Here is a 144,179-nt window from a genome sequence, read left to right as displayed (position 1 = left end):
AGAGCTTTCATAACTTTTGATGAATGATTAAGCAAAGCTTATTCAGAATGATTAAGCAACAAATCTGAATCAGTTTTCATTTCTGTCTCCACACAGCCGATGAACAGCAGTTGTAGCAATGCAACGTGTTGTGAGCTTGTAGATCTGCCATTTTCACTATTCTGAGCTTGTTGAATATTGCCCCTGACTACCCTTACAATAATACAACTAAAATTAACACTGAAACTAATTTAAAAACTCAACTAAAACTAAGCCTTTTCACAAACTAAAAACGAAACTAGCAAATCCACTTAAAATCAAACTGCAATTGAAAAAGTGTGCTTGTGTGGGGGGAGGGCAGCTCTAAGTCCATTGTGATGACAGTGAAGTGTGGCTGGCTAGAGACAAACAAAAGACCCTGGCCAAGGTGCTAAACCAGTTAATTTGCATGTCTTTGACAGACAGACTGATAGCAGAGATTTTCTGTGGATCCCAGCAATTCTTCAGATGAAAACTCTCATTCTCTCTCTGTTTTTCCAACCATGAAAAGTTTTTTGATTGATTGAATACTTAATTTAGAAGTTTGCAGACAAAAAGCACATGAAAGTACAGTTCAAATCCAAGGTCGACTAAATAGGAAGCTGGCTGCTAAATAGGAATAAGAAAGCCATATGGCTTGTTTAAATTGGGGTCCTTAGTTAGTTAGTACATTATACTCTCCTGTGTTCATTTAACTCTGTTTCACATTCTAAAACAATATAATTGTGCCGGACAGTAGTTTATAATGCTTTTAGTTGACTACTATAGTTACTAGTTACTGCTCTCAGACAGTGGCAGCTTTGGGAGCTGCAAGCTTTTTATCTCTGACTTTCCAAGGAGTAGTGCACAGAACATAGAGAACGACACACGTCCTGACCCCACAGACTTATCACTGTACCAGTAGTGTAGTGGAGTAGAGGATGGCCTTACAATTTTCAGAGTAGGGTTTGATTCCAGGTTGGGGTGCCTAGAAATTAATGAATAACGTAGAGGTGTTTTTTACTTTACTGGAGTATTACTGTACTTTTACTTCTACTCCACTACATCTGCAGAGGCAAATATTGTACTTTTACTCCACTAAAATCATTTGAAAACTTTAGTTACTAGTTAGGCTACTTAGGCTAAGTAACATTTTGAACACAGGCCTTTTAGTTGTAATAGAGTATTTTTATATTGTGGTATTGCTACTTTTACTTAAGTAAAATGTCTGTGTACTTCTTCCACCATGAAACACAGTTGTGTTTAAAGAAACAATTGCTTTTGAATTCATCTTAAGGACTGCATTATTTTCTATGTTTACAAAAAAAATAATAACAATCACTTTGAAATGCATTCACCCTTTCATTCCTGAGGGTTATATTTAGTAGCCCACTGAGTGCAATTTACCAAAATACATCTTGATAATATAACCCATACAATTATTTGTTTCACTTCTCAACAAGTTCAGCTTCAATTGCAGCTTTTATCTGTTGACTGAAAGCAGCCCTGTCTCAAATAGACACAACATGCCTATGTCTGGGCATTAGTTGCTCTCTACCGCCATCTAGTGACACCACATAGAAAAAAGCGGTACCACAAAAATAGGTGGCACCACAGAGGCACCAGAGGGGCACCACCACTGCCATTCTCAAGTGCTAACCACTGTACATAGACACACCACACGCATGCACACACGCACGCACATTATTTACATAGATTCTATTATTTTCAAAGTGTCCTCCCCAAGAGATAGGCGACAGGGCCTGTGATAGCTTGCTGGTTGGTTGTCTCAGGGGAGGTTCATGCTATTTATATTGACCTTATTTAGTGGGTAGTGCTAATAGATTGTAGGAGGTGTTAAGGTAGCATTTATGAATCAACAGGATGAAGAGTGAGTGAGTGAGTGAGTGAGTGAGTGAGTGAGTGAGTGAGTGAGTGAGTGAGTGAGTGAGTGAGTGAGTGAGTGAGTGAGTGAATGAGTGAGTGGGGGGCTTATGCATGTTTAAGGGCAGCAGTGGTGCATGTTACAGGGCAGCAGTGGTAATGTCCAAAGTACTTCTCATCATGGACACAATATCATAAGGTGATCTTTAAAAGCTGAGCTGAGTCAGTTAGTAGTTCCTTCTGAATGCATTACCATGCAATAGAAAGAGAGTTTTAACTGAACTGAAAGTTCTTTCAAAATCCTGTCAGCAGGTAAGTGTTGTCCTAATCAAATGTTACATACAAGCATACATTTAAAATGTGCATTGGCCCTCATTCACAAATCTTAAATTCTTCTTATATTTGGTGTATTTCTGTTCGTAAAAGAAATGACCAATGTTAGATTAGTAAATGTCAAATCATTCATGCCAGTCATTACCAAATTGGAATGTGCGTTTTTGTGTGAATCACTTGTATAGTTCACACCTCTGTTTCACACCATAAAAAGCATGCCGGGACATGTGCAACAAGAAGAGTCACTTTTGTGACCGCAAACTTGATGTATTGTTCAAAGTTTATGCAGTGATGTCACTGGAACATGTCTATATGCCCAATAATGCCTCCTTACTTCAAAAATGAATATGTTATCTTTTTACCTTTTTTATTTTTATTTTTTATTTAACAAATTCAACTTTTTGTTAGCGAGGCTTGGCACCACTGTAATTGATTTTGCATAAAGGATAAGGCATTTGGATCAATATGCCCAATTATGCATCCTTACTTCAAAAATTAACATGTTGGCAAAGTTTAACAGGCATCTTTTTTTTTTCTTTTTTCTTTTGCAAATTAAACTGTTAGTGAGGTTTGGCACTGCTGTAATTCAGCTAAGAACCAAAATAATGAATCAGACTATGTTTGTAGAAACACTTGTATGAGCGCTTTAGGTTCAAATATGATCTCATGGATGAGGCCCATTGATTTCAAACACCTGAGACATGGGCCCTATCTTCCGCCCGGCACATGCAGTGCTAGCGGAAGCGCACATGTTAATCCTATATTCCGAATGGTGCAGATCCCATATTTACCTCTTGTGCCCTGGTTGTCTTAAAGGAGAGATCCGGACATTTTAAGTGTTATCTTTGATGTGTCGCTAATCACTCACCAACATTGAGTTATTCCAGAGAGTCCCCTTCGTCCAGTCTGGCGACTGGCCGTTCGTGCAGAACGAGATGACGCAGGTTGCTTGTTTCTTCCATAGAACCTGGCGTCTATGGAAGAAACAAGCAACCTGCGTAATCTCGTTCTGCACGAACGGTCGCTCATTCGCAACATTCAGTGCATGTTTGAGTATCATGAGACTCCACGATGAGCAGTAGTAGAGAAAAAACTAACTTTGCATCGGTTATAATAGACGATTTTCACTCTTACACGGGCTCCCATTATGCCAACGGAGGGGGTCGCCAGACTGGACGAAGGGGACTCTCTGGAATAACTCAACGTCCCTTTCAATGTTGGTGAGTGATTAGCGACACATCAAAGATAACACTTAAAATGTCTGGATCTCTCCTTTAATATCAAATGATATTCTTAACAAAAGCTGCCAAAAAAATAAATAAATATATGTTTGTGTATTTTATGTCAAAGGTCCTAAAAGTCCTTATGAATATATATATATGAATTATGATTTCCCATAGCTCATGTTCCTCCAAATGCAGGTGTTTCCAATTATAGAGACACTGTTAGTTCTCATTCTAAACTTCAACAGTACACAGTATCTGAAAACATTTGAGGTGAAAAACAGGCACACAAGATGCACTCGGAGTAGCCAGCATGTTTAGTGCAGCAGCTTCACCAGTGAACACTGCACAGTGATTTGTAGCTGGTTCATTCCCGAACTTACAGTAGATAGTTAAAAGTTAGACAGGGGAGCCATGCTGTTATTACTGTAGACACCATGTCTTGTTTATATACCGTACAGTATATTAAAAGAATATACGGTACAGTAGATCAGAGATTAGAATGGTAGCAGCACCGAGCACCCCGTACTGAGTTACATCAAAACATTGTTGCTTCACTTTCTGACCTCACACTGCATTATTGTTTCACAGTTCTTTGCATTCTACCTCATAGTCGCTCACTTGGAGAAAGACTTCTTCCTCGCTGACTTAGAGGCTGTAGTTTTATCTTGGTGAATAATGTAATACTGTATATCTACATGTCAAAGCATCCTCACTCTAATGTCAGCCTAGATTTGGGTCACTACCCCCAAGTGTTTCCTAGTGCTTTCATTAAACATTAACATAATCTAAGTATATTTCGATGTTGCTGCCTCTCAGAACCACAGAGGAGTTCCACTGGCTGGGGAAATGAGATACTAACACATTGATATGTCTCCTTACCACCTACTGTTGTTACAAGGTTCTCCGAGGACAGAACATGGGATTCAGACAGGTATAGTTAGCTGCCTCTTAAATGGGTCAAACTACTGATGCTACTGATCTATTGAAAATTCGTAGCCTACTGCCTGTGGATGACAAGTACTGTATAAGAGGATATTGTCGATCTTTCTGTATGTGTGTGTGTGTGTGTGTGTGTGTGTGTGTGTGTGTGTGTGTGTGTGTGTGTGTGTGTGTGTGTGTGTGTGTGTGTGTGTGTGTGTGTGTGTGTGTGTGTGTGCACACACAGAGAGAGAGAGAGAGAGAGAGAGAGAGAAAGAGATGGTTAAAGAAATTGATAAAACAGAGCATCTTACCGAGGTGACATATTGAATTTCCCGGCAAAGTTTTGTCTCCCGTGGAAAGTCGGCGAGATCCAGGAAGCTGTCCACGACTACCTGGCCAATCAAATCATGCCGGGAGAACCTGTCAAAGTCATACACACTGAAGTGCAGCTTGCGACTCGGAAGGTCGCTGTATGCCACGGGAAAGAGAAACACCTCGTCGAACACAGGGTTGAGTGTCTTGCGGTGCACCTTGGTCTGGTGCTTCGTCTTGCGGTCCGGCAGCAGGTAGATCTTGACATAAGGATCGGAGGTCCCTGAGAAGTCCTTGGCAGGGAGATCCAGGGCCTTGTGGATTTTTACAATCAGCTGTTCCATGTCACAGTCAAACTTCAAGATGAAGAGGAGGCGCCCACAACTGTTGGCTCGACGCCCGTCTTCACCATCAACTGAGCGCTGCTTGTAGAGCTCTGGCTTGATTCGGCCCAGGCCAGTCAAGGACTCCTGCCGCTGGAATTGAGCAGGATTGAAGTCTGGGTTGGACAGGTTCATCTGACGACGGATGGAGTTGTGGCTGTAACAAAGAACAAGCACCTATTTTGTGACACGCTGCAACCAGGTTTGCCTAGAGGTTGTATGTGTGAGGATGCTATTATAGACGGCGCAACATTACAGTCTGCCTTGTCTGCCTTGTCTGCCTTGTCTTTTAATACATTATCCATGTTTAAAATTACAGTACAATATGTGATGCTTGTCCAATCAGGACATAGGGACATCCATCAATGATTTTGTATTGTGGCACTACATGAACATTTTGGACCAACAGACCAACCAACCAACCGACAACAACATGAAGTAAATGGTTGGAAAGCCTTTTTGTTTGTTCCTCAACTATTTCATGTGAAAACCCTTCTAAATGTATGTGTGTATATTTATGTGTACAGCATCTGTATACACTTTAATGTGTTTGAAGGTGACATGTCTGTGATAAAAACCTGGGTCTTCCACATCAGTAAACATCCAGCAGCCATCATCACATCTGCTTCATGTGCAATGTGTGTAAGCAGGCATGTCTACTAACCGTACAGATGATGTGGGCTCTGTGATCTGTCTCTGAACCCTGTCTCTGGCTAGAGTGTGGTGGTTTTTCTCCACCTTGCTCTGCGCCTCCAGAGGAATGTCAGGCGAGGTGTGGCTGATCTTCATGGCTGATTCTAGGACAGCCACAGCAGAAGGGAGCACTGTGGTCTCTTTAACACAGCCATCCTCACTGTACTCTCTCTCCTCGCCATCCACCTGCACAACACATAATAGAATTATTTAACCAGTGTTTTTACATGATTAGCTCATTAACTACAAGTCATGATATACTGTCAGTATACTGTACTTTTTTTTCTAAAGAGAAGAAAATCAACTGGTAGAGACTTGAAACCTGCTTGGTGTAATCCAGTACACTGAACTTCATGTCACCTTTATTCTTTTTTGTTATTATTGTTTTGTTTAAATTCCAAAATGTTTAAGAATCCTATGGCATGCTTTGGAAAATTTGTCTACTCAATATGGAAATCCTTTAGGCTAATTTACTTTGCTGCATGGCCCTTTAGAAATGTCATGATTTATTTGATAATCGTCTTAGACGTTTGGATTCATTTTAGAATTATATTCAGTAGGGTTGAAATTTTCAACTATGTTCTTTATCACCTCTGTTAGGACGGGCTGCTGGTCTCCGCCCAGGAAGTGAGGCCCCTTGAGGCCATCGGGGAGGAAGCGGCCGCTCCATGGTACCCAGCACAGCTTCCACGAGACGAACAGGGACACACTGAACAGTGCAAGACCACATGTGGTCACCAGGAGGGACAACAGGCTCACAGAGACATCTGGAGAAAGACATAGAGATCACAGATCAGAGAGAACCAAGTAAATTCAAGCTGGAGAGGAGACAGATGTGTCTCTTGTCAATGTATATTTGATGCAATATGCATTATTCATTCACTCGTTTGGTTGTGTCCATCACTTAGAGTATGTACTGTAGGTTTGTTTGTTTATTTGTTTGTTTGACAACCTGAGGGACAGCTAGAAAGAGAGATAAAGAGTGGGGTGTGCAGGGACATGGCATAGATTGTACAAGTCTCTGGAACTCTACTGGAAGGATGGAACACCATTGTAACAAAAGATATTGTCTCATTTGGTGTTTTGATGGTGGTGGAGAATGCTGTCTAACTCTCTCTCTAGTTTGTCCTCAGACGAGCTCTTCAGCAGCGTCTCAAGGCATCTTTTTACAGCTGGCTAGCACGCCAGTACTTTCCGCCCCCCAAGGCTACTTCTATTTCCAGTAGGTCGATTTCAAAAAATGTGTTACAAATTTCTAATAGTGTAAATAAAAGAGGCTCTTATTTTGAAATGTGCACAGGTTGAGAGGAAATGGAGAGGACATTTCTATTGAGGCCATCTTGACAATTTTCAAAAGTAAACAAAACAGACATGGATGGATTGGATGGATGGAATAACGCAATATTTAGGCAAAACTTCATGTGGAACCCATGCTCTTGTGACCTAGACACATGTACACACTTTGGAAGTTTGTTCTCTTTCGTCCTCCATGGCAGCAGGTGAGTAATTAGTTATTATCTCATGCTGGAAATATTTGCCTACAGAACTGTACGTACTCACATTCTGCATGCAGTCTGATTTCATTGCAAATTCATTGGAATGTATTTCTGACTTGACCTGAGGTACATTCTCCTTGTTGAAAGTAGTTGCCGTTGCATGTGCTGTAGTAGGCATGTACTGTAAAGAATGAAACAAACCTAAAAAGATCAAACAATAATAAGGAATATAATTTGAAAGTGCCCTGTGCTGTTGTGTGACCATACTATTGTGGGCCTGTACTATGTGCTTCTGGGGTGGTGGTATTTTGGGGGGCTGGCGTCCATCATGGCGAGTTTGTGCCCAGCTGGCCCGTGGTCATGTTAATCATTCACCCTTGTGTAACAGTTGATCTGCGTTGTGTTGTGTGAATGAATGAAGTTCCAGACCCTCTCTTTGTTGACAGTTTATTCTGGTAGGAATAGACACAATTCTTTGGTCAGAAACCTCATTTGGTGTAACACCCGCGATGCAGCAGCACGTCTTGGGCAAATATAATCAAGACTGGCCTATTCTAACAATCAATAAACATACAATACAATAAAACAAAACAATATGTACCTGGTAGGAATAGACACAATTCTTTGGTCAGAAACCTCATTTGGTGTAACACCCGCGATGCAGCAGCACGTCTACAACAGAATTAACAGCAGTTTGTTGTAGACAATATACTGTTTGGTATGACTGAAAATGACTAACTGAAAACATGTACAAAGCATCACTACTTCATGTAGGTACATTTAGCATGTTTAGAATGACCAGTATACATCACAGTATCACAGTAAACTCTTATTGAAAATATAGTGTGCTGAGGAACACATCTTACCTTGGGCAAATATAATCAAGACTGGCACCCCTCTAACATGGACACCTGTGTTACTCAATAAGGTGCCGCCCACTAACCAATAAGAAATGCCCTTACTTAGGGAGCAAGTGGAACCCACTAATCTCTGTTACACTCCCCCCTGCCGAAATCCACTTGCTCACCAAAAACAAAACAAAATCTGACCAAGAGGTGGGAAACCCCCCCCCCCCAAAAAAACAGGTACACAACATCATAAACTATGTACAAGAAACACACCCATTGAGCATCCCATACCGTATCACAGTCACACACCCCAGTCAAAAGACCATTCTTCACAAGAATTAGTGCAAAAAGAGGACGGCCAAAACCCCCACCGCACATAGGAACAACATGCCTGTTACATGTCATATACGCATGTGACTGCGACATGGCTCAACAAGTGTAACAAAAACACAGATAAAAGAAAAAAGAAAACACTCCCCATAGTATAACCCACCAATTCAACCAACAGGTACTGCACTCTCCTGATGCATTATCTCAATAAGTCTCCTCACTGGTTTAAACACCCTCCCCGCTCTAGACCTGCGCTTAGACCCCCTACGCCCAACTAAAGCAGCTGTGGGGTGTGGGGTGGGGGAAGGCGCAACGGGACACTGAATATGGAGCATGGAAGCATGAGTCTGGGCTGTGCATGACTGTTCACCACTGCACTCAAGCCCTCCACTGTCGAGCTCAGGGGCTGATCCGCCGGAATCCCCCGACTGGACAGATAGACTGGACAATGCAGCATCCAAGGTGGAAACAGGAGGCAGATCAGAGAGTCCCTCCAACGCACCAGAGGTGACGGGTAATGACAGGCAAGGAGCCGGATCAAGCCGCTCAGTGTCCAAAGTCCGAGCATCATCCTCCACACCCGCCTCACTGGTCCTCTCAGAAGGGAGATCCGACACCCATGCTCTGGTCCTATACTCCACTGCATCATCCGAAACAGCATCCTCATCCACCATCCCAGGTTCATTATCCAAGTCATCAGAATCAGACACAGCAGACACCTCCATCCCATCATCAGAGGCATCATCAGGGAGAGGAAGGAAGTTCACAGGCATGATCAAGTTACGATGCACCACCTTCTCCTGGCCTGAGGAGCTATGCTGAATTCTGAAGGTGTGACTGTCGGCATTCAATCCAACAACCAGGTAGATTGCATTTTCCCAGCGGTCAGCAAGCTTCCTCTTCCCACGTTCTCCCTTGTTAGCCAACAGCACACGATCACCTATCTCCACAGGAGCTCCACGAACCCTCAGATTGTAAAGGTCAGCATGCCTCTTCAACTGCTTGGTCGCAGCAGCCTGTGCTATCTCCATAGCCTCTCTCATGTCCCTCCGCAATGACTGGACATACCGATCATAGTCCACCACCTCCGGGTCGTCCATGACAGAACCAAAGACCATGTCAATGGGCAGCCTCGGTATCCTCCCAAACATCAGCAAAAACGGTGCAAAACCTGTGGTTTCATGAACAGTACAGTTGTATGCGAATGTGAGGGATTTCAATGCTTCCGGCCATTTGTGTTTGGCTCTCGGAGGCAGAGCACGAATCATGTTTCCCAAGGTCCTGTTCATCCTCTCACATGAGCCGTTGCCCATAGGGTGATATGGCGTTGTATGAGATTTCTGGACACCAGCAACCTTCAAGAGTTCAGCGATCAAGGCACTCTCGAAATTAGCCCCCCGGTCTGAGTGAATGCGGCCCGGAAAACCATAAACACAGAAGTAGTTATGCCAAAGCTGGTGTGCAACAGCCTTAGCAGTCTGGTTGGGACACAGGAAGGCATGTGCCATCTTGGTAAAGTGGTCAGTGGCAACAAGCACATTAACAGATTGGTTTGCAGAATCCTCAGCAGTCCAGAAATCTATACATACAAGTTCAAGAGGTTCAGATGTTATAATGCTTTCCAAGGGGGCTCTACCTTCAGGCTCAGGCGTCTTACTGAACACACATCGTCTGCAGCAGCGAACATACTCCCTCACATCCTTCTCCAGTCCAAGCCAGTGAAACCGCTGTCTCGTGAGGTACAGGGTCCTTTGTTGCCCCTGGTGGCCTGCCTCGTCGTGAACACCTTTCAGCACCCTGTCCCGGAGCGACTGGGGAACAACGTACAGGCATGTCGTCTTCCTTGTAACAGGATTTTTAGACACCCGGTACAACACACCACTCCTCATCTTCAACTTATCCCAGCTCCTCAGCAATCGAATGGCATCAACGGGCTCAGCATCACGTTCCCTTCTTGACGGTCTCCGCCCTCTCTCCACAAAGGCCATTACTCTACTCAACACACTGTCATCTCTCTGCATCCCCATCAGCTGACTATGTGACAGCAGCTCACTTCCAACCTGCTCCGACGGCAACACCGTCTGGGGAAACTGCGGCAACAGCAGAGCATACGGCCAAACACCACAATCTTGCTGACTATGGCCACAGAGCACTGCAGCCACCTCCTGTTTAGACAGAGCACCAGATTTAGCAACAGTCACAGACTGGGAAGCACATGTCACAGACGGGGAACCAGCAGCAGGCCCTGCACCAGAGGCCCTGTCAACTGGATGAGTTGACCAGCGGAACACATCCTGCACCAGACCTGGCCCCACAGCAGCAGCCTCAGCCAGCAGAGTGTCATATGCCACCCTCGTCAAACGATGGAGTGCACTGGGCTGGACGAAGGGCTCTCTGCTCAGGGCATCCGCAACAATGTTCTTAGGACCAGGGATGTATTTGATGTCAAACTGGTAAGGTGCTAACTTGGAAATCCACCTCTGCTCACACGCATCCAACTTTGCTTTGGTCAGTATGTATGTCACTGGATTGTTATCCGTCCATACAGTAAACGGATGACCCCTCAACCAATGGTGAAACTTATCGCACACTGCCCACTTTAGAGCAAAAAACTCCAATCTGTGTGCTGGATAACGTGACTGAGCATAGGTGAGTGACTTGCTGGCAAAGGCGATAGGCCTGGCAATTTTTCCACCCACAGGCACCTGAGACAATACAGCACCAAGACCGTTACTGGAAGCGTCCACCGACAGCAGGAATGGCTCATCAAAGTTAGGGTGGGCCAAAAGGACCTGATCGAGCAAAGCCTGTTTAAGCTGATGGAATGCCTGCAGACACTCAATAGTCCAATCATCAGCAGTCAGTTCACGTTGTTGTGCGCGACGTTTCTTCCCTTTCCAGCGAGGAGCTTTCTTCCCAGTGGTCAATGCAAACAGAGGCTTGGCTATGGAGGAGCATCCCTCAATATACTGCTGATAGAAAACCACCATTCCAAGAAATGAACGGACCTTCCGGCGGGAAGGAACATTCCTGTCATCCTCCATCAAGTCAGCCTCTGACAGTTCAGTAATGGCACGCACCTTCTCTGGGTCCGTGGCTATACCATCAGCACTAACAACATGCCCAAGGAACTTCACTGACTTCCGCAGGAAATAGCATTTCTTAGGGGCCAGCTTCAGATTGTGAGACTTCAGTCGCCTGAATACCATCTCCAAGCGTTCCAATGCCAGCTCCTCTGTGGGTGCGAACACCAGCACATCGTCCAGATAGCACAATAGGCTCAGGAAGTTCTGATCCCCAAAGATGTCCAACATCATCCGCATGAATGTTGCAGGGCTGTTGCACAGGCCCTGGGGCATGCGATTATATTCGTACAACCCGAACGGTGACGTGAAAGCTGTATACTTCTTATCTTCCTCGTGCATCTCAACGTTGTAATACCCGGAGGTGAGGTCCATGGTGGAGATAGTCCAGTACCTAGCCTGTAGACCTGTTCGCAATTTGGTGTTAGGGGAATTTCTCACCTGAACTGAGTCAGTGGGTCCCTAGACATGAAAAATCCCGGAGGTGCTTGTTCGCCAGAGTGGCACGAATGGCGCAATGGCCAAATCAAAAATGGCCGCCATCGGCTATGATGAAAATCCAACTTTTTTGTTTCTGAATGTATAAACAAATGTAATACCTCCATTTTGACTAATTGGGGTGTGTGGAATTCATTTTTGATATTGTTATGACCTTTTTGGGTGATTTTGACCTTGAAAGGTCATGGTCAAGGTCATTTTGCTATTCCAAAGACATTGGCCATAACTTGGCCATTGTTAGGAGTAAAAACAGGTGCAATAAGTCTATTTCAACTAATTCTGACATTTAGAATTCATTTCTGATATTGTTTTGACCATTAAGGATCATCTTGTCATTGAAATATCAATGTCAATGTCATTTTTCAATAATTCAATTACGATTTTGTACTTTACTATCCCTTTTATTGTATTCTTTTTCATAATAATTTGTTTTATTTACAGCAAAAGACATGTACATGAGAAAAATAACAATTATAAACATCTCTGTTTAACTTTTATTTTAATTGGGTGTTGAAATTAGCAAACAAGACCATGTAGGAATAAAAGTGATGCTGTAGTCTCCGAAAGAGAAGAAAACTGGAATCTACATGCGGACTCTATGCCAATCTTTGCAGAATGTGATTGCAAAAACTACCTGCGTCATGGCTCATGGTATCTTGAACAAATCAAGATGCTAGAGTTCACACATCCTGAGCTCTATCGGCGCTTCTCTATAGGCCAGTGGGTTATTCGGGATCGCCCAGGCTGGGTCTGGGCTGTAGGAGGTGACATCATCATAACCTTTATTTCAACTCGGAATACAGACATGAAGGTTGAGCAGACCATTCAGCGAGTGTCGACGGGTCCAGGAGGTCACTCTGTAGTAGGAGCCACACACAATACAAATTATGTGGCAGAGTTCGAGCTCTTGTTCCACGAGATTGGGTCAATCACCAATGTCCTCAACTTTCTCACCAACAACCACACCATGAAAGATACAGAATGCCATCTCCAGCATGCACTGAGTACCACTCGCCGCCCTACATTCAACCGGAATGTGGCGAAGCTGCTGGACTTCGTGCTAGAGCATCAGAATCCATACTCAATGATGGTCAATGTGCCTGTGCCACAGCACAATCTGCTCACAAAGCAAGCAGTTGACCGAGGGGTCACTCCACGCCTGCTCAATTGTCTAAAAAATGGGGAGCGTGTCTACTGCTCATACAGACGTGAGAGGTTAGTTGAGAAGACCAAGAAAATGAGCTCAACCATACCAAAGTGGAAGTTACCTCAGTTCAACGAGCAACCGCTGAAGACGCCAACAACCATTCTGAAGGAGCAGAAGTTAGTCTCATCCAAAGACATGGCCGAGGCACATAGGAGTATGGACATTGCTAAGGAGCGGGGCATGAACATCCGGCAGATACTTACTCATGATAAGCTCTCAGCATCTCCCCTGTTTGATGGTGACCTTCCAGCTCATGTCAACAAGTCAAAACGTGTCAGTGAGATTGAGCCTGAACTTGACCTCACCCAATGGAGTCCAAAGTCTACTCTTGCCACTCATGTTGTGGTAGATTTCATGTTGAAAATGTGGCAGATGCCACTTGCACGATTCCCTACTTTAGGTGCTGTCATCAATGCCATCATCAGCTCAACATTATCCCTCTGCCAAGAGCCAGGGTTCATCCATCTCATACTCGATTCCTACATTGAGATGTCTCTAAAGGAAGGGGAGCGCATGCGGCACACAGACTCAAGAACAGGAATCGACATCATTGGCATGAACAGAGACACACCCATCCCTCAGCAACTTGACAAGTTATGGGCGTCTGAGCAGAACAAGTGCAATCTCCAACTGCTAGTTTGGGATGTGGTGTGCAGTCAAGCCAGTCAAGCCTGTGGCAATGCTACCATCATTGTCAGCTCTGTTATCTCTGAAGATGAGGTGCTCCCAGCAAAGGCGGCTGGTGGTGAAAAGATCCCAGACCTATTGAACTGGATTGAGGAGGCTGAGAACAGATTGGTGGTGCATTTGGAGTGGTGTGTTCGTGTAAAACAGAGCAAGAGAGTTGTCATAGTCTCCAATGATATAGACACCTTCGCATTACTGCTATACTACACCCCATACTTCCAAGCACTGGGGGTGAAGGAGATCTGGCAGCAGTATGGCACTGGTGAGAAGCAGCGCATGCTTCCACTGCATCAAGCAGTCTCTCATCGTGGAGCACTACTAGCCAAGACAGTTATCAAGGTGCATATCCTGAATGAGGAGAAGACTGCATGAGCAAGGTGGGGACCAAACATGCAGCTATGGCTTCTGACCCAGTACAATATTTAACAAACTTTGGAGAGGCAGACACCTTGACAGAACAAGACACAGCGTTGGCAGAGAAGTACTTGGTACGTGTCCGGACAGGGGCCAGGTCAAGTACAACTGCTGAGACGTTTGATGACCTCAGGGAAAGCTATACCAGTGCCAGCGCTGGAATTGATGCTATCCCTCCCACAAGTAGTGTGATCAGAGGTCACATCAAACATGGTGCTTTTCTGGTGCATAGGACTTGTCACCTGCTTGCGACAGCCAAGGAACCTGAGGCAAGATTAGAGCCAGTGGAACATGGATGGGAGGAGCACTTTGGTACTCTACTGCCATCAAAATGTCTGAAGCCCTTACCACCGAGTATGCAAGTGTGCAGGCAAGTGCGACACTCGGCGATGTGGCTGCCGTGCTGCTGGAGTTCCGTGCATCATATTCTGCCATGGAAAACTGGAAAATCCTTCATGTAAAAACCCATCACACTAACCAGCATGCACACATATATGGTGCACTGTAAGAGAAATTGTAACAAAAAGATATGATTTTATTTGTATATCACTTTTATTTTCTTATCTCGTCTTATTTTCTAATTAAAGCACCCAAATCAAATAAAAGTTAAAGGGGGATATTTAGAATTGTTATATTTTTCATGTTCATGTCTTTTGTTATAAATAAAACAAATAATTATGAAAGAAATACAATAAAAGTGACTAAAGAAACAAATCGAGTTATTGAATAATGACATTGATATTGATATTTCAATGACAAGATGATCCTTAATGGTCAAAACAATATCAGAAATGAATTCTAAATGTCAGAATTAGTTGAAATAGACTTATTGCACCTGTTTTTACTCCTAACAATGGCCAAGTTATGGCCAATGTCTTTGGAATAGAAACATGACCTTGACCATGACCTTTCAAGGTCAAAATCACCCAAAAAGGTCATAACAATATCAAATATTAATTCCACACACCCTAATTAGTCAAAATGGAGGTATTACATTTGTTTATACATTCAGAAACAAGAAAGTTGGATTTTCATCATAGCTGATGGTGGCCATTTTTGATTTGGCCATTGCGCCATTCGTGCCACTCTGGCGAACAAGCACCTCCGTGATTTTTCATGTCTAGGGACCCACTGACTCAGTTCAGGTGAGAAATTCCCCTAACACCAAATTGCGAACAGGTCTACAGGCTAGGTACAGGATCAAGAAGTAGGCATTGCCACCCAGCGCGGCCAAAGCATCAGCTTGGTGAGGAAGGGGGTGGGCGTCTTTGATGGTGCGTGCATTAATCCACCGGAAGTCAGTGCACAGTCTTAGATCTCCTGACTTTTTCCAGACAAGCACCAGCGGTGAGGCAAAATCACTACTGGACTTCCGTATGATCTCCTGCTCCTCCATCTCATTCAGAGCTTGTCTGAGCTTCTCATACTGAGTGGGTGCAACACGTCGGTATGGTAACCGAAAGGGCTTCTCGTCAAGAAGGCGAATGCGGTGGTAACAGCCAGTAGCTGTGCCACAATCCAGCTTATGTCTAGAGAAGACAGTGTGGTACTGGGCCACCAGGTCAAGCAGCTTCTCCTTGCACTCAGGGGACACGTCACAGGAGTCAACATCTATGTCCGTCAACCCTAAACCATGCAGAACCGAGTCAGAATGCTCATCCCGCCTGTCATTACCCTCACACTCAGAGATGCTGGAAGTGTCGCTGGTCAGATTTGACCCTACTTGACAGGCTGTTTGAGCATCAGCCGACCTCCGCACCTGTTGTTGCACAATGGGCTGTGGAGCAACATCAACATCAGAACAGTCAAATTCTTCCAGTGCCATGCATGTGTAGGCGTCAGCCAGCTTTGCGTTCCGCTTCAGGGTTACAGGCTTACTAGACGGGTTCATAACTTTCAGAGGCAGCCAACCATCACCCCTCAGCAGAGCCACTGTCTTTCCAATGAGAACAGAACTTGGCCTTGATCTAGCACTGCTGGGCTCAATAATGACTGCACTGCCCACTGAGATGTCAGTCCCGCTCTGTAGCTTGCCCCAGACAAGGTGCTCACTCATTGGCTCCAAAGTCACTGCACCCTTGATTTTGACAGTTCCCACTTTATCAGGCACGTCGCCGCCGGTCCATCTCTCCACGTTTGCCACCAAACTCAGTAGCTTGCCGTTCCCGGTGTCACCGTGCTCCGTCGGGAGAACGTCACTCATTAAGCCTCTCTCCAACTTCAGCTGGCGAATCAAGTATCTCAACAGATTACTCCCAATAATTAAGTCATCATCTTGGCCATGTACTACCAGTGTCGGGACTAATACATGGCAGCCAAATGCTTCCACCTCCAGGTCACACACCCCTGAAGGTCTTGTTCTCAAACCACCACATCCAACTATAACCACATCGGTAGGTAGCAGTGAGGGGCCGCTCAACACTCCTTCCTGTAACAGACGGGGCATGATGTCTGAACTCACAGTACAAGCCATTGATCCACTATCCAGCATGGCGTTCACATTTACTTTGCCACCAAGCAGGACATTCTCATAGAACAAGTCATCATAAGGCGGTAGTCTCTGAATGTTCTGCAGTATCACTCTCTGTCCCAACTTTCTCTCCTCACACACACTTCGGTAAACAGATTCAATCTCATCATTTATCACATCTAGGGGCTCAGAATAAGGCCAAACACTCGCCCCCTCCAAATGCAGGCCAACTAGTTTCCCTGATCAGTGGCTTCCCCTGGCACCACATTTACTGCTTGCGTGGCTGCTGACTTTGGGCATTCAGCACGTGTGTGCCCAGATGCATGACATAAGAAACATAGGTGGTTTGCCCTACAGTGGAAATTAGTAGTGTGCCCAACATCTCCGCACACACCACATGGCATCGCAGGCCTAAATCGGTTCCTCTGGTTCCTCTGAGGACTACTGTTCATCCCAGCATGGGTCTGAGCTTGTAGTGGATTCTGCTCCAGAACCCTTTCCAACATAGAGATCAGACGTTCAAATCGGTCAGGGGGATTATGAGGGGACTGATTTGTAACTTGCACAGGGACATGATCAATGCTAGGCTTACTGGCAGGTGCTGTGAAGTGAGCAGTTGGACTGATTTCCTGCCGTTGTGTGGTAATAGCTGCAGCCACCATAGGACGAGACGAAGGCCTCCTATCTCTCCTGTGCTCAACTAGCTTCTCATGAATCTCCGCAGCTGTCCACTGCTGCAGTGACTTGCACTTGAATATGAGAGAGAGCTCAGGGTCAGGGCAATGGCGTACAAACATGGCACTAAGCTCACGGGATGGGTTGTCAAATGTCTTACTCTGTCTCCTCAGACAGTCCTCTGTCACTTCCATAGCCCTGTTCAGCCTGAGCCAGTAATCAAAGGGGTGTTCACTTGGGAATGGTAAGGTGGCATAAAAATCAGCGAGTGGCATGCTAGAGGAAACTGTGTCACAGAAATGCTGCTTTAGTATGTCAAAGATGGGACCCGGGCCAGTAGACAGATCAAATGATGGATTGCTGCGTATACCCACCCTAACCACATCACGTGCCCTCCCCATAAGTTTGCCCAGAACTTCCTCAGCCTGATCTGCCACTGGGAACCCCTTCTTATTTAAGTACCTCATCATTACTGTCTCCCATTCAAGTATTGTGAAAGCATCAGAGTTGTCCCCCTTAAACCCTGCTGGTTCCTTGATCTCAGATTTCACTACTACATTCAAGATGGAAGGATCTACACCCACTGAATGTTGCGTGTTCCCAGTCATATTGGATTTAACCCCAATGCCCAACTTTGACTCAATGCATGAGGCAATACTCTCGCCAATTGAAAGGCCAATCTCTGTGGCTATTTCCGCTATAAGGCTCACAGACCCACCCACAACTCCCTGGCGGTTTGAACACACATTACTAGCTTGTGGAAGTACATTGTCGGTAACATTGTCACCTGGAAAAAACTCAAGATCAGGTATAGGGGTGGATGACTGAATTCGGCGACTGTTGTCACCAGCCGATGTAATTGGAGTGGACAGCAGCGTACCCCTCCCAATACCAAAGATGTCATCACTACCTGGTAATTTCACGTGGCCAGGCATAGGGGTAGATGTGCCTTGTGGCAATTGAAACCTCTGACTGCCCCTGCCAACTGATGGAATTGGAGTGTACAATGCACCCCTGCCCCTCCCAAAACCAAAATCCATAATGCAGTCAAGTAAAGAAAATAAAAAAAATTGAAAATCAGAGAATGTCCATGAAACACTATTAGTGTCACAAAATATGTGCTACTGTGCAATGAACAAAAACATAAAACAAAACAAAACAAGAAAGTCACTACTGCTGTGCAAATAGTTGTACTCTCAATCTCCAAGAGCAACAGAATGGAATCCTAATATGTACTACCCTCTGGTGGCGAAAAGAAAAAGTACTACCCCAACGTCGCCACCACGTGATCTTGCGCAATAGGCGGATTCCTGGAATAGCAACACCATTCGAATTCCTGGAATGACTCGGTGCAGTCAGTGCTCCAACGACGAATCCAGGAAACGGGTCAAGGCACCATTGTAACAGTTGATCTGCGTTGTGTTGTGTGAATGAATGAAGTTCCAGACCCTCTCTTTGTTGACAGTTTATTCTGGTAGGAATAGACACAATTCTTTGGTCAGAAACCTCATTTGGTGTAACACCCGCGATGCAGCAGCACGTCTTGGGCAAATATAATCAAGACTGGCCTATTCTAACAATCAATAAACATACAATACAATAAAACAAAACAATATGTACCTGGTAGGAATAGACACAATTCTTTGGTCAGAAACCTCATTTGGTGTAACACCCGCGATGCAGCAGCACGTCTACAACAGAATTAACAGCAGTTTGTTGTAGACAATATACTGTTTGGTATGACTGAAAATGACTAACTGAAAACATGTACAAAGCATCACTACTTCATGTAGGTACATTTAGCATGTTTAGAATGACCAGTATACATCACAGTATCACAGTAAACTCTTATTGAAAATATAGTGTGCTGAGGAACACATCTTACCTTGGGCAAATATAATCAAGACTGGCACCCCTCTAACATGGACACCTGTGTTACTCAATAAGGTGCCGCCCACTAACCAATAAGAAATGCCCTTACTTAGGGAGCAAGTGGAACCCACTAATCTCTGTTACACTTGCAGCATATTCCCATATTGCTAGTAGGGTAGCAAGTGAAAGGGGCGGGAGGGGCCCCAAAGTTGAGCTTTGCTTGGAGCCCTGTAATTGCTAAATCCGCCCCTGCCCCTGAACCCTGGGGCAGAGCTTGCCTTTTTCAGCATATGGATGCAAGCTATTGAAAGCATACCAACCCTAAGATGATATACTTGAAATTATGACCATAAGCAATATTACAGTACTTGACATTAGGCAGTAGGAAAATAGTACTGGCAGTAGTGTTTGCAGAAATGTGGCATATTTATACAAATCCATAAATACAGTATCCACAACTCCATATTGCATCAAGCCTACTTTTTTGGTCAACATTCAAACTTTGCAAACTGATCAGCAATTTTGTCCTGATCAATATTTTAGGTTACTTTTGTCTTTATGAAAAGGCTAGCAAGCTGTGAGAGACGTTCCTTGCTCATAGCCAAGCACAGGTAGCCTAGATTAAAAGTAAATTCATGCTTTTTGCGGTGTGGTGTGGTTCACAGTGCGATTGCTATCTGCTCAGAGGCTCGTACTTCATGGCAAATGCTGTAGCAGTGCTGTTGTGACAGATGAAGCTCCTTATGCTGAAAGACTCCTCATGATGTTCAGCAAAATAGTCTGTATTATAACTAGACCGGTGACCGCCGGGCACCGGGAGTCCGGGACCACACAAGTCGGGAATGATGCAAGGTGGGTTATGCAATACCAGTTGTACCTGTCAGTCTACCCGTTCTCCTGCCTGCCTGCCTGCCTGCCTGTCTGCCTGCCTGCCTGCCTGCCTGCCTGCCTGCCTGCCTGTCTGTCTGTCTGTCTGTCTGTCTGTCTGTCTGCCTGCCTGCCTGCCTGCCTGCCTGTCTGTCTGTCTGTCTGTCTGTCTGTCTGTCTGTCTGTCTGTCTGTGTTCCTTTTATGCCCATATGATTGGGAGCCAGGAGTGAGAAGTGTCTAGGATGCTTCTTGTGTTGGCCTGGTTGTCATAGGTAAGGAAGACAGACATCCTGTGAGATGCTTGCTGATTGAAATGTGCCCTTGATTGCCTTGAATGTCATCATCAATGTTTTGAATTGAATGCAAGCAGCCACCAGGAGCCAGTGAGCACAGAAGTGGGGAGACGTGAACATTTGGGAAGGTTGAAGGCCTGCTGCCTGGATGAGACGTTAATATACTAGAGCTACTGTATTCTACAATGATATTCCAGGCAATCCATCACTGTACTGTGTGCTTATTTTAATTAGAGCAGCCAACTACCTGATTTGACAAATGAACCACATACAGTAAGACAGCCACCTCCAGTAATGTACAGGGGACCAGCTGGGATGAACTGAAAGCCATGCAGAGATGATATATGTGTCCTAACACAATGCATGCCTTATATTTACAGTCAGCACAGTTAGGGAATTCAGCTGAGTTGCTGTAGTTGTGTACTTTGGACCATACCTGTATGTGTTTGTTCAAATAGGAAAATTATTTCACACTCAGTAATCCAGGGGAAGCTCTGTTCCTCTCCATATAAATCTTAACAAATGATTTGAATATTCATGAGCTTCATTGTACGTTGTTGGGTTTGGCTCCATTAAAACAGTTTGAAATTAACCACTTAAACACTATATACTTCATTGCCCAGGGTCTAGGCCCCTCATTTTTCCCCTCTACACCAAATATTTTTTGCTGAATGTTCGCCCCAGAATAAGGACGCTGTTCATGTAGTTAAAGAATTTAAAAGAATCCGAACTCTGTAGCTTGATCCTGATAGTGTCACCAAAAGGTCCAGGCAACCCTGTGGATTCTTTAATTACTATAACCTTCTTCTCTAAAGCTGCGTTGGTACCTTGGTTAAGTTTTCTTGCAGGGTGCAATCAAGGTAACACATCCTAACCTGGTATAGCCCAATGGTAATTAATTGGATCCAGACGTTCTGATAATCAGCAGGTTCACACCTTCCCAAAGGAAGTCAGACATTTTTTAATTAGAAAAGGCCTTGATTATTTTAATTGTCTGTGGTGCAGTTGGTTGTAGTTACACATTTGGTCTGAATATGCATACGGAACGAAATGGTACCACTTTGAGTTTGGGATATAAGACATTATTGGTGGCTTGAAACAATTCAGAGCCAATCAGGTATTTGTAAGGCCTTGTAAATCAAAAGAAAAAAACAATCCAAATCTAGCAGAAGACATCTCTTTACCTTTGGAAAATGTTTAGTGAATATAGCATGAGAGGACTTTGAATGAGAAGCCAGATGTCTGTCTCCCTCATTATTGTTCCTGTTTTTCTCAGGGAGACACATCTGTCTACAGGATTTCAAACTGAGACCTTTAACACAGTCAAGAAGCAGTGTATGCTTCCTGAACATGAATAATTCATTGTTGATCAGTTATGCTGATTAAGCCTTTGAGAGCAGATTCTGAAGGTACAGTTTTAAATATAATTGAAATAATTGCCTCAAGGATCAAATTTTGTGTTGAATGTTTGCAAACAGCTTTGGAAGCCTTTGTAAAATACTATAAATAAACAAAAATGTGAGAATGGGATTTCAGAGCATCTCTTTCCAATTGAAAGTCAAACAAATTCACACAAGAACAAAGAAACACATTTTCAAACACCGACTAGAATGAAGAATGTAACTGCAATCACCAAATGACAAATTGTGAAGCTACAGTATACCTGGCTTGCATCACTAGGAAAGACAGAGAAAGTAATCCAACTGACAGGCACGTCAAAGATAAAACCTTAGGGACTGTGTTATGTTTTCCTTTTCTTTCCAACGATGTAAATGTTCTTTCCTGATGGAAGTCTTGACAGAGGTTTTCTTCATATCTCTGAAGTGAATCAGGCTTCAAAAGCCTAAATAAAACAGACAAACAGATGGCCTCCTTTTATTGATTTGGTCTAAATCTCCCTTTGATGGGGCAGCGTGTAAAAGAAAACATGGTCCCCAGGGCTCCCTGATCATCAAGCTATTCTGGAAAGAGGCTGATTGGTATTGAACCTAAGAGGATGGGGTTAGGAGAATGAGGAAAGACGACTTCCGGTGCTATTTAAGCTACCCCTGTGGTTTTCTTGTCTTTACCTTCCTCTCCATTATGTGCACAACTTCATCTTCTATAATAAGGTTGATTGCCATGTAGTATTCTTCTGTGTACACTGCACACTCGTACATGCATCAGCTTTCATCAAATAGTTGTCTCCTGTCAGGCTCTGCGAGATTTTCCAAGCATCTATGATGACTTATTCATGCCAGTGCTGTGTGTGTGTGTGTGTGTGTGTGTGTGTGTGTGTGTGTGTGTGTGTGTGTGTGTGTGTGTGTGTGTGTGTGTGTGTGTGTGTGTGTGTGTGTGTGTGTGTGTGTGTGTGTGTGTGTGTGTGTGTGTGTGTGTGTGTGTGTGTGTGTATCCACATGATGTATGAAGTCCTGAACTACGAACAGGAGATCAGTAAACAGTGTGAATGCTATCCTCTTTCACAATACACATGCGCACACACATGTGCACATAGACTACCATCAGTGTTGGAAGATGTACCCAGTTTTTTTTTTACTTAAGTTAAAGTAGCAATAACACAATGTAGAAATACATTGTGGTATTGTGTGGTATGAAAAAACATAAGATATATGGAGACATAAGGTTTCTGCCCGACAGCGACATGTTGGCTGATTGCTGAATTATTTGTTGTCCTGTTTTTCTCTCTCAGGTGTGTGTGTGTGTGTGTGTGTGTGTGTGTGTGTGTGTGTGTGTGTGTGTGTGTGTGTGTGTGTGTGTGTGTGTGTGTGTGTGTGTGTGTGTGTGTGTGTGTGTGTGTGTGTGTGTGTGTGTGTGTGTGTGTGTCTGTCTGTCTGTCTGTCTGTCTGTCTGTCTGTCTGTCTGTCTGTCTGTCTGTCTGTCTGTCTGTCTGTCTGTCTGTCTGTCTGTCTGTCTGTCTGTCTGTCTGTCTGTCTGTCTGTCTGTCTGTCTGTCTGTCTGTCTGTCTGTCTGTCTGTCTGTCTTGCTCTGTTGCCGAATTAGATTCATTAATTTCGCATTCAGGCATCAATGTCACCATATCAGCTGCCAGATGCTTGTAGCTGGAAGATTTGAGGTCAATTCAAGTCAAACACGTAGGAAACAGGACAAAAAAAGCTAAATAAAACATAAGGCAGCTGCAAAGATGGCAGCTCAAGAATAATGAAATAGGTGGCAAAAAAAACAACTAAGGAACCAACAATCTGCACGTTGGGTGCCATGGACTGAGAAAAACCTGAGAGTTAATTTAACTGAGCGTACAAAATGTACACTCTGTCAGTTAAAACTGTCCTTTATCTTTCCTTAGTTAACTGACAGCAGTTGTGGATACACTTCAAAATCATGAGTCAACTTAATCCTAAGAGTTACAATTTGAATTGAATGGTAAATTCTGGTTATAGATGTAATATCATCATGCAATATGCTTTTTAGTCTAGCGGCAGCAATATTGAATAACCTGGAGTCATACATGTCACTTCCTGATGTTTGACAGAAATACAAGACCTTACAGCAGAAAGGTCAAAATATCACATATCATTGAAAACATTGAATGCCGTTCTAATCTCTACAAGTTGTTCAAAGTTGAAATAAATTGTCTAGTTTCCCAAACAGTGGGTTAGGACCCCATTTTTGCTGTGTAGCGAGAAAATAACCCTTTATTTCATTTCCTACTTTTAATTATTTTTTATTATTTTAAAAGATTTTCAAAAATGTAAATGATCAATAAATCAATAAAAAGAAAGAAAGAAAGAAATTCATGAACTTAAAAGAAGAAGAGAAAATAGTACTGCAATAGCGATGCAACGCGTTTGGTCCCACAGAGACAAATAAAATTAGTCTTTTGGGTCTCGAACTGAAAAGTTGGGGAACCATTGGTCTAGTGGACATGCTTCAAAATAGACTGATGTTTGATATGGTTTCTATCAAGCCTGACATTTTAAGGTTGATTGTGAACGCGGAAGGAGGCGCCTCCGCCCAAGTGGAGCTTACTATGAAAGTCTGCTCGGCTTGTGTGTGTGTGTGTCTGTCTGTCTGTCTGTGTGCAGTGCACTGCCTGGGTGTGGCCGACAGAGGGCGCCAGAGTGCAGCTACAGTCAAAACACAAACACACACACACACACACACACACAGAGTCCGTAAATACACAATATTTTCGAGCTGCGTTCGCTTCCAGCGTTCGCGCGTCTTACTTGTATAGTTATAGGATTGAGTCTGTTTTAAGCACAATTTTCCCTTTAAGCCCTATTTATACTTTGTGTTGTGAATTTGTAGATCGGCTATCTTCTGTGTGTGACAACAGCATGCATCCAAGTATAGATGAAGCATTGGATTTATTAGTACACACTAGACCATACCTGGTCGACGCATTCGTGGGGGGATATGCGCACATGATCTGGCAACCCGGGAGGCAGTTCGTCCCATAGCTGGGCAGCCCCGTAACCATGGCGACAGTGTTTTACACATAAACGCTAATAAGAAGCTGAGATTTGATGAAATTGTAAAACGGGCTTCACAGTTAAGTTCAGATGGTAATGGTCAATGGCTGTGTGCAAAAGCAGAGCAATTGCTCCAGCCAGTGAGGAGAACCGGGTAGCTTCACCTACTCACTCACCACTACAGACGGACAGACAGAGGTTACTAGAATTATAGTAGGATGTTGTGAGTGCAAGGGGAGCCGTTACATTACCTCAGGTAGGTCTTTTGTGTATGAGGTCACCTACTCTTATGTGTGGTTCTTTAAGAGGCAGTGAAAAAGATTGAGATTGGAAGTCGCCTTTAACCTAGGGGCATACCTATTAAACACACATAGGCTACGAGATTAAAGTGTGTGCGTGTGTGTGTGCATGTGCATGCAGGCTAGACCATTGGACCACTGCACCCAGTGTGATGGTAGGAAAAGGCTATGAATATCTTTCATTCTCACTGGAGATAAGCTTTACTTCTTGGTTGAACAGACACACGCACGCACGCACGCACGCACGCACGCACGCACGCACGCACGCACGCACGCACGCACGCACGCACGCACGCACACACACACACACACACACACACACACACACACACACACACACACACACACACACACACACACACACACACACACACACACACACACACACACACACACGTGCGCGCGTGCACGCACAAACAAATTTGTGCCTGTCCAGTGACCATTCCATCTGATGCTCTGATTAATGACCAAAACAGGGCAAAACCATGCACCTGTATGAAGCCGATTCATATGGTGTCGCTCGTCGAAGATAGCTGACCTACAAGCTCACAACGTGCAGATATAGTGTACAAAATTCAACCTGGCTTCCCAATAGGCTAAAACGTTCAAAAAGAGCGAAAATAGCCAATCTTCAAGTTCAAAATGCAGCACAAAATGTGACACTGTCATTCAGCACAGTATAAAATAGGGCATTCATTTATGAGAAAACATAAAAAAGATGAAGATAAAGGGTTTTTGCCCGACAGCAACGATATAAATATAAAACTAGATTTCTCCTATAAAGGCTGTTGGCCATGTTGAGGAAACACGATTTGGTGATCCAGTTTGACTAACAACACACTGAGCACACATTCGTATACACACCCGTTCACCCCTTCCTCCACTCCCTATACATTATTAAAATTATACGAAATGCTATCACAGCTGACTCTAGGGGTCAGGGATGTGCTCATTTGGCCTTGTTCATTGTTCACTATTGCTGTTATTGTTTACACACTGAAACAAATGTATTTCTGGTGCTGACCAAAAACTAAAAAATCTCCCAGGGGATTGCTCATTTCTGGCATGCTGCACCCATCATAGACCAAGAATAGAGGTCAGAGTCAAATCACAGATAGTACAGTTTAAAATACCAATGATGATACTAGATCATGATAATTGAAAAACCCTACTAATCAACCTGTAGAATTTTCACTTCCCTAACCATTTAAGCCCTATTTTCTACGTTGTCGTGCAATGATGTTGCATTGCAAAAATAGGTGATCGACAACGATACGCTGCATTGCTTTAAAAAAAATCTTAATGTTACCTTTATAAAGACAGAACAACATTGTACACAACAACAAATTCTTATTATCAATGCCTGGTAAAAAGGCAAGGCCTCTCGAGGGAGAGGTGGGGTAAGGTAAAAAAAAAAAACAATCAAGTTACAGGCAGTTAAAACAAAGCAATATTATAAATCATAGTAACAAGACACAAGACACATAGTAACAATAAAAAAATAAATAAAAACAAGCAAAAATAAAACAAGCTGCAACGTGTCCTGAGCTTGTAGATCTGCTATTTTCACTATTTTTGCTTATAATGCCCACAATAGGGATGCCAGGTTGAAAGTGGTTAACAAGTCCTTCTACCAACCAATATTTTGGATGCATGAGGTATATGTCTGCGGGTTATTGTCTGGCCGCATTATCATGAAGAGAAAATTAGGCGGAAGATGGCGATCCTTATGGACAATGTATTCTCCTTCGCAGGGCGTATAATGCCTGCTTGAAACAGACAGGGAAGAGGCCCCTAAGGCAGGCCAGGGCCGTCTCATTAAACTCCTGTATGTCCTCTTTCCTCCAGGGAGGCGGGTGTTGTGTACAGCTCAATAAAGCTACAACAGCCATGTCAGCAGTGGGTCAATACGGGACAATAACAGGAGGTGAGGGGCCAGGCGGATGTGGAGCTAAGGGCCAGCAGCACACAGTCAAATCCTCAGTGCTCACGTACTGGAGCTCCATGAGTGAGTGTATAAATGGCCCCAAATGTGCAGGGACAATGTGCCCTGAAAACCCCTTCTATCAAGTGCTTTGAAGGAAGAGAGGATGCGGTATATGTGATGTAATGCCTCTGGGCCTGCTTATGAATACAGTATCTGCCATTCTGACAGATGGAAGAGAGGAGAATGTGTGAATACAGTGATGTATACAGTGCAGGGGGGAGGGGGGGTGCGAGTGAAGGCTTATGACTGATTTGTACTTGGTTGCGCATCGTGTCGTGCACCAACAATAGACAATCTACAAGCTCAGAATGCTCTCTAGTGCAACTTGTTAGATAGAAGGCAAAGAGATACACACTAAAATCCTGGGTGTTAACTTAAAGGTGCAAGTGACATAATTATGTTTTGGTTAAAACAAAAAGTTTTTTTTAAAAAGGTTTAAGCTCTATATTCTGATAGTAGTCATATCTAAGAGTGTTTATTTAGTATCAGGAGTCTCCCCTTCTCTCCACTTCTTAATAAACAGAAAATACATTTTCAGGTGGGTTGCCAATCATCAGCGCATCAGGAAAGAGAACCCATTTATCAGCTTCAATTGTATAGTGTTCCAGTTCTAATTTTGCCTGCTCATTTCTTTGTGTATAGTCAATCCAATTTCATTTGTTTAATCTGTATCCTGTGCCGGTTCTCTCTCCTGATTGGATAAAATAGGTATTCCTACCAGAAAAAAATGCATGTTATGCTTACTAAAGAGGTGGAGAGACAGGGAGACTCCTGTTCCTAAACAAACATTCTATATCAATGAGTAGTATCAGAATATGGAGCTATTTAACACTTATTTTAACAAATAAATATCAATTAACTCTGAGTGTGTACATGTTGAACCAAATTGGACTCATATATAAGCATCTATTTGGTGCTCTCTGAGTTACAAATGAGTAAAGGGTCCATATACTTCCATTTGTGCACTCTCAGAGTTGAATTAACACTCAGGAGGAAGGAGTGAAGAGAAAAGACAAGACATGAGTTCTTTCATAAAATCGCCGGTGGCTGAAATATTCCAAACCAAATTTCCAATAATGTCCATGTTGCCTGGCAACAACAATACCGGCATAATTGAATGTGTAATAATGACACCTAGCCATTTCTCATCAACTTTTAATCAATCCAAGGACTCCACCAAGGGATGGAAGTGCTTTTTGCTGTTTCCACATTGGTCATTGTATCTAAATCACCCTTTGAGATTTAGATTTGATTATGTAAAGAATTGAGCCATTGGTAATTATTACTTTCGGATTCAGAAATTTGGGACAATGTAGTCGCTACACTCATACACAGCAAACTCCACTCACAGTCACAGTCACAACAATAAACTTCTGCTTAAATCCCTGGACAAAGTTGTTACTCAGTAGATGAAATACAGTATGTGTACTGTGAGCAAAGCATGTTGCTGCAGCCTGTCAGACATGTTAGAACCAGAGATTACTGGTCAAAGGTGGATATTTTAGGCCTGCCAAGGCTTATAGGACATTTTCACAGCTCATAACATTATATCACTGGTCAGAATTATAAGGTTGTCTAAAAGAAATTGCTATGAGATCATGCATCAAACCTGCAAACCAACCTCAAAATCCTTATGTTCCAACCTCAATCCATAGCCCAAATTGTGCCCTCTCACTTTCCTACATTAAATACTGTCCAAACAGCCAGTACACTATATACGTTTCCATTTCCTTTTGGGAAAATGCAGCAATGTTTTCTTACAGGCTGCTGTGTGGGCCTGTAGAAACTCACAGAACTATACAGCAAAATATTGAATGTCAATGTAACTATTTTTTATACCAGCGGTTCTCAAACTTTTACATTTCAAGGACCCCCAGTTTGGTAGATTAGGCCACAGACCCCCATATCAGAGTTACAGAGTGAGACATCCTGGCATCCTGTAAGTGATGCCAGGATGTATCTATCAATCATTTAGGTGGGAACCCCCTCAACCCCCCTTGGGGTCCCCGGACCCCACTTTGAGAACCACTGGTCTATAATATGCCTCCATACTTGGGCACAGTCTCAGTCTGACGCGACTGCCATTGACTTCACCGGCTCGCCTCTTACAGAGCCACATCATAAAACACGGGGACCCTCGTGGGTTCATTTCTACTCTCTCAAAGTTAAATTAACATTTTGCAGTGTACAGTGTCACTGCCAGAGCTTCCCCTGCTCCTCTGCTCTGCACTCTGGGGGGATGACTGTTTGTTGTGGATAGAACTGTGAGGGCTACAGTATATAGAGCAGCAGTCTAATACAACAGGAAATGGGTCAAGGCTCCTCATGGGAGCCAATCTGGTAGCTTGAACTTCCTCTTTATCATACATAATGTATTGTATTTGTAACATGTTTGAACGGATGAGCCAGGCCCCAGTTGTTATTATCCAAAACAAAGATACATGCAAACACAGACTCAAAAACATTCACATTCACAGACATGTACAGCACTATAAATGTGCATTTGTACTGTCGTACACACAAATGGGACAGTCTGACAACATCAACAACTGCATACAGGTGCGTGCATGCCTGCGTGCCTGCGCGCGTGCACACACACACACACACACACACACACACACACACACACACACACACACACACACACACACACACACACACACACACACACACACACACACACACACACACACACACTCACACGTTATGTTATGTTATGTTATGTTATTATGTTATGTTATGTTAATGTATATCTATGCATTAACATGCATAGATACACATACACAGACCCCCTTCTCTCTCTCTTTCTCTCTCTGTCACTGATAAGACACATGAGAGATTACGTCAGTCACAGTTTGTGAGGTATAGGAACAATCGAACGAGCATGGGAACACATTTCTCAATTAAAAAATCAGCATTATTCAGATCGAGAGTCGAGTGTTATGTCAAATTGTCCTTGCAACTTACTATATTAAAGTCCAATAAAGTCCATAAAGTGAAATCCAATGGCAAAAAAACGAATTAAACAACTCAAAATAGATATATCCAACTTGCTCTTTTCATGCTAATCTTCAAAGTGTTGGGTGTATAATGGAGGATGTTGGGTGGGGCTGTTGGCTTTTCTGGCATCAAAAGAGGGGCTTGAACATACAGCTTATTATTGCTTGGTTTTAGATCCAAGGTGTAGGCTGCTGCAAAATAGTACACACTGAGATCTGAAATGGCTTGTGGTCTCTGTTACTGTAAGCCCAGTGTAAGCAACAAGTGTTTGTAATGTTACCTCAGAGGGGGACAGTGAACAACACTTCATGCACTTGATATGCACTTAATTATGCTGGTAGGAAAGATCCTATATGTCATCACTAAAGTAGCAGCCTATGATGTAGTTTGGATAACTTATATTATTATAATTTAAAAAGAGCTACATGTCAAAGGCTACCCTATTGAGGATGTTTACAATACAATATAGGCTAATGGCCTATGTAGAATTAGATTCTCTAACCAAAAGTGTAAACAAACAATGTTGAGAGGGTATACTTGTACAGGATATACTGTACAAGAAGAAGCACAGGCTCACCTGAGTCTGTGTAACGTGGTCTTGCCAGGTCTCTGAAGTAATAGATGAAATCCAGACAGTTGTCGCTCTGCACCTCTCCCTTGGAGCACAGGTCGGAGAGCAGTTCTAGTGCCTTTCGACAAATCTCATCCTCTCTTTCTGCAGGCATTGCCCTCCAGCATCCTTCTGACTGGTCGGGCACGCCGGCTGATCCCTCTCTTTCACGCACCGTGTTTCACAGGCTCAGACCCTCTATCATAACGCACAAAAAGGCACAGTACGGGCAGAAGAATCAAACAGCCCCTGCGCTCCGATCCCCTGACATCGGTGGTACTGATAATGAGGCGCAGTTCACCCGAATTTTCTAAAAGAAACACAGAGGAATGTTGAGTAGGACCGTCAAGTCTTTCTCTTGGAAGATTTTAGTTGCGACAAGTTTTCACAAATCCAAAATTGCGACGTTTTACGTACCCCACAAGGTTATTAAACAAAATCAATATCTTTGTTTTGTTTTGTTTTGTTTTCTCTTCTCTTTCTTCCCTCTTTACTCCCGAGCGCTGTCCATCGCTCCGTGGTGCTGAATCACTGAGCCTCAGTGCGCTCCTCCTCTCGGCTACAAGGACAGTGGTGTCTTCAATGAATAGTTGGCGCTCACCGCGCTCAATTATTTCTGAGCGCAGGAAGTTCAGCGTTCTCCTCCCTCCCACCCCCCCCCCCCGCCTGCTCCCCCAGCCATCCATCCACCACTCCGCTGACGAGCGCTGTCCCAATTCTATTGAACTAGGCACGTCAACTAAGAAACAGAGGTTTGAGCTTTAAAATATCGCCAACTCACTCAGAGTAGGCCTACTCTAAACTCTGAGTGAACAAATGAAACATAATGGACCCGTAGGGGTGCATTTGGTTTCATTTGTAGGCTACCCATACACTCTCAGAGTTACAACAAATGGATACATTAACACTGAGGATTTTACTGTGTAGTTGAGTTTATTCATTTAGCATTTTAGTAAAGACAATAGGCCTATATTTCATCTCAACTCTCTCTCTCTCTTTCCCCCTGTGTCTCTTGAATTGTGCTTTATCCTCTTTCTAGCTAATACAAATATCAGACCATCCATCCTATAGGCCTACATGTATATTAAAATTGGGGGACCTCTGATGTTGCTCTGACTCAGAGATAACCATAACAAACCCAATACGCCCATATACAGTATAGGCAGGACCACGGCCACACTCTGACTCAGACATAACCATAAACAAACCTGATACGCCCATGCCACTATGACTCAGACATAACCATAAACAAACCCGATATGCCCATATACTATAGGCATATATGGAGATCCCGTTGTCCAGAGCCACAGATCTGACCGATATGCCCATATATGGTCATGTGCATAAATGGGACCGACCAACTTCAAACTCGGCGCGTGCGTCAGCAAGGACTCGAGGGATTGCAGAACCACCGATCCAACCAATATGGCCATATATTGGCATGCCAATATACAGGGTATGGGCATATAATAATGACATCAGGGATTTCCATATGGGCATAAAAGGGACAGAGACGGACGTGTACAACGGGTACTCTGACAAAGGCCCTGACACTATATGACTCAGACATTTTGGTCCGATCAGCGGTACGACGTAAGTGTGAGGGCTGCACAGTGGCCCGAACCTCTAGTAAGACGTAAGTAGAGCAGACCTGTTATCTTGGCCTGCTTGTTCTGTGTCTTTTTTGCAGGTAATTGCAAGACAGAACTCCAGAGCAATTTTACCTGTTGTTTGTGTGTTTGTGTGTCAGAAAGAAGCTCCCTTCCCACTCTCTGTTTTGCTTTCCAGCAGTAAGCAGGCATGTTTTCTATTTGTTTTGTTACTCTGTTGTGTATTGCCCCTCTCAACACTCCAACACCTCACTTTTCACTCCTCTAGGCTATACATGGCTTCACTCACACCATTGATATCTCACATTTACACACGTCATAATTAATACTGCATGGCCCCACACTGGCAGTATCATACCCATCATATATGATAACATTAAAATGGTTGTGTTTAGGTTATATATACTCAGGTCAGTATCTCAACTCTATTTAAGTAGAGACTGGACAGTCTCTCAGTGTTAAAACTGGGTGGAAATGATTAGAGAATAAAATACAAAACAACAGCGTAGCTCCAGCTATATACAAAACTGGAGCATAGCTCCAGCTATTCTTCTGGCAACTGTTTGTCTGGCTACGCACGATTAGGTTAGAGGTGGTTATGTGTAGGCAAGGTTTGGTTGGTGTGGTTAAAATTAACCTCGTTCCCACATCCCAGTTTTACCTCCATCTCACAGGGAGATAAATCCTGGAAAAGAACTTCGATTGTGGACTAGTCTGGCTACGAGAGACTAGGTCAGGGCAGAGTGATGGAGAGACACAAACAGACTATTCTGCTGTAATTCTACTGCACTTAGAAACTTGAGTTTGCTGCTAACTTCCGGGAACTGTAGAAAAATTGGTCCATTTGAGTAAAAGGAATTGTCACCACTCTCTCTTTCCATCTCTCTAGGTCAGGGCAAGCATCTGGGAGGGCAAGTAGCCGGTGGTTGGTCAAAGAGATTGTGTGACCTCAAACTCCCAGATTTGGACCTTTTAGAAATTAAGTAGCTACAGGTGTTATCAGGTGTTATTGTGCTGAAATGTCAGTCCCTGCCTGATTTCCTCCCCTACCTAATTAATATGTTGGATTTGTTTGTTAAATAGCTTATTTAAAAAGCACTTTGACCCAGTTCAACACCAGTGGGTAGATATTTCCTGAAAGGGCCCATGTGGATGCCTTTGACCTTTACTGATGGAAGTAATGAAAAACAACAGATAAATGCCAGCACTCGGCGGGAAGGTAAGCCCTGGAAAATGAGCAAATATAGTCAGTCGTTCAATCTGTATGTCTGTGTCACTGCCATCCTTCTATTTTGTTTATTTTCCAAAGGTAAATATTGAATAATCAATGTCAATGTCTAACATGAAAACTGGCAATGTTTTCAAAGCACGATGTAGTTAACATTATCTCTGTGGATAGATTCAGTCTCTTGGAAGACTTCTTTGATATCTATGGAGAGAATAATGTCTGAACATTATTGAGATATCAGACTAGTAAAAAGAAAACTTCAAAAGCAGATTTGGTGCTGTTTCTTTGCAAGAGACGTGTGTGTGTGTGTGTGTGTGTGTGTGTGTGTGTGTGTGTGTGTGTGTGTGTGTGTGTGTGTGTGTGTGTGTGTGTGTGTGTGTGTGTGTGTGTGTGTGTGTGTGTGTGTGTGAGTGTGAGTGTGAGTGTGTGTGTGTGTGTGTGTGTGAGGCGGGGGATGAGACAAAGAGAGCCCACATCCCTGGCCTTTTGAGAGACCCTTTTGTGGTGCATTTACCAAGACCATGCTGTGTTTGCCCCAATAACAGAAAACCAAGAGAGAATCTCATAATGTTTTAAAAAGTCTTTAAAAAGCCTCTGCACAAATTTTAATTGCACCTCTGGGACTTTACTGATCTGAAGTTAACGAAATGGAGGACAAACAAAACATTTCCAGCTGTTGACACGCATACATTTCTAATTATATTTTCCTTAAAAATCAACCTCCAACGATGCCTCAGCATTGTGATATATTTCATTGTTCCTTTGCTCTACTCTTCCTGTAACTGCAATTTTGAGAGCTCGCTCAAAAAGGTTTCTCCCACTCTTAACAGCTGTAATCGTGTGATGTGACAATAAAGTTGATTCTGAATCTAACACTTTTAACCTTCCTGTGAACCTCTGTAACTCTGAGAATGTTGTTGAAAAACACATTTCTCCGGAAGTCTGTATTGAATAGATCTGATTTAGCACTTTGCAGTGTTCAGGTTCAGTTTCTGCCTTAAGCTGCTGATGTACTGTAGCCTAATAACAGTTGTCAAGAAGTAACAGCATTAGATCAAAGAATAATTGCTATTGTGTCTGTATCCTTTCAATGACAGAATACTAGAAAAGAGATCATAGGACTGTCAATGGTCGGAGAGATGAACCCTTTTACGCCTGGTAACCATGACAACTATATCTTAAAAAAGAAGTGTGTGGGCGACCTGATAGCCAAGGGGTTATGGTGCGTACAACATGGGACAGCAAGTCTCTGGTTCGATTCCCTGCCGGCCAGATCATTTGCTGCATGTCACTGCTCTTTCTCTGTATTTCCTGTCTCTTTCTCCACTGCACCTATCCAATAAAGGCTACCCCCCCAATGAAGTTGAGGTCATTAACTGTGCTAAAAACTATACATTAAATTTGGCTAACGGATAATGGAGCCAACTGTCCAGATCCGAAAGTGCCATCACTATTGCAAGCAAATATGTCCTTCAGAATTAGCTGAAGTGAGCTTTCAGGTCCCACCACTGCTTTCCAATGCTGTTTTAAATATCACATGTCTATCGTCACAAGAGCAACATCTATGTAATTTTGAAAGAAATGTATCCAAAGAGAGGCCTACAGTAATGAGATTAAGCAGAAGTGTCAGAGGATGTTTAAGAAAACGTTATGATACTTAGAGAATAATGAGCTGGCTGTTCTTTAAAGGCCTGCAGACAAGCATAGCAACCCTCAGAGATCTGTGAAATTACAAGTAAAAGTAGAGAGGTGACCTCATGGGCTTTGGAAAAAGACCCCATGTGACATTTAGTCCATGAGCCAGAGCCCCAAAATTGAGCAATGATTATCGAAAGAGTGGGCAAAACCATACCTATATTAAATTGTTTATAGGGTCAATATAAGTAAATAAATATATGATAACCTTTCCACAGGAGCAGCTTTTTCATAGTTATCACACATTTTGTTATTTTCCCCGTACGTACATGACAGGTGAAAAAATTACAACATTTAAAAAATAGTTATCATAATGAAACTTCCCCAGTTGATTACTTACATGAAGACAATGATTTATCGTATTACAAGTTTTCTGAAATTGTATATTTAAATATGCAAATTAGGCATTTAGTCAGAGCCAGGGCCAGAGCCCCAAAATTGAGCAAGATATTGAATATTCCCTCGTTAAAAACCTTTGACTCCAACATCTTAACAAAATGAAATAAGAATTGACTCTGGCTTTGTCCAATGTTGATTCTGGAAAGTTATGCAAATTCGGGCATATTTTCCTAATGCCCAATTTGCATATTTATATATACAATTTCAGAAAACTTGTAATACGATAGATCATTGTCTTCATGTAAGTAATCAACTGGGGAAGTTTCATTATGATAACTATTTTTTTTTATTTTGTCATTTTTTCACCCGTCATGTACGTATGGGGAAAATAACAAAATGTGTGATAACTATGAAAAAGCTGCTCCTGTGGAAAGGTTATCATATATTTATTTACTTATATTGACCCTATAAACAATTTAATATACATGGTTTTGTCCACTCTTTCGATAATGAAATCTTGTCTGGCTCGTGGACTAATTACTTCATTTACAAAAAGGGTAACAGATGGTTCATCTTACAGAGGTATACTGTAAAACAAAATACGTTTTGTTTGTGTGCACATGAATATGTGTGTGTGCTGCTGTCCTGTCCATCATGTGCGTGTTTGTGTTTGTTCACACAGGTGCACAGGTGTGTGTGTGTGTGTGTGTGTGTGTGTGTGTGTGTGTGTGTGTGTGTGTGTGTGTGTGTGTGTGTGTGTGTGTGTGTGTGTGTGTGTGTGTGTGTGTGTGTGTGTGTGTGTGTGTGTGTGTGTGTGTGTGTGTGTGTGTGTGTGTGTGTGTTTGTTTGTTTGCTTGTCTCATCAGGAGGTCTGTGGAGTCTTTCCAGTGTGGGTGAATTTGGATTAGCATTTATCCATGAGGATTCCATTGTGGCTTTGCCAGCACAGCTGCCTGGTAGGAAAACACACACTGATCTGTTCTCCTTCCACAGAGACCCAGGTGTGTTTTATAAAGCCCTCTACTGATCCTGGATGTCAGTTCCCAACCAAAGTGAAGCAGTCATAAACGCACAGCGAAATCTGCTGTTGATTTAACTCTTTCGTGTCGTAAAATTTGTATACTACTTTTCAAGTTAAATTTACTCTCCAGATTTTCAAACACATATGTGAACTTGGGCTATTTGACTCTCTGGAATGGAGTACAGGCAAGCATTTGATCAGTAATGACATGAGTTTGGAGTGGTGAACAAAACAAGGTATGTCTTTGACAGCCTTGCCATTGGGCAAAAAAAAAAAAGTACAGAATTCATCAATATTTACAATAGAGATGGAGTGGACTGAGATGTCCGTGACCATGGACTCTTGCCCTTTTCGAAATCATTTGTCAGTCGTGGGTTGTTAAAGATTCTCTGAGGGGTGTGTGTCAGAAGGACAGAGGACAGACTGCAGAATGTGCAGATGGATAAATTGTGTCTGCATATGGACAGACTGCAGATAACCATGACAACACTGTGACAACAATTTGTAGATGGTCTGTCCATCTACAAATTGTGTCTGTAGATGGTCAGACCGTGTATGCAGATGGACAGACCGTGACTGTAACCAGACAGACCGTGTCTGCAAACAGACAGACTGTGTCTGCAGAAGGACAGACTGCAGATGCATAAATTGTCTCTGCATATGGATAGACCGTGTCTGCAAACAGACAGGCTGTGTCTGCAAACAGACAGACTATGTATGCAGACGGATAGATATTGTGTGTGAAGCGAAGGCAGCTTCTCGCAAAGTGACACAGTGGAGAGTGATAAAGAAAGACTTCCATGTTAGCTCTTCGCTCCCTGCTGTGTTTGAAAGTCGTCACTGGTTGTCTATAGCAACTGTGGGGCCAAAGGTTCTACAGTAGTTCATAACCGCAGAGCTCTTGATACATGTAAGCGTACAGAAATAAAGGAAAAGAACTGTAGTCATCTTTACCTTTCTTTTTCTCTCTTTGTCTCATGCACTGCCTCTCTCATTCCACCTTTGTCTTATTGTGGAACAGATCTGTTTGAATGATGGCATACTACCTACAGTTTCTTTCAAATAAAAACTCTTCAAGGGGAAAAAAAAGTAGGAAAGGTACTGTAGCCTTTGCCTGAAATAAAATGTGTCAGAATCCTGCAACTAACTGGAATGGACCTTAAACTCTGTGATGTGCCACACCATGTCAGTGAGGTGGTGTGATCAACGTCAGAAAACCACAGTTTTGTTGTAATTGATGTGGCTCGTTGACAGCCTAGCTCCTTCAAGTGCATATAAGGGCAGCTATTTATGTCTCTCAGTGAGACTGTTGCCACAGCCACATGAGACAGCATGTTACCTGAAAAGAACTGTTTGAGCTGAAAGATGTACTACCAGCCAGAGTCTGAGTGCGTTGACAAACATTCTATCTGTGATTTTGTCAGCCGCCTGCTATGATCCCTTTGTAAAGTCAAGTCAATATTACATTACATGTGCTGTAGCGCATTACATATAAAAGTTAAAAGCCATAAAAAAAGAGAATATTTGCATATGCAGTTTACAGTATACACTGTATAGGTGAAATGAATTCCACACACAAAAATATGAATTCTTGCTTCATCATGGGCTTTGATAGAAAGCTCAGGCCAGCCATAAATGCCATTTCTATTGTCTGAGCACATCCATCATATTGAAGGGGCCAGTTGTATGGCTTGAGTAAATTGATAATGTAATTAGGGGGAATTTGAATTCAATTTGACTACTATCCCTTCTCTGACCATGCCAAGACATCTGCTCCTCAGAATCACATCTTACAATAATAGAATTATGTTGTTCTGTTCATTCTGTTTCCCACTCGTATCTTTATACTGTGGTCCAAAAGTCCAATAACTTTGGGTGATTCCTCCTTCATAATCATGATGACTACTCTTTTTGGAATTAAACTTGATATCAAACTGCTTTCCATAATCTGATATATCATTTGCCAATGTAGAAAACCATGTGAATCATTTAGCTAAAGATTAGCCTTAAGTATTAAGCTGGATTTTGTCTAAAATGATGGCTATGGGGCAACATTTTATTGAGCCAGTAGTTCAACCTACCCCAATATTAATCAGCATTTATTTGCATTATCTATTATGCATTATAAACATACTTTTAATGCATTATAATCTACTCATAACACTGTATAGTTGTAGTTATAATGTGGGAACGGCTCTTTATAGTGATTTATAATCACACTATAATGCATTTTAACATTGATTATACAATTATTATAACGTATTACAAATAAGAGAGGTATAAGACACTGTGATCCTGGACAAAAGTCTGTGAGTGAACAGTAATTATAAGTATTATGAGCTATGAACTATGATACTATGAGCCACATGACCTTTTTAATGTTTATTTATTTACGTTTTTGAGAGATCGTATTTTTATGGCCTTTTGAAATAGATGCATACTCATGATTTCAATTAAGGGTAGATGTTTAGATTTTATTTTTCCGTATCTCATTTTGCCTGGGGGACAACATAAGTAACAAGTAGCCCAGCTTAGGCTACCCTGATTTGGCAAGAATACAGACAAGCAACTTGTATGTATTCTGTAAGTTCAGTTTCTTAGGTAACTTTGTTTCTCAGGTACAGTAAGTTCTCTCCGTTTTCAGTTTCTTAGCTAAAAACCTGTGAGAAACTTTTGTAAATTAACTGTAGCCTACTTTGCAAGATTTCAGACATTTGTTGTCGCAGTACAACTTGTTCTACAGTATGTACTGTTGTTGTTACAGGTGCAGTTCAGTTTCTTTGAAAACTGGTAGATTCGAGCAGATTTTTGGCATGGGGATGGAGAGGCAAGGTGGGGTTAGGTTTTTGTTTCTTAAACAGCAACAGTGAAAGCCTGCATCAATAAGAATTTCGCCTCACTTTTACTTGTATTTTGTGATTTGACAATAAAAATGTGATTGATCGATCGATTCTTGCTCAGGGACACTTTGACACATAGATCGTGGCCAGCGCGGGAGGCAAACCGGTGACCTTCTGATTACCAGAAGGCCACCGGTTTGCCTTTTACCCACTAAGCTACGGCTGCCTACACATTTAACTGTGTAGGAAATTCCCTAAGCTAGCTTTGCTAAATTATATATGTTTACCCGGGGAATGAACCCGTCATATGAAATTAAACTAAAGGCCAGATTGTCATACCAGTATGTTTCAACCTGTCCAAAAGGGACCACCTTTATGTGCTCCTCCTTACACGGATATGTTTTAGGTTGTGGAGTAAACTAAAATAAGAGTGGGGTCACAGGAACATGAGGTCACATGGGGTCACAGGAATAACAAATAAAATGTGTTAATTTAACTCTGAGTGTGTAAAAATGGACCGTTGTGGGCACAATTGTACATTCTCCCTCAAGATTTCACTTAGTATTAACAACTACTGCCAAGGCAGTCAGATCGGTGTGCTCCGCACAATTGGTTGCTTGTTATATAACCTAATGCTGAATGTCTTTGAATTTAAGCTTCTGTTCTATCGTTGCCTTCACTTTACTGTAAAATGCTTTGTGTGAGAACATCACCTAAATGATCAAAATGTCAGCTTAATATAGACATGACACCCACTTGCACTGCTGTGTAGGCTGCATTGTCTTCTGTTTGTGTGTTTTGTTCATCTTTAAATGGAAGAGAGCATTAGCTCATTAGCAGGGTGGGGTTTCCTGCATATGCTTCTAATCCACTGTGGAAAAAAAAACCTTTACACTAGCACTTAACTGGAAGTGCTACGATGGCAGAGATAGCACATACTGTATACTTTATAATATTGCTCTGTACTCTGAGATAATGTCAGTAAATATAAGTATATGCTTGTTGCGTGTGTGTGTGTGTGTGTGTGTGTGTGTGTGTGTGTGTGTGTGTGTGTGTGTGTGTGTGTGTGTGTGTGTGTGTGTGTGTGTGTGTGTGTGTGTGTGTGTGTGTGTGTGTGTGTGTGTGTGTGTGTGTGTGTGTGTGCGCGCGCGTGCGTGCGTGTGTGTAGCCTACGTGCATTCGTTGCTATTTATACTCAGCCAATTAAGCCAGCAGACTGCATACTTTCTCTCCATCAGTTTTACTCTGTGATGCCTAAGATGAGAGTGGAGTTGGTGAAGTTATATGATGTTTTTGTCACGGTGTGTCAAGGGGGAATGCTATCAGGGTAGCAGAACCACAGGGGAAGGACCAAACCGGAGGCAGAGCAGGTGCAATTCAATAAATTTAATGAATAACTAGGAGGTACAAGGCTTTTGGATGGGTGAGGGAAGAGAAGCAGTCCAGCAAAGACTAACTCCACAGGCAACAATCCAAAATAACATGAAAACAGAGGCTGAGACAGGGCTCAGGCAATTTGGATCACAGGATACCAGGACAGAGGCTGGAGAGCTAAGATATGAGACACAAGGTATCATGCAGGTGCAGAAAGATATATATGTTTTGTTAAGATAAGTGTTAAATTGTTCTATATTCTGATAGCAATCATTGCTGTTGCGTGTTTGTTCAGTAACAGCAGTCTCTCTCCAACTCGTTAGTAAAGAGAAAATGCATTTTTAGGTCAGGATATCGATGTCATTCAATCAGGAGAGAGAAGTCATACAGGATACAGGATAAACAAGTGAAATTGGAAGTGATGACACAAAGAAGTGCACATACAAAATTGGAACTGGAACACTGTTACAAAGAATTTCCTTGTAGGGAATTTCTTAAAAGAAGCACACAAAAATTATTTCACCGGTTATAGCCAATGGTTGCGTCCCAAGAGATCATCTAGACCAGGGGTTATTTCAATGAAGCTAAAGGTAATCTCGAGGAGTCGACACAGTGATACCAGAGTGGGAAGATAATTTCAGGGTTATGGGAATACTTATTGAAGTAATCATTTCTATTCTGAATTGGACATAGTCTCAAATGGCTCCATTGAAGAAAAGTTCATTTTTGTCTCTGACCGGACAGCTTGGACGATTACTGCTGGCATTAAGTAAAGTGCACATCCTTCCACTATAAAAATTAAGCTGAGAAATAGGTTCTCTCTCCTGATTGGATGACATTGGTGATGAATCTGTTTGAGCTGGAGAGACAGGGAGAGCCCAGTCACTAAACAAACACTCTATGGACTGTATACAGTGGTACTCAAACTTTTTCATGTCAAGGGCCACCAAATTAATGTATATATTTGGTGGCGGACCCCCATCTAAAAATATTTTGTGGCAGCAACATGAGTTCAAATGTTTCAAAGATATTCCAAATTTTTCAAAGCAAATTCAAAACTTAGATTTAAAAAAACAGATCGCATTTGACTATATAATTATGTGCATCTCCATATATTTGCCTTTGATGCCTTTGGGGCCGCTTCTGTTGTGTCTGTCATCAGTGAATGTTGAAAACTTGTCGGGGGTAAAAAAAAAGGGCGGAGTCCTTGTTTTCTTGTTTTTTGTATTCAGCCAATCACAAGGCAGACAGGGCGGGGCTTGGTAGAATCTATACCATTAAATAATACACGTCTGGTGCAGACATAACTCTATGGGTGCATAGAGTTGAAAATAAGGTCTGGCGTCTGTTCACGTTGAATGGTTCCTGTTGTGTCTGAGGGTCTGACATCAGCGGTCCGCCCACAGTGTTGCCAGATTTCATGATAAAAACAATCAGTGGTTCTCAATGTGATATCCAGGATCCTTGAAGGGGTTCCAGCATAGAGTTATAATGGGGTTCCAGAGGTCCCAGCTAAATGAGTTAATATAGCCACAAATAACCACTTTATTTAAAAAAAAATGTTTTAAACATTTTAACAACGCAAATCTTGTATGGGGGTCCCTGGCACAAAATATGTTCAGATGGGGGTCTGCTGCCAAATACATATTAATTTGGGGGTCCTTGAAAAGGTTTGAGAACCACTGTGTTAAATTATCATTGTGTCGCTGTGTAGATTCTTCTGTCTGTTTGGTTTAAACCGTTGACTGACTGTCCTCAGACCAATATGTAAGGATAAAAGAAGTTAATCTTTTAAATTGCATAGTGAATGTATGCCAGTGCTCAGCGGCAGGTGGCAGCGAGCAACTTTTCCTGTTCCTTGTTAGAGGTCAGCTCATGCTGTCCTGTCTATGGAAGCAGGGTATAATGACCCATGTGAGATATTTGCAGCATATACCACTTAATTAAAAGGTCACTGTGTGGCTATCACCATGGGGGGAGGGTTGGGGATTGAGGGAACAAGTTGTCATATATACGATAATTTGCCTGTATCTTGTGTGTAAAAAGGAAAAATAAAAACAAAGTGTTAAAAAAAAAAGAAAAAAAGGTCACTGTGTGTGTGTGTGTGTGTGTGTGTGTGTGTGTGTGTGTGTGTGTGTGTGTGTGTGTGTGTGTGCGTGCGTGCGTGCGTGCGTGCGTGCGTGCGTGCGTGCGTGCGTGCGTGCGTGCGTGCGTGCGTGCGTGCGTGCGTGCGTGCGTGCGTGCATTGCACTCCACCTATACACATGTTCACTGCACAATCACTGTTTGTTTCTATAGCAACTAATGTCCTTTTTACACTATGGGGACAGAGACACACACTGATACACACGCACGCACGCACGCACGCACGCACGCACGCACGCACGCACGCACACACACACACACACACACACACACACACACACACACACACACACACAAACAAACTATATTCCCTCAGGGCAGGTGATGCAGCTGAAATGTCAAAAACAAATGTCCTGTGAATTTAGCCACATATTTTCGGTTCCCTGTTTTTAGCATAATTAAGTCTAATATACCATACTAAGATACAAATACGATACTTGAAGGACTTGCACATGGCATCTAGAGACTTTTCTTCAGCTCTCTGCAGTGTGCTGACGATTGTCTTATTAATGCATATGAGAGATAATCGTGTAGTCACTCTTAATGTGTGTCTGATGTCTCCTGTACTTCTGAAGACTCTTTGTAGATCCCTGGACCGCGGTGCTGCTTCAGGCCGTCTTACAGATTACAGAGAAATATACTGAGAGCATTGGTATAGAGAGCTCAGCATCCAATGCCCTAGAGAGAGGGAGAGAAAGAATGGAAGAAAGAAAAAGAGGAGCCAGGGAGAGGTGAAAAGAGCCCATTGTTAGAATGAACCAATCATGTACAGTAAGAGATCAAACCTGGATACCTCTGCCATGGCTCCAGGTAAAGACCAGAGTTTCATGTAAATAAATGTATTGATTATCTATCTGCCAATGTCCATCAGAACAGTATAGTATATGTGTAATGTATACTGTGTACTACAGTATATACTGTATACTGCATCAGCTGAAGAAATTCAACCTGCCACAGGCCATGATGTTCCAGTTTTACAATGACATTATTGAGTCTGTCCTCATCTCCTCCATTACGGTCTGGTCTGATTGATTGAATACTTAATTAGTCAGAAATGTAAACAACACGTGGTACAGTCAGACATTAAGGCTAAAAGGATAACACAAAAAAGTCTGCTTCCATTGTGGTCCTAAGTGCAGCCACCAAGTTGAAGTGCATCATCAGGTCAGCTGATGATGCCCATTACTTGGTAACTTAGTTATAACATGTATATAAATATGTGTTTCAAATGGAATTGTTATTTAGTTTGTGTACTAGTGCATGTGTGAGTGTGTTTGTGAATAACAGTATGCACATTTCTGCATGTGTCTACATTACATGACATAGCTATGGCCATGAAAGTTGTTGTCCTGTAACTTGCTCCTTTATGTGCTATAGCCCTATGTCAGACATAACAGATGATTTTGTGAAAATAATAGCCCGCTTTGACAAATGATCCTGTCAGCATCATGCCATTAACAAGGCACAAATGAATTAGATGCCTTAATTTCCCACTACCTGGTGAAACAACAGTGCTGTGAATATTAAAATAAGAAAAAACAAACAAAGGCATTGGTTATAAAATAAAATATGTTTGCTTTCAGGGGACATCTGCAGTGTATTTCTTACAGTAAAAATGTCCGAGGCACCAGTTATTAATCATTTTATTTTCCCAATAAAAAAATAAAAAATACCATACAGTCACCATTGTTCATTGTTGTCTATTTTACGCCCACCAGCCATCAATCTGAGGGTCTGCCCAGGTTTGTCTACTCTATCTGCTCTGGAATTTAATTCAAATGTCAGCTTTCAAACACAAGGGGTCCTGTCTAACTCCATAATACAATTAAAGTCGGCATGTTTTATTGATGACAAGGTTTTGCAATGCAATGCAATTGTTTTCCAAAACATGTTTTATAATTCAATAACAAAAAAATCCCAATGTGAAAAGAAAAACAAAACACCAGCAACAGTCAGATTATCAATCAAAAAAATTGTTATGGCCACACGCTGTATAATTGACTGGATAATATAATGTACAGTATAAGTAAAATCCTGAATGTTAACTCTGAGAGAAAATGAACTCTTTGTATTGTATGTGGTACTGTACCTGTCTATCTGTGCACCCTGGTATTAAAGCATCATCACCTGCCAAACATAAAGATAGACAGCAAAGGTCAAGAGGATACTATCACTCACACACACGCACACGCACACGCACACACACACACACACACACACACACACACACACACACACACACACACACACACACACACACACACACACACACACACACACACACACACACACACACACACACACACACACACACACACACACACACACACAGCGATGTAACCTCATGAAAGATTCACTAAGATTTGTGGAGGAGACCTATTAAATATCCATAGAGTCTCAGCAAGACATCTGACCGGGCCCCCAGGAGACTACTCTCTCTTTCTGTGTGTGTGTGTGTGTGTGTGTGTGTGTGTGTGTGTGTGGGTGTGGGTGTGGGTGTGGGTGTGTGTGTGTGTGTGTGTGTGTGTGTGTGCGTGCGTGCGTGCGTGTGTGCGTGCGTGTGCATGCGTGCATGTGTGTAACAGTACAGATTACTGTATTACATGTAGACAGATAGATGTATTACAGTAATTTCATTAATTGATATTCTTATTAACTGCCCTTTAAAATGGAACCTGATTTATTTCAGTTGGAAAAAAGTATTCTTATTCAATTTCATACACATAATTGTAGGAAATGTCATGGTAATGGTAAATGTGCCAATCTTTTGCGTACAAGTCCCAACAACATTTCACTACTTGTACTTGTATAAGTTAGTGTCAAATAAAACCTTATTGATCCTTAATAGTACATTTCTGTTATAATTTGGCCCCATCTGCTGGCAGAAAACTGTTACTGCTGCAGAAAGATTAAGACTCAAACAGCACATGGAAATGTGACCTTGCCTTCATGTCAGTCATGTTGTGTTGAGCAGAACTCACAGTAGCTATAAACTAAGCTACAAGCTTAACTACAATCCCACTATCTTGTGTTGTTGTTGTTGTTGCTGTTGTTGTTGTTGTTGTTGTTGTTGTTGTTGTTGTTGTTGTTGTTGTTGTTGTTGTTGTTGTTGTTGTTGTTGTTGTTGTTGTTGTTGTTGTTGCTGGTTTGTTTTTTGTTTGTTTAATCTGCAGTGCGGGTCCTTGCTTCATCTTTCTCTCAGCTAGGGGTCCTCCTTGGCCTACTATATGCTTTGTCCTTTTGCATGCTAGAAGAGGGGAGAGAGTTGTATACCTAAAATGCTATTAGTTTGACAGTGAAGGTGTCTCTGATGTAAGTGTTCTAGGTTCTACTGCCTAACAGCTACAGTAACTCAATGCCTTTTATTGTACAGCTGCTGGCCTGTCTCTGAAGAACTGAAGACGTGTCAGTGTACCATCTGGAGAGTATTAGAATGAAATGCACTAGGTTTGGAGCCACAGGGTCTCTGAAGTTTCTTTGTTGTTTATAAACTTCTCTCTCTCTCCCTCCCTCTCTCCCTCTCTCTCTCTCTCTCTCTCTCTCTCTCTCTCTCTCTTTCTCTTTCTCTATCTCTCTCTCTCTCTCTCTCTCTCTCTCTTTCTCTTTCTCTCTCTCTCTCTCTCTCTCTCTCTCTCTCTCTCTCTCTCTCTCTCTCTCTCTCTCTCCTCTATTCCTTCGCTCTTATCTCTTTTCATCTCTCATTTCTCATGCACATTAACACATGGGAAAAAGAAAGAGAGAGACAGACTAGCTGAGAGACTGGGAGGTACTTGAGGGGGTTCAGCTGAATCCAGAGTAGACCTATTGGAACAGAACATGTTTAGAACAACAAAGCAGTAGAAAGTTCTGGTACTAGAGGTGGGGCAGTGTCTGGGTCGCTGCGACCTCACATTTGCAGAATTCAAGAGGAGAAAGACATGCTTTCCCAGACAGCTGAGCCTTTGCAAAGTCTGATCCATGCAAGTCACACAGTACTGTAGTTCTGTTGGCTAGATTTTTGTGTGGATTCCATTTCTGTGGAAACAGTCTTAAACAGCATCATCGGAAAGTTTTTTGTTTTGTTTTTTTATAGACAGGAAAAGGCCTGATTAGCTATTAGTAGTGCCAGGTTGACGTCTTAGACACAGTCGTAGTTGTAAGCAGCAGCTGCAGCAGGGCCAGTGGTACTGTGGCAGTACTGTGTCATCTACTTTCGTACTAATGATGTTCGGCAGGGTGATCCCCGCTCTCTTAACTTTGGCCCTGGTCCTGGTTTCAGTATGGAGTCAGGGATCCACACAGGATGCCTTCATGATGCAATACTTCGAGAGAAGACTAGCACAGATGGAGGTACGTGGCCATTCCTATACACTCTATACACTACAGTGTATTACTGTTGAGTATGTCAAGTAATCTATTTTGAGGATACAGTACACTGTTTGTGACATTGTTAACACTCACAGTGAACCAGGTGAATGAAATCAACAAAGATGGCTCGCTATTGTGTTCTTTATTATGTCCTATTTGTTGTATGAGTGTTAGAACATCCATACAATATTGTGGATTGAGAATAAATGGAAAACCAACAAACAAAAACATTGATTCCTTGATACTTTATATAGTTGACATCATGTGTATTGTTACTGAACCTGTTTATTTAATTGCAATGATATCACTTGGTGTCTTTATGTACAGAACTGTTCTTCAGCATTAGTGTAACAGCAAGAGGGTTACCTTTTTTAATTGTTATGTTATCACCAGGAACGCCTGATTCAGTGTGAGCAGAAGACAGCGTCAGTCACTCAGAGGATGTATGACATCTCCTCTGAGGTCAGGGGTCAACTGTCCACTGTCAATGTTCTGAGGTACCTTTAGGTTGAATAAATAAATAAAATAAATGGAGGACTGAAAGAAATAATTAATTCATGAATTAAATGTATGACATTGCACCAGTCATAAGCAGTTGCACTGGATAATGACAGATAAATATAATACATTTTGCTGTCTGTGTGTCTCCCTATTGGTATAGATCAGAGGTGAAGGTGCAGATGGACAGTGTGTCCACGCGTGTAGACCGGGTGGAGAGAGAGTTGGAGTACCTAGAAAATAAGATCCCTACTCAGTCTAACATTGAGATAGAGGAAACCCTACTGGAACAACAGGTGAACGATGCACAAGTAGACCAGCTGAAGAAGAAAGCCAAGATCAAACTGGAGAACGGTGCGTGTATACTATGCAATGTATGAATGCATAGTATACAATGCGAGCGCGCTTGCGTGCGTGTGTGTGTGTGTGCGCGTGCGCGTGCGTGTGTGTGTGTGTGTGTGTGTGTGTGTGTGTATGTGTGTGATACTACTACTGATGACGCTAGAGTTGGTGATGCATGGTGTCAGTTGGAGTGACAGAATATGAGAAAAAGGAAGAAAGACAGATAAAGAACTGTCGGGCCAAAGAAAAAGAGATGAATGAAATAGACAAGGGAGACAAGGGACAGAGTGATATTCAATCTCTTTTACATCATGCAGAACCTCTATAATAACCCATTCACTTCTCCACTCTTCAATCTACAGACTGTAGCACAGCGCTGAGTGCAGTCAAGTCTCTGAAGATTGTAAAGAAGGCCGGAGACTCCAGTGGTTCCTGGTTCAGGGACCCCTCGAAAGGATCAGCTAAGGTTCTCTTTTCTAATACCACCTTACAACTCTTTTCTACAATACAAATAGAATGGCATCTGGTGCAGGCAGGGTTGAGCTGTAGGGGGTACGGGGGGGTACGGCGTACCCTTAGTTCTGACACTGTGGGAGCTGGGGGCGCGCATGCACGCACCGTCAGCGGCGGTCTTTAACGCCTTAAAGTTTAAAAACAATAGCCTCTCAAGGTTCGCGCCGTCAGTGGCGAGCCGTTCTCAATAGCGTCTACCTGGCTGCTTTGCATAACATTAGGCTACTCGAGAAAAGACACGGACTTGAATTGAATGTGTTACATTCCTCTAACAATGACAGACAACAGTCTCTGCACGGCAAGGTGTGAAGGGGATCGCTTAGCAGAGGACCCAGTTCTCTGAGACAAGACAAAGACAAGTTGTCTGATTATTTTAAGTAGGCCTACTTATGTGTGGGTGAGTCTATGTAAAGGGCTTTTATATAAAATTAAAAGGAAAATAAAATAATTAATTTGAAACAAAAATAAAAACAACAAATTAACAATGCAACAATACAACAAAATAATAATAATACATATGATTACATTAATAATCACATGTTGAATACAGTATTTCAACTAGCACTGAGCTGAGTGGCTATGTGCGCGCGCGTGACGTCATCAAATACAGTACCCTTAGTTCAAAAATCCACAGCTCACCACTGGGTGCAGGGGTAAAGTTCCTGCCCACCACCATGGAGACTAGCGGTTCCAATCAACTGCGGTGTGTCCGGCTTGGACCGGTGCTCAAACAAACACAATTGGCTGTGTCCGCGAGTGGGAAGCCGTGCAGGGAGGGCTGATTTCCATTCATGTTTGACATGTTGTGTTGCTCACGGTGATAGTTCAGCGTGTGGTGGAACAGGGTTCTACAGTTATCATCAACCCTAGAGCTGATACGACTTAAAACCTTGTCTGTCTATTTTTATTATCCTCTCTCAAAGGCAATTAAAGGCTGGGCATCCTATATTAAAATCGCTTAGTGGGTGGACTTCCTGTTTATCTGTTCGCTGTTTATCCATTCGCCTTCTTCTACCACACCAGCAGTGCAATTGCTTCCACACTATGCACAAATAATAATGCATGCCATGGGAAATCCACTAGCCTACACTATATTTCATGCTTGCAACTTTCAGATGTACCGTACACTGTGTATTTGTACATTATTGCGCAATAATAGCCCTATATAACTACTTTATTGCGCACTACTTATTAGTGCTCCTGCGCGATATGCGTCACATTTTCCCACTTACACAGCGCATGCGTGGACACGAATGCGTTGACAGCCGTTGCCTCAGAGATCTCCATATGCCCATATCAGTCGGAATGACGGTGAAATAATTCCAGATTGAATCATCTATTTTCTTGCAGGTCTACTTTCTCAGTGGGTTTAGAAACAACACCCTGCTGGAGTATGTCTCTGTGAAAAGCTTCACACAGGGGTCTCAGCCAGCCAAGGTGTTTCAGCTGCCCTTCTATTGGCAGGGAACTGGTCACATTGTCTACAATGGGTTCCTCTACTATCACAAGGCAGACACTCCTAACCAGATACTTAAGGTTGGTGGGGTTATGCATTTGAACTTGCAGAACATACATTTGTCTATCCTATCAATGTCATATGGGCAGTGGCGTGGGCACATTAAAACATAACAATACATATGTATATATTATCTGTGATAGTGCTGCATAATATACCATTCTTTCCCATCACATACAGGTGCATCTCTCAAATGGTACAGTGACGGACTCCATGCTGATTCCAGGGGCTGGGCGTTTACCATCCTACAGCCTCAACCCCAACACCTACCTGGACCTGGCTGTAGATGAACTGGGCCTCTGGGTCATCCATGCTGATGCTGAATATGGGGGGAACCTGGTCATCACTAAACTGGATAAAGGTACAGTAGAGAAAGTGTAAAGAGGCAGGTGTAATCCCAAAGAGAGAGAGAGAGAAGGGGGGTGGGGGGGGGTCTAATCCTTAATGTATCCATATGTATCCATTTATTACTTATTTGATTACTTATTGATTACTTATTTGATGTACACTCTCAAAGTTAAAGCTGCAATCCCAAACTTTTTAGTGAATACAATGTTTTGCCTGAAGCATAAAGCTCAGTAAGAGCTTTTGTCCCCCGCGTGGGAGACATGGGTTTGAGTCCCTTTAAGGACATAAATTGCGGATTGCAGCTTTAAATTAACACAGAGGATTTTACTGTATATACATATTGACTGAAAGATAAACGGGAGCCTGCCACATAATCAGTCCTTTTTTAATTCAGTTTTTTAGTTAACTAAAACTAACAAAATATTTTTTGTTAACTGAAATAAAAACAAAAAGAGGCTTTACAGAAAAGATATGTTTTTCTTAAAATGTATTGAAAATAGCCGATCTACAAGTGTTGTAGATTGCATTGTAGCTTGTACTTTCACAATTTTTATGAGGCACTTGAATCTCCCTTCAGACTACCCCATATTACAATAAACGAACACTGGCAACTAATCAAAACTAAACTAAACGAGAAACCCCAGGTTAAAAAACGAATTAAACCTAAACTGAAATTGAAAACATACACAAAAAAATGTGATCAAAACTATAGCAACCACGGTCCTTTGTCTGTCCTACTGTCCTCAGACAGCTTGGCAGTGGAGTATACCTGGGACACGCTGTGCAGGAGCCGTGACGCTGAAGGAGCCTTCCTGATGTGTGGGACCCTCTACGTGGTCTACAACTCTCACTATGGAGGACGCTCCACTGTGCAGTGTCTATATGACATCCATGACTCCATACACAGGTGGGCTTATAGCTTTGTCACATTACATGACCGTGTTGCCCAATGAAAATAACTTACGAGACACTACGAGACACTACGAGACACTACGAGAGCGTAGAAATGGAATGAAATGGACCCTTATGGTTCAATTTGTACACTCTCAGTGTTAAACTAACAATGAGGTGTCGTAGACTGGAGTTCTAGAGATTAATAAGTAAGTAAATAAGTAAGTAAGCAAATAAATTGTATCAATGGGGGTCGTTGGCATGCATATCTAACTAGTTGACATCAAAAAGGTTGAGAATCACTGATTTGTTTTTGTAGAGCAACACAATCATACAATGATTTTAAATTCACACTTTTTTATATAATTTCCCTGTGACAAAACCATCTCACAATTCTCTTTCTTTCTTTTTTCCTTCTTTCTTTCTTTCTTTTTCTTTTCTTTTTTCTTTTAATATAATAAATCTATCTGCCTCCAGTGAAGAGAGCACTGTGCTGTTCTTCCCCAAGCGCTACACCACCCACAGCAGCCTTCACTTCCACCCCAAAGACAAGCAGCTGTATGCCTGGGATGATGGATACCAGACCATATACAAACTGGAAACCCGTACCAAGGACCCAGTCACTGCTGCATCTGGTTAAATACAACTCTCTGTGTTTTACGTTAATTGGAAATTATGCAATATTCTGTAAATTACTTTGACAAAAGAAAAATACTGTTAAATAATCTATTGTCAAATATTATGTGGTCCATTGGTGGTACTATAGTTACTGCCTTTATGGCTGTTATGATTATGATAGAAGGAAATAATCACACCCGAACAAAGACACACATATATCCAAAATGCAATGTAACGCCACAATAAAGTGCATTGAAATGTCCTAGATGTGTGTGTTGAAATGTTATGCTCCAAATGTCCACTAGATGTCACCAGCATACTGGAGACATTTTCAGAAATGCTGTTTTTCAAATTTCCAAAGAATAACAAACCCGTTGCTTTCCAATTATTATATTTTATTTGTATGTAACGTTTTTCAGGTTAATGTTGTTAATAAAAGCAAACGAGGTTGAAACCGTTGAAATATTGTGAACTTGAACAGACTGTCACTGAAAAACCCAAGGGTTTGGCTTTGTGATTTAGGCTACCCAATCCACTACCACTAGGCTACTACTACTACTATCATGATCAGATTTGGGCATTTCCTGTGCTTTTCTCAGAAAATGTCATACTGAAAGATTCATGCTTTCTGGCTATCCCACTGGGGAAAGTGAAGTGATCTCATCACCCTGTCATAGTCAAGTAAGTACTATAATTACAGTACCACCACTACAACTACTACTATACTCAGTGGTGGAAAAAGTACTAACATTTTTTACTTAAGTAAAAGTGTCAATACTGCAATGTAGAAATACTCTGTTACAAGTAAACGTCTGGAATTCAAAATGTACTTGAGTAAAAGTACAAAAGTATTCAATATAATTATATATAATTATACTTAAATTACCCAAGTAGAAAGTACTCAGTGTCCAATTTCACACGTTTTCAAATTAATAAAATGTATAAAAGCTTGTAGATCGGCTATTTTCATGGCTGAAATATAGGGATGAGGTGGTTATTGGTTAATGTATGTTTTGTAATAATAATCCAAAGTCCAAAATCCAAGTGAATAAAGTGTTCTAATCATTGTAGTGGAGTTAAAGGTACAATAATTGCCTCTGAGATAGTGGAGTAGAAGTACAAAGAAATAGGAAATACTCCTGTAAAGTAAAAGTAGCCTACCTCAAAATTATACTTAAGTACAGGTACTTGAGTAAATGTAGTTGTGTATGTAGTTACTTTCCACCACTGACTATACTTTACAGTAAACGCCAACGGTCTTCTTGTCCCACATACTACAGGGTCCTGCTGACTGCTGCTGTTCTCCCATTCATCCCGTAGGATTCATCTCGATTACTCATTACAAGCCTGACAGCCAACTAGCCAATCACAGCGCGACAATCACTCCGGACTATGACCACTGATGGCCGATGACCAACGACCAGTCAAACTCCACCTACTTTCAGTTGACAATGACGCTACAGAAAGGGGCGCGGTATGTTTGAATATCGCAACAAAGTAGCAACACTGCACACACTGCTAGTCAACGACGAACAAACAAAGTAACTGACAAGTAGCCACTAGCCACACACAGTTGTTAACTTGTTCTTGTATTAATATCTGTTGACAATGAGGAGACGGAGCAGTGCACGCAGTGGCAGTTCCAGTAGGAGAAGTTCAAAAAGACGAAGTGAGAATCTTCGCTTTGACGAATTCGGCTTTGCTCTGACTGGAAGAAAGGAGACAAAACTTCATCACCGGTGTCATGATTACAGGTGCGACATTTGACATCTTTGCTTGGGCGTCATGTGTCAAAACTGTGTTTTATAATTAAAACAAACAGCATGGCTTTTTTTTAATTAAAAGTATAATTAAGGCACCATTGTCTGACTACTGACCTAGCCATGGTTCACATGATGTTTCAGGGCTAACTACTGACCATACTGTTACAAACACAGTGTGCCTTTAAAGCCCCTTTCTGCGTTATAACTTATAGGCCAATATAGTTTAAAAAGATGCATTTTTTTTAGCATGAGACTGAGAGTCAGCCGTCAGGGGTACCAGTGTACCATCATCATCATCATCATCATCATCATCATCCTTTTAGTCATCTTCATAACGTATGGATTAGTCAGTTATTCGTCATCCTCTCCTCTCTAACGTATAGCCTGCCAGTCTAGCTCATCATGTAGCAGCCTAGGGCAGTGGTTCTCAACCTGTAAGTCGGGACCCCCCACATGATTTTTGGGGGGGTCCCCAGATGACTGTGAAGTGACGCCTTGCGAGGCGTTTTCACTATAATTATTTGTGCAACCGAGTCAAACTAAATGTAATGCCTCAACTCCTACAATTCCAAGTACTTATCAGGCTGTGGGGTCCCCACGACTCCCCAGTTCAAATATGATCCTTTTGGGGCGTCAAGACTCGAAAAGGTTGAGAACCACTGGCCTAGGGCTAGGCTTCCATTTGAAAGCCTTATAGACCTACATTTAAACCAAAATGATAAGCTCAATTGATATTATATGCCTAGTCATCAGCACTGGTAATTATATTGCCTGGTTGGTGAGTACTAGATAGGCACGTTTTTCCTCAGTCTGTTGTATTAGTTCAAGTTCATTCAGAAATAATTCATGGGGAACAATAAAGTATATCACTGACCAGGCAGTAGGGTTGCCAAATACCTGAAATTAATTATTTCCCAGAAAAATAAGGGATGCCCAGAAAAGTGCACAGTTTTTGTATATTATATAAACAACCTTTACGAGCTGTTTTAACTTGTTAGATGTGTCATTGTTTGATTGATTCCCAAAGATAAGGAATAATGTGTGTCCCTTATCAGTTCAATAAGGGACATGTCTTTTAGTTTCCAAATAAGAGACGATTCCTTATTTCAAGGGATGGTTGGCAACCCTACTGACCACCAATCACTATGGCCAGTCACTGCATAGCTGAGTAATGTCCATGTTTCTCTGTGATGTAGCAAGTCTGATGTGTTGTGTTGTCTCTTCTCTTCTCTGCCAGTTACCCCCAGATGAGTTCAGCAAGAGTGAAGGAGCTTTGTGAGCTGCTCAGCTACTGGAATGGAGCCAGCTTCATCTGCAGAAGTCAGGTTGTGGTTTTAAACTCTTTGATACTGTTTCATTCTATTGTGTTTATGTTCCATACATCACAACATAATTGGTTGAATTCTATATAGGCTGAAATCTTTATACTAACCACTTTAACCATGACATCCCATTTGTTGGCATGTCAGCATAGGTGAAAATAGAAAAAAATACAACTTGCAGATCTGCAATCCAACATCTCATCATGCTACGGTGTATTGAGAGCTTGTAGACCGACTTTTCTAAGTAATTCAGTTTTTGTGGTTACGTGGCTCAGTGGTAGTGTGATTTATACTATATAATGTTTATTTTGTCCATTTTTACTCATTTTCTTCTTGATGTGTCTTGTTTCCAGATAGAGCGATTTATAAGAATGGGCATTCCTCCAACCTTGCGAGGCAGAGTATGGAAGTGTCTACTCAACGTTGATAATATGAGAGACACAAGTGACTTCAACTACCAGGTAAACAGACAGAACTGTACTGGAAATTTTGAATGCACTGTATAACAAAAGCAATATTTGTTCTGATGTGTATGTTGTGAATATTATACACAAGTGGCATCCCCAGGAATTACATTTTTTTTTTTTTGCACCCCTGCTATTACCCCCCAAAAATAAATTTCAACTCAATCGAAAACCGGCAAAAGTGTCTGTTTTCAAGATGTTTTGGCCATTATCTCTGGAACGGAAGGTCCAATCTGCTCAGTCAGTTCAAAGCTTGTTGGATGCGTGACTTTGAGGACGTTAAGCACGCAATGACACATATTTGGGTTTTCTAGGGAAGGCGAGATCTTAGTTGGGCAGGCGACCGCCTGCCCTGCCTCTACAGTGGGTACGCCACTGTTATACACTATCATGCTTTTTACACTTGACATTTAACATACATCCTACGTGTTTAGACAGTAATCAGTCTAAACGGTAAGCAAGGTGCACAAAAAGCATCCATTTACAGATCACATCTGGGTGTTTGTTGCCATACTACATTTTAGATTGATCATTATTTCTTTATTTCTCAAGAATTACGTTTTTTTTCTTCTTAGCTTTTCTCTGTGACTATGAATGTGGCATAATTAGCAACCTGGACACCTCCACAGGAGTTTTTCTTTAGTATTATGTGACTGACTGTCCAAGGCAGTGACACTACTACAGTTAAATCGTTTAATTTGTTTGTCTTACTACAAAGGAGTGTATGTTGTGTTCTCTGGCAGAAATGTCTCTCGGAGGTGCGGGGGCCTCTGGTGGATTTGGGAGTCAGTGAGTATGGAATCCTCTCTGCCATAACGACCCTGAGTGACACACAGAATGACCTAGGTTTGACTAATCAGCAGTCATCCAGCTACTCTGACCCTGCCTACTCCAGAGATGATGTCACACTCTTCCGTCAGATTGCCCTGGACCTACGTGAGTTTTACAGAGAGCAGTTTGTACCTCTGAGAGTGTACAAATGTAACCAAATGGAATTTGATTACATTTTTACACTCCCAGAGTTAATTAAAACGAAGATTTTACTGTGTATGGGTTGTTTGTGTGTAAAATCTAATTTGGCCCCAGAAAAATAGCATATCACTAATTTTGCTGTGCCACAGGACGATCCTTCCCAACGCACCGCTCACTGATGGGGGACACCCCAGAGGCCATTGAGGGTCAAGCCAAACTATTCAGGGTCTTGATCGCCTATGCCAAATACAACCCTGACGTTGGATATAGCCAAGGTAGCAAAGTGGTTTGTATTAACTGATTTTATCTTATCACACATCTATCATACATTTTAAGCTGACTGATGTATGCCACATTTATGGAGAGGCAGCCTCATTTTCATGTGTTGGCATTCAATTCTCCTCAGATGCTTTTGATTTCAGTTATAACCCTTATAGATACATCCTCCTATAATTTGACAAACCTCTGTAGTGCCTGGTGTAGTGGTGAGGCCACAATTGGTTCTGCCTGTTTCTCTTCAGTGGCTGGAGCAATTGCTCTGAATTTGCACACAGCCATTGACCATTACCATTTGCACCTAACAGCGAAGCCTGTTTATTAGCGTTTTTGTGTTCGCTGGCTCCCGGGTTGCCAGATCCCCTCACAGGTATGGTCTAGTACTGTATAACACAACCAATATTATTTTTAGGTGACATTAAAGGTACTGAACAAAGGTTGACCACTTGGGGGCAGCATAGGGCCTTTAATATATGTAATCACAACAGCACTAACCCTGACCAAGTATCATCCCAAACCCAGATCTTTTACATTGGCATTTTCACAACTATTCCTTGTCAACTTTCCTAGCTGGAAATGTGGCTTACACTTAGCTGCCCCTGAAAACAACTGGATGGTTGTGTCAAAGAATACCTTCCTTGTCATTACATAGTGTTTTCCTGGGAGTGCAGGTAGCAAATGTTTAATTATCTTTTTTGATCATGTGTGTGTTGCAGGGATGTCATACATAGCTGCAGTGCTGCTGATGCAGTTGGGAGAAGAGGAGGCCTTCTGGGCTCTGGTGGCCTTGTTGGACAAACCCAAATATCTGGCACAACTATTTGACCTCAAACTCACAAAGTAAGAATGCACTTTGGACTAGAACTCAGCCCAATATACAATGATATTAATATTACCAGACACACTTTTTAAAAACGTACATTACAGAGTGTCCTAATTGTTGAAAGTTAAAGTGATGTTGAACTTTGGTAGAGCCTTGGGTTATAGTTATGTGGCCATGTTATATGGGAGACCAAATATTGTTTGTTAACTTTATCTGCTACTGTGCTCCTTTCATTCTCACTGTATGATGAGACGGGTCTAAAAATTGCACCTTTAGTACAGTGTATGCAAGCAAAGCAGATAATGAACATAAGTCCTACTCCTGACACGTAATTTTCCAGCCTTTTTCTACTCTGGCATCATCAGCATTGCTTGTATTATATTGATATTGATTGTTTTGCAAGAGAACTTCAATCAAAGCTAATATAACATTAATACATCAATTTCATTTCACTCAAATGAAGTGCTGTCTATCATGACAAATCTTGTATCTATATTGGCAGAATCTACTTTGTTTGCATTTGGTTATGTACTAAAAGTGTGTTGTTGTTTTTCTATATACAATGACAGTGACAGTTGGTTCCTTGAGTACAAAAGCAGTGGGTTGTAGCTAGGGTTGTCCGATATTGGCTTTTTTACCGATAACCGATATACCGATATTGTCCAACTCTTAATTACCGATACCGATATCAACCGATACCGATATATGCGGGGATTATTGTGATTAGGGTAAGCTCAAATTTCATATCACACACACCATATACAGTAAGAACTCCTGTAACTTATTTATAAAGCAAAAACCGATACCGATATTTTCCCGATATCAATTTTTATGCTAATATCGGCCGATAATATCGGGAGGCCGATAATATCGGACATCCCTAGTTGTAGCTATAAATTATGCAAAACCAAAGCTCAAAATGACTTTAACAGTGACTTGACAGTGACTGAGTCGGTAGATGGTGATATGACACAACCACATCATAACAAGTAAAGCTGAGTGATATGACCAAATACCTGAAGTATCGTTATTGTGACCATAATATTGTACTGTGAAGATAATGTAGTTTTTTCTTTTTTCAAACATTTTCAAAAATGGCCAAAATCAAAAAGTTCACAATACGTGGCTTGTAGATCGGCCATTATAGAACTTTTTTTCAAAGTATAAAATAAGGCTTTAGTGATTAAAACCAGGAAAAGACAACACTTATGTATGCAATATTATGATGTGCAAAATCCCAGATGATATCTAGTCTCATATCATGCCATCAATATAATATTGGTATATTGCCCATCCCTAACTCCAAGAGGGCTATTCTGTATTCTTTCTTATCCATTCAGGGTCCAGCATCAGGTGTTTGATCAGTTCTTGAGACACCGGAAGCCAGAGCTCTCTCAGCACATGGTAAGTAGTACCATGGTGTCATTACTCAAACACTTAACATATTTTCTCTGTTGACCAGGGTCCCCCAGGGGTAAATCCTTGGCCCCATACATTTTCCCTCTACACAAAATCTCTCTGCCCAAAATAGTCAATCTAGCTCACAACGTGTCACAACGCTTCGGGAGCCTGTAGATCTACTATTTTTAGAATGTTTACCTATCCCATTTAGACCTGAGGCCGATTCTAAAAATGGCTTCTAAATCCTGACCTAAGTTTTCTTAAAAGTTTTCTGAAAAAGGAGGTGCCGGGATAGAACTGGGAGTAGGTGCTCAAAATGTCTTGCAAACTTTATTCAAATGGTTTGTTCAACTTTTCAAAATGTGTCCTATCAGTTTTGTCTCTATGAAACTTGAATTCTTTGACATTCACACTGTTTCAGAAATTATGCTCACAGGCTGGATTTAGAAAGAAAACAAAAAGCCTGAATCCTTTCATATTCATGCAAAAAAACTATTTGGTAGATTTTCTTTTGTGTGGAATTATTAGGATTGTGTCAGATTTAAAAGTGACCCGTAGAGTCCAGGATGATGATGTGTGTGTATGTGTGTGTGTGTCAGGCCAGTTATGGCCAAGTGATGAGAAGTTGATCTGCCCATGAGAGGCCACAGTAGAGCATCCATCACCAGCTAGGCCCCATTCTGCTGTCATTCAGTCTCTCACACACACACACACACACACACACACACACACACACACACACACACACACACACACACACACACACACACACACACACACACACACACACACACACACACACACACACACACACACACACACACACACACACACACACACACAATATCATCCTTTCTCCTCAGCCAGCCACAGCTCTCTGCACACTAAACCCTACACACACGCATGTGTACGCACACAAACTCATCTCTTGCAATTGTGATGCTTGAGTGTCTTTGAAGGGATTGTGGTACTTCACGTCGACTCAGCAGTTCTGTGAGAAAAGCTGCCCTTTTAGATCCAAAATACACACACACACAGGAGCTTATTGCAGGCACTGGGGTGCATGCTGCTTAATTTTCCACCCATGCCGAAAAAGCCTATTTGTGAAGATCAGGGGTTAGCATTTTCCCTAATGATAAGCTATTTGTAATAGAGCTGTTCAGCGGCACGGTGTAAATGCTTCTCTAGGCATGCTGGAAACATTTATTTATTTAGCTGTAACCAAACCTGCCGGATATGTGCGAAAAATTGCCTAGTCTATTTTCAAAGCAAGGTTCAAGGTTCTTTGTTTCATCTTTTGTACGGGTACATAAGAGAAACAATCTTGTTCTGTTTCCTCAGACATTGCAGCAGCATCAATAATATTAATTATTAATATGATTATTATTAATAAAAGTATATAAAACAAGGAAAAAAGAGTAGCAGAAGTATTAACTCATTCACTGTCAGATTTATTTCTGGCTGTGTTTGCCCACTGCCAGCAATTTTCGTAAAAAAAAATACTTTCACAAAAATGTATATTCATTATGATCGCATGTCCAATTGTTTGTAAACACACAGGGTACGCACCCTTCTCTTGCAGCTCCATGTGAACACGCCATTTCTCGTCGGCATTACACGGTTCACTTACGGTACTTTTTCAGCTCGCCACAGAAAATGTACATACCTTATGATCGCGTGTCCAACTGTTTGTAAACACACAGGATAGGTCTGTGTGTCGCCCAGAGAAGACATTTTCCATCGGCGACATTCCCTTCTCCCGTGGCAACAATTTCAAAACGGAGCGTCTGGCGCAACACAGCGAAAAAAGGCACGTCGAGAAAAAGCCGTTTCAATGACAGAGTTAAACAGGGAGCAGACGGAAACGGAAATCTTGGATTGACGTTATTTCCGTATCCGGGTGAGTTACAGTGAAGGTAGTCACTGCGAGTGAGAAGGGACAGTGAGATCTGTTATGAAATCACATTTTTAAAAGATACGTTTATTACGTCCGTGGCAGAATTGGTAAATCGGTTTGTCTGTTGGTCCTAACACTAGGTGGCAGTGCTGTGTCCAAGGTATTTGGTATGTTGTCCAGTTGTAATGGAATAAGTTAGGTGGACCATCTTTCCAAATGCATTTGTTTGTGTTCTTTCTCTCTCTAGGAGTCGGTGGGAGTGTCATCTGTTCACTTTGTGATGCCATGGTTCCTTACCCTCTTCACCTCTCTGCCCTGCTGGGACTCGGTTCTAGCTGTCTGGGATTTGATCATACTGCATGGTACACACATGCACACACACATTATTGCAGATTCAATCACCTGGATTTTCGTCAGTAATAAAATAAAAATAAAGTGTTCCTGAAGAAGATCCATATTATATGATCAAAATATGATGCATATTATATGTTAGCACAACAACATGCATGCACTACCTCCCTTATCAGAGCTACACATCACTCTGACAGTGGACTCTATGGACATGACAAAATCATTAAGACGTGAGTAAATCAGATCATCTGTCTCTCTGTAGGCCTGTCAGCAGTGTTTCGTGCTGGTCTGACCATTGTTCAACTCTTGGAATCTCGTCTGATGAACCTGACTGACGAGGGATCAGTGTTACCGCTGCTCTTGAGGGTACCTGTTGATGTGTAAGTAGTCTGGTATAAAAAATACTGTTAATGGTCTCCACACACCATGGAAACACAAACAAGTCTCCAACATAAAATGACACAAAAAGGTGTTTCATTAATTTCAAATAAACTGTCTTTTTGATTCATTTAAGTACTGTTATAAAAACAAAACAAAAAACAATAGAAGTTTTTAATTTTGGCCAACAAGCATCTTGTTTCTTTTAAAAGACATGTGTAGCTTATAATCCACATTGAAAAGTAACAGAAGACAAGTTGTCATGGACCACGCTTGTAGATTTGTTGAAAGCGACTGATCCTTTTGAGGGAAGTGCAACAGACTCCTTCAAGAGCGGAGCTCAGCATTTCAGACTAGGAGCTTCAATAGAACCCCAGGCCACTCATGAATATCAATCAGCTCATCAGGCTGTGCAAACTGGATGTGTTTTGACAGTTAGCCTTAAGTTTCATTGTTTTGTTTATAGTTGTTCTGAGACATGTTTGGATTAAACATGGTTTATGGTAAATGAGCTGCTTCAATGGCAGCCCATGCAGCATTCAGTCAGATCCCTTGGTCTCTCACTGAATATGAACATCACATGCCGCCGGAGATGTTTGGTTGACACGGAGCTGTCGTTATAGCAACTCAGCAGGGTCACTGCGTTTGTTTATACACCCAGTGTGTCCGTGACAGGCTGGTGCACGGTGCTTATTAAAATCCAGTTTATCATATTTGTTTTAATAGCTAAACTCTGTCCGAGTACTTTAATTTCACACTCATGCCTATGCTCCTTTGTAGAAAAGGTCCGACTGTTGGACCTCAGCTTGTTGACTTTGGACGGAGATCTGTAAAGTAGACTCTGGATAAAGGGAGGTTTTACTAGTTTCTATTGACATGGCTGGGTCTTGTCAGTGATAAAGCACTTTATCATGAGCCAAAGGGTAGAAAGAGCTGAGCTTTAATTGTAACAATGATTTAAAAATGGATTAAGAAGGACGTATAGTAAGGACAACGGAAATCGATGTGGATACTTTGCTGACCTATCAGAATGCAGATTTATAGAGGTTGTAGAAATGGAACAAAATAACTGCACAATATGTAATTTATACCCCTAGCAACCCCTCTTTTGATTAGAAAAATGGAAATCCACTCTTTGGTTTGTTGGTAAAGAACATTTAACTAAATTTGTTTCTATTTACATACTCAAACATCAAGGGGCTTACAGTTCAGCATTGACAATCACATTCTGTTCCATCTGTGGTTTCCAGTGGGCGACATGCCATCGTGCCACATTAAGAGGTCCTTGTTGCCCACTTGGCATCACTGTGACAGTCTGGTCAGGAGTCAACACTAAGTGGTCTCTCTTTCTCTCAGGGATAGATCCTCTTACACTGGGAAGATACTGATGAAGAAAGAAAGAAAGAGGGAGTGTGGTAAGAGAGAGAAGGAAAGATAATTGAGGGGGTCAGAGAGAAGGGGGATAAGTGAGTGAGGTTGGGTGAATGATGTGCCATTTCATTTTGTGCATCAGCAGCCAGGAAATGATATCCAGTAACCATTAGTTTCTGTAAATATTATTTAAATGACTTGAGACTTAATTGCTCCCATTTGTTAAAGTGATACTTTACAGATCTCCAAGCTTGTGTTACACGTGGCTTAGTAAACAGATTATATTTTTAAATCCTGATCTGCAGGTTCACCTGAACAAACAGGGAAAAAACATAGAACGAGTCAGTTTTGCTGTTGGTCTTTCTCTCTTCCTTGTGCATCTGTTTTATTAACAATAATGCAGGGTATTGCAATATTTACTTTTCCCTCTTTGTTTTAAAGAGTTTCAGTTACTGTAACAAAACCATATAATTACATGTTCTCAAAATAACAATAAACCCACATTTTCACAATACACATCTTATTCACAATTTCACATTCCCATATGTTTATTCTTCACAGCCTAAAAAAAATGTCATTCTAAAAATATGATTGGTATCCAATAAACTGGATTATACTGTTTGGCTTTCACCAATCATATTTTTTTGGGGGATTTTTTTTGAATGAATTGCATGAACATTAATTATTTCTATTATTATTTATTATATCCTCATGAAATCAATCAGAAGTCACTTCTAAATATTGACCCAAAAGGTTCACACTGCATTGGCATACCACACTGGACATATTACAAGGCACTACTGGAGAGAATTAACCCATGACCTGAGGCCTAAAAACGCCCTTTAAATCCTGACCTAAGTTTTCAGAAAACTTCAAATATTTATTGAACAATTACAAAAATGTATTTTGCTACATACTGTACATAGCAACAACAACCCCAAAACAACCCCAGCAAAACAAACCCAGTACTGTTTTTTTTTTTTTATAAAAATGTCAACTTCCTGTTGATTTCACTATTTGAAGATCTGGATCCGGATCCGCCGATCCAGTCCGGCACGTGAGTAAAGCGATATCTTTAAGGGTTAAAATAAAGAAGGATCTGGGAGCTTTAATCTTGGGTCTCCCTTCAAAAGACAATAATTTGACATCTTCAAATGACTTGATAAACTCCAACTCCGGGTTTTCTACTTATTAAAAATGGCAAAAGTTGACATTTTTATAAAAAAAAAAAAACAGTACTGGATTTGGTGATGTTCTATATTGTCTGAATTGCGTTCATTTATGTGCTAAAAGAGTGACTTTGAGAGCTGTTTTACCGTACAATGTAAGTCAATGAGGAGCATATTTTGAATTATCAATTTCTAATCAATGGCGCAATTATTTTTTATTTCTTGTCCACCTTTTGAGTTACATCATGGCAAGGTAACTACACAACCCAAACCTCTACCAAAGTGGTCTTGCCCTTTAAGACCTATGCAATACTTAGACTTACGACGGTGTAACGTGGCAAGATTTCCTACTATAAAGACTTGCCCAAAATGGGGATGCCAGGGTTAATGTGGCTAAATGCAGTGAGGAATAAAAACATAGTGTCCTGTGTACAGTTTATGAAGGAAGGAAGAGAGGTGAGGAAATTGATTTGAGGAGAATTTTCAGTCTCTCTTACTTTCCTTGTTGCCTCTCTGTTCTTGTACTCTCTGTGACTGACGCAAATGGGACTCGTCATGGCCCTGTATAGGCCATTCTGATTAATGATTGGTTGAGAGGCACATCCATCTAGCCTTACTCTGTCCGTCTACACAAAGTTGTCAATCAGTGGCCACCAGGCTCAGCCCAGGCCCACAACAATGACCCCACACAACACACACATACACACACCACCCCAACATCACAACCTTGAGCTCTAAGAATCAATCTCCTCTGTCTCTCCCTCAGTCCCCCCCCCCCTCTCCTACTCATCCAAGCAGCTATAGCACTGACGAGAATAGAACAGAACATTTGGGACAGATGTGCTGTATCCCTCTCTGTCTCCATTTCGTTTTTGCATCCTCTTCAGTATGCTCATATCATTTCTCATTTCCCACCTTCATTACTGTACCCCTACTGTATTATGCTGTGTCTCATACTCTCTGTTAACCACTTCCCTGCACCCTCGTGTCACTCCCATCTTTTCTCATCCCATCTAACTCTCCTTTTAAGTTATACACATTACACAGGTATAGATTATTTATTACATTTTCAGGGAAGTAATCAGAATACACAAAGTAAAACTGTATAGTCTCCCATCAGAGATTAACTGAAGTTGCATTAAAACATATCCTGAATAAAAAATAAAACTGTCCACAAAAAGTTGGGAAACTTCACTTAAGACGATTATTTTCCCCCTTCAATAATGCCCATTGGTTTTGTATTTTATATAATTTATTTATCGTTAATTAGTCCCCTTTACAACAAGGGATACATTGTAATTGTGGAATGAGCAACACAGCTAAACGTGTAGGTAATCAACACCATCAGTAGTTCAGTATAAAAATAACAATAACAAACACATGCCACAACACTCCATATAGCACATAATAAAGACGAATCACCTGCAGACTTGGCACCCAAACACAACAACATGAGAAGTCATATTCACATTTCCCAGCTTTTTCAAAGTCTATTGAAGGGGAGGGTTCTAGCCCACAGGGCATTGACCTTTTAGAAGGATCTGAGAGATTTCAGTGGGGAAATAATCTATCAGTGGGGCCCACAACTTCAGAAAGGAAGTTTTGTTGCCTCTGTACACTGCATCTCTCGTAGGGGAGCACACCAAAAATCTCTCTATGCCAGAGTTTTACGGTAGGGGGCTTATCCTTAGTCTAATTTATCTTAATACATTTTAGGGCTAATAGTAGGAGTTTATCAAGTAATTTGAAGATGTCAAATGAATGTCTTTTGAAGGGAGACCCAAGATTAAAGCTCCCAGATCCTTCTTTATTTTAACCCTTAAAGATATCGCTTTACTCACGTGCCACCCAAAATCTGGATAGCCACTTGCATTCCCAAAAATAGTGATAGTAACTTCCAAGATCTGTTTGACATTTAGAACACAAAGGAGGTATTGAGCGGTCCATTTTGTTTAATATCAGAGGTGTAATATGCAGTCTGTGAAGACTGTTATATTGTGTTTCTCTTGGTCTGTTACAGTTGAAAATATTTTTAACCCAGTCTATGGCCTCTTGCCAGTCGTCCTTGATGTATTCATTATTAAAATACTTCTCCCACTTATGGAAGGAGGGTACCTCCAGGGAGTCAAGAGAATATAACGTAGAATAAAAAGACAAGATAAAGTATGATCCATCACTACATTTACATATAAAATCCTCCACTTTACTCTAAAGGGAGCCCAGTGGGAAACGTAGTGAATTAATAAAGGGACGTATTTGTGGAAAACCAAGAAAATGTGCATCTGCAGCTGCTGAAACGACATCAAAACACCATCTCTAAATAAATCACCCAGCAATCTAAGCCTTTGAGAATGCCAGGTCTTAAAGATAGCCGAGCTAGACCCTGGGCCGAATTCATGATTACTAGAAATGGTTGTTAGCAGTGACCTTAGGTCTCCTTTACCTACATTACTGGTCAGGTGGTAACCTGTTGCCATACTCTGGTATAGAAAATTGTGTTTACTTTCCTTGAATCTCCCTATGAATCTTATCTTTACAAGTTACAAGAGCCCATAGTGAGTTTGATGAGCAGCCCCACAAATTCACACAGTTCTTATTGTGTAGATATGCTTGGAACCGTTCCCAGATGAAACGAGCAGGATAAGCCCAGTATATACATTTATATATTCTGCAGTTATTTGTCAGTCATTATTGGCTTGCTATAGCATCTTCATCAGACTAAAAGGTCACCGTTTATCAGCTTGCTGTACCATCTGCCTACAAGCCCTTTGTTTCATACGCATGAAGAAAATGGTACTATGAACATTTAAGACTAGCATGCTTCTCTATTATTTATTGCACATCTACTCCAAAATTTCCATCCAACAATTGGCTGCGACTGGGTCATGTTTTCAATTGAACTAAGTTTGATTCTGTGTTTTTCTGGATGCTGACTGACTGACTGCCCAATACAAAATCACATCGGACTCTGTGTGCCACAGAGACAACAGTCAAGAAATACTGTTGTATTTATACATGTTTTAACTTTTATGCATGTTTAACAATCTAGCAAATAGTGTAAAGAATAACTTAAAACATAATATGAATAGAATTGTATTCACTTTAGACTGAACAATATTCCCATTGTATGTGTGTTCTTTTTAAGGAGTCTTTTCTGTGTATTTTCGTCTTTGCTTTAGTGTCCCTATACCCCCTGCCCTTCTATTGCGTCTCAGTCCTTCCTCCTCCTCATTGTATACATCAATGTATGCCCTTAGTAACCCTCTATCACTCCTCTGTCAATCTTTCTCTCTTACTCTTCAATGCCACTCCTCCTCAATACTCAGTTCTCATACAACTCCCTAGACTGTCCCATGCCTCTCTCTCTTTCTCTTTTCTGCCCCCTCCTCTGTTGGCCATCTATTCATTCATTTATCCCCACTGACACACTCATTCTGCTAGAGGGCTCGACACATCATTTGTTTACTTGTCACTGACAAGTCTGGCTTCAATAAAGTCTCCAATTTTTTTCACAAATTACCATCGGGCCATTGCATTTTTATAACTACCCAATGTCTTATTTAGAGGGACTTTATTAGTTTTTTCCCCCCGCTATTTTTTAGCAAAGAAAAGGCTTGTATTTACCGTGTCCGTTTGCCTGCCTGCCAATTTAGGATAAATTCATGAATTGCTCTTTTCCATCTTCGTGACTGTGTTTTAAGAAACGAAAATCTAACTGAAATCGTTTGAGAATAAATCCATATTTATCCAGCAACAAATTATGTAATTTAAGTAGGTTGGTTGTTCTTCTCAGAGACTTCTCAGAGATGCAAAATCGCTTGAATACAAAAATGTCTTTTCATCTAAATGAGGGTTTATACTGCATAAAAATGTTTTACCCTCCAATCGTTTGTAGATTTCTGTACACCTAACTCCCATAGGGACTATTTTTTTCCCTTCCCTCACACAGTGTAGCTGAATGGAATACAATGACAGCAAGGTTGTTTTTAATGGCCAGTAGCAGTATTTTTGGGCTTGCTCAAGTGAAAGTCATGCACAAAGTTGAGATAATTGTATCAATTTGAGTCACAGGACAATGCAGTGATCAGTGGGTTGAAATCTATGTGCATCTTAGTTTCATGTATTTTTGACCCAGCTCAAAGGAAACCATGATGTAGCCATCATCCATTCTGCCTCATCTCTGTTACCTTCTTTCATTTTCTCCATCATTCCCCTGTCTTTCTCTGGACAGCCATCGTTTTATAAATCAATCAATCTTGAAGTCGAACCCAATCGCTCATCTTTTTTTCACCCACAGACTCCTTAAACATGCCTTTATACCTCTCTCATTCGTCTTCCATCTAGTATGTTCTGGTCTCCCTCCAGCACTTTCCTCCTTTTCCCCATCTCTCGATCTCCTGCAGGGAGAGCGACACTTAGTTACTCACCCAGCTCTGCAGTCTGTAGGTTCAGGACGTGCATAATTATTTACATCTTATTATATACTCTTTTTCTCTATCCCTCCATCCCTTCCTTTTCCCTCCGTCTCTCCTGCAGGGCCCAGTATTCTGTGTTGATGCCAGCTCTGTGGGATACTGAGGTTCAAGACTGGGAGATTAAGTGTATGAACAGCCTGGTACTGGATGAGACAAATTATGGAGCGCACAACGGTAAAGAACACACACACACACACACACACACACACACACACACACACACACACACACACACACACACACACACACACACACACACACACACACACACACACACACACACACACACACAAGAGTAAAATAGATGTTACAGAGGGGTGGGTAAAACGACACTGCAGGACCACTCAGCAGACAGTAGGCTGTATCTCAGGTAACTGTTAGTCAGACCTACTCCACTTAACCTTTTCTCTCTCTCTCTCTCTATCACACACACACACACACACACACACACACACACACACACACACACTTCCTGACAATATATTGCTGTTTGAACTTAGAGATGGCATGTCCACTGCTATGTCAAAAAACTATACCCTGTCACAAAATGGAGAAACAGACGCTCTACTTTCCCACATTCATTCTCTGCTTGATTCTCCACAAGACCTAAAGAGCCCGTTAAAGGGCTTGCTTCTACCGTTTCAGTCCGTTCTCTTCCGATAGTTTACAGAGCGCTTCATTATGATTTACTTTTCTTAATTACAGATCAACCGACGAAAAGGATAAATCACTATCTTACTGTACTAGCTGACATTCATACTTTGCAAATTTCATAATATTGCAGTCAATATTTGAGTGCAGGCAACACACTGGCCAACGGTAGTGGTGGTTTATACTGCATGCAGCTGAGCTGGTTTCATTCTGGCTCACACCACAATGGCCGAGCTTTTAAGAAGTAACCTCTTACTGTGGATGGATGGCATCAGTTGACAATCTCCCAGAGGGAGATGAAAGGACCCATTACATGACAGTCTATCCCACCCTGCTCTCATGACAAAACCTTATGTAACTGTGTGTGTGTGTTTGTGTGTGTGTGTGTGTGTGTGTGTGTGTGTGTGTGTGTGTGTGTGTGTGTGTGTGTGTGTGTGTGTGTGTGTGTGTGTGTGTGTGTGTGTGTGTGTGTGTGTGTGTGTGTGTGTGTGTGTGTGTGTGTGTGTGTGTGTGTGTGTGTGTGTGCATGCGTGCATCTGGGTGTGTGGGTGGCTGGGTTTATACCTGCACTATGACGTGACAGATCAAAGGAGAATTTATCTTGTGAAAGTTCTTCAGTCAGAGTCAGCCCTATGAGGTGTGTGAAACTCCCTTACCGCACCACCGGGGTCTCATCATCACAAGACAGTCAGATAGGAATGCATACACCGTAAAATCCTCAGTATTCATTTAACTCGGACTGTGTAGAGAATTCACCCAGATGTGTCCATTCTACACTCTCAGAGTTGACACTGAGCATTGCGTGAGTGTGTGTGAGTTGGGATGAATCACAGGTCGGTGGCCTCAGGGCTGTTTGTGTCGAGAGGGGGAGCCGGATAGACACTTCTATCTGTAAGGGGAAAACTGTGAGTGTGTGTGTGTGTGTGTGTGTGTGTGTGTGTGTGTGCGTGTGTGTTAAAGGGGAGAAGAATGTGAGGCCCACAAGGTCTTCCTCCTGGGGTAACTGGAGTTAATTGGAAACCACAGATGCCTACGTTGCAGTGGGACTTTTAAGCTAACAGCCGGGTTTTTGTGTATGCGTGCAGCGCTCACCTTGTTTGTGTCAAGAGTAATAGAGAGTCAGGATGAGTCACTCTAATATTAGCAGGTCTGTCTGACAGTCTAGCCCTGGGGGCACCAGGGAGAAAGGAGCTGATTCACTCCACTTCCTCTCCCTACCATCCATTAGGCCTGGACTATTTTACTGTAGTACAGTACATATCACACACTACAACTACAACATAAATATTGTAGAGTCATGGGACTTATACTATTACTATAGTTAGTAGTTTAAGACCTTCACTCTACATCATTTATGTTATGTGAGACATTTAAACGACCATATATTGTGTTTAGTTGAAGAATAATCTAATACAATAGAAAGTTATAAAGAACAACTTCAAAGCAGCTTGTTTGTGGCCTCGTTAATTCAAAATATGCTCCTCATTGCCTTACATTGTACGGTTAAACAGCTCTCAAAGTCTCTTTAAGAGCTGTTTACGGGCTGTCTCTTTCAGCCTGTAAACAGACAAACAAAGCTGATTTTGACAGTATAGAACATCACCTAACCCAGTACAATTTGTTTTTTAAATAAAAATGTCAACTATCCGTTGATTTTGCAATTTTTATTAGGAAGAAAACCCGGACTGGATCCGCGGATCTGGATCTTCAAATAGTAAAATCAACAGGAAGTCGTCATTTTTATTTAAAAAAAATAAACAGTATTGGGTTTGGTGATGTTCTATATTGTCTGAATCAGTTTTGTTTGTGTTTGTTTACGGTATAAAAGAGTGTCTTTGAGAGCTGTTTAACCGACTTTGAGAGCTGTTTAACCGTACAATATAAGTAAGTCAATGAGGAGCATACTTTGAATTATCAATTTCAAATCAATGCAGCAATTATTTTTGATTTCTTGCCCACCTTTGGAGTTACATCATGGCAAGGTAACCCCACAACCCAAACCTCAACCAAAGTGGTCTTTCCCTTTAAGGATAACATAATATTAATATAATGGACTTTTACACCAAATCTGTGCTAAATAATAAAAAAAAGAATTACTTCAGTGGAGTGCACTGTGGGCATATACTGCCCTTTTCTCCTTTAAAAAAAGCTTAATTTTTGAATGAAGATGTATGGACTTCTCTCATTAAACTTTTATTTCAAGTAAACTGTTTTGCTTTCAGCCTTTCAAAATGCACTTGCACATGTGGTTATAGAGGCACTGGACTTGTGTTTTTGATTTAAATGAAATAACTCACTTTAAAATGATATACTGAACGCATTATAGTGGAGGATCGAGATGACTGGGAATGATATTGGTAACATGTTAAGTGAATTATCACTTTTACGGCGTGGCCTAAGGCCAAGTCAGGGTCTGTCAGTATATAGTCTCGAGACAGACCGTTGACGCACACAATTTTCAAATGCTTCGTCATACAGCGCTGAAAATGATCCAGGAGTAAAGCGGACGTCCCGCCTCCCCCCCACTTAATTCGTCCTACTGTAAATCAAATTAGTCGAAGCATGTATAGCTTGCTGCTTATCAGGAATGGAAGTTCTAAAATATATTTTAAAGACATTTTAATATATATATTTTCGTGAACGAAAGAAGTCAGTTTGTCAGAGTGGGAACGATGCCAATGGGAATTTTTCCTGTATAGTGCAGCTGCAACACTGAACACTGCATTGTGATTTGTGCAGCTTCACAAGCTGCACACATAGTAATTTACTATCGATGGCTAAAGATTGGACAGGGAGGGCCATGTCGTTATTAGGCTCTATATTATGTCGCGTTTTTGAAAGCATAGGCTGCTTTATTTTCAGCAGAGATGCAGTGAAGTGAGGCAGGAAACCAAGGTTTGAGTATAGGGATGACATGCAGCACAGGTCCTTGAATCAGAATTGATCCTCTTCCTTCCTTTTTGCTCACCTTGGTCTACCATAGCTACTAATTGCACTGTATTTTGTTCTCTACCGTAGTAGGAACGTTGTTGATGATGCTGTCATATTAATAGGTTGCAGCTGTGACATCATGGTCCCTCGGGTCTGACCAGGAGCGCGTGGCCCAGTTGTGCTGAGTCAGCGGTACATAGTCGTCGGTAGCTGTGCTTCGGGTTTATGCAGAGTCAGGCTGAGAGTCTGTGGTAGTTTGCACTGGCTCAGTCTTCACTCCTCTGTTCTCATGTCACTTAACAATCCCTCTCCTCTTCTCTCCTCTCAGCAGGTTCCACTTATTCAAACTCTGCAGCTACTGCTACTCTATATCTTCTCCTTTACCCTCCCCTCGCATCCACCCCACCACTCTCCTCAGCCATATTCCATTTCTCTCGCCTTCTCTTGCCTTGTCGCTCTCACATTCCATGCCAACCTTTCCTGTCTTCGCCTCTACCTTTTCCGTGTCATTTCTTTTCTTGCCTCTTGTTTGCATTTCCTCTCCTCTATTCTCCTCCCCTCTCCTTTCCGCCCCTCTCCTTAAGCCTGATTTATACTTAGTTGTGCGGTCGATGTCATGCACAAGAAATAGCAGACCTACAAGATCACGTGTCGCAGCACGACACATTGTGAGCTTGTATATCGTCTATTTTCAGTGCACGACACCCGCGAGCAACTAAGTATAACTCCAGTTTTATTTATCTTTGCCCCCCCCTGTCTACCGTGCCTCCCCCCACTTGCCTCCGGTAGCGTAGGAGATGCCAGTGTCCTGTCCTGTCCTCCTCAGCAGGGTCCCATGGCACAAGGCTCTGTTGTCTTGCCGTCTGCTTGCTGTTAGAGCCTGATGCAGTGACTCAGCAATCACTTTGCTCTCCGCCCCTAAACAACCTCCAGCTCACAGTTCTGCTTACATACTGCTATTTATTTTAATTTCTGCATTGCAGAATAATGAAACTGAGGGAAAGTAGCCATTTTGCGTAGTGCTTGGAAAAAGTTTTTGCACTGTGCATTTTTTTTGGGTCTGTGCATTCAGTCTGTTTTCAACATAATTTCAGCTGCCAGTCCCCTGTGTTGAATTCAAATTTGTTCTCGAGTTATTTTCTTTCTATGATTTATCCAGTACATTTGGGGATGTCCCAAAACCATATGTGTGATGAATATTCAATGAATCTCCAGAGACGACATTTAAATCACTGTCAAACCCAGTAAATGTTTTACGGTGTGGCTTTGCAAGAGGCCAGCTGTGTGTGTGTGTGTGTGTGTGTGTGTGTGTGTGTGTGTGTGTGTGTGTGTGTGTGTGCGCGCGTGTGGCTAATCTCGCAAACCACTGGACCGATCAGTGCCACATTTTGTATGTATTACTCTTTTGTATTCACAATGTTGTATACTTTTTAAAATATTGAACATACATTTTATAATGAAAGTCATCGGGGGGCTGTGATCATGCTGAAACCATGCCCAAATTTAAAGTCATAGATATAGATGACTGATGTTACAGACTGGCCACATGAAGTCCAAGATCCACATTGGCGCCACACCGGAGATCTACATACTTTCCTAGTTAATTGTTTGTTAGTTAGGACTGTATCATATAATTTATACAAAGAAAATGTCTCCCTTTTTTATATGCCTCTTTTTTTTTTAAAGTGCTTCTTTTTCAAACTTGGCTTTCAGGCTTGCCAGACATCGTCTGGAGTAGACTTGACTTGTTTTCTTAGCTACACTCCCATTACTGACCTCCCTGACTCCGTCTCTCCCTCAGTTACTTTCTTAATGCCTTATTCTGGCCATACCTGACCTCTGTTCGTCTGCTCCCCGCTTCAGCAGTTCCACTGCAGTTCTTTATTAACCACTTAACCCTATATTATTTGTTGAACGGAGTCCCCCAGGGCTTTATCCTTGGCCCACTCCTTTTTTCCTTCTATACCAAATCTCCACCGAAACTAGGTGAACATGTAACGCAGGGAAATAAGGAACCTTGCACATTTAATCTCTTGATTTGATTTGTATTGAGGCATTGTGTTCTCTAGGCAAGAGTCATGCCATAATGTCTATAATTTACTTAATCTTCATGATGTATCGATGCATCCACATTTATACTGTATGGCCTGATCCAAACCCCTTTGACCTCCATTATAAAATTGAAGTTAAACATTACAAAAAATATAAAACATATCTGGAAAAAAAGGCTCGCCTCCTACAGAGTCACACCGTACAAATTCAAAATTAACATCTGTAATTTGCATACTCTTTGTAGTTAAATGAACTCTAAGAATGTTACTGTGTAGAGGTGTTTTGTCTGACTTGTTATTGTCCAGACATGATGTCAACACCCTCAGGGCGGGTCTTAGGGGTCTTGACCACAAACACAGGTCACAGGTGCCTGTATGACCTTGGTTGGATTTCACAGCTTCTCATCATATTACCTTTCTAAAGTACCTGCAAAAGCAAATGTTCTGTAACTGCAGGCCATGGCTCTATATTAACTGAACATACGTTAAAGACACATTCATACATCTATGTATCTAGATTGGAAGGATCAGTCAACCTTGAATAGTGACCATATGCATGCAGTATTGATCTGACAGCGGGAGTCACCTTGGACGATATTATGTTGACAGCAGATATATTTCATATCCGCTTGCCGCTCGTAAGTTGAGCCTGTGTTTGCATTATGTGCTGTTCATTTGATGTCTTCTCAATGGGCAAGGCAGCATCTCGCTCTTTGGGATTATGCTGTCTTCATAACATTTATAAATATCACTTATCTTTCTTGACCTCTCTGACAGTTAACGAAATTGTTGCACTTTGACTTCCAGGAATTAGATGAAGTGGTATGCAGTAGAGAGATATCTGGGCCACCGTTATTGTAGACTTGTGGCCACAGTGGAGGGCAAAGAGTGTTGGATTCCACCAATTAGTACCACAAGAATGCCACCTTTCTAACCTGGATAAGCCTTTATAGCCCAGGGCACTTAGCCCAAGAATGACCCCTTATAAGGAGGGCCCACTTTCCAGTGGGTCCTGGTCTCTAGAGGGACTCAATGCTGGTCCACTAGAAACCACCTCACCTGTCCAACTGGGATAAGTGTGCTAAATCAGCCCTATAGGCTCACTTACTCCCCTTATGAGACACTCCTTTTGAGGATGCTTGATGTTGACCTCACTTTGTTGTTCTCTACCATCTGTAACTTTTCCTCAGCCTTGAGCCTAAATTAGACTCGCACAACATTTCATAAAAATCAAAAAATAATAATAAATACATACCTTCGTTTGTATTTTATACACACACGCATCAATCTATCGATCCATCTTTAAGTGCCGGTGTTTCTTGCCAAAAAGCTAGAAGTTAGATATTTTCAGTAAGCGACAATGTTGTGTGATGAAGTATAAACTAGGGTTTGGGTCTATATCTCCCATTATCAACTCGTGCTACTCACCTTAACAAAGCATTCTGTAGAGTAAGTCTACTGGAGTAAAAGGGTGTGTGAAATTAATTTCATCCACTTTGCTGTTACAAAATATAGTCATAAGAAAGAAACAAAGACAGAAGTCAGATAACAGGACAACAATATCAGATATACATACGTAAGGTGCATGCTATAAAAACATAATTGAAAGCCATGGCTCAAAACATCCAGTATCGGTCAGGCCCTACCTACACGTTATAGATTTTAGGACAAAATATGAGAACAGTTGTCCCCAACACCTCTCAATAAATTGGAACATGGCAGCCACTAGAGATAGTGTGCTAGTTTTCATGTGGCCCTTAAATAGTTCAATGAAATTCTCAAAAACAATTAATTAGTTATTTATTATGAAAGATCAGTGGAAGATGGGATGAAATGCTGCAGGTGGAGAGGAGATTAGAGTGTAATAATAAGAACCCTAAAAAAAACTAATCCTTTAAAGGAAATGGGAGAAGTAGTTCAGATCCCCCCAAGTACTTCCTGCCTAATGCTGAAACCCTCCAGGTTTGTGTGTGTGTGTGATAGTTGTATTTATCTATCTACCCCCATAGACGTCTCTGGGTTATCCAGGAGTGTCTGCAACTTTGTGTGTGTTCTGAACTAGAAATTATCTCAAACAAGAGAGTGGAGAGCTTAATAATTAATACATTCTCTTAATAACGATGTATTCTGCTGAAATCTGGGACATCATTTGTGAAAGAGGTTAAGTTGATGTGCATACATTTAAGTTTTTGGTCTTCTGCTTCCTGCCGGAAAAGACATACGGAACCTTTCTTCCTGCAAAATATATCTATATCTGCTCTATTTGTGAGCAGATTTAGAGCTTGAAGCTTTAATAACACTTAATACAATAGTATGAATTGAAGAAGTATTTGCCTGTTGTCTTTTGAATTGAAAATAGGTTTCCATACTTTTTATTCTGTGCCATTTATCACTTAGATGTGACATATTGTAGAAAAATCACACCCTGTGTGAAGGAAGCGGTGCCTTTGGGGCGGGGCTTAACTCATTTCAGTTCGTCCCTATTGGTGGTCTGAGTCCACTTACCAAATTTGTACTTGGTAGCATGCTGCAAACTGGAATAATGGCTGTTTAAAGCCCAGCCAATGGGCAGACAGAGGGGGCGGGGCTTAAGTAATTACAGTTTGTCCCTATTGGTGGTTTTAGTCCATGTCCAAAATTTGTACTCCGTAGCATGCTGCGAACTTGAGTTATGGCTGTTTAAAGGCCAGCCAATGGGAAGACAGAGGGGTGGGGCTTGAGCAATTCATGCTCGGCCCGTATTGGTGGTCTAAGTCCACATACCAAATTTCGACTTGGTGGCATGCTGCAAACTGGAGTTATAGCTGTTTAAAATCCCGTGCTCATCCCGGGCTCATACGGGCGGACGTCCCTGGGGGTCCCTGGACCCCTCTTTGATAACCGGTGGCACGTGTGGCAAATGAGAGGAGAGATGGCATAGGCAATCTCCAAGTCCGTGTGTGTGTGTGTGTGTGTGTGTGTGTGTGTGTGCGTGTGTTTGTATGTGTTGCTTCTTTGCCGTGCTCATCCCGGGCTCATACGGACACACAGACACACAGACACCGAGTCAAAGCCACGTATAGAGCGGTTGGCACCGCTAAAAACGAGACTTTAAATCTACAATGACAGTCATACATGATCCACTTATTATTCATATTCTGTACAGTATGTAACAGTTGCCCTGGCAAACAAAAAATGAAAACCAGTTATTTATCTAAACGTTTATCCAAAAACTTTCATAATTTGGATTATTATTTTGTTGCCGAGTAAATAAGTGACATGTTAATGCTGACAAGGTGTTGAGATGGATTTTAAATTTAGATGTCACTAAAGCTGATCGAATGTTAGTCCAAGGGGAATATTAGGAATCTGAGGCAAGACATAAGTTGTATATTTAGTAGTGTGAGCTTAGAAAGTTAGACAAAGAAGGGTGAAAGATGGTACATGGAGAGAAAGGGAAGTCAAATTAAATCCAGAGGTGGTCGTGGATGGTTGGAAGCTGTTGGAGAGGGCTCATGTATGAGATGTCGGAAAGAATAAGAGATGGCTGTGTTGATCCTCCTTATCTGACTTTGGGAGGATGACATGAACCATTGTAGGCTGCTCTTTATTAGATGGTAAGGCCTGTAACTGTTGCAAGCACTGGCAACACAATGTAAATACATAAACACACTGGCAGACAGCTGACACACATGCTTGGTGCTCACTCACACAACAGATGCATAGTATGTACACACACATGGACACACAAACAGCAGTTAGACGACAAAACAAATCACCCACATGTTTGTATAGACACCCTTTCACAACACACACACACACACACACACACACACACACACACACACACACACACACACACTCATGTGCGGGTGCACGCACATGAGTAATTGGAGGGCTTTCTGGGGAGATGGGGAGATCAGAGAAGCAAAGAGCCTGTTTCATTCTCCCATGTTTTGCCATCACCATATAATGACACAGAAATAAATATTAAAATGGTAAAGAGTTTAAATTAGAGGCCCCTGACTCCCTGTTTAGATTGCTCATCATTCTAGTTTTGACAGCTATAATTACAGTATGGAGAGCAGAGGAATGGCTCCTTTAGCTGCTATCCTCTCCTCTCTTCCCATTCCCTCTCTCTCCCTCTCTCTCTATCTCTATCTCCCCCACCCCATCTCTGCAGTCCCTGTATCTTTGTGTGTTTCCTCCTCAAGTGTCTACGTACTCCTTAATACCCTTCCTGGACCCTGAGTCCTCTTGTTTGACCTTTGCCCGCCGAGGTTGAACTTTAGCCTTGCAGTAGGCCTTAAGGCCCATTAAGAGTACGGGTCTGAATGACAGGGTGTGGTGAGGGTCAAAACCCAAAGGTCACTGGGGATCAGGGGTGATCAGTTCTACTCCCTCCCACTATCCCCTCCTCATCTCTTGTAGTCTCTTTACTCTTGCCTTCTCTTACTCCTATGCTTGTATCTTTGACAATAGTGCGCACATATACCGTAAATCCATGTATGTAGGGATGGGCATCGAAATTAGGCTCCTAAAGTAGGAATCGGATTGATTAAATCCTAATCAAGGGCCCAGTAGATTTCCTACAGTATGTAAATAAAGCATGCAACGAGCTTTAACTGCTACTGCTTTCCACTGTGTTGTCATGGATTATGTAAATAGTTTACAGGGACAATTGTGTTTAGTTGATTTATTAATGTATACATTTTACACTTTTTTCTAAAAAAAGATTTTAACTTATGGAACCAAAATGGGGAATTCATAAGAACCGAAATTGATAAGCAGAATTAGAATCAGAGTTGATAAAAGCCTTTAAGCCTTTAATTATGTAATAGTTTATCCCAGTGTTGTGTTCTAGTTTTTTTCGGAAGGTATACGCTATGATACGATGCGCGTGGTCGTGGGTATACGCTCTCGCGTTTTCAATGGATGAAACAGTTTTTGAAGGTATACGGTAGCGACGGAAAAAAATCTCAAGGTATACGCCGTACACAGCATCTGACGGTAGAACACACCACTGGTTTATCCATTATGCTAACTCAGTCAGTCCAAGCACTGGTGGCTAGGTCAGACTTTAAAGCGGTCGCAGCCTAATTTACGGTACACGTAATTAGACGCAATAAGGTGTAATTAGAAATTATGTGTTCGTAATTAGAAATATGTGTTTCTTTAGACAGAAACAAACACAGTTATACCTTAATTATACACGGTTTTCCCTACATTATGTTCTAATTGGAAATCGAATGAAACGTACATGTAACAAGGCGCTATTAAAAAATGTTTCTTTTGATATACCCATATTATACAAAATTGTTAGTAACAAAACAGAAATTGATCTTTCACTGGTTTATTTTTCACAATAACCGTTCCTCATAAATGTTATTTTTTTGACAACTTCTTTAAACATTATTAAGAGCTATTTTTAATTTGGGATTGTCTACCCCTGACGCCAAAGTAATGCATCCATCGGAAAAGTACCGGAAATGTATTTATTTATGTATTTTAACTTTAATAAATACAGTTTCTGACAACTTATTATTGCATTCCAAAATACCGGTGAGCCCTAGGACCCTGCAGCATTTCTTTTGTGAGGTAGGTTCCGTATAGATTTAAATCCTGTAGTGACCGGAACGTCGCCAGAGGCATTGCCAAAAAGACTTTTAAACCATGAATGTTACACAGCATGACTTTAAGCCTAGTCACTTTTATATTTTATCTTCATTACATTTTATTTGTATTTCCTATGTTTAATGCTTGGTGCTGCTATGACACCTGAATTTCCCCTCAGGGTTCAATAAAGGTCTATCTATCCCCCTCTCAACAGTCTCTCTCTCTTCCTCTCTTCCTCCTTATGTCATTCTTATGTGCCGCCTTGTTCACTCTGCTGCCCTTCCTCTGCTGTTGCTGTCCTTCCTTTTCTGCTTCTGTCACTCTTTCTTTTTATCCATATTCTCCTTCTCATTGCTTCTCCCTCCCTCGAGTCCCTCCCTTCAACCCCCCCTAAACTTTATCCACTCCTCCTTGTTCATCCCTCCCTGACTCCCTCCATTGTCCCTGCAATGCCCTGTAGTGACCTCTAAAACATGGCAACACTAAAGGGACTTTTCGCTTTTCTCTGTCGTGTGTGTTGTGTGTATGTACATGTGTACATGCTTACTAAATGCCTCTGTATGGGGTTTCTTTTTCTGTTAATTGTCTTCAGACACTTGTTGACTGGTGCATGTTTTCCCAGCATGCTTTTGTGGGAGTATTTCCTGCCTGTCACAGATTGTGACTGACACACACATGCAGAGAAAAATCCCACTGTAGTTGTTGCCAGCCATCTGATTAATGAGGAGACAGTTGATCCATGAGATAAGATGTTGATCCCCCTGGGTATTGAAGTATAAGAACCAATCTTTTGTGTGTGTGTGTGTGTGTGTGTGTGTGTGTGTGTGTGTGTGTGTGTGTGTGTGTGTGTGTGTGTGTGTGTGTGTGTGTGTGTGTGTGTGTGTGTGTGTGTGTGTGTGTGTGTGTGTGTGTGTGTGTGTGTGTGTGTGTGTGTGTGTGTGTGTGTGTGTGTGTGTGTGCGCGCCACGGTGAACACATTTACTCTCTTTTTTTTGTCTTGTGAGTGTGCCTGTTTGTGTCTCTTCTATGAAGGTACCTAAGGACATATCTTTAGATATTTACTTGAGGATTGAACAGGACATGTTTTGAATAGTGTAACATGAGACTGAAGGGTGACAGGCTGCTTTCAGATATCCTCAGGCACAGATTAGTTATTGTAAGAATATTTAAAGCACAAAAATTTAAGGCTACATTTTGAACCGCTTTAGGCTCAGGCTAGATTTAGGATTCTGTGTGATCCAGATTGAAAGATTTACTTGAAAGATTTACTTTTGCTAGATAGATAACACATGGCAGGCACTATTTTAGGGATTTGTGTTTTGAGTACTAAACGAAAGATGTCTTTCATTCACCAAGTACTTCTGATGTATTGGGCAATAGGGTTCCCTCAAGTTCTCAAGCTGGAATTGGTTGGCAACGTTTTTGATTGCATGAAAGAGTGTGTGCGTGTGCGCATGGCTTTACCAGTCACCCCCAGCTGCAGTTCAGCTGAAGGCCAGGTCTACAATTACAGGTAAAGTAGTTTCTAATACCTGGGTGGAGACTTGCAGAAGGAGGGGGTAATTATTGATTGGAGTGTGAATTCAGATCTACACTTTAGTTCACACCTGTTGCATAGCCCATGGGCGCGCACACACACACACACACACACACACACACACACACACACACACACACACACACACACACACACACACACACTCGTCTTATCGTGTATTTATTCAAGGTTCTCAGTGTCTGACAGTATATTCATGCAACCTTATTTGTTTCCCCTTCAGAATTCCTGTGTCATCCCACCTAAAGGTGCAGTCAGACCAGAGGCTATTGCAATAATCACATTACTTTGTGATTGTACTGTATGGTAAAACCAGCATGCACGTGTGCTTACAAGAGGCACATTATTCCCTGTATCTCTAGTCCAGTCTAGTACCATATAACTCAGGAAATGCACAAACTATGTGTCGCTTGTGGCATCTTAACATTGATGTAAAAAAAAGAGAGGCTAGCTCGCCACGCAGTACTTTCCACCCTTGCATCTTTCTTTAGCACTTCCACGTAGGTGTGGGATGCCCTTGTGATTGATGCGTGTTTGTTGGCTCCCACAGCACAATTTCGCTGACTGGGAGCTCCTGGTGTCTATGGCAGTGACTGGCCAGCCTCATTTTCCTGGCTGTTATGCCCCCATACAGATACTTGTTGGTAATGTGTTCATCCTGGTTGATGTTTAGTACTGCATGTAGGGTTCTGATGTAGTGTGGATGTACTGTAGTACCCCTCTCAGGGACTTATGTTGGGCAGGCTTCAGGGTCCAGCATTCATATAGGCAAACAGACTCTACAGTCGCAGAGAAGAAGCTGAGCTTTATATGTCTGGGTAGTTGGACGTCCACACACCGGCCATGCCGGATCATCGGCAGCACACCAGGTTTGAAGTCTGTCGGTCGGACAGTCCCCAAGTTATACATTGGAGACAGACACAGACACACACACACACACACACACACAGAAGATATATATCAATGTATCTATAACGGCATGGAATATCTGTCTGTCTCTGGGTATGTCTAACGTCCACCACATATGTAACCGATCGACTTCAAACTGTATCACACAAACTTGCCGTGTGTATCACAGAAGACCCGAGGGTGTGTTGTGCTGAGTTGGAAGTCGATCAGATCTGCGCGTACAGTATGTGTGTCTCTCTGAGTCCCTTTTATGCCCATATATGGAGATCTCGGTATGCCTTTTATGCCCATATGGATATCCCTGATGTCAGCAATATGACATCATAGCCTGGCCTCACTAGGTATTCTGACAACGGGTACAATGGGTATTCCATAACCGGAGGGGCATGCGTTTCCAACAGGCATCGTTCACAACAGGCATCGGCCATACTTTAACATTCATTATATAAATGAAGTCAAGCTCTCATCAGGCTGGCTACATGAAGTCAGACATCCACATTGGAGCCACGCCATTCCCATGTGCATCTCAAGATACACATGATTTGATCTTTATGCTCTGTCAGCATTGTGTATTGATAGCCACACAAGAAGCATCTTGCTATGTAAGCCACAGAAGTGCTTTTCCCGGAGTTTATAACTCTTTGTTAGCAGTGGGTTTAAGTGAGATTTATCCCCAAAGACTGGCAAACAGTGATACCTGAATGGATGGTTGGAGTGCTTAGGATGCCCAAATATCTTAATCAGCCGGTGACTGGAGTTCATCAGGCTCAAGGAGGGATTCCAACTTAAGCAATACTTGAAATAGAGCAATGTTGTGGGAGATGATTTTGGACAACTTATCCAATTGTATGTTCAACTGACATAGAATTAGAAGAAATGAAGTGAAACATTAAGTTAGGAATACTCTGATATTTAGTGATGTGGTCGGATGCCTACTCAGGTTGTGAAAAGAATAGAAAATAATGTTGCCACCATTTTATCCCTTTATCCATACTTACAGTAACTAGGACAATAGTATAGGGCTTAGGCTACTAACCAGTCAATCCTGAAGACACCTGTGTCTTGTGCCTTCACAACATTTTTATTTTCGTTCTTGGCTGTCTTTTTACAAACTTTTCTTCCAGAAGTGTGTATGTATGTTGGACTAAAACCTACCTGCACAGTGGTGAGTGGTGGTATTGTCATCATTACAACCTAAATGTTGGCACTGGCTGATCATATTTTTTTAACAAGGCTAATGTGTTCGTTATAAACCGTGTTCATAACTTTGTCGCTGGGCACTTGTATGTTGTTGAAAATATGTCATCTTTGTCGAGTGACAGTTGTGCAACAAACTACTGTATACATTAACCGTAAGCACGTCTGAGGCAATAATTTCCTTATATTATTTTTACAGTATGGTGAGTAAGCTACACATGAGACTAGGGGTTTAGCCATACCGAACCGAACAGCCCCCTACCGAATCATTTTTTGGGAATGCGGAACTGAAACCATGTTCCCACACCGACAAATTAAGCTGGTGCACTATACCCATTCACAACAACACCACTCCACGTTCAGATGAGTGTTGGGGAAGAGGAACACTTGTTTTGCAGCGGTATTGTATTTAACCATGGCTTCGAAATACGTACCGTAAGCTAAAGAAAACAAGTGTACTGCTGGCTTGCAACAGTTGCCAGGTAACTGCTGAGCATTGTTCTCTCTCTATCTACAGTTGACCCAGCAGGTTCCTGTGTGATTATTTATTTTTTTCCCCTTCTTTTTGGCTGTGTGTGTGTGTGTGTGTGTGCGCATTCAGCCAAAGTCTCCTTGGCTGGTCCCTGGCAGTACTGTGCTCTGGTACCTTTGGTTTCTTTAACCTCTTTATCTGCTTTCCTCCCTCTGCTGACCTTTCACCGTTTTTGAACACTAACCTTCGACTATTGAGTATACGCACCCACGCGCACGCACACACACACACACACACACACACACACACACACACACACACACACACACACACACACACACACACACACACACACACACACACACCACAAGACTTTCCATTGTTGATCTAACATGAAATACATCCTTCCTGTCTTTACAAGCGGATTATTTGGAGCGACCTTAAAAATGCCTGATCTCTACAGTTCCCATCCTTTACGTAGAACAATTTCAACACTATGGCCTCTAGTTTGTGGCCAGTAAACTCTGTGTACTTGGCATATAACTATCCAGTGCAGTATTTTATCTGACTTTCATGTAGGCATTAATAATATCTCGGCAACATTTAAATTGAAAAGTTTGATTAATGACAGAGATGATATCCAAGAAGAAAACGTACTGTGGATCCATTGGAAATCTACATTGGGAGTTCTGAGTTGACCGCAAAAATCTGTAATTTCTGTTGAACTCATAGGGGTGTTTTGAAATGGGTGGTTACTTATAACTCATCAGTAACCTGCAATTCACTGATTAGAACTAATTCATGGACTTGATTATAGTTGATGTAGTAAACTGCCTGATCCCCAGTCTCCACTATTCCATCTTGCATAGGAAATGTAATGTTGAAAATAAAATATGAAAAAAACTTGTAAGCTGCTCTGTACTGCAGGTTCATTCACATGCATAATACCCCTTCATTAACGTGTCCTCTACGACATAGGAGGAATCAGAGGAGGGTTTCACCAGGCTTTGAACTAGAAGCATCTTTGATGTTGTGATGAGCTCAGCTGATAAGACCACTGCATGTCCACATCCTGTGTGTGTGTGTGTGTGTGTGTGTGTGTGTGTGTGTGTGTGTGTGTGTGTGTGTGTGTGTGTGTAAAAACTAAGACCCACTGACAAGGAACAAATACACGTTATCCTCTCCCCTTGTAATTGAAGTACAATGCTCAGCCTTTAAAGACTTTCAGCTGTGTTTACAGTCCACCAGAATTTCTTTGACCACATGAATTTTCCATTCACGTGCACATGGAAAGTAAGGCTTTCAAAACTTTGTACTTGACATTTAACATGTCGCCAGTCTTTTTTTTTTCCAATCACAGTCAATTTCTTTTGGGGACAAATTAAGTTATAAATATTTGATCATGAACATTTTTTAAAAACTGATATTGCTGGTGTTTTGTTGATTTGCTGTTTTATATCCTTAATTGACATTTTTATTTCACTATTGATGGAGAGTAGCTTCTATTCATTTGTGTTCATCTATGTACAGTATATGCGTTTATCCTATCTTATTATCCCAGTCCCGCTAATCTTCTGTTCCTTTCTTTTTTTATATCAGCCAATCGCTCAAAACACCACACGTTTGCCTGATACACACACACACACACACACACACACACACACACACACACACACACACACACACACACACACACACACACACACACACACACACACACACACACACACACACACACACACACACGAGGTCTCTCCCCTGTTTCTTCTCCCTCTCATTTCCTTTCCTTTACCGTTCTCCTGCCTTCCTACAGTAGCTCTCTCCTCTGCACTTGTGTCTCTCTTCCTCTCGCCCTTTGTGTGTCTGACTGTAACCAGTAGTGAAAGGCATTGTTGTTTCATGGCTATAGCCAATAAGGAGACAGAGGATAAGGCCTGAGTCTCAAGGGTCATCTGGTCCATGTCCAGCAGGCTAAAATAACACGGACAAAACACCAAGATCATGTCCAGTATAAGCTAGAATAACAAGAACAGAGCCGGCCTCTCACTATCAGCCGTTGTTCTGTGACGTGAATCAGCCAGGAGATTCTTATGTATCTGTTTCAAGACAAATGCATTATCAGAGAACATTTCTCACAAAATGACAGCAACCCATACTTTGGTTATATTAGGAATCATTAAACAAGGTGTGTTGTGAATTTCGTTGACCCTCCATGTGGTCCTCTAAGGGTGGAGAGTGATGGTTCAGTTGAGGGACGAGCTCAGAGAACAAGATGACAGCAGGCAGTATCATACGACAAGTTCTAAAGTTTAAACACATTGAGACTATATACTGTACTCGACAGTGGACACTGTACTGTACTGACCAGAAGATATGAGAAATGGAAAAGAACAGAATGAGTAGGAAAACAGCAATGCATCTAGCAACTAAAGCAGTTGATGGCCATGGCATCAAGTGTGTCAGTATAGTGCTTACGCAGATGAGAGTGAATCGACAAATATATTTACTGGTCAAGCAAATTTAATGTCAGTCCTGATCATATAATCATAACAAGGTGTTTTCCTTTCTAATAGCAACAGGTTCCTGTGTTATGAAGTGTATCTGTGTTTACCTGCCATCTTTCTCTCTCTCACTCACTCACTGACTCTCTCCTTTACCCCCCCCCCACCATAAAATTGCCCTTCAGTCAGCAATGCTGTCTGCATTTTCATTCCTTTTCTCTTTTTTTAAACAATCGATCAGCGTTTAAACATTGCCATTAAGTGGTGTCAGTGAGATCCCAGTGCTGTGAGATGTGCTGAGTCCAGATGTCTCTAGAGCTTATTCAACACAGGCTACAGGTGTGCTGGCCCTCCTCGCCCCCAAAGGACGGGGCAGGCGTTTCAGACGCACCAAAACACAACCTTCAAAAGTGTCTGTGTCATCAGGCCTAATTCCTGGACATTGAGGAATCAGCAGAGCACTGTGTCATCTGAGAGAGAAACTGTGTGAGTGTGGCTGTGTGTTTGTGTGTGTGTGTGTGTGTGTGTGTGTGTGTGTGTGTGTGTGTGTGTGCGTGTATGTGCACGCACACACGCACCCACCCTGGCAGTAAAACACACACGTTTGTCATTCAGACCTTCTCATTATATCCCTTAGTCATAGAGAAGCCCCAGAGCTGAGCTCACTGATAATGACACATCCAACAATTGTTTCTGTAAGTGGTTTCTTTCTGTTTAATAATTTGGCATTTACAGTGTGAGTGCTGTGTCATTTACTTTTGTGTCTACGTAATTCCGTAATTCCTAATTCCTACGTAATTCCTGTATTATGTGTGTGTGTGTGTGTGTGTGTGTGTGTGTGTGTGTGTGTTTGTAATGAGAATAGACGTAGGGGGGGCAACAGGAGGTCTCCTCCCTATAATGACAGAGTGAAGTTTAACTGCCTGACACCAACCAGACCCTGACCCTCACACTGCCTATCAATCAACCTTGCAGTGTGTGGGTGTGTGCATGTTAGCGAATCTTTGTACACGTCATGTGAGAATGAATACACATGTAAGTACATGCGTTTGTGGGTATGAAACTGTGCTGGTGTTTGCATATGTATTTGGTGTGTGCGTGCGTGTTTGTGTGAGTGTGCTTGCATGGACACACAATGTATGTTTACACACACAGAAATATTATGTATATGTGTGCTGGTCTTCAAGTGTTTTGTGTGTGTGTGTGTGTGTGTGTGTGTGTGTGTGTGTGTGTGTGTGTGTGTTTAATCTTCTGCCATCATAGCATTAGGCTGAGAAACCTCTGTTTTGGCGTTGTTTCTTTTTTTTTAACAAAATTATTGGTTGAGACCCTTTGGCTGACTTAGTTGATTAGCTGAGAACTGAGAGTTAATCCTGTTGATGATTTTAATAATAAACAAACAAAGTGCTATGGCTCAAGTTCTACTACCAGTTACAGTAACTGTTACAATACACAGCTTATGATTCTTTTTTTAAACAATCATAAGCTTATATATAACCTTAAGTAATATCTTGGGCATCCTGCTAACTTACTGTAACTAGAAGCTGATCCAAGAGACAGCAACAGCGCTGTGTGCTTCTCACAGGTGTGGCCCACTTCAACCAGAACATAATATATGGTGCTTATTGCGAACGCGGCGCGCCTCCGCCCAAGTGGAGCTTACTATGAAAGTCTGCTCGGCTTGTGTGTCTGTCTGTCTGTCTGTGTGCAGTGCACTGCCTGGGTGCGGCGCTGCGGCCGACAGAGGGCGCCAGAGTGCAGCTACAGTCAAAACACAAACACACACACACACACACACACACACACACACACACACACACACACAGAGTCCGTAAATACACAATATTTTCGAGCTGCGTTCGCTTCGAGCGTTCGCGCGTCTTACTTGTTGTTAATTAAAAGCCCTGTATGATCATTTGAATAGGTTATCAATCTATTGCCTATTGTTGCTTAAATCCCTGTATCATATTTAAATACAGAAGGCTATCTTACGCAAAAGGGGATACAGTAAGCTTAGGAGGAAAATTGTGTGATACTGAGACATTTACTTAATCGTAGGTTGGGCCTGATTCACAGCTGTTCTTTCAGAGGATATGAAATATAAATGATATGCAGTATATTCTGCATATCATTTATATTTATTCATTGATATATATATATACACATACGTGTGTGTGTGTGTGTGTGTGTGTGTGTGTGTGTGTGTGTGTGAGAGATGCACACATATACACACACACTGTACAGTATGTATGTAAGATGTGATCTGCTGCTGCACACACTACGCTGCCTATACTTTATGTTGCATAGATCAGGTTCTACTTGAAAATCTGCCCACAAGTGGGCCCCGGCCCACAGGTTGAGAATCGCTGCTCTAGGTGGAGTGGTCGAGCGTGTATTGACCAGGTTAAGTGGGGTGGTCCAATGTGTACAGTGCTGTTGCTGTGTGTGTGTGTGTGTGTGTGTAGCAGCAATAAAACACACATGCTGTCATCCAGACCTACTCATTACAAACCTGAGTCACACAGAAACCCTGCAGTTGAGCTCACCTGTGTGTGTGTGTGTGTGTGTGTGTGTGTGTGTGTGTGTGTGTGTGTGTGTGTGTGTGTGTGTGTGTGTGAAAACATCTGTACATTACATTAATAACATTTTCATTGCTACTTTCTACAGACTGCTGACAAATATAAGGAAAACGGTGAATACATGAGTGGTGAAACATAACAAATGCAGATGCTTCCATACAGGTGTACTGCTTGATACAATTAAGCAATTAACATAGACATGCTAGCCTATTATGCTCTGTGATGTGTATAAAAATGCTGAGCACAATGCTGAGCATCAATCAAGATGCCAACAAGAGAAAAATATCTATGATTTGTGTCTATGAAACAAGGTTATTTTATGAAATTTCGTCACAAAAACAGCCCAACTAGAGGAAAGGTGACTAAAGTGACTCTTTCAATACATACTGTACACACACACGTCCAGGGGGCGAAAACATGGTCTTCACTTCCCGGCCTGTCAACTGGCGAAGACGATAATGATCTATGATCGTCGTTTAGTCTCTCCACTTTATATACTGTACTTCATTGACTGGAGTCCCCCATAGGCCCCCTCCCCTTTTCCCTCCACACTCAATCTCTTCACCTAGGGACACGTCAGGGTTCATGTCATTTAGCTCAATGAGTTTTGACTTATGACCTGTACAAAGTAAACGGAAGGATTCCCCCATTTTCAGCCCTGTATTTGCAGAGTATATTGAAAAGTAAAAACCTGACATGCTAATGGTAAGTTCTCATCCACTTTGGCTTGGGGTGGCTAACGGGAGGCATGCCACTACACGCTGATGTTTTCATGTTGGCTGTTGGTGGAGAATGGGAACCTCTCCTAACCCATATGTCTGGCAGTGATTGAGATAGATGGTTGGGTAGGGAGAGAGAAACGACATGAGGGAGAGGGAGAGAGCCATGGGCTATAGGAGGGGAAGAGGGTGTGTCTGGGAAATGGAGTTGTTCTAACTTCAAAGATGACTGTACACTGCATGCTGCCAAGACCTCACATTTGTCCAGGGGAATACTCCACTATATCATCGTTTCTTCCTGTTTGGCGGAAGTCTTATCCTTATCCTAGCTAAAGCACTGATACATCAATACAAATTAAAGAGTCTATATCACACTTACTCTCCTACCCCACACACACACTATTTCCCTATCCAATCCCTGGCCTGGTGAATAAACCTTGTAAGAACGTTAAGAAAGTTACAAATCTAATTATCAGTGTTATTATACTGTATTTAAAAAAAATATATTATCTTGAAGCATCGTGGCAGAAAGCAGGTGAAAAGATGGATTTGTGCAATGTGATTAATCTGCATGGCAGGCTACATGCAGGTTTCTCCTCCTGTTTATAAACAAACCACTTTAAATTGCACATTTTTTGCAGAACAACTTGAAGGGCAGAAGGTTCTGCAGTCCAGCCAAGCCAGAGAGGAGAAGGAAACAGAAAGAGATGTTTCAACACCTTTAGAGGACAATAAGCCTGAAAAGGGTGAGTGGATGTATGTCCATGTACAGTAGGTATGTACACAGCTGCGTGCACACATGTGTACATGCATTTGTTTCTATTTAGTGTGGTTGCCCGAATGGGCAACCAGACTATAGTACTCTACCGACTTTATTATTCTAGATAAACTTTTTTATCGTCCGCTACTCCTCCCACAGTTTATTTTTCCCAATTTCGTGCCATATGTAAAAATGACCGGCTTCAGCGGGAATCCTGTGCTTGTACTTTGCTAAGAGATTGGTTACATAGTTTAATTGATATTGATTTATTAGTGCATTAAATTTCCCCATCCACTTTAATGGAAAAATGAAAGAATTCAAGTATTTTTTTTTTCTCAGAAACCGTAAAGGTTAGAGTTAAAAAACTTGGAGGGGAGGTTCATAGTTTATTGCCAAATTATTAATAAAATAATTACACCAGTAGGCCACATGGTGGCGCTATAACAGCCCACTTTACGTTTTGGCCTATAACTCTTGAACCGTAGGTCGTAAAATCAAAATTTATTTTTCCCTGGATTCCTTGGGTCACGACGCAATATAGGCCCCATATAGGCCACGCCCATTTGTGTCAGGATAGATTTTCCGCCATTTTGAATTTTCTTCAAAACACACTTTTCGCTCCTCCTCCCACATATTTTGTCCAAATTTCACAAAAATGGGTACACATGATCTCTGGACCCATGCGATAAACATCTCCAAGCAGAATTTTGATAGTCCTTACGGTTCGTCCTTAAATGGCTTCCAAAGTTAGCGGGAGGGGCCCGTTTTACAAAAAAGGCCAAAAATCACAAACAAAACCTCCAGTCAATCCCAAATTTGAATCACATGTCAAGGGTGGTTTACTCAACGGATCCCCAAAAGCATTTCCGCTTTGATCCATAGGGGGCGCCACAAATGCGCAAAATGTAACCGTTTGATGCAAAAACATTATTTCGGGGTGGATCGATCCTCTCAAAATGAAACGCAAGTGATCTCATGAGAGACGTGACAATGTAATTGGCGCAGCCTCCGACAGTATTCCTCCCAGCGTATTCCTCGAGTCCCGGCGGCCGCAGCCCACGACCGGCGTCGGCGCAACCACACTTTGCAATTGCCCTGAATTGCGACGCGTCTAGTTCTCATCCTTTCTCTAAATACAAACATAACTCTCTCTCTCTATGCTGTGTGAGTTGTATTAAGCCTTCTTAACACCAAGCAGTTAACAGGCAATCGTGTAAAGTGCGGTTTGTATTGCGCCATCGGCGGTTGCAAGGTATTAACAAGGCCCAATCACCCAATTTATTGAGAAGTAAGAGCGTTCCATTGCCCGTTGCAAATTAAAGCGGTCTGAAAACATAATGTTTTAGTAGTCTACATTTTATTTATAATGTTATAATTTAATATTCTAAATATTTGGCCAATTTCTCACCAATCTCTTAGCTTTGTGATATTTATTTAAAAATGGCTAAAAGTGATGTTGATGATACAAAAGAGGGCCTACAGCCAGGTTTACTCTCAATGTTGAAGACATGACAAACCCACTTAAAAACCCTGTGTGTATTCAATGACGTATACCTCCATGGTTCAACAACTCAAAGAGCTGCATTTCTTTTTGTGCGGGGTAGAGCATAACATACGTTATTACATTATTAATTCATTTATTTGCCCAGTATGGTAGATATATTTCCTCTCATGCAGGCGCAGATCTGTGCCATCAGCTGATTGTCAGCTGTAGTCTGTGCTGTGTGTTTGGAGAAACATTAAACCTCTCTCCCAATATGATCTACAGACATTGTCAGGAGATGTCAGCACAAGACAGGTCTGTAACGGCCTTTATAATGAACAGGTCTAGACATTTCTTCCTTCCATATATCTGTGCTGTCACTGAGTGACTGCTGAACTCTGCTATATAGAGAAGAGGAGAATGTCAATAGTACTAAATCACTCCTGAATTCAAAAGGACAGAGTAGCACACTGGAGCAGGTTGTTATTAATGAATGCTGAAGCTGACTCTGTGACAAGACAAAGCCTGCCTAATAGTGTTATTAAATCGCAACTAAATTATTTTGTGACAAGTGGAACACCTGACCGTTGTTTAATTAATTTGCTTGTCACTGTTGACCTTGAAGATGCATAGGAAATCCTTTTACAGTATGGTAATAGTATGGCCCACCTGATTGTATAACAACCACTTGCTACTATACCTCCCCAGTAGACCTGTACTATCAACAATATTGCAGCCAATTCAAAACCAAGGCACACTTTGCCAGAATATGTTTTAAAGGGACTACACCATGAATTTAAAAAATAATAATAATATTTAATATCATATTGTTTATGTCCCTCAAACGTTTTCAAAAGGTTTGAGCCTAAATCAAGCCTCAGATATACTCATTCCAACTAACTTCTCTCTGGCTTATAAAGCACTTTCACCTGCAATACCACATTGTCCTGTTTGGCACGGGGCGCTATTGAGCCAGTTTGTATGCATGTTATCTCCTGGTTCTGTGTGGAAAAAGTAAAAAAAAAATAAGAAAAAAATAAGATTTTTTTTAAAAGATTTTTTTCTTTTTTTTTTTTGGGTTGGAACTGAAAAACGGGAGGAATTGTTCCCTGACGTGACGTAGGCAGGGGGACCAAATCAGTTTGGCCTGTTTTTAGACCAATTTACAGAAAACCCCAGATTTGCTGTGAAAGCCTGAGTGTTCAAACTGCGGTATTTTTGAGGATAGAAGAGAGGTAGGGGAGACCAAAAACACACAAAAAAGAAGAAAAAGTTAAAATTCATGGTGTAGTCCCTTTAATTAAAACATTTTACCAATATAATCCATGTTTAAATGGCATATATAGGTTAGGCTTTCCAAGCTGCTTCAGCATAAAATGAACACATTTTGCAATGAAAGTGTGTGCTTGTGTATTTCAGAAATAGTAGAAATGCCCCATCTGACTAAAACAAGGAGAAGACTCTGAGCATCACACTTTTCCTGTCCATAATGTAGGTTTTATGAGCAACCCCCATTTGCAAATTATGGAACTGAATCAAATCTAAATTAAATAACAAACCAGTTCTCTCTAGAAAAGTTAAAGAAATATAAACATCAGGTGATACCAGATAACATTCCTTTGCTAAATCACTGTTTAATTTAGATATTTTGTTTTGCTGTCGAGATGACGAAGCGAGATAATCAGCTTATCTCTCTCAATACACATCATGAGTAAATAAACTTGCTGTCTTCTATGTTTGTGCTCGGCGTACATGTTTGTGCACGTACGTGTGTGTCTATGCATGTGTATGCTTGCTCTCAAACATGTGGACAGTACAGTGTATTAGCGGTTCTTTGTGTTCTCAGCCTGCCTAAGCAGACATATTCTGCCCCCTGAGTAAATATGGCGAGCTACTGATAACATTCACATGTGTGGGACAAGGACACTCTCTCGCTCTCTCTCTCACACATAGAGTCACACAATTCACTAGGGATAGTGGAATGACTGCTTATTTTTGTTACACTAACGCACCATGAATCATGATATGATAAACGAACCAGGCTGGTGCAGTACCTGTATGGCACCGCACAAGGTCCTGCATTTCAGGTGAAATTTTTTGTTGCTTAGATAATTCAGTACTGTCATAGTGATGGGAACATTTGTTTTTGCGTTAAGTCCATCATTTTTGTTGTTTTTCCGAAAGGGAGAAGAAGAGGGAGAGGGAGAGCAGGGACCAAAAAAAACGAATATTAAAAAAACATATCAAAGGGAACATAAAAAACTGTGTAATAGTGAAAGTAAAATAAATAATTGTATGTTTATAGTACTTATTTAGTTTCTCTTTATACAGCTACACTGTTTCTGTACCACTATTTCAAAACATTTTCAGGGATGTTTATTGGCAATTTTGCCATCTGTGGACATGTTAACTACTATTTTTTTATTGTTAACTACTACCATTTAATTATAACACATCTACCCCTACTATACACCTTGTGGACTGATCAATGCTTTTAGGTGTCATGGGATGTACTTACTAGAGATGTACATGACTGCCCAAAATAGTTATTTGAATATTCTGCTGGTCCTAAAGGACCACTTTTTCAACCCATCTTCATATAATTGGTCCTCACTAATGCTCATTATAAGATGGCACCATTTTTGTCTAGTTGGTCTGTGTCTCAGAGGAGGGCTGTGAACAGTTCAGAAACCTGCCTACCAGTAACAACATTGGTAGGCAGGTTCAGTACTTACTCCAAGCCCCCAGAACCCAGTGGTTGCATTGAAGCGCATTGGACATGCTGGCCATTCGTAGGTACTGCAGCTTAAACGGATGGGGCCACTGCACAATGTACGAGCGAAAACGGTTTCGACCAATGGGCTCGACTCACGAGCTTGCGCACAGGGCCGCGCACCTCTGTGATGTAAAACGCGTCACTTCTGTGACGCAGAACGTATCACAGTGGCCCCAAATAGGCTACGCCCATCACACTTTCCAACCCGGAAGAAGGGGTGAATTCGCTTCATGCGCTGGGTGAGCAACTCAATGCAAGTGGATGGGAGGGGATTTCGGGTGCCCTCTCTATTATTTTTAACTCTATGACTTACTGCCAGAAAACTGCAGGCCTCTCACTAGTGTGGCAACCACACACTTCAAATCATGAACGCAGCTTGTGATTTCCGTGAAATTTCACACGCACATTTCTATTAGGCCGAGGAAGAAATGCCACCCTTGTCACATTGGCCTGTTATAACACATTTTTGGAACAAAATGCCTCAAATCATGAATGCAGTGTCCGATTGCAGTGAAAAGCCCTTGAACAAATGGCACCCTTTTCACATTGGCCTATTATAGCGCCACCAGGAGGCCACAATAACGTACCTGACCTGCCGGAGACCTGTGCTCCAAGGAGCACTTTTTCTATTTTTTTATGCTTCCTAATGTCTTTTTATAATTGTATTGTTGTTTCCTTTGCTAGATGTTTTGTGTACAGTATAGCACACTGAATTGCATTGTTGAAATGTGCTATAATTGCCTTGCCATAGTAATTTCAAACAAGATTTCAACCTTTTGTTTTTCTTAATGCAAGAGCATAGAAGACATTGCTCTTGTGGTTAATGAAACAAAATAATAATGAAGTAGAATTGTTTTTTATGTCACCGGTAGGTAGGTTTGAACTGTCGATAGCCCTCCTCTGAGAGGAGTGAGTAGACATGATGGGGACATCTTATAATGAACATTAGTGAAAACCATTTATATGAAGACAGGTTGAAAATGGGTGAAGTGGTCCTTAATAACAAATGTTACATACAATTGGAGATTGAGCACAGTGTTTCTTTCCCCTCAGATTCGGGTGCTAAAAGTGTGCTGGTCCGTGTGTTTGGCTTGGTACAACGATATCTTTTGAACCCAGTGGTTCAGAGAGGGGACGAGAAAGGTTCGCAGAGACAGGCCAGTCCCAAACAGAACAGCTCTGCACCTGGAAGATTCTCTAAGAGCCATGCCTCTGCTTCACTCAGCCAAGCTCAGGTACTGTACTTCATTGTTGTAGTGAAAACAATGTATGATCCCACACTGCGCACCTGTACGTCAGCCTACAACCTTTAGCAAGGCACGTAATTCCTTATGAAGTGTTAACACACAACTCATGTCCATGACTCCTTGTTTTTTGTTGGCTGTGTTATGAAGGCTACAAAAAGTTTATATCAATGGCATATGAAAGCACTAGATTTCACAACTACGAGAAAGGGAATCACAGCAATTCCATCTGGTCCACTGACTGTGATTACACTGCTGTGGTGGTGTTTTTTTCTAAGATGTGTACATACATTTGCAGTAAACAACAGCAACAGTGGGGTCATGGTTCAGGTAAACAAATAAACAGGTAAATAAATCATGCCATATAGGCTTTTATGCTAGTCTGTAATAGAAACATGCTTATATTCTTGTTAGCCCAACAGAGCGAGCCCCACAATCAATTTTGGGTCCTGGCTGACTCTCACTCTAGGAGATCGTACCTTATGCAATGCAGTAAAGTGATTTGTCAATCTGATACTCCATCTGGCAACTCTGCCCAACTCTCTCTCTCTCTGTTCAACAATTCAGAGTTTTAGCAGTTAGAGTACCGTAAGTAGAATTCACAGAGAGCCAAGAGTTGGAAAGCCAACAAAGGGTCAAGTGTCCAACAAGCCTAGTATCAACAGCTTCAGTCTTGACAACATTTAGATTCTAAATCCTTCTTTTTGGACCAACGTGGCTAACAAGACTCTAAGCTGGCATCTGACGTAAAGCACCTTTGACTAAGCTTATTTGTAGGTTGTTGATTGTTAATATTATTTTGTCACAAGGTTTATTTAAATTGTTGACAGGAAGTGGATTGTTTGTCCATTTGTTTTCCATTTAATTGGGGATAAGTAGGTATGGCATAACTAGAGGTCTTAAGCATAATGGGGGTCCAAACTGTCACATGCAGAGAATGTTATAGAAGTAGAATACTCACAACATAATACACTGCTGAATGGTCAGTAACGGCCTCCTTTAAGAGCAGTTCTATCTATTCTAGGTTTGTAAACGGTCACCTGCTTATGCAGTGCAGTTCTGCAGTGTCCCGTTTAGTTCAGTTGGCTGCAGCATTATGAATCATTCCATTCATGCCGAGCAGCAGAGGTCATATTGTTACTTTATCTCACCACCATGTACATTGTACACGGTAAAGATCATCCGTGTTAATTTATCCATTGGTACTGTACATGTACAGTATCTACAGTACAGTAGGACAGGCAGAGGTCCACCAGAGGAATTACCATTCAAGAATGTTGACGTTAATGTAAATTAGTTTCTGTTCATTCTAATCCTGTGTGGCCAGCACAATACAGTTAAGATCGGAGCAGTTTTTTCTGGTTCAGCTGTAAAACCACATTGTAACACTGTAACCCTGTACACAGAGGTACCATAATATTAATCTAGGGGATTAAAGCTTTAATGTGACCTTTGTTTTTCTCACTCTGATTTCCCACATGGACCCATAAGGGAAAATTAAGTACAGCTAGTAGAGCACAAAGAAAGATGGGGGGCTTTTATAAAAATACAGACATCATAAACCTACAGTACTTCTACACCCATTTCCGCGTAGCCTATTAATAGACTCAGAAGTATTACAAGAGTTTCCCTTTCTTTCCCAAGAGTTCATTTGGAGTATCATGCTGCAATATCTAAATGTAACTCTTTGCTCTGTCACCCTGTGGCCTAGAATAGTTAAGGTTGTATTGGAAAACATTCCTTATTGTCAGAAATGCGAGAGAAAAGTGCAAATCTCAGTGCTTCTCTCACCTCCTTAATTTGGTTTAGATTAATGTACAGCTCCCAGAGTTATCAATTAGAAAGAGTGTATAGTTTCCCCTTGGGTTAGAGTTGCATAGCTTTACATCTGATCTGAATGACTAAAGTATTCAATATTTGATAGCCCTCAATGATTGGTTCTGGTGTAAGTATTTTAAAATAATCAAAAAACAAGCTGCCTCTGTTTTTTGGTTTAACTTCTTCCTGTGCACTTAACTCCTCTGCCCTTTTCACCTCTATATGTCCATTCATCTTTGCTGGATACCATCTCAACATAAATTAGATTTAGATTATGTGAACCTCGAACCTTCTGATTCTCTATTATTAATCCTCTAACCTCCAGCCACTCTTTGTTAATTTATCCAATCTATGAGAGGGTACAAAATACAGTTTGGACACTCACATGGATGATGTGGACAAAATCATTTTTTATATTTTAACCAAATACCTCAATATCGAAATTGTGACAATGATATCTTAGTGACGATGTCATATTTAAAATGTACTTTTGAAGTTTCTAAATAATTGCTATTTTAGAAACTTGTCAAATTAAAACCAGTATAAGACAACACTTATGCCATATGACGATATTACCATATCCAACATCCCAGAAAATATCGAGTCTCATAACACGATATCGATATAATATCCATACTGTATATTGCCCAGCCCTAGGTAAATGAACACTGATTTCACTATGCAATTCCCTTCTTTAGACCTGTGTTCATGGTGACTTTCCTCCGCATCTAACCCAACATTCTAACCCATCCCAACACCCTGCTGCCACTCAACCCCTCTGTCCTCCTCCATCCATCAACCCCACCGTTCCTCCTCCAGATCAGATCCAGGAGGCGGAGCCAGCAGAGAGGCCTTCCCTGCCAACCCGTTGTGGGAGGATCCAGTGGGGATGTCTGTGCCGTGGCGGACACATCCGGTGGGGGCAAAGACGAGAGGTGAGGTCGAAGGTTAAACACTGCATCACCTGACTACCTACAACACTGGCTCTGAACATGGGATCCGGGGACCCCCTGGGGTCCTTGTGGGGGTTCCAGGGAGTCCCCAGCTAAATGAGGGATGGGAACCAAATTAACCCTGAAGGGTGTGATTTTACTTTGTAGATTGAGATCCCAGAGATGACAAATATATATATCTCTATCTCTATCTCTATCTCTTTCTTGATCACTCACTCAAGTGGGTCTGCACCCTAATGCATATCACACTGGGGGTCCTTGAAATAAACAAGAATGATTTTAAATAAATAAGAGAGCGCACTGGCTTCTCAGTTCTCTGCCATTTCTCTCTCACCAAGGAAACACCATAGTTATATAAAAAGCAAAAGGTTTCCGAGTGTGGTGCTGAATGTGGTGACCTATCGAATTCGGTGACTGGAGCTGTTCCGCCCTCCAGAGCATGGAAAGCAATTACGGAGCATGGGAAACATCTCTTTGGCTGAGGGGAGTGATTAAAAGGTTAATCACTGAACTAAAACATCCCTACACACCCACACATGTATTCTTGATAGAGCCTATAGGGGAAAATCTTAGGATTTTGTCTGTCTGCCCATAATGCTGAAGTATGGTATTCAATGTGTGTGTGTTGGGGGTGTCCTTGTGGTTTACCTCCCTCTTTCTGTTGCCCTCTTTTCTCTCCATTTTGTCTACATCTCTTCTCACATTTTTACTGGCTTAAAAAGTGCTCAATTATTTTATGAGAACTCGGATTCCCAGAGTCATCCGATTCCTCAACATTTGCCCAAAAGCGGTTCGGAGAGTCAGTTACTGTTATTTGATAACAAATTGCAAGCTGAGGTTATTGTTGTGTCCTTGGGCGTTTTGTCACTTAACACTCTGCTGAACGTCACCTCTGCTCACAGCTTGAGAGGATTTTCTGGTTGGATGCACTCAACGTGCCGATAAGATCATAAACACAGTTTTTAGTGTTCTTTTTTTTCTTTTTTTCCCTTTTTTTGGCAACTGCTGGGTTTTCCCATACCTGAATCTGGGTTTGCACTCGCATACTCAAATACACACAAATTCACATGTGTGCACATGTGTCTTTGAAGAGACACTTCTGGAAAGACCAGCTCATAAAACATGCCCTTTATCACACATAACTTTTGTTGTTGTGAGTGTGTTTTTTGTTTGTTTTTATAACTAGAGTTTTGGGGCCCTCACATCTACATCACACGAGATCTGTCCGTTTCTATTGTGTCATAGACACTTGTGACGTCCACCGTCCACATCGATGTTGGCTATTGTAATATACGGTAGGACTGTCATTTTATCTTTATGTGTGCTATGAATACTTAATTACTATGCTTTATATAGTGCCAAAGTTTGTAGTCATAGAACCTGGAAACAAGTTAGCATTTTTACATTTCTGGTGACCTCGTCTTGACGTCTGGGTTTTTTGAATAGGTTTTAGTTTAGATGCCTGAGATGAGTTCTGTGGTTAACACAAGCTTAGGAGATCTTCATGTTTTGTTTTGACATAAAATTCACCAGCAATTACCGCACATTTTGAAGCTTTTATGTGTCTTAAAAAGTAAGCGGCTCAATGAGACTACAGAGGTTGTTGGGGACAATACATGTCATCAGGCTGACCACACAAGCTTTCGTGGTGGTGATGTTGAGGTCATGCGACCGTGGTGTAGACCTTTTTAAAGCCTGATGTTGGCTTTTTACTTTTGGCGATTGCATTTACACTTCAGAAATGATGAAAGTGGTGTTTATTTGTAAAGATTTTATTGCTAAATAAAATATGTAAGTATCATGAACTTAATTTGCCACAGAGCTTATTTTATCAGTAATCAAAATCCTATTCAAAAATCTCGTAGACTTTTTTCAAGGGAATCAGAAAGATGCTAACTCTTTCCACCAACAAAATACGTAATCCCTGGACCACTTTATTTGCTGTGCTTTATATTTTGGCAGTTGTATTTGAATAATGTTTCAATCCATAGTAAAAAATACCATAACCCTATGCCCTCAGGTACTATTTTACTTCAATCTGTTTCAATTCATCCCTTTCTAAACGAGTTGGTCTTACTTCCAGCAGCATTTAAAATTACACAATAGTATTCTAATCCTCAAATTGTTTGTTCTACAGACCGTCACCATGCTGATAACAAAGGACTGTCACGCTTGTGTTATATGCTTGTGTGTGAGCGTGCGTGCGCATGCACGCTTCAAGCATACTTGTCATTCCACACAGCTCTTGTCTTTGTGTCAAGTGGTTGAAGTTGCACCGGTAGATGTGCAGGTCGCTAGGTGTCGTCCAGGGTCAATGAAAGGATTATTGTAATTGAACAGCAGATTAGCAGTAAAGGAGTTGGCCGATGCTCTCTGCTAGGTGTTGAAAACTCAGGCTGACATGACTAAAACACGACAGAGGTGTCATCAAATTTTTTTTGTCTATGCCTTTGCAGTTTGGCTCAGCACCGAAGTTTGAAGATGGGTGTTATCAAAACACTGAGAAACAGAAGTAGGGAGGATCTAGTGAGATGAGAGAAAGGATCCTCAATGAAGGAAGTTATCTTTCTTCAACCTTAACCACTTAAACCCTATAGACTTGGTTGACCAGGGTCCCCTCAACATCAAATCTCTTCGCCGAAAATAGCCAATCTACTGTACAAGCTCACAACGCAGCATTGTGAACTTGTAGATCGGCATTTTTTGGCAGATGTTCGCACCCAGAATAGGGATGCTAGGCTTCACGTGGTTAACAAAAACTACAGTTAGGTTTGTCTGCAAGCTTTTCTCATCCAAGAGGATTCAAACAAGTTGAAATCCCACTTTGATAATTCTTCCTCATAAGAAGATGACGCTTGGCTCTGAACAACTAGGTGTACATGAGACAGACGAGACAAATTATTTGGTCAGCTGTTGAATGAGTTCCATATTGCCCTTTTGTTATGCACATCTATTTTCTTTTTTTGCAGATTTGTGGCGTTAATTGGCTGCCACTGAAAACTGTGGTGGCCAACGACTGTCAATCTACCGTACAGTTCTGGTCAGGGCTGCTAGTCCAAAGGTCATGTAAGGCCTGACTTCTATTGTAGAGGGGTCAAAGTTCAGAGTTGGATGCCATTCTGGAGCCCAAAGGGTCATCCTATTAGAATACCACAGACACTTCACATTATGCCAAGACCATGTGACATGTCTTTTACTGTACATGGCCCATCTTTATCTCTTCCTCTGAGGAATCCTCACAGGAATATTGGCAGACACGTTGAATTTGGGAGGATTCCAAGAGTAGAGAACTGAAGAAGGGTTACCAGCGTAGAGCATTGAAACAATAGCAGGAATGCTCTGTTCAATTGTGGCATTTGTCTCTCTCAGGACTCCCCTTTCCTTGCACAAATACTCAGCCTTATGTTAAGGTATGTCATACTGCAATGCAATGCCAGCCCCAGCAGGTTTGTCAACACCGTTTAGACTCGAGTTGATACATTCAATCTGTATTTGTTGAACCGTGGGGTCAGGCACCACAAGGAGTGTTCATATACCTCAGGCTCATCTCCATTTTGGTCCAAGGAACTAAATTACTTTCTCAACAAATTTCTGGCGTGTATACTTTATATCTGAAAATGTACCCCTTGAACATGCCTATTCTAGGGGAACATTTGCTGAAAATATCCGATCTACAAGCTCACAACGCGTTGTGTGCTTGTAGTCAAGAGCAGCTATTTTCGTCAAAGAGATTTGGTGTAGTAGGGGGGGAAAGAGCAGACCAAATACAGGGCCGACCCCAGTAAACTAAGTATTGAGTTTATTAAGTATAGAAGGCTCAAGTGGTATAATCCGGACAGATTATCAGATATCAGTATTAACAGAAATCAGACCATGGCTTTATGGTAACGAGAATTTGAATTTGAGTAAGAGAAATCTGAACAGTGAAGGAAAGGAAAGAAGATTGAAATGTAATTCCAAGCTTCCTCATTTTGACTTCTACTAGCCTACTAATTTGTAGTGCTTATAAAGTTTTCTCTATAATTAAAGGATTCCTCTCGGTTGCTGTGTTTGTAAACAGATCCTGTTCTTTCCTTCCTGCATTTTAATTTGTGATCGCTTCCATAGTTTTATTACCGTTTGGCAGCTAATATACAGCACAACTTTGTGACTCATTTAACTCTAAAGCACTTTGGTTTTGAAGTTGATCCCTGGGTAATGAGTAGCGTGTCAGCATGCACGTGTTGGAGTTTCATGTGTGCTTGGGTGTGTTAATGACTGTATGAAATGGTGTGGTATACATTTCTGGATGTGTGCCAGCCCCTAAGGCAGTTGGTGTGGTGTGCTTGGTAAACAGACTGGTACACAAAAGAAAACATCATCCCGTATTTCCTGCCGCAAAACCTCCCAGTGTGCCCAACATGCCACCCCACCCCTCCCCTGCATCATCCCTCACCCTCCCACAACGCAGGTGTTTCCTGTGGACTGATAGATAGGCCTCCATCTGTGGGTGAAGGGCATGTCAAAATACAGTGGCAATGGAGTTGTTATCAGAGCTGAAAGAGAGCGAAAAAGAGGAGAAGAAATAATAGAGGAAAACCTTCTAAGTGTTATATTTCTGTTTGTTGGTGTCTGCTTTTGGGAAACGGAGCGAGGAGAGGGTGTTTTGGAGCAGACATGTACTGACCAAGCTGTCCCCTGTATAACCCTTCAATGAAGTGACGTCATAGTGACTGTTGACATTTTGACCTCTTGGTTACAATGATGCAGGCTCAGGGTAATGTCATGTTCTGCACTCTTAAAGGAACATTATAAGCAGAGAAGTACCTTTTTGAAAACCTTCTGATTGTGCACCAGTTTCAGAAACTTTATTACAAGCAAAGATTTATTTTGAAGTACGTCTATCATTATACCACGTGTTGTTTACGTATAATATTCAGGGTCCCCACGGTCATGAAATTCCTGGAAATATTTTGAAATTAAAAAAATAATAATCCAGTACTGGAAAAGTTTTGGAATTGATCAAACTTCATCAAAGGTCCTGGAATTTATCAAGGGTCCTGGAAAAATATTTGGCTAAGCATTGTTTTTGGCTATTGATTTGTTTTAATACAAAACCTTTTCATAAACATGTATAACATTACACAAAATATGTAACATAAGTAGTTTTTCGCCGAACAGGCTGTGTAACACCCCATCCGCACTGCCAGTGATGCGACGTGACGCGACGCGAGCGGTCGATGAAATCTCATTAAAATACATGTTTTTGAATGAGACCGTCCTGACCTACCGCAAGTGACAACGAACCGTGCAACGACGTCGTCCACCCCTCCTATTTTTGCTCGCAGGCTCTATTTCAGCGAGGTTTCGCGGCTGTGCCCACCCCCAAACACTTTTTATTGTTTTTTATTTATTTATTTTGCTACACTGCCTATCTTTGGGCATTGTACATAGGAGTAAGAGACATTATTGCGCTGAATGATTGTTATATAGGCCTGGAAATTGGGCTAAATATTCTGGAAAAGTTTTGGAAAAGTTTTGGAAATTCATTGCTAAAAATGTGTGGGGACCCTGAATATTCTTACAGTGGTGGTGATTTTTATTTTGTTAATCACTTAAGGCCTATTTTATACTTTATAAAAGCTCACAGTGTGACACATTGTAAGATTGTAGCTATTTTAGGGGGCGCCCGCTGGCCTAGCGGTCCAGGCGTGTACCACATACACTGGTAATCCAGCTTGACAACGTGTCGCGGGTTCGACTCCCGATCCCAGCGACCTTTGCTGTGTGTCACCCCCCCATCTCTCTCCCCATTTCCTGTCAGCCTACTGTCCTGTCAAATAAAAGCATAAAAGCACCAAAAATATCTTATAGGGAAAATCTTAGGGGAAAAAAAGATTGTAGCTATTTTAGCAAAACTTTCACCTATAACATTCTCAAAATAGGGACGCCAATAAAATTCTGAAAATAGGGATGCCAGGTTTAAAGTGGTTAATCATTTATCACCTTTGTTCCTATTTAGGAATTAAATGCACACTGCAAAAAATAACATAAGGGAGAAATCCCTACCATGCAATATTTGTGAGATTTATATTTTTACGTGTTTTGATTGTTGTCTTCCCAGACCAAATCCAGCCTTCAGGAGGACGGGCACAGGACCTGTTGGCAAGGTGGCCCGCCGTCGTAGCAACACCAGCCACATCCAGCCACTCGGAGTCAAGTCCCTTCGCGTGCTATGGAAAAGCAGGAAGCCATCATCCCAGAATCCCTCGTCTACCATCCTACTACCCTCATCCCTTCGTCCTACCACCCTTCCTCCCTCCTCCTCTATCGATTCCTCCACGCTTCCACTATCCCAGAACTCTGAGTTCTTTGCTGCCCTAAGCGTGACCCAGCCAAAGCAGCAGGACACAGCCAGGGCAGCTCTCATCAAGTAAGCCCATAAAAGCACTCCATTTGAAACTACTTTATTATTATCAAACACTTCGCTGTGCACTGATGTCACATTGCGGATTAAGTGATCTCTAAGTGATGTTGCTTCTGGCCACAGAATAGTGGTGAATTTTCACTAATGCAGAGCAAACTGTCCAGGGATATACTGTAGGATTAACATATTTTGAAGCGGAATCTAATCTGTTTTTTAAAGTCTCCAATGAATGGGATTAATGTGACACTGCCAAATGTTTGAAGTTGCATGTCTCCTTACGGTATGCATCTATAGTGCACAAATAATAGTTCCTCAGCCCCTAAGCTCTGCTGCCTTGGTTGTTGAAGCTCTGTCTGACCAACGCATTAACACCGCTAAATGCTTCATAATTAAATCTAGAAAGGGATGCCAGACCAGGTGGACTTCCTAGAGCTATGTAAGTCGTGAGTTGCAGCTGTCGGGACCCGTGGAAGCCATGGGGGAAAAGGGCATTCTATGACATTACAGTAGAACTTTTTGCATTTGTGGCACCACCTATGAGCAGAAGTGCACTCTTTGGGGTGCACTCTACAGAGGCCTACATGTGAATGCAATTTGGAGTTAATTGGGTTGTATTCATGATATATGGCGTGATATTGTAAGAAATAGGCCTCTGCTGAAGGCAGCGATTTAGGAGTCCTGAGTTGAATCATGTTTCTGTAACAATCAAACATTTGTGATATTTGTGGCACCCCCTATGGGACTAAGTCAAATCGCATGTTGGTTCTACATTGTATAGAGAGCCCTCAATATGAGATTAAAATGTGAGGTCGATCACAATTATTGCCATTTCATAGACGCCTCCCACAAACTCCAGTTATCGTCAATCGGTGTGGAGTATCAAAACTCGGTGAGATACATGTTCATCACATGACTGCAGAGATAATGTGTAGCAATTTGTGAAGCAAAGCTCAAGATGGAATATTATTCCTAAGTATGAGACCACATCAAACATTTGTATCGCACCTCAGATCTCAGTGTCTGTAATCTGACCCTGTCTGTGTTTGTCTTGGCCTCCGTTTTGGCTTGTATCTGTTGCTGGCTGCAGTTTATAGTGTGTTGGTAACATGACAGCTTAGCTTGCTATAATTATTATATCGTTGTCTGAGTGAATAGACGATGATGATTGACATATGATTCCTATTGCGGGGAAGTTTCGGCAACAAGAGTAAACCACTGGTGGTGGATGTAAACCGTTATCTCCAAATTATTAGTTTATGAAACCATATTCTGTGTGTGTACTGTGTCTATCTGTGTTTAAAGTCATGTACCTTTTAGTATCTAGTACAGAGCTTTGAGCCACGGCTTGGCTCACACAGTATGAATTAGGCTTAAAGGAGAATTTTGGACTAAGTTTTTCTTACCTTTTCTATGATGTTATGATCTTAGGTCTCGCTAGACGAGATTGAAATCTCGAGATTTCAATCTCGTCTAGCGAGACTTATGTTTTTTTTTTTTTTTTTGGACAGTGTTCTGTCACTATGAACGTCAGATCTAAAAAAAAAAAAAAAAAAAGCTATTAAAATATGTGATCTAACGCAAGGCCTATCCGCGCACGTTTTAAGCTGTGGCGGACCCAGGATGGAGTTATGAAAATGTTCTACTGTACCATTCATCCAGTAAGATATCATAACATCATAGAAAAGGTAAGAAAAACTTAGTCCAAAATTCTCCTTTAATAGCCCTAACTGCTCAAAGTGCAGGAAGACATTTTTTTTCCGGCCATCAGAGGTTGTCATGAAATAGTGGGACAAGACAATGGCCACTATCAGTTTTATCATCCATAATAATCCTACCAGATTTATTCTGACCGTAACAATGTTTCGTTTTAACCGTTAGGACGGACTGTACAACTGTATTCTTGTACCCGTGTCTTGCCTTCTCCCTGTGCAGTAGAATCCTCAGTGTTGATGTATTTAGAAATGGAACCAAATGGACCCCTAAGGGTTCATTTGTAAACTCTCGTAGTTCCAAACACATAAATTAGTTACAAATACACTGTTAAAGTTAAATGTGCTGCTCCAGCTGGGGTTAGTGTGTAAACCAGTGGATGCTCTGCCCTTCCCACAGCATGGCTCCTTTAGAACGACATGATTACTGTCCTCTGTGTGATTGATGCCCGGGTGTAAACATCTGTGTGTATGAATGGGTGGTGAATATCACACTGACGTGTTTATGGTCCAACTAATGGGTTTACTGTGTGTGTGTGTGTGTGTGTGTGTGTGTGTGTGTGTGTGTGTGTGTGTGTGTGTGTGTGTGTGTGTGTGTGTGTGTGTGTGTGTGTGTGTGTGTGTGTGTGTGTGTGTGTGTGTGTGTGTGTGTGTGTGTGTGTGTGTGTGTGTGTGAGCGTGAGCGTGTGTGAGCTCCTCCTCTTGTTTCCATGCCATTGTACAGCAGGGCTGGGTGGGGACCCTCATTAGACCTAAAATAGAGCTGTAGCTTCCTGTTCTGCATGTTGTGCACCTTCTCTCTGTCCTTCCCATGAATCCCGTGGGAGGCGGGATACCTCACCTAGAGAATCCTTTCCTTTTACGTACGCGCCCACCCACGTGTGTGTGAACTACGTTGGAAAGGAAGTGCAGTTGACGTGTACAGGAAGATGAGCTAAGCTGTGCTGTCCTGACTGTCTCTCAGTGATGGACAGTCCCTGTGTTGTCCCCGACAGAACACCAAGCCCTGCCAACCCTGCAGCTTTCCTCTTCTGTGACCTCCATCTATGAGGGGAAGGAAATGTCTTTTATTCAGAGAGAGAGCGAGAGAGAGAGCTGTATTGTACATGGATTTATGACAGAGGCCTGGCTGTGCTTTTCCTTCAACCTTTCCATTAGCACTCATTCAAAAATTCTACCCAGTAAAATCCTCAGCTTGCGTTTAACACCCATTGTTCTGATGTGAGATCAGTAACATTGGGTGGCAAATACCCTATGTCTTCTTTGTGTTTCTCCACAAAATCTTGACGTGTGAAACGATGACGTCACACGTGTCGTTTCACATCATCAGGTGTAGGGGATTTGTTTTGCCACACTATGTTAATGATCTCCTCACATCAGAATGATGAGATTTAGGTTGAAAGTGTATTGAGGACAATTTCTCCTGAGACTGTATTGAAAAATACTATTCATGCTGTTTATTAATATTGATATAATAACACTATTATGGCACGTGACCGTCGTGACGCTATTATGACATGTATTGTGGCAATGTTGTTTCTGCCATATCTCCGTGAAAAGCTCTTAATGGCCTGCCTGCATGCGTAACCCAGCCGGTCTGTTTCTGATAGACTGGTAAACATGTTTTCCATATGATAATGGCAGTAATAATTACACATGACACGGTGCCAGGGACACGCTGTCTACATGGCGGAGCTGCTAACCAGCTCAACCTGTATTCACCCAGCCAGCGTCTGCGTAGTCACTCACACACCTTGTACTTTAACTCCATCTCTTTCCAACAAACAACACACTCTTCCACTTTCACACCTGAGTTGCTCTGTCTTACATAATAACACTTGCCCATACATACACACACAGACACTGGGTCACTCTGTCACTGATACCTGTATATGAGTTCAGGTCACCATTGGGTGTAGGTGTTTCCTTGATTTAAACCTAGTATGAACCAGTGCAGTTACACAGTACAATCCTGAGTGCTAAGTTCACTCTAAAAGTGCAAGAAAAGGACCATAAGGGCTTTACTGTGTACTGCAAAGTGTGTTGCAAGACTCAGTCTCCTTGTTATTACACAATAATACGGCAGGTAAACCCGAGAGACTTCATAGTTTGGGAATTCTGTGGCTGAAAAGCACCTTGCAAAAAATCTAGGGCTTGTGTATTGTTGGACAGGTTTCAATACCGCTTCAAAGAAAGTTTGGCATTGGTTCCAAACCCACCTTCTTTTTGGCCTGTTTTACATGGCAAAAGAGGTTGTTTAGTTTTTCACTACGACTGAGTCAGTTATTTATATAGTTGTTTTGCCTTTGTCTTGAATTCTTGTGTGTGTATATGCGTGCATTCTGGTGTGTGTGACTGTGCAACTCTGCCAGCGGTGTATCGTTTGTATTTCTTAGTAGTGTTTGTGGTTATGCATGAGCTTAACCCCTTGGCTTTTTACAATACAAAGATGTTGTAGGATAATCTGACATGTAGTTCTTCCAGTTGGCTATAAGGACATCCCAACTCCAGAGATGAGATAGTTAAGTAATTTTTTGGCATAAGAGAACACTGTTGTGTGAAACAAAGAGGACAGCTCTTTCAGTCTGCATAATGTGTGTGTGTGTGTGTGTGTGTGTGTGTGTGTGTGTGTGTGTGTGTGTGTGTGCATGCATGTGGCCATGTTTGATATTGGTAATGGGGTGGGGGACAGGGCTGAAGCTTGTCACCTGATACTCTGGCGTTGCAAGCTGTATGTTCAGCAGTGTGGGAGCCACTCTCCTGTCTTGTACTCACCTATCATCGTGTGTGTGTGTGTGTGTGTGTGTGTGTGTGTGTGTGTGTGTGCGCGCGCACGCGCGCCCACTGGGACCAGATTAGGTTTAGCAACAGTAGGTAGGTATGTGATGACATTTTGAGCATGGTGTAACCTGATTGTGTGTGTGTGCTTGCTTGCGTGCATGTGTATGTTTCATGTTTTTCATGCCAGGTGTAATGCAAAAAAAGAAGAAATCCGTATGCACATGTTGGAAAATTGTGAAGTCAATCAAACACACACACACACACACACACACACACGCACGTATAATGTGTAGTTGTTATAGGAATGAAGATGCAGGTGTAGTGATGTTGTGTAACAGGGTAGTAGGGACACAGGTCAGTGATCACACACTGTAGCTGTAGCTCATCCTATTTAGAGCAACAAAGGAACAGTGAAGCTCTGTTTGAATTGGTGTTTATTGAAACTTAACAAGAGGAAAGGGGAAAATGGCATCCAAAGCGAATGTGACAATTTCCTTGAGTTGCTCCTTTTTGTTATCAAAGCAATTTAGACACGGTTTAACATGAAGGATTGTAAAAAAGTAAATCAAACAGAGCAGCCTGTTCCTCAGATCACACACGTATTGTGTGGATGATCATGAATTCAGACACCATTAATCACGAAGGAAAACTCTTAACTCAATGTGACGATGTGGTAAATAATATCTCTTTTCTATAAGGTGTATCAGCTCGCTTCGTTTTGGCCTGTCTTTACTGAACTCTGCTTATCATTGCCGTTCAATTGAAGTTACAGCATATAGTACACTTGCACTAATTTTCTTTATACTTAGACATGCACTTCTCTTTTGCGGCAACTGGTTTTTCACTTAATAGGCAACAATTGTCGTAAATGGGCAAACAACATTCATCAAAAATATTGATCTACATGCGCAACATGTTTCGGCAAAGAGATCTTTTGGTGTATAGCTAGGGAGGCCAAATATAGACCCTGGGTGACCCCAGTCAACGAACTACAAATATGGTTTTGGGCATGTCATTATAAGCTAAATATAAAAAATAAAATAATGGACATATGTAATAATTACATACATAAACACACTGTCACATAGATAGACGACCCACACTCAAACTATCATACTGGCACAACAGGCCACAGAACTCAGCAGGAGACTAAATATCAAAGGGGGAGAAAATCACACCATGCCCAAGGGTTCAGGACAGATTCCAAGGATCAAAAAGCTTTGAACTATTTGAGAGTTCACTGGCAGTGACAGCCAGAGGCAAGAGCACTAGAGCAGAAGAATTTTGGCCACACTTCTATTGTTTGTTCCTTACGTTGATGTGTGTGTGTGTGTGTGTGTGTGTCTGTCCATGCTAAGTATGCTTTTGCGAGCTATTGGTGTAGCGTTGTTCCCTGATATAATACTTTGGTGTGCATAGCATTCTCGTGCTCCCTGATATAATACACCACGCTAACATCAATCATTAATGACATCACTGCAAATTTCCCAACAATGTCCGGCTGTTGTGTGTGTGTGTGTGTGTGTGTGTGTGTGTGGTGGTAGGTGTGTTTAAAGTCGATGGCAAAAGTAGCACACTCTGCCCATGTGAAGAATAGCATTGTTCAGGTCACACGTGAGTGGAGAAAACAAGCCATGCACGGACTGATACAGTATCCCACACCCTGGTGCTCTGCTGGATCAAAGGCTCTCAGCCTCAAGCTTCTCAGAAAGGGGAACTGGGGAAAGTGAATGGTTTCTGAGGCACATACGCATACAGTATACACACACCTTACCATCTCTGTAAGAAAGTGTCACCCCTATGCCAAGAGATTTTTGAGCGAAATCGTAGCTGGGTATTAACCATTCATACTCTGCCTGAACTTAATTCACCCTACGCTTCGCCTCATGTAGTAGCTTTGTGTCTTAAAAACTGTATTTGTTTGAGCTGTAACACGTCTATATTTACTGACAAATTCATAAATAAGACTAAACCAGCAGTCTTGTAAGGCAATAATACGATTACATCATAATTTAGAAATGTGTTGTGCCTCTTAAGCCTCTTGATACCATGACTTACACCCTAAGAACCTCTAATGTCATTCAGAGTTTACTTGTTGTGTGAGCAAATCCTGGCCAATACTTCATCATACCTACACATGTACTGTATGTATTGACAGCTCAGAGGGTTATGTTACTTACACACGTGACAAGGGACAGCCTTAAGCCTTTCACTGCATAGTAAGATTAAGAGCGTTAATTTAACTCAAGAGTAAAATGTTCCCATTTTGCTATGCAAGTTTGGTTGGAAGCTCATGTCCACACCTTACCTAAGAAGGGGAACATGGGGTTACACATTTAAAAGTACTGAACCATGAATGGACCACACCTTGTTGTTTTTCCAAGGACCAAATGAAGTGGGAATCACCCACGCTGGAGAGAGCAGCAGCACAGGAACGTATAAATACAAATGAACAGTTCCATGACACACTTTGTTTTTCTAAGAACCTGGCCCCAGAGATTAGCCATGACTGATAAAGCTGTGGTAGTGAATGGAAAATGTATTATGTGAATGGCTTTTAGGTGAATTATTCTTAAGAGGCCCATCATAACTTATGTCTTAAATAGTTCTGATTCAAAGATAAACATAGTGAGAGTTTGAATCGGAAATGGCCTAAATAAGTGTTGTTTATCTAAGAACTTGATCAAAGTATTTGGTCCCTTGACTGTTTGCATCATGGTAAGGTCAAGGTTAACTATGTCCCTTGTTTATAGCCAGGTCAAAAGTACAACTGAAAATCAGATGGTCAAAATAAGGTCCAAGGTAAGCTGTCAAAAGGAAACTCTGCAAGTTGCAGTTAATTATTTGTTGTGTTAGCTAATGTAGCTCACATAATTTAGTGTAGCTAATTGGGTAGAAAGTGGTTGGAGATGCTGTCTGGTAATCAGAAGGTCACCGGTTCGCCTCCTGGCCTTTCAAGAATATGAGTCGAAGTGACACTGAGCAAGACACTGTTAGCCCACGAGTACTTTCTGAGCAGCCATAAACTGGGTGAAGCTGAAACTGAATTCTACCTTCTTCTTTCACCAAGTGCTTGACAGTGATGGAATTGCACATTTAACAGTTGTAGTTGTAAATACTAAATATAGACCATAAATGTAGACATTGTTTGTGAAACTTCATGCAATCCTCTCACACAAATAATTGCCTACAACCAACATACAATTGTCATACAACCACCATTTTAATTTGGAATGAGACAGTTGTTGATGCTCTCAAATTCTGATTGGACATAAAAGTCACCAGAATTTCCTTTTTTTTTTTTTTTTAAGCTGAAATGTTAACGACTGACAAGTACAAGGTCAGAGTAAGTGGCATGTACCCTAGTCAACCAACAACAGGGTGGTTGAAATCTCCCCATAGATTATCCAGAACAAAATGACAGGTCTCCCCTATGACTGTTAGAGTTGGAGGGAAATGGTTAGTTGTACAATGGAATCGGCCTCTGGTGACATCACCTTATTTATTTTTCTTTTCTTTCTGAGAATTTGATGAAAGGCTTTTTCCTATGGTTGTGAGATGAGCAGCAGTGGTAAAGGAAAACATTAAATTGACTTGTGATTTCCACACCTTGCAATTAACAACGTGATAAAAGGGCGTTATGTGTCCTGAGAGCATTGTAGAAGTAAACAATCTTTGCAGTGGAGTGGGGAAAAAGGATACAAAGGTTTTAGAGCACATCAGCAATGGTTAAAAAGGGGATTTTTACAGTGGTTTACTTTTGTAGCAAGTGAAGCGTACAGGGCTAACTAACTTCCAAGCACTCAACAAAGATCTTATCTTAAGATCCTGTATAATATCGCTGTTCTGGCTTCAGTGCAGAACACCTGGCCCCTCACCTGCTGAAGGTTGATGAGGGAGGAGGGCTGTCAATTGTCAAGTCACAAGTCGGTAAATCAGACATTCACTAGTAGACTTAAATTGTAAAAGGCTGAATCTGTCACTCTATTGTCAAGATAATAATGGCAGGAAAGCTTTGTAACAAAACACAAAAAGACATACATACTGACTCATACAAGGAGAAGTAATTGGGACATTTAAATGCCAAAGGTCCACCCCTCTCCGACTTGTCCAATTCTGTTGTTGTAACAATAACGAAAAAACATCACATGGATGCACCTGGGACCTATCATCAGTGTTGTAACCTGGGGTCAACGGGTGTTTCGGGTCTTGCAACATACACCCTCGCCCAGGTGATCCAGCCGGAGTTGATCAAGCCCCGACTTACGTCCCAGTAGCTACCCACGGTCAGTCCTCTTAGGGTAAGACAGGGCCACTCAATACGTTTCTCCGGAACTACTCTGCCGGGACTGGGGGAGAGGAGAGGCTGTGGCACGTGGAGGGACTAGGCTCTGTGGATGGCCTCCTGGCCGGGCTCCTCCTCCGCCTCACCAGGTCCAGGAGATTCTTCCTTGGCCTATACTGGGATTGTGCATGCAAAGTTTCCCGCCGATCAGTCCAGCGGTGCTTGTAGCATGTTGTGCAAAACTTTGAAAGCTAGTTGTAGTCAATCGGAATATAATCCGAAAAAACTGAATATAATCTGAAAAATCTGACGGATACATCTTGATCACATGACTATAGATAGGCCTAATGTGTACCAATTCGGGTGAGGTTTGGACAAAATCGGTAGGAGCAAGGAGAAAAACTGTTGAAGAATCTGGCAGATCCCTCTTGATCACATGACAATAGAGATAATGTGTACCGATTTGCATGATGTTTGGCCAAAATCTACAAATCCTTTTTGCTAAAATCGGCCTGCTATGAACATAACGTCCATAAAGTTTTAAATCTGGACAACCACTATAGGCATTGTGGTTTATATAAAATCAACGAATACTTTGCCTCAGCATTCTGTAGCTGCCTGTCCTCTTTCACCTTCTTACAGGTGGCGGTATGGGCCGATATGAAACATTTGGGGCAAAGGTTCTGCTCTGGCATCCAGAGAGTGTGTGTGCACAGTTTCACGTTGATTGGGCCAACGGTGCAGGAGATTAGTTGTACACAGATGTACAGACACACACGGATGGACAGACGGACGAATTGACAGGGGCGAATACATGGTCTCTGCCTGGCGGAGACAAAAATGCCTCCAATATATACTGTAAACTATCTCTATAAATAAAGCAATTACATAAATGTGTCTCTTAGCTGTATCAATTGGCTGAGACAATGTTATTCACTCACAGCTTCGTTACAGATTTCTTTAAGCATCTTAGCACTATGATCTAAGTTAATGGAGTAATAAATATGCATCTTGGCTTTTAATATGGTTCTTGGAAATTGAATCCAGTTAGTGAGACTTGCTGGGTCTCTGGCAAGGAATGGTTTTATTGGAGTCGTACACCCCCGGCTACTCTTCTCAACTTGTCTTTCTCTCCAGTTTCCTTCTTGTCCCTACTGTGTAATTGAATTTAAATTATGCATGCTATATGTCTGCTGGGGCAGAGAGGTAATAATCTCTCCCTTTGTCCAGCAGTGTGTTTGTGTGTGGGTTTAGCGTGCATTGTGCAAATGTGTGCTTGGTTGTGCTTGTGTACATTCTTTGTAACCTTGTGTGTATGCGTGGGTGGGTGTTCGTTCTCACATAGCCTTGGGAAACAGTAGCAACCTGAGATCAGCTCACCTGACTGATGTTACCTGGCTAGCAATTTTGTCGCTGTCGGGCAGAAACCTTGTATCTCCATATTTCACCCTACTAATGCCGTACCTCGTCATATAATAGCGTTTAAAAAAAAATAGCTGATCTACAAGCTCACAACATGTCCAGTCACGATGCATTGTGAGCTTGCGGATTGGCTTAGTTTTGCTATTTTTGAACAATTTTGAAAGTGGAAGTGAAAGAGGTTAATTCTGTGTGCTTTCATAAATATTTAAAGAATGAAAAGCTTGTCACTAAATAACTGCATTTGTTTTGATTTGAACAAAGGTTCTTTTTTCCATACACTTAAAAGTAACGGTAGACGGTGACGATATTCCCATTACTGTACTAACCAGACAGTATGAGTGTACATGTATGTGTGCATGTATGTATTTGTACAGTATGTGTGTTTGTGAGTCTGTGCTCTGTTCAACTGATTGATGTTGTTGTTACCCAGTCAGTCACCTTCCCTGTGTTATTCTCAGAGCATTACAGCAGTTCTTTGTAGCATGTTCCCTACATAACACCAGTGTGTTAATGTTTCAGCAATTCCTTTGCGACTCTGTTTGAATGGAAACTATATCCGCTGCCTGAACTAAGCTGCACTACAGTGAAATAAACAAATTAGAGGTTTACAGCCGGGCCCAAAATGAGTTATGGGATGGGTTCATATTACGGTGTATCTCTGCTCTGCAGGAGTCTAGCCGTGCATGTCCAGCGTTAATCTCGCAAATCTTGTGAACACTGCCAGTAGGACACAGACTACCTCCATACCTAATATCCATACATAAGTATGGACTGTGGAGGTACTAATAGTTTTCCCCATGTTTTATTTTTAATAATTCATTAATACAATATTTTTTATAATGAAAGCCAATGAGGCTCAGATCAGGCTGAAACCTTGCCCAAATTTGGAGTCGCTAGAGGTTGGGGCCTCACACCTACATTGCGCCGCCGATCCGACTGATATGCCCATATAAGGAGAATTCTGTATCTGTCAATCCTTGTCCCTTTTATGCCTATATATGGAGATCCCTGATGTCATCAGTATATATGGGCATTCCCCCTTTTGTGCCCATATATGGAGCTGACTGATTTGTTTGCACATGATGCCATGATGACGATACATCGAGGTTAGACAACACACTTCATATTTGGGCGTAGCTGCATTGGGAACTCCTTATATGGTTATGGCTGAGTTACAGTGACATGAGCGTCACGACTTGGTCCGCCTGCCTGCCAGCCGGCCACCAATTTTAATATAGGAAGGATACGTCATAGATATGTTATAGATGGCCACATGAAGTCCACATTGGAGCCACGCCATTCCCATGTGGATCCTGAGATCCACATGATTTGAAAATTATCATATGCAACAGAAAAGTGAGCAAATAAAAGGAGAAAGGATTCAATCATTGGAAAAGTAAAATATCTTCCACTAAATAAAAGCTGGTCTTAGACTAGAGTATTTTAAATCTTTGAAAGATGCTACTGTGTGGCTATGCTTAGCTCCACGTGTAGGATCTTGCAGAGCATAGGAGCCCTAGCAAAAGCCTGGTCCCATTCTGTTGAGTGTGGTCCTGTAACAGCCAAGAGGGGCCGTGGCAGAGGCCCCCAGGCTGTGCTCTGGATCATATTGGGTTAAAAATCTAGATAACTGGTATATTGTATATCTATGAACAATATACAGCATTGTCCTCAGTATAAGGTATCAGATATGGAGGATGTTTTTACATAGATGTGGACTAGATATGAAATGTGAATCTGAGCTCAGTAGGTGTATTGTAAAGCTGAACCATATCTCTAGTGTATGATTGTTATCATGTGGTTTCATAGTGGCCCAGAATCTGCAGTTAGTCATCTCTTATCAAGCGGTATTTTGTCTGTATTCGTGCTTTCTCTGAACAGGATGCAGGGGTCACATTGACAGTGTGGTTGTGGGGTAGTCCATTTTTATATTCAAAATACATTACCAAACCAGGTTACTAAAGGTAAACCTTTTGCTATCTGCTGGTTAAATGCATTTTACATCAAAAAGAGAAGCGTGTTGGAATAGGACAGATTGTTATATTGAGTATGAGAGTGAGTGAGAGCTTTGAATTTGTAGATCAGCTATATCTGAAAGAAATATAAAGATATATAACATTTGAAGTAAAAATGTTTTTTGAAATTATTTGATGTGCCCAAAATAGGGATACCAGTGTTAATGTAGATAAAGTGGGGCCCAGCTCATTGATTTTCCTCTATATGCTAGCATTATATAGAGCCCAGATAAGGTAAAATGGTTGGACTGAGTGACTCAGCCATAGGCTTGTATTGTATGAGGACCAGAGCACCATTACCATATTGTTAATTCTTCCTTTGAATTACCTCTATAGACTTGCATTGTGTAAAGACCAGACTGAGAGCCAGACAGATTCAATGGCTGTTTAGCATCAAGTTGGGTCTGTCTCCAACCACACACAGCTAAATCCACCATAGCTAACCTGCTCAGGGTAATCGCTACTCACACACAGCCCGCCACACACAAACACACACAGACACGCACACATACATGGATGGTGCCGCAATGGAAATTGTGAAAGGGACTTGACTAACAGCTCACTCACACACATACACACATACGTGCACTCGTATACATTTGCCCTTCCACTTATGCACTCTTACACACATTTGTACAAGTCCAGACATTTTAATCCAGGGAACTAAAAGGGGCGTGGACACAATGCAGTCTGCACTATGGGTGCTTGACAGAGCATGGTGAAACGGATTTGGCACTAAAGAGGTAATCCTGAAGATGTAGTCAGTAGAGCTGTCATATATGTGTCATTTTTGTTCTTTTTCCACTGTAGTATACAAACTGACCAGATTTCCAAGGCAAGCAGGCCAGGACAAGGGGCGCCTTGCACATACGTGTATGCGCACATGAGGATTTGCACACATTCCTTATCAATACAGGTTTTAGACGTAAAGTGTGATATTTGCGTTTGGTCTCGAAGACGTGGTGTTTGTCTTCCCCATCTGTCAGAGTGTGAATTGTTTGGAGACAGCTTGGAAGGCCAGTATCCAGGCATCAACACTATTCAGCTATGAAGTGTTTTTCGCGTCACAAATGTAAGGAGCCCTTGGAGGAGGAGATTGAATGAGGGGGAACATGGAGAGAAAGAATGCAGTCTCCTGAGGTCTTTTCTCTCGATTTTTGGGCGCTGCCTCTCCTCCATTCTCGCTCTCCACGGGGAGGTTTGTAAGGCCTTTAGAAACAACTGGCATCTTAACAAGCACACCATCTCATGTTATTGCTTTATACAACTAAGCAGCAAATAAGTAGTAAATAACATAATTTAAAGTGCACATTTTCTCCAACTGACCGTCTACACTTCAGTAAAGGGCTCTACATCAAACAAATTAGTCTGTAAGACACGTTGGAGCTTCTTGGCACTCAGTGCCTAACCTGGCCAATTGCTGCAGAAAGTGTGCATACATTTCAGAATGACCGTTATGGAGAACTGCAATAATGGTTGGATGCATTATACCATCCCCACCCATTTCAACAAACTGCTGTTCGGAACATTGGCTAGTGTCGAAGCATGCTCCAATGCAGATCTCGGACTTCATGTGGCCAGCCTGTGACATCAGTCATCTTCGACATCGGTCGTCTATGATGTATAACTCAAACTTTGGGAAAGGTTTCAGTCTGAGTCCCCATTGACTTCAATTATAAAATGTAAGGCAAGCTAGATATTTAGACAAGTATAAAACATGTGAAAAACAATAGTGGAGATACTTCTGTGGCCTACTGGTAGTGTGTGTGTGTGTACAAAATGTTATGCTTATCGGTCCAGTGGTTTGTGAGATTAGCTCCGAGTCCGGACACGCCAATCTGGGAACCCATTCGGTTAAAAAGGATTTTGTTGTGTGTGGGGTTGTACACTACACCACTTCCTCCCGGGTGCGTCTGTGTATATTCCTACTAACATTACATGTTTTGAGGCAGTGGTGCTGATGAGAGACCATGGACACACCGACAGACCCTCTCATAGAGGGCTGGGCTTGTGCAGAGCCATGCCATCAAAAGAAATGTCAGTGTTGTTACTCTCACTATTACTTCTGAAATGTTCTATTCTTTACTGCTGACAAATGTTAAGTTCGTTCTTCTGTTAATGTCAATCTCTCCCCCTCTATCCGTCCCTCTCTCTCCCCCCTCCCTTCTTTTCAGGGAGTTGTCAACCAGACATCAGAGCGGCGTGACCTTCAGGAATCCCAGAGAGTCTAAGCTCATCTGAGGTTGAAAAACCAAGTTTTTATACCAATACTGTAAATCACTGTAAATGTCACTCTGGGACTCGAGTGAATCATTTTATGTCCCGTCAACATACTCTTTACTCTGACAGCTAAAGTGGGGACCATACCATACACAGGAAAATCCTTAGTGTTGATTTGTCCCATTTGTAACTCTGAGAGTACGGTATACAAATGCAACATTTGTACACTTTCCGAGTAAAATGAACACTGAGGAATTTCCTGTGCAATTGCACCATGATCCATTTAGGGTCCCAACACATACTTTATGACACCAAGCAGTAAACAGTTTGATGGGACTTTGATATGCTTCACCGCAGAGGGTGTGGCTCAATGCAGAGCTGTAAAAACAGCTTCATTTGAGATTTTCGTTGTATGACAAAGCATACAGTATTTTTTTATACCATGTCTTTAATAATTCATGTGAGCATGTGTTTGTGTGCCTAGTGGGCCAAGGGTGGGGGGGGGCGTGTACGAGTGTTCATACACACATCAATTTTAACACTGCTTTCCTCTGTTTTGTGCTGACGTTGTTCCAATATTGCAGTTTTTTTTTCCTCAGTTGACCAAGCAGTCCTTGAGGACAACTATTGTACGATGTCTGTGTTTTTATTGTTTTTTTTTAATATATTTTGAACTAATAAAATATTGACAATGCTCTCTAATGGTGCCTTATTTATTTATGAGTCATGTCTGCTCAACACTGGGGACACTGCTGTGCTTGAAGTGGGACTAGATCTGTGTGTGTGTGTGTGTGTGTGTGTGTGTGTGTGTGTGTGTGTGTGTGTGTGTGTGTGTGTGTGTGTGTGTGTGTGTGTGTGTGTGTGTGTGTGTGTGTGTGTGTGTGTGTGTGTGTGTGTGTGTGTGTGTGTGTGCGCGCGCGCGTGCGCGCACTGGGAACACTGCTGTACTTAAACTGTGACTATATCTGTATGTGTGCGTACATATTAGTACATCTGTCATCATGTCTCCTCCCAAACCCACAATTTTCATCTTGTAATTATCCTCCTGAGCTGTATCTTTATAGCATCAATACTTACATGTAAAGAATTGCAAATACTGTGTCAAAGCTGTAAGTTCCCTGTTCTACCACGGATTTGTTTAACTCGGGTATCCTGCGCAAGTGCTGACATTTTTACCACTAAGCTAAGCCTGCATGCTCTGGGGTGAAAATGAATTTTAGACCTTCAGGTCAAAATTTCTGTCAAACCAGAAACAGGATTGTGTCAACGGCCATGTCGAACCAGACACAGGATATAAATGTCCCAATAAAAGAGCAGGGAGACCAAATACATATGTACCACCACCCCAATTGCATATTTAATATTGTATTAACATACTCTACCATACAGATTGGATAAAATAATATTTTATTCACTAAAGAAAGTTACACAATACAGCTTTAATGTTAACATTTGTTGACACATTTTCTGGCCCCTTTATTTTGTTCTTACAAGCTCATGACTTTTTAATATAATATTTATCTTGCAGCTGTTACATTTTTAATGTTATGCTTGTGTCAGCTCAGGTATGCTTTTTATGCATACCTGAGCATATCTGAGTTTGAAGTGACAAGTTGGCACCACTGTTTTCACTTTTACATGTGTCATGATGACACTTTCAAATTAAGTATAGAATATTTAGTGACAGTGCTACTAAATGTCTTTTTTCCCCCAGCTTAACACTTTATTTCAGCATCTTTGTGTAATACTAGTAGTCTAACTTCTCTTTCCCATTGCATATAAAGAAACATGGCATGCTGAAAAGCATCACACCGATGTGTTGTAAAGTGACATACAATATACTTTTAGATGTGTTTCCCGCTGGCTCTTGTCTTTTAAAGTAAAACTCAGTTTGACAGGAATTGAGATGGATAAGTCCATGTTTAACTACACTAACCCTGGTTTCCCCATTTTGGGCATGCTGTTATAGGTAACAATTCTCCAAAAAGCCACCGGTGTTGCACAGCAAAACAAAAGCAGATCTACAGGCTCACAAGCTGTGAGCTTATATAGATTGTCTATTTTTGTTGTATGATGGCGTCAGACTTAAGTGGTTAAGAGGGGTGGGCTGAAGCAACTGTTTTGATTCGACACAGATACTTGGCTTAGTGATGATGGCACACACAAATCCCTTAGGAGTGATATAAAACATAGGAAAACGGAAGAGGGAGAGTTGCACAATCAGCTGGCCAGAAGACAAGAGAGTGAGAGTGAAACATAACTGACTTCAGGATGTAGTCATTATACAGTATACTTGTCTCTCTTCCTGCTCTTACTCGTTACCAAGATCCCTTATCCCTCTAAAGCTACAGCATTAATTAGTCAATTATAGATTACTCCGTTTTGTACTAAGATTTATTACTACTGGCACCGACTGATTTCAGCCAGTTTCTCGCCAGGGACAGGACAGCCTTCCTCTAGCACATCCCTTCTCCCTCCATCTGTTCTTGAATCCCTCTTTTTCTGTCCAAGTTTCATTTGACTTTTTGTCCTAATACACGTCCATCTTCCCTTTTATACTTCTTTTCTCTCTCCCGCTTTCTCTCTATTTCTCCCTTTCTTTCTCGGTGATCTATTAAGGTAGTGACCTATTAAAAGCAATGGAATGTGCAGACAGGCCCCTCTGACCTTGTAATGGTTTGACCCAGTGGTTCAGCATCAAAGAAAAAACGCAAAACCTGGCCAGGAAAGTGGACATGGACATAAGATAAGGGTCACATACCTGTGGAGTGTGTACATGCACCCGTGCAAGTGGGATGTTAGTGTGAGTGTGTTAATGTTACTTGACAAATTAGCTTTTGAAATCCCCTCACAATGTTAAGCATTTGAGAAGCGTGACCTTGCATTCTTCAAAGTAACTTAAAACTGTTACATAATGTTGCAATGCCCATTTTGTCACTTTATATTATGAAACGTTTAATAACATGACGTTAAAAGGAATTTGTTTCCCACAAGGTTTATTGAAAACTTACTAGAAAGTAGCTTTTTTATTACCAAACATTAAGATAAGATTCATTTATCCTCAAAGGGAAGATTCATATGTCACTATACAGAACATGCAATTCAAAACAAAGAAACAAGTGACAAGGTCCAATGTTTAAATTATATGTTCACTTCCCTTTTAAATTCTCATATTCTCTTAGAAATGTTTAATCCTACTGTGTAGCCTACCTATAATATTATACATTATATATTTTTACTAATTATTTTTAACGAGGACATACCCTACTGAAACAAATACACTGCTTTTTTCCCTCTTTCTTTCTTATACTTTTCTTTTTTTCACATATGGGATGAAGAAAATTGTTGTTTGGGATGTCCCAGTTGCTCAGTAAGTGAAGCCGCACGTAACATATCATTTCCACTGTACCCTGAGTGTACAAAACATGTAGACCACCACCATACAAACATTTTCACACAATGAATGCATCAAATATCCCAAGGCTTAAAAAAAAGACTCATCCTTGAATTCACCTGTTGAGTCTCTTTTACAGGACCACATCCTCCCAATATTGTATATCGCAGTGTATCAAATTAAGTAATAATGACTTATAATACATGGCATTGTAGAATTAATTAGTTCTGGTACACATACACAAGTTCATTGAATTCCAGTATTACATACTGCCTCTGGTTATTGCAAAGCTGAACTTGACAACTCTTGTTAAAAACTAATCTGTATGATACTGTAAGCTACCATATGCTATAAGATGCGCAGAGAGAGAGCGAGAAAGACAGCAAGGCCAGGCAAAACAAGACATAGTTGTCATAGTAAGACATTTGAGAGAAAGGAGACAGATGGTGTAAAAAAAAAAAAAAAAGAATGGACAGATGGTGTAGAGAAAAAAGATATTAGAGAGGGATGGATAGAGAAAGGAACAGAAGTGCAACTCGAGGTTAATGATTGTCTCTTCTTTCCCAACATACTCCCTGTTTAGCTAATCTATAATCACATTCCCTCATTCCACAAGAAACAGGCAGGGCTGCGTCTCTGAACCTGACCTCCCAGTACTGACTGTGATGGGGTGTCTGGTTTGCGCGTAAGCCAGACAACTCTTCCACAATCTTTGAATGCTGATCTGTAACTAAAACTACACCTTGTAAAAGTCACGAACAGGAAGCTGTCATCTTCTATATTGGGTATTCGACCCATTCATGGCGTGGTGTTCACAAATATGTATTTTTAAATATATTTTTGAATTTACTGCCTAATGCCAAGGTGCTATTCAGGTTATGCATAAATGGTTGCCTGCCCATTAAACCGCATCATTCCGCATGTCTGTAACAGATGAGTCAGTCTGGGTTTTATAGTAATTTTTAGTAGCCTAAGGTCAACAACCGTAAATATCATTGTGGTTTTGTAAAAAGGTAGCCATGTAGAAATACTGCTGTTGTTGTGTGAAAGCATGGCGCATGGGTGACCTAGTTTCAGAAAAGATGAGAGCATTTCGGCAACCAAATCTAAATATTCACACATGAACTAACAAACGCTCTCTTAGCTGTAGTAATAGGCATTATAGAGCAGAAATGGGAAGATACATTATTTCATACCAAACATTGCGTACAAACACACATAGCTGTGCTGACAAACTGGGGGGTGGGGGAAGGGAAAGGCAGTCTCTCATACACGTAAAAAACTAAAAGTTTATTTAACCAATTAAACCCTATATCATTTATTGACTGGAGTCCCCCAGGGCTATAGTTCGGCGAAGATATTTACCCTACACTAAATATCTTCGCCGAAAATAGCTGATCTACAAGCTCACAGTGCATCACAGTCACAAGCCTGTAGATTGCCATTTTGTCCCAGATAGGGATGCTAGGGTTCATCTATTATTACAATCCCCTAGTGGTTCGACACTTCCTGTTTATCCGCACTTTCTGTTAATCCGCATTCTTTGTTGAGCTTCGTTCTAGCAGACCACGTCAAAAACCTTTTGCCAAAATATCCATCATGCCTGTAGCCATTGCATAGTCTACTTTCAATTGTTCAGCATACATTTGTATTAGCTTTTTGGCCCATATTTGACACACTAAATGATTGCGCAACATTTCTACAACATTACGAAACATCTTTAACCGGAAACGCTCCAACGCGCACAGCGCATGCGTGAGTTAGCCTAAATGGCTAATAGTAAGTTAATCATTTTGCACTTACTCTTTGCAGTCACTTGCGGTAATGTCCATACTCCATTACTTAGCGACCCGAGTCGTATTAATATTTCCGTAATTTTCGTGTCATACATCTTTGTCATTAAATATGTAGCCATGTGCATGCCCACAATAATTTTAATAACAGTATATATAGCTTATATTGAAGGCTAGATGTCGTGCCAGGCTACTAGATGTCCGAACCTCTAGTTCGGACATCTAGTGTCCTTAAGTTAGCACTCAGGATTTCCCTGTGTAGACAACCCACGATCGCAAATACATGCTGCAGAGGTAATGGGAAGTGGCTGACAGGATGGAGAAATGCGGCATCTGTTTCCTTCCATTCATGTGTTGTCTATGATGGTGATAATGGCCTGGTCAACTTATTGTCCAACATAAGAGCCATCTTTCTCTCTCACCTCTCATACACTATCTCAGTACTGTGTGTGTGTGTGTGTGTGTGTGTGTGTGTGTGTGTGTGTGTGTGTGTGTGTGTGTGTGTGTGTGTGTGTGTGTGTGTGTGTGTGTGTGTGTGTGTGTGTTATTACTCTGAATAAAAACACAATGTAATGCCACACATTTGGGGTTTGGGGTGGAACAAACACATGCATTTTGCCTGGAAACATCACATATGGACCAGAGGGTCATATGTTGTTTTTTTGTAATAACAGTCCTTGTGTATCAACAGGTTAAACCGTTAAGGAATGGAAATAGAACCTCCATGACCTTCTATTGCAGGCTCTCGCATCGGCTCTATCTATACACTATTATTTTGTATCACTCTCCATCGAATACAGTCTCATAAAATTACAATGCATGACAAAGGTTTTGATTTCCTCAGGCTCAACAAGTCCAATGCAAAGATTTGATTCACTCTATACTGTACATGTTTGGTTTGAGAGTACAAAGTGCTGTGGCTCCATACATGTTGTTGTTTTTACAGCAGGCTTAGATTCGATCCAAGTTATTTCTATACGATTCTAGCAAAGTTATCTCCCTTCATCATGTCCCAATCCATGCTACTATTGCAAGTGGGATAATCCTCCCGCCCTCCCCAACAGTCTGTCTTTCACTTGTTCCCTGTCTACATGATGAACTATTATGTGTCATTATGTAAGTAAGTAACTGCCCAGAAAGACTGTAAAATGGTACACAACCCCACCCTGACACTCCTTTATGAGTACCTCACCCTGCTAGGTTAGATAGTAAATGGGTGGGCTTGTTTTGATGGCATGAGTTGTGTTGTTTTTCCAGATGACCAAAAAAATAGGTAATTCTAAGCGTATTGTTGTCAAATGAATTATAATAAACACCTTGAAGGGGCTGCAGTCTGTTTTTCTCCAAATAAATTAAAGTACTACTATAGTAACTCTTCTCTAAAATAAATAAATACTCCCTCTTCTCAAAAATAAACTATTGTAGCCATTGGAATAATTTGGCTTCACTCCACAGTCCACACCTTTTTTGCTGGCAAGAGAAGGTGTTTTGGCAACAATTCTAAACTCCTACACATAGCATTGTTAAATGCTTCTGCTTTGTTGCAGTGAATGCTGGCAGTAAGCCAAATACAAACAATAAGAGGGAATTGTAGACCATGATAGTCACAATACAATAATAGTTGAAATCAACCGGTTTTCATCAATTTCTTGAAAGAGGCAGTGTCTCGACAGTCAGTGTTGACAGCACAGTATTCATTTAGCTCTGCATGACATCTCAAATGTCTAAGGAGTTTATCGGAATTGGTAGTAAATAGGAACCATGTGCAAGGTCAGGAAAAGCTAGTGGTTGTTCCTTTCATATCCGTAAGATGACTTTCCAATAATAAATGAATTGTGTTCTTTGAAAAGAGGATACAAACGGCAGCCACTGCATGTACTGTAGGCTTACATATAATTCAATGACTTTATCATACTGTTGTTTTTACTTAATTCTGACTGACTTCTTATTGTAAAATTATTATTTATCTACAACGTTAAGGAAGCTCTAAGTACAATACTTGAGCTGCCTTCTGTATTTTAAGTGTGTGGCAATCCATCAAACACTGAAACCTAATATATCACCATGTGATGGGTTCCAGTGTCTTTTACGGTGCTCTTTCCGATCATATACCGTATTTGAGTTCAATTTCAAGAAAAGGATATTTTATGAAACCAATTGGGCTTTTATCGATAGTCCACTGTGGACAAAGAGGGAGAAAGTGGGACAGAGAGAACAGACAATCAAAAGGACAAGAAGATGTGAGCCCATCTAAATCACATCATTAGAGGTACAATAATTTACATGAAGGCTCAACACTTTGTCACATTAACCTGCAGTGTTCCTCTTCATGAAAGGCAGATTGAAATTATGTTACATAAACATTTTTGTTACCACCGCGTTCTGACTCCTCTGGAGCATTGTTCTATTAAAACATTAAACATTTGGGAAGAGTCTAGGGCGCACTCAGAGTGACAAGATGAGTCCGTTTTTAATTTCTCCATTATGCCTTACAAGACAACAAACATTTCTGCTACGAAGGCTGGATAGCCGAAACGGTTGTTCTCTTGTGAGGCAAAAAACAGAGTGCAACCCTTCACTCTTGCCAAAAGATTGAAATTATGTACCATTTTTGATGAATGTTTAGTTTTTAGGTTTTTTTATGTATCTCAAAACTTCACTGGGCTATTGTATGTGGCGATTCTTGTGAGGTGACACAATAGTGAATCGTGCGTCTGTGTTTGCATTTGAGTTAAGGTATCATTACCGGGCCCTAGTGCTTGATAAGTCTTTGTTGCCAGGCTCTGGTTCCGTATGTGGTCTAAAAGCTGTGACTCCCACCTGTGAGAACTTGTTTAAGTGCCAAGAGTTGTTCTACACACACACACACACACACACACACACACACACACACACGCACACACACGCACACACACACACACACACAGCAACTACCTGTCAGTGCTCTTGTTGCTGCTGGGAATGCTTCAAAGTTTGTTCAAACAGCATCTATACCCTACAGGTACAGCTACAGGTAATCTCTTGCATTAGTGTTTGTAAATCAACGTTTTCTCCTCTGCTTCTCTCGCACACACTTACTGTAGTCACACAAGCGTGGTAAACGTTGTGTCCTTGACTGTTTAAATACTGACGCACACAGGTCTGTTTGCCTTTGACATGAGTGAGGAACGTGAGGTCGAGGCAGCGCCAGGCAGTGTGTTCTGACTCCTGGTAGATGTTTAAACCAGAGGTTATGTTTCTGCACTGGGTGGAACACAACTCTATCACCAAAGCTACATACCTGACAGCCCTCAGCCTCAATCACTGCTCAAACACTACTCTTTACACATACACAATCATTCATTTGGAAATTGACTAAATAAATGCTGGACCCTTCTCAAGCCAGAGACAATGCACTGTAAATGTGACTGTGTAACCATAGTTGAGGAGAAAATTACTATTTTAAGATTTTACTTCTGCTCCCTGTCTGAGGTCCTCAGGCAGGAACATGCTGTTTGTTCCTGAGTCGAGGCTAAAGACAAAGGGTGACCGTATTTGCTGTCAAGGGCTCCTTGACTCTGGAACGAACCGACTAAGAAGCTCAGGCAATGTTTTCTTTTCTATTAATCGTTTCTTGAACTTATTTTTATCGAAAGGCCTTGCCATAATACCAATAATGAACTTTAATTGTTTGATTTCCTAAATATTTTATTTCACTGTGCATTTATTACATGTCAATATTTGTGTTTTTTTTGTTGTAGTTTATTTGCACTTTGATTTGATAATACAATATAACTATGATATACTTTGACTATGTTTGTGGTAATTCTATTTATTTATCATTTAAAATTCCATTTTTATTCCCTGCATGTGTAGCCTCATGAGAGGGGGAAAACTTCCGCCCTCCAAAGATTCCACTCAACCTGGCCCTGCCCAGCCTATCTGGAAAACTAGTCACCGAAATAGATCAGGACACCTCCCCTGTGATCTACTAGCAAGTGGTCATAACGTCACACCAACTGTTCTGATGTTGGATGCCAGTTCTCCAATTATGTTTGATTTTTGTTGTCTTTCATCTCGTCCTTTTTTTTTAAAAACAGATGATGCACTGACCTTAAACCCCTACATTTCCACACAGATTCACAAACGCAAGCGTGTGTGTGTGTGTGTGTGCGCGTGCGCGTGCGCGAGCGAGCGAGAGCACACAACAATTACAGTAGACAATACATGAATGACAATACTCAGTGGTCAATCCAATGGAGAATTTCTATATGTTATTAAGTGTGCCTGCCATGTAATGGCAAAACACTTATTGAGATCCGCCATATTTAATAATACAAGTTTATTTGTCGCCACAAAAGTTTGTCGCGCCGTAACTGCCGCACGGTTTACACTACCGCCGCAATATATACATCAAAACGTGTGGCTTGGCCGGGAATCGTGTGCTCGGAAGTTTTTCGCCGACGTTATTCGCAAAAAGCGACGAAACCCCGCCCCTTTTGATGAAGGCTGTCAAAAAAACAACCTTCATAATCATCATCCTCTTCTAGGTGGCCTTTGTTATGAACCTTTCATATTGAAATGGACCCGGATCTCTTCTCTCATCGGCCCTGTCCAACTGGTTATCAAAGAGGGGTCCGGGGACCCCCAACCACGTAGCCACGCCCCCTTATAGTCCCCCATTCAAACCCATGTTAACGGTTACAGATCCGGTTAAGAGTGCAGATTGGTGGGTGGACATTTGTTTTGGGTGGACCTTTTTTTTTACTTTTTTTTTTTCCAATCTTTTTTTCCCAACTTTTTATTTTTCAGAATTTTTTTTTTTTTTTTTACACCCAAACACTCTCTGAGGGGTATGGAGCTCAATGGTGCAACCCGGAAGTGTTTTAAAAAGTGCCCAAAATGCTCCGAAACTTTGCGCACCCCCCCCCCCCTAAGTGGGGGTCTGCCAACAAATGCATAATACCCAAAAGTGGATTTATTCACTTCCGGTTTTGAAAATTGCTCAAAATGCTCCGAAACTTCGCCTACCCCCCCTAAATGGGGGTCTGCAAACAAATATATAATGGTCAGTTTTTGCCTCAGACCACCAGAAGTGGGTGAAACAAGCACTCAAAACCATTTGAGTAATTGTTAAATATTCGATTTTTTTCAAACATTGTTTTAGATGCTCATTCTTTCCTTAAATTTTTCGTTTTTTTAATTTTCCTTTTTTAAGTTTCGGTTTAATTTTCATGGATTTTTCAATTCTTTTTTTGCTGCTTTTTTCATATTCCACCAAAATGGACCACCCAAAAACCTGTTATGTGCACCATTCAGGCCATTTGGAGTCGATTGGTGGTACTTTGTAGTGAATCTCCAGCCAGCTGCAGGCACACTTACATTTTCTTAGGAAATTTGTTTCTAGTTGATCTTGCATCTGTAACCATCGGTGCCCTTGTGTTCTATTCAGTGGAAATTAATAAACAGGCTACTAAAGACAATAATTCATTTAGCCATCAGATTAAGGAGAAATCTATGACAACTTTGACAGTTTCTGAGATGACCTGTATTTGTTTCCTTTTGCTTTTGTTTTAGTTTAGTGTGTGTGTCTCTACCATTGTCTGTTGGGGTCATCAAATATTGATTGTGCTCCTCCCACTCCGGATGCATTCACCTTAATTGGCTGGCTGATGAACAGAGCGGAATGATTGAAAGAGAAGAGTAGTGACAGAATAAAATGGAGGAGAAGAGAGCCAAACAGGCTCATCAAGTTTATAAACGCCAAGGCCTACAGTATCTCTGTCCCTCCCTATCTATAAATCGTGTCTCACACCTCCCATTTATCCTGCTGACGTACTCTCTTACACTCCTGTCATTCCACAGATTTGCCTTTGACACTGAGTCTTCATTTGAATGCCATTCAAATGAAATGTCAGCATGTGTCTACATTTGAATGGAATTAAAATCCCTGTGTGTGTGTGTGTGTGTGTGTGTGTGTGTGTGTGTGTGTGTGTGTGTGTGTGTGTGTGTGTGTGTGTGTGTGTGTGTGTGTGTGTGTGTGTGTGTGTGTGTGTGTGTGTGTGTGTGTGTGTGAGAGAGTGACAGTGCTTGTTTGTGAACGTGTGCCAATGTACACAGATATGACAACAGCGCCAACACTTTTATGACACAATTGTGTTATTCTGGCAACAGACACAGATTATCTATTGTATTGTCTGTGGATTTGCTAACACAAAAGAGTGATTGATTGTGATGTGTAATTTGGCTTTAGATATAGTGAGATTACAATTGATTTACAATCATGTGAATTGGCTTAAATGTAGTTTAACTGAGTGGCTCAGCATCATTGAAAACTAATTCCATGTTCTCCCAAGGTCATGGGCTCCAAAGTGCCAGGGAAGAGATTCTTAAACCAAGTGTCTATAATGTTGCAATAGCAAAATGTTGCATGATGAAGTGAGCTGGCATAGCTTTATTAAACTTTTGATCAATTTATACCAGCTAATAAAACAAATGTTGTGAGAAAACTCTTATGATAAAATAAAAAGAACAACAGCTTTCATTCTTTACATATTCTACTTTGTACTATGTACATTATGTACACTGTCGATCATTTTACTACTGTATTTACTTTTCTTTATGTACCAGTTGCTAATTTATTCATTTTATTCTGTAATGTTGCTAAAGTTGTACGTATTTTTTATTTATTTGTACTTGTAAATACCTAGCTTTATTATATCTTCTTTTGTCTTTATATAGGCTATTATTAGGACAGTCTACTCATACATACCTACTTATATGAGTGAGTGAAAGATAAACCTCTTGAAGCTTGAATCTCATTTAATGGTGGTATGCTGTTGCATGATGCACTCTCTGCATGTCTGTCTCACTCTTTCAAACTAAATATCTCAAGCGATATGCATGCTAATGCACTTCAGTTTGCTCTTGATGGCTGTCATGATGTTTCTTCTTAAGTAAAAATCCCCATCCCTTTGGAAACTCATCAGTAAATATCTTAATGCAGTTTGACATGACGAAACACAGCCCAGGCCTTACAAGCTGTTTCTGATTAATAATTCACAATTGGCTGAGTGGGTGTGTATACCCATACTACATGGATGGCCTGGATTTGTCTACTGACATTCATAGACAGGGTTTCCATATTTAGGTTGTGAAAAGACAACTTAGCATTAAAGGCTACAAAACTCAGAAGGGTTTTGATATGGGCTCCTTAGCATTATATATATTGTATAGTCACAAAAATCCAGACCTACTGCATATAGAGGGTCATGTAAAGTCTCCAACACTCAACAAAATAAACTAGAACTAGAAAAGTGTGCTCCTCGGAGCACAGGTCTCCGCCAGGCCGGGTTGCCTAGACAAGGCCCACAAACTTCGTAAGGTAGTCATACACTTGGAATGGGATCTAAAAAATCTAAACAGCTTAAAGAGGTGGTGCCATGGTTTTGTGTGGGCATGAGGAGGAGGAGGGACGAGGACAGGTGGGTGGTGCTAAGGTGGTGTTCTTATTTGTTCTTATTTGATATTAAATACATCTATGGGGATTCAGAATGGGGGTTGAAAACTGCGAACCAGATAGATAAACCTAGGATGTGTAAGTTACGTCAGACTTTGGTGCTCCATAGAAGACAGGGAAGCAACATCAAGCACCATAGGTGACAGGGAGGCACCATAGGAAGCACCATGATACTGACCAGGATACTGACCACGATATTGACATGATACTGACACCTTCAACTTCTTTAATTAGATGAATTATTTGGTTAAAGTTTTTTGGTTACACCAATTGACATTTTTGCCATCATTCCTCCAAATATACTATCAATATTGTATAAAACCAGAAATGTTTGACTATAGGTCCTCAAAAGTATGCAAGTAACTTGTTTGTTTATTCTCTAGCTTTGCCCCTTGTAAATTTAACTAAACCATATGGACACAAAGAAGTATAAATTACCCATATATAAATCATAGTCAGTTGTTACATAAATAAAAATGCATGGTGTATATACTGTATATTTATGTATATATGGTTGCAGGTTACACTGGTGGTGTATTGTCAGGGTAAGAATTATCTGTCCAATCTTCAGCTGAGTAAGGTCACTTAAGGACAAAGCAGCAAGGTGAGGTGTGGGTTTCACCCTTATCTCAGGACCTGATGGAAAAACGCTTTCACACACACGCGCGCACACACACACACACACACACACACACACACACACACACACACACACACACACACACACACACACACACACACACACACACACACACACACACACACACACACACACACACACACACACACACACACACACACACACACACACACACACACACCCATGGAACACATAATGTACCACCCCAAATGAACAGAATGCTGCTATTAAAATTATGATTTTTTTTTCATGTCAATATTAGTAATGGTATTTTTTTCTTTCAAACAGGATTGGAGTGCTCATTAGATATTTAAAATGATACATCTGTCCCCTGCTGTGTGACTGGCAGGTGTCCATCTCTGTTGCCAACACGCACGCACGCATGCACGCACACGTCTCTGTTTTTACTTCTTGTTAGATTTTCCTAAATCTAGGCAACAAATAAAATAGAGACATAGCATGATTGTCAAGACCTTCATGTGTATAACTTTCTGTCAGGTAATTACATTACGTTATTAATTCAATAACTCAAATCTAGAGAGTAGTCAAACTATTTTGTGAACCGAACTGAACCGACTGTCCTAGAAAATGGACCATAATCCATTTTTATTTTATTTTGTTCTGTTGATAATTTTGTAACCTGGGTCACGTTTCTTAACTAAATAATATCTGTTTTGTAATGAATCTCGTCATATGAAAACACTACAAAATGGTGGAGCCACAAGGCTATATCACATACTTTGAGCCATTTAGTCAGATTATGTACCAATGATATTGCATTTAAAATATTGTCAGTAAGAATTTGATTCAGAGCCACCACCAGCTGTGGTCTGGATGTCACACAGATGCCCATGTGACCGTCAGGTGACCGTCTCTCTTGGTATCTCTCACACACACACACACACACACACACACACAGTCTGTCTATTGGCTCTGTACAGGGATTAATACCACACACACATGCGTGCATGCACACACTTGTAGACAGACAGATATACACAAAGCATAACAGCTGTTCCTATTTGCTATCTCCTCTCTACCAAGGTGAACTGATTTATTTATTTGTCTGTAGAGTTGCAAACTCATAGCCTCTCATAGCAGAGTTTGGGAGTTCAAACTTCAGACTAAGGGGACATTCTACCAGAAACGTAAATTTCCACCTCTAAAGATCTTCCAGAAAGAATTATCCTATTAATGGCCTGGGCAGTAGCGTGACGGTCCAGGCACTCTAGGCTGCAATGCCAGCCTGACAGCGTGTCGCGGGTTCGACTCCCGTTCGCGACGACCTTTGCTGCGTGTCACCCCCATCCCTCTCCCCATTTCCTACTTTCACTATCCCTCTCTAAATAAAGGCATAAAAAGCCCCAAGAAATATCCTGGAAATTCTGTCATATGGAGGACATGTTGAACTATGAGAAACATATGACATGTCATCTCAGCATGTTTTTTAAATATTTGAATAAAATACATTTATACACATTTCACCCCTTGAATGTCAGGCCCTGTCACAGACAAATGTCTATAACTTAAACTGGTTTCCTAATTAACTTCTTTGATACAAATATAATATTCTTATTCATCACATGTCCCTGATTGTATCTAATGTGTTTTTATAATTCCTATAAGAAATATAATAAACTTTTCGATGATATACTACATGTGGATGGTAAGCACAAAATAACCACCAGGCACTCATATAGTTGTGAAAAAATCTTTACATAGGCTATTTTTTACAAAAATATAATGGTGGATTTATGTGTGACAGGACAAGATGGTGTGGTTACAGGACTGATTTAGTCATAAGCTAAACCCTACATGACAAAAGTATGCTATACAAGATGCATGCATGCAAAACACAATGCTCACCTCTGCAAGCACACACAGACTTGCATACTGGCTCAGTACACATTAACGCACTCACACACATAAATTCATATGAGCTGCACATTGATGGCATGTTAATGCTTATACACATGCAAACACACATCCCATGCAAACTGCATTTCCATCTCTGGTCATGTAAACTCACGACAGATCCCAACTGTGACACTGTGCCTGTGTGTGCACAAGCGTACGAGCGCACACACACGCGCGCACACACACACGCGCACACACACACACACACACACACACACACACACACACACACACACACACACACACACACACACACACACAGAGTATACATAGTATACATACGTATGTATGCAATAAACTTGTGTTGCATAACCTGACTAATAGCTCTCTTTCATACGCACACAAAGGATATATTGCCAGTGTAGAAGTAGCATTCTATGTCTGGTTACATAAACACTGTAAAATGAATGGCTTCACTTCACACTGCCAAATATGGCACCAGACCTCTCTCTACCTGTGTGGTCTGTAACCAACTAAGAATACGTTAGCTTCTGTATCTTTTTTGTTGAGAAGTCGGTATGTCCACAGTGAGTGCTCATAGAACAGGCTATCTGCATCCATCCTGCATTGTCATTCCAGGGTGTTCCAAACTATTCCTCTTTTGGGTCGAATATTCTTAGCGGTCAGATTTTCATATCGGATTTGGGTAGTTTTTCTCTCTTCCATTTTTATAATGTTCATATAAATACAAAGCAAACCATAATCACATGGACAGCACCACACTTAACTTCAAACTGTGGCTGTTGGCAGGAGAGAGCATTCTCTGTCTACAGCTTTTATATTACTCTCAGATCATATTGAACAAAATCACTTCAAGACTTGTTCATTGCGATACATTCTAGGGTAAGATCACAGCTGTCAACTGAGAAGCGTGATGAGAAGAAAAGAGCAGAGGGGTTAGGAGGAGAATCTGGAAGAGAAGATGTTTACTGAATTAATTGATTCATTAATCAAAGGGAGGCTGCAGGGATTGAGGGGACAGCTGGCCAAATAACGGAGCCAGATTTACCTTCAAAGATGAAGGAGAAAGTAGGCATCACCTGCAACATGTAATAAACAAGCAGCAGCTAGGTCTGAGCTCAAGCAATGAATTGGTGAGCCAGCGGATAAGCAAACTGATTAATAAAACAATCACTTAAAGAGTATCTTGATTAATTGAACAACCATTCGGTACAGTGATAAATAGCTTGTATCAAATTACTGCAGGCATCTAGACTGACACATTTACATGAGATAGAAGTCACTTGGACGATAGTCAACCTCTTTCTGGGACAAGATAAATGTCTTATGACCTAAAACTTAACACAGGGCTTTGTTGTTTTGATGAAGCACTTCAGAGAATCAAATACAAAAACTCTGTGGCAATATGGAAGATTTCCTGCAGGTAATCACAAACTTTAATGTCTACACTTTAAAACAAATGCAACTAATAATAATAATACAATTATTAATTTGTTTAAATGTAGCTACAAATGTATAGGAATAAATTAGCAGTATGCAAGAATACAGGCATATGTTACAATGAAAGTCTAGTCTCAGATACAGTATACTGTGTCTGCTGGGTAAACAATAGCTGCATTTTGGAACTTTTTTTTACTCACTACACATAACAGTACTTTTCTCAATGGATGGTTACACTGAAGATGTAGACTACTGTACTGTATATACTGGCTCCGCAGATACAGCTATACTACTACTCCATTAAATGGAGCAGAGAAGGGCAGGGTTTGAATGGATCACCAAAGACAACATGGAATATTGACGCTTGATTCTAGTCAAGCTTTGCTAATTATAATCCTCCAGTGGAGATATGTATGGAATCCCAATGGTTAATATGCCACTTTGGCTGCAGTGTTGCTTTATCAGCCATGCAGTCTGTTATGAGAATTACCTGAGAGTAGCTAAAATAAAAGGTTACAAATAAAAAAAAAGAATCACAGGATGCATTTTGCTGACAGAAGTACTTTTTAACTGCCCATAGCTACTTAACAAGACTATGAATGCAAATATTATGCTGTGGATGACCTGACAAGTACATGTTCATTCAAAACCTACTTGTGTTGAAAACGTTGATATAAAATGTGTTTTTAGACCAGTAAAAACTATGCTTTCAGTGAAGTATAGGTAACGGTGTGCATCTGTGCAAATGCGTGCATTAGTAAATGAGAGTCTACTACTTGTGCAGGTATTGGTGTTACATGTAAAGCAATTGCTTGAGCTTTTGGGTATGCATTTCACCCTGTCATAATTAATGCAAGCGTTGCATGGGGCAAGCAGGAGACTGCAATTAAGCTCAACCATACTGTACATGACAAGTATGTTGTCAGAGGCAATAAACACACACAAACCTTACAAACAAATTCACAAACAACCCACACTTTTACATGACAAGGAACTGCACACCTACTATGAAGTGCTGCAACCCATAGGTATGTCAATTATGTTTCTTAAGTAATCGAACTTGAAGACCCAAACCAGTTTTTTTGCTCTTGCAGAAAAACCTTTTTAGGTGAGGCGGCCAGTTGTAGACAAAGATATATTCAAACATAAATATTCAAATGAAACCACACTACAAACCAAATAAGTTTTACCGTTTATTTCAACAATAACTGTCATATTTAATAATACGCTGAGTGGTGTACATATGCTGCCATTGTGCTGTGGACTCTGCAAGATGTCACTTGGTAGCCCTCATACAGTATATCAGGCCTCACTGAGTTAGGAAAGCTGAGCTATGATCATTCACAGCCATCTATCTAGAAAGACCTGTCCCTAGTACTGTACTTCTTCATACACCATAATTTTGCGCCGTTAACTTAAATCTGAGAGTATTAGGACTCTAAGAATTGAGTTATCACTTATTATTTTATTTTGCAGGATGTTTAATAAGCTTGTATTACTTGGCAGTATACAAATAGGCTACACAGGATATCATGGTACTTGCAGGGGCCCAACTAACTCTCTGGTGATATTGTAAAAGTTCATATGGTTTTCAAGACGATTAAATTACAAAATAGGTGTTCAGATTTAGTTCACAGATTATGTTAATTATTTTCTTCTGATGGTAATCTGCCAATGGAGTACAAGTGGTCACCTCGCCAGCGGGTTTTTCCTGTTCTTGGATGAATTAGAAAATGCCTTTCTGTGTGTGTCTATGTAATTCCATCCAGGAACCCACTTCCCATTTAACTTGCATGTTAACTGGAAGTGCAAACTGAACAATTGTTAGCTTAATATTGTTTACCCTCAATGTTGCACGTTTTACAGCTGGAAGACAAGGGGATTCATTTTAGGCTGGGTTTCCCAAGAGCATCTTAAAACTTGTTACAGGTGTTCATGCTGACAGACTAATTTGCTCATTCTAAAGCTGCCTGATTTATACTTTGTTGGATGACTCTGTCATAAGGACAGAGTGTAAATCAAGCATATGAGTTAGCATCGTTTACAGCCTCAAACCTACAAGTTATCTGCCTGCAACTTCTTGATTGAGCAAATATACAATAAGTGCTCTTCAGTTAAGCGCAGGATTGTATTTCTACAAACTTTAACTGACTTCTTCAACACTGTTAGACATATGAAACGTTCAAATCCTCAACTGGTCAGAGGTCAAAAACATGGAAAGGAAAAATGTTACAACACTTTGAAGGCACAATCAGATCTTTGGATCTAGTTATGTTATGCAAGTGTGGTTGAGATGTTCAGTTATTAATTTAGAAATATGTAAAATGTTGTAATAATACATTATTGGGATGTATCCATATGAACTATGTTATCTAACTTATTGGTACACTTCTATCCATAAACCTTTTTTCTTTTCTTTTCACATGTAATTTATTAACCTTGACTCTGATATAAATATAAAATAATATAAGTAATATAATCCATTACTTCAATGCGCTATTGGTTAAACAAAGGGGGGGGGGGGGGGCAAAGTTGAGTCTGAAGATGCAATTGAAGGAAACACAGGATATCTTCACAGAGACCTGCAGCAACTCCATGGCTGAATTTAAAAGAGTGCAAAACAAGCTAATTTTAACCCTTCATGACACAGGCACAGATCCCATGAGTTTATTTCATTCCACACAGGAAGCTATATGGAAATTGATTTATTTTCTCCTCCTGATCCAATCGTAAAGATCAGATCTGTACCTCTCTAGCTCAAAATCAGGTTTTGGTACCTGCAAATGACAAGCCTGTGATTGACACTTGACAAAGTTGGATGGGATGAAATACAGTGCTTTGATGTCTGTCGATTTCTAGATGCAATAAATAGGGTCCCTTTATGTTTGAGACAGAGATGCAGCATTTATAATGATGAAATATTAAGTGTTCTATCAATCCTGCTTATCATGCGAGATTGGAGTCAGTTGCTCTATTCCAGTTTATTCTATGTATTGAGTTTTCATTATTCTGAAAACAACTCAACAACCAAAATGATCGACTCACACAAAATATAGAATACTGAATGTTAGATGGTAACTTAGGCTAATGAATGCCTTGATCTTTCAATAACAGAATCACAAGTCTCACCAGACTGGGTGAACCAATCAAATGGCTAATAAATTCTGGCTTTGTGGTCTATATAATAGTCATAGTAGACTATCATAGGCTATATCTGTGCTAACTGACTTGCGATGTAGGGATTGTTAGCAGATTACTGAAGGATGACAGTGACATTTTAGAAAGCTAGTGAATTAAAGGCTTCTCTTTACTACCTTCTCTTTATTGCTCTTACAGTTGCATTTCAAACTAAATTATTTCTTAACATTTTCTTCAAGTAGCCTATGCCTTAATGTTAGGTTTACATAGGTCTCCATGTATGTTGTATCATCATGAGTGACTTCCCCAAGACTATTCCTCATACTTTCTGTGCGTTGATTAGGCTACTTTTATGAGTTTATTGCATAGTGTCCATGCTCAGCCTATTTTGCCAACCTTGATTTCACTGCCCCTGAGTTTGTGGCTATTTGCTTTGCATAAATGTCTGTTATATTCCCAGTTATTGTCAGCTGCATTATTATACCAATGACTCGCAAACAGGTGGGTTGTCAGAGTCTTGGCTGTGCATAGAGCTCAGGCCTGTGTCCGAGTCCTCATCGTTAGTGTTGCAGGTCTTTGACAGACCTCTGGCCTGCTCCACCCAGCAGCCGCTGCTCTTCTCCATAGAACCCGACTCAGCCTCAGCAGCCACCACCAAACCGGGGGCTCCTCCCTTCACTTCGGCAGGTAGTAGTGTACTACTGTTCACCTGTTCTATCTCCATCGTCTCGACTTTCGCCAGTAAATCCAACAGTTCTGTTTCCTTCGCCTCCCAGAGTGCCAGACTCAGGTCCAAGTCCCCCCTGATCGCCTCCAGATCTGTGTTCAACCGCAGACCGATGTACAAACTGGTGTCCAGCTGAGTTCTGATCCTCTCCTCGTCCAGGGTCAGCTCGTTTTCCGACGGACCCTCGTCCACGTCTGGAGCCTCTGCACAGCACGACGCGCTGTGACTGTGAGACCTGGCCGAGTCTGTGGACGGAAGGTCCACAGACTCGGCCAAGCTGTCCGTGTCTTTCCCCCCCGACGACAGGAGGTCCTCGCGCCGCCGCTTCATCCACCGCTGGTTGAGCTCCTCCTGGATCTCCCCGGTGATGCTCTCCACCAGCGCCTCGCGCTCCGTTAACTCCTCCTGCAGGCGCACCACCTCCTCGCACCTGCGTGCGTACTCCTCGAACTGGCCGACAGCCTCCTCGCCCGATGTGCACTGACCGTCCTGCCGCTCCGCCTTGCGCTTACAGTCCGATGATGAAGAGGAGGCTTGACTCTCCGCGGTGGAGGAAGAGTCCACCATGTACGTGTCCTGCACGTAGTTGATGCCATGCCTCTTGATTCTGTCAAAGTGCACCTTCGCCTCACACCTAGATAGATAGATAGATAGATAGATAGATAGATACATTTATTATCTTGGGGGGGGGGGGGGGGAAATCAGTCGCCCAGAGGCACAGCAGTTAAGGTTACAGAGTTACAGGTCAGGAGTAAGAAAAATAAAAAGTACTGTTGTATACAGCAATACAAGGCAGAAGGGGAAAAAACAAGAAGCCCCCCCCCCACTACTGTAGCCTGCATATTTTTCTTTTTGATTTCTTGACTGTTTATATGATATTTCTGTTGTATATTTGTCATTAATGTTTCAATGAATTGAGTACAAAGGACCCCAATGGAAACAAGTCATAGGCTTTCTTGGGTTTAAAATCCTCTTAACAGACCTTGTATTGAACTGTACTTTCCTGTGCTTGTTTTGCAAACTGCTAATAAAGTATTAATCAATCAATCAACAATACAGAGCAAAGGTAAACGGAGGTAAAACAAAACAAAACAAAACAGATAAAGTGTCCATTACAGTCAGTGCTTACTGCTTTATAAGCGTCTCACAGTATCTCGTAAAAAAAACCCACAAATAATAATAATTATCAGTGCAATGCCAATCAAAAAAGTGTCCAGTTCATTTAGTCAGTGCCAAAAGCATGAGAAGTGAAAGTGCTCACCTCTCGATCTCCCTGTCGAGCTCCTTGATCCGCTGGATCTGCTGGCGGATGGTGTGATCCTGGGAGATCACCAGGTGCACCAGGGTCTCCATCTTCTCCACGGAGAACTTGCTGTCTTTGGAGACCACGGCCTCCTCTCTCTTTCTGTTCATCTTGTCCAGTTTCCTGAAGGCCTTCCTGACGACGCGCTTCTGCTTCTCCTGGGAGAGGTTGACCTGCTGGGGGCCGCTCCATCCCGAGGCTCTGGCGGACCCCTTGGCCCCCCCGGGGCTCAGGCCGCTGTCCTTGCTCTGGACCACCCGGGCCTCGGCGCTCCGCGGCCCGTTGTTGGGCAGCGACGCGTCGGTCTTCACCAGCACGAAGCGCACGTTCTCCTGCTCGTCGCCCCACGCGCTCCACAGGCGCAGGATCTTGGTCTTGTTGGGCAGGGTCCTCTCGAAGCCTCTCCACTTCTCCACCACGCAGTAGGACGTGGGGCAGCCGGACAGCATGGCCGCCGAGGCGCCCTGCTGCAGGTTCTGGTCCTCCAGCAGGACTTTGATCACGTCGGCGCAGGTGGTCCGCTTGGACAGGCCGGAGACCAGCTTCTCCTCCCGGCAGACCCACACCGAGATCTTACCCTCCTCCAACTCCATCCTCGATTAAAAGCCTGTTTTAATCAAATAATCCTCTCGTTTTGTAGATTGCAGCCAGGGCACATAAGGAATGGGAAAGTATGAAAAAGTCTTTAAATCTTAGTTGAAATGGAAGTAGCTTTCAGGACGTATCACTAGTCTCCACATAGTTTAGAAGCCCAACCAAAAACGTATTCTGTCTGCGTAACGTAGCGCAGTCTAATCCGTGTTCTCGTCAGAGGGGATGTCAAATATATCGCTACAAAACATGTATCCATCCAGTGTTATTCCCAGCAGTTGTTAGGTGTCTAAACACACCATTTATTCTCTCCGGGACCTCAATCATGCTTCTTCTTTCCCCCGTAGAATAAATGTCCTTTCCCAGTTTCCCCTGCCCAGTCTGCCCAGTGCGTGTAGAGAGGAGAGAGGAGGGCGACCTTCCCCCTCGGTAGGCGCTCACTACTCTGTGTGGGATGACTAACTACAAGGTGCTTCCCTAAACCACGGGACGGGACACGCCTCCCTACGCCTCTCTCTCTCTCTCTCTCTCTCTCTCTCTCTCTCTCTCTCTCTCTCTCTCTCTCTCTCTCTCTCTCTCTCTCTCTCTCTCTCTCTCTCTCTCTCTCTCTCTCTGTCTGTCTGTCTGTCTGTCTGTCTGTCTGTCTGTCTGTCTGTCTGTCTGTCTGTCTGTCTGTCTGTCTGTCTCTCTCTCTCTCTCTCTCTCTCTCTCTCTCTCTCTCTCTCTCTCTCTCTCTCTCTCTCTCTCTCTCTCTCTCTCTTCTCTCTCTCTCTCTCTCTCTCTCTCTCTCTCTCTCTCTCTCTCTCTCTCAGCAAAATGTTTGGTCTCTCTCTCTCTCACTTTCTCTCTCAAACTTTAAAATTACTCACAGTCAGTGGTGAGAAAAGTACTCAAATTTTTTACTTAACCCTTCCATTGTGTTAGGGTCATTTTTTACCCATTTTCAAGTTTAAATAGGTAGAAAGTACCCTTTACATTTATTTATTGGAACGAGGCTTCATGATATCCTCAGAAATAGCCATTTTAACGCATCAAAATTATCTATCATCATTTTAATTCATTCTGATGGTTTCTATAAAAAAAAAAGTGGTCACTTGTGGTGTTAGGGTCCGAAATGACCTGGCAGAGAAGTGTGGCTCAATTCCCCCCAAATTGTCAACATTCAATGTTTACATCATGTTTGAGAGTGAGAGAGATTTGTCCTCAATTAGCATTTGCTATCAGAGTAAAATAAAGTTTGAGTTTATGAAAAATAAATGACTTTTTACCTTCTATGGTATCTAACACCACTAGTGTCACTATTTTTAATAATATTAACATTTTTACGAAAACAAGTATTTTTTTTATAATGTTTTCTTGGAAGTGTGTTCTAATTATTATTCTTAATTATTCTATTATAGCTAGATAACATTATCTATTGCCTTCATTATAGGAAATTTAATGAGTGAATTTTTAACAACATTTTAACTTTTATAATAGAAAACGAGATATATTGAAAGATGAAACCCTAGCCCTAACCTAAAGTGGAGTAGAAGTAAAATGATTGAACATTGGAAATACTCAAGTAAAGTACAAATACCTCAATATTGTACTTAAGTACAGTTCTTAAGTAAATGTACTTAGTTACTTTCCACCACTGAAAATTGCTCAAACTAATTACTAACCCTAACCCAAAACACCCAGTAACTTTAACATATGTTTTACCCAGAGAGACCAATAGCTAGGCAGGACAGATTGGGGGTGATGGTGGTTGACTTTATAGAGATTCTATAGAGGAAGTTTCTTGCTGTTAGTACATGCATTGTAGCATATGTGGCAGCATCCCTCAGCCTCAGCCTATTTTTCAACGCCTTGTATCATCCAGTAAATGAGTTGTATGCACAAAGACCCATAAAAAGAGGTATTTGTACCTAACAGGTTTGTACTAAGATCTTTAAT

At 41.5% G+C, this 144,179-nt stretch overlaps 4 protein-coding genes across 4 annotated transcripts in view; 2 read left to right on the top strand and 2 right to left on the bottom strand.

Annotated features, from left to right (window-relative positions):
* Positions 1-31,378, bottom strand: part of syt9b (synaptotagmin IXb) — a gene marked incomplete at its 3' end in the record, with an annotated part of 49,627 nt that extends 18,249 nt beyond the window's left edge. Inside the window, exons 1-5 of the mRNA XM_084058981.1 lie at positions 31,238-31,378; positions 30,788-31,130; positions 6,341-6,516; positions 5,721-5,935; positions 4,673-5,213 (exon numbers count right to left, since the gene is read on the bottom strand). Coding sequence (XP_083915107.1) covers positions 4,673-5,213; positions 5,721-5,935; positions 6,341-6,516; positions 30,788-30,935 — 1,080 coding nt within the window. The 5' untranslated portion in view covers positions 30,936-31,130; positions 31,238-31,378. The remainder of the gene's footprint in view (positions 1-4,672; positions 5,214-5,720; positions 5,936-6,340; positions 6,517-30,787; positions 31,131-31,237) is intronic.
* A 15,425-nt stretch (positions 31,379-46,803) lies between these two features.
* Positions 46,804-52,598, top strand: olfml1 (olfactomedin-like 1). The gene is made up of 8 exons (XM_084059682.1): positions 46,804-47,401; positions 47,813-47,916; positions 48,081-48,271; positions 48,622-48,725; positions 50,123-50,308; positions 50,469-50,649; positions 51,384-51,543; positions 52,005-52,598. The coding sequence occupies exons 1-8, from the start codon at positions 47,273-47,275 to the stop codon at positions 52,165-52,167; spliced, it is 1,218 nt and encodes a 405-aa protein (XP_083915808.1). The 5' UTR covers positions 46,804-47,272; the 3' UTR covers positions 52,168-52,598.
* A 1,155-nt stretch (positions 52,599-53,753) lies between these two features.
* Positions 53,754-119,975, top strand: LOC311046928 (uncharacterized protein; the record flags this gene model as incomplete). Its single annotated transcript, XM_084059507.1, has 15 exons — positions 53,754-53,899; positions 55,146-55,233; positions 55,584-55,691; positions 56,438-56,630; positions 56,816-56,941; positions 57,659-57,782; positions 59,106-59,169; positions 61,311-61,425; positions 61,677-61,794; positions 68,869-68,981; positions 90,609-90,713; positions 96,040-96,221; positions 98,868-98,983; positions 105,105-105,413; positions 119,794-119,975. The coding sequence occupies 15 exons, from the start codon at positions 53,754-53,756 to the stop codon at positions 119,858-119,860; spliced, it is 1,974 nt and encodes a 657-aa protein (XP_083915633.1). The 3' UTR covers positions 119,861-119,975.
* A 17,629-nt stretch (positions 119,976-137,604) lies between these two features.
* On the bottom strand, positions 137,605-142,653 carry rassf10a (Ras association domain family member 10a). The gene is made up of 2 exons (XM_084060454.1): positions 141,609-142,653; positions 137,605-140,981 (listed from the first exon to the last, which is right to left on the bottom strand). Exons 1-2 carry the CDS (start codon positions 142,241-142,243, stop codon positions 140,099-140,101), a joined length of 1,518 nt encoding a protein of 505 aa, XP_083916580.1. The 5' UTR covers positions 142,244-142,653; the 3' UTR covers positions 137,605-140,098.
* Between the last annotated feature and the right edge of the window lie 1,526 nt (positions 142,654-144,179).

The sequence above is a fragment of the Gymnoscopelus microlampas genome (assembly GCF_963454915.1).
Source record: "Gymnoscopelus microlampas genome assembly, chromosome: 6".
Taxonomy (NCBI): domain Eukaryota; kingdom Metazoa; phylum Chordata; class Actinopteri; order Myctophiformes; family Myctophidae; genus Gymnoscopelus; species Gymnoscopelus microlampas.
This window is presented reverse-complemented; position numbering and strand designations above follow the sequence as displayed.

What these genes read in the sequence shown, in the direction of transcription:
- rassf10a (XM_084060454.1), bottom strand. Translation starts at nt 142,243, where the DNA reads ATGGAGTTGGAGGAGGGTAAGATCTCGGTGTGGGTCTGCCGGGAGGAG. An exon ending in CTCGACAGGGAGATCGAGAG is followed by an intron (nt 140,982 to 141,608) that starts GTGAGCACTTTC and finishes CTATCTATCTAG; the next exon opens with GTGTGAGGCGAAGGTGCACT.
- olfml1 (XM_084059682.1), top strand. Translation starts at nt 47,273, where the DNA reads ATGATGTTCGGCAGGGTGATCCCCGCTCTCTTAACTTTGGCCCTGGTC. An exon ending in TCCACTGTCAATGTTCTGAG is followed by an intron (nt 47,917 to 48,080) that starts GTACCTTTAGGT and finishes CTATTGGTATAG; the next exon opens with ATCAGAGGTGAAGGTGCAGA. An exon ending in ATCCATGACTCCATACACAG is followed by an intron (nt 51,544 to 52,004) that starts GTGGGCTTATAG and finishes ATCTGCCTCCAG; the next exon opens with TGAAGAGAGCACTGTGCTGT.